Genomic DNA, 144,179 nt, shown 5'->3' on the forward strand with positions numbered 1-144,179 from the left:
TGAAAATCTTTAAAAAAATGTTTTAGAGTGAAAGAATAAGCTTTATCGTTTGAAATTCCACAACTCTTTCTATCCTATCCTTGAATATGAATTACAAATTAGTTAGTTTTCTTAGTTTAAGTTTAGTTATTATCAAAATCCGAGATTGAGTCAACTTAAGTCAACAATCTTCATTCTGAGCTTTTCAAGTGAAAGGGAAAACTCATCCCCACAAAATGGGTAGGGTCAAGGTCATGTAACTTACCTAATAATTGTTGTCCATATCCCTAATTCTTGACACAGATACATTCTAAGTCGCATAAGACCAACAAAAATGCTTATTAAGAGTTAATTATTAAACTCATAAAAGTATGTTATCAAATTAATATATTTATAAAATCATTTATATAAATTAAAATAATATATTAGATAAAATATAAAATATATTTGTCACATATAAAATATGATATAATATAACATATAAAAGCAATAAACTAATTTATACTATAAAATGGTAGAGTATAATTTTTATAATATATAAAATGTTATCATTATAATTTTTTTAATATATAAAATGTTATCATTATAATTTTTTTAATATATAAAATTTTCATTATATTTATTGCAATTACATTCAAAATTATGAAGTTATTATAAAATAATAAAATTATCATTATATTTATAGCAATTAAATAAAAATTATGAAATTATTATCAAATAATATAATTTTATAATGTAATATAATTTATAATATTATAATTTTTAAATTGTTTATAGATAAATAAATATTATTAAAAAACACCATGATGGTGGGTCTTCGTACTATTCGAGTAAGCATAGCAAAGGGGGTTGAGTAGAAAAAGGGAGAGGAGGGTGCCGATGCTCCTACGAAATAAAGGGGGAATAGATAGGAATATCGACACCTCTCTTCTTCCCTGTTTTTCTACTTAACCAGTGAAGAGAATCCATTGATGAGACCGCTTGCCAACCAAAGTACTTGCCATGCTGGTTAGGAGAGGGAGGCAGTGGGTGGTGGGAGATAACTCTATCAATGATTTTAACTGAATGCGATCTGAACGAATATTATAGGTTTCCACTTTCAATAATTTTTTGTTACTAAAAAAAATCTTATTGCACTTAGTAGCATTGAACTGGTATCTCTATTCACATGGAGTGGGTGAACCGCACCATCCAGCCTGGGGATTACTGGCCATTGCTAGAAGCTTAAATCACCTACCTGCAGATTTTTTATTTTATCTTTATTTTTAAATAAAAAATTGGATACAGTAGTCACTTCTAGATTCGTTGGAGATTCCACCTCTCCCCTGACACCATGTCGTTCTGCTCTGTTAAGAGTGCCACTCTCCAAAAATTTTAGAGGAGAGTGTTTTGACACTAGAAAAATGCCCATATCGCTGTTTCCCGCCCCTTCATGCTCTCACCGCGAATTGAGCTCTTTCCTGTCATATTCATTTCCTTTCCAACTCTCCCTGAATTTCGTTTCCAAACACTCACCGTTACATCTCTCTGTCAAGCGGTCATATTGTCATTGCCCTTCGAAAATCTTCAGAAGAACCATGGCTTGCTGCTCCTCCGCAAAGCCGGTTGAAGCGGAAGGTTCATCTAACACTCAAAATTCACTGACTCAGGTTGGTCTTTCCCTCTGTGTAGGACACGTATTTTAGCACTTGCTATTTATTCCTACAGATGCAAAGAAATCAGTGAATTTCATAAACAGTTTTGCGATAATTTCCGGTTTTCAAGTTGCTAATTAACAAGCTATGCATTGTGATTACGGGAGTTATACGGGTTTATGATACATCCAGGTATTAAGCGGGAAATTTGCATGGAGGCTGGTGTAGATCGTTTCCTTACACTTCAATAAGACGAACCTTTAGTAAACTAGAAAACCAGATCATGATAATATCCACCTCAGACTTGCAATCCCTGCCTCAAGCAGGGATAAGTCTTAGTTACGATTCGCTCATAAAGTGCATAATGCTTCACTAGCCAGTTGTGAAAGAAAGTCTCAGACGGCCAAACTGTAGACAAATATGTTTCACGTTTTTTTGTCTTAAAAAAAGCCAAGACACTTGTATTCTGATATGAAATTATCTTGTCAACTCCTTTTAGCACATATGAGGAACCAACTTGTCTCATGGATCGGAAAGGGTAACTTATAATGGCTTGATAGATAGTTTATGGGAAAGAAAAGTCATTCTCAAGGCTGAAAAAAGTCCTAGATGGTTATGTATGGACCCAAAATTTCAGAGAAGTATAAAGTCATAAACTGTTAACTTAACCGGCATTCACTTTAAAAGTGAGAGGCTTTTAAAGAGAGAATGAAGGAGATAGGTTTCAAGCAGAAAATGACTCTCTGCTTGTAAAGAACTTGAGCAAGGGGAATGTACTGCTATTTTATTCGTGTAACTTAAACCTGCAATTTGGAAGAAGAAGGAAAAAGAAGAAAGAAGAAGACTACACTAACCATCTCTGGCATATGATATCAAATGAGACAAGCTGCCCTCTTTTCCAGTTTGACTCTCATTTAAACTACCTACAAGAGAAAACCTATGGCTGCCATCAGTTGATGGTCCCTTTAGTTGATATGGCAGTTCCAAGTACTTGCTTTCTTCTCCATAGGAAGGTTGACTGAAATTAAAAATTGTGAAGGAATTTCTAGGTTAATCTAGTTTTTGTGGGAGGATGGGCTGTTTTTAATGACCACTCTGGTGTCATTATTTTTATGTACATGCCCCATTGGGCGCTTGTGGTTCTACGAAGACCAGCTTTACGCTCTTCTTCATGGATTATGCTTATATTGCCAGTCTCTATTGTTGTCTCTCATCATGGAGGGGGACTAAGAGGTTGAGATCACTGGTTCGCTTCATTGAGAAGATCACCATGGCTTTTACTTCATTTTTATTTTTTTATTCTTATGATGGGCTTTATAATTTGTGTGTGGGTATTGCTGCTGTCTGGAAGCATGTAATTAGAAGTGTAAACAATATAACCAATTCTTTAGCTAGAAGTGGAGTTTCACTGCAGCATGTTATTCTGATGGTTCTTTTCCCTTAGGTACGAGTTGGTTTTCATATCTTGCTTTTTTATGACTCTATTTGATGCTGCCATCTTTTGTACTTATGTATATTGTTCTCCTTACAAGTTCTCATCCTTTAAAATCACAAAGAATCCAGTTGTTATGACTAATAAACCTCTGAATGAGCCCTTTGTTTTGCATGCAGGATAGCCTATTGTATGCAAAGGCATACTGGGTGACTAGATCTATCATTGCTTGGAAAATGCAACCAAGTGACAAGTTGTGCTATCTATATGCAAGTAAAAGTGGGAACCTACATATCTCTGATGATGGAATTGAAGGTTAGAAACTTGTCAATACTTTCAGATCATGGCTATAGCCTCAAATTTTGTAAATTGCAATTTGAGGCTGTTATTAGAGCTTTGATCAACTTCTATGGTTATTACCATTGCATGTAAAAACCATGTGGATTGGGCCTTTGACAGTGGCTACATGGGCACTTAATGATATGGTTGTAGACAAAAGTATTTACTTCTAATTTCAGGATGGATCTTTGCTGTGTGAAAGTAATTTTACCTAGAGTCTAAAGCAGCTTGTTCCCCATGCTCTCAGGGTATGATGTGAAAATTCAGCTTCACATGTGCAACAATGGCCTCCCTACGAATGTGAGCTTCTGATATGAGCTGTACATGCTAATTTTCAATATTTTCTTTAGCAACAGTTGGTTTTGTTTGAGATTATCAGGAATCACCCTATATATGAAAATTTATTTCAGATAACTCAGAAATTTCCTCATATTCTTGGTTATAAAGCATTCAAAATCCAGTCTCTGACAGATGTTAGAGATCTTCTCAAATGTCAATTAGCCATTGCTGCTTTTAATGGTGAGGAACAGTTTTAAGCCTTCTGGTTCTCCTTTTATTTGTTTAAATGATGTGAATTTTTTTAAACTAACTTGCGTTGACTGGATTTATTTTCTACAGTGGATGGGAAATGTAGCACTGCAACAAGCCTGCAGCTCCCTGGTGTCCTAGATGATTTATTCTCGTATACAGGTCCTCTTGGTGCTGTGTTCTCCAAAAGATCTATATCACTTCATCTGTGGGCTCCTACAGCTCAAGTATGACATCTTAAATCAATTCCATCTAGTTTCTAACGCTCTCTATCAGTTTTTTTTAATTTACTGTTTTTTTTTTTGTGTATCTTGCATGCGAAGCCAGGTTGTAAATGTCTTTATCTATCCAGACCCATCAAGTGATGAACTTTTGGAAAGTGTCCAACTTGAGGAGATAAATGGTGTTTGGAGTATTGAGGGACCTAGGGGTTGGGAGGGCTGTTATTATGTATATGAGGTTTTTGTTTATCATCACACCACTCTCAAAATTGAACGATGCTTGGTGAATGATCCTTATGCTAGAGGGTATACCAATTTGTTTCCTTGTGTAATAGACTAAAGTTAATACATATCCAAAAAGAGCATGGTTGCCAGCCTTAGTACCTTCACATTTATCAATGTAGGCTGTCTGCAGATGGCAAGCGAACTTTGTTAGTTGATCTTGATTCTGATGCTTTAAAGCCAGAGGGATGGGATAAGTTGGCTGATGAGAAGCCAGACCTTTCTTCTGTTACTGACATTAGCATCTATGAATTGCATGTAAGAGATTTCAGGTTAGTAACTTCTGCATTGACCAATATTCAACAATATTTTTAGCAAAAGCCTCATTTCATGTGATCTTGGTCTTATGATTCGTTAAAATTTGTTTTATGCATGTTTTTTTTGGATAATATTTAAATAAACTGTAGAAGTTGATTCATGGGCGGAAACAGTCTCCTATGACTTGATTTGATCAAAAGCTCTCTGGTAGATCCTTCTTTTTCTTTTAAGAAGACAAAAAATACAAAAGAAGACAAATGATGACTGGTCTTTATGGAAGTTTATGAGAATGTAAAAACATATACGCATAAGAGAAAGACAGGGGAAAGAGAGAAGAAAGCGAGAGAAAGGAATGGAAATTATCTGATTTGTTTTTAGATGACCAGCAGACCTCCTTAAACTGACTATTTATCATTAGAACTTTTAGGTCAATGAGGAGTGCTGATATTCTCAGGAATAGAAAATTAGGAGTTTTAGTACAACAAGGATCTCCAATATACTCAGAAGTAGAAAATAAATAGGACTATAAAAGCTGATCTACATTGACTTTCTAAACAAACATAACTTAAAAACTGAGACAAAATAAGCATATTGACATTCTGGGTGAAGATGATCCTGTTAGGATAATATGTCAATCCATTATTTATGTTTTGGGTGGAATGGAAAAGGCTTGTTAGAATATTTTATTTTGAAGAATAAGTGTGCTTATTCTCAACAAAAAAAAAAAAAAAAAAAACTTGTGCAAGAGTTATAATAGGTTGGTGATTTCCTAGGGAGTCCTTGTGTTGCACCCCTACAAATTCAATATAAAAATGATTTGTACTGTTGACATCAGGTTTAACATGTTTAAGTTACTTGTAGCATATAAAAGTTGTCCATGTCTATTAATATTCTGCTTGCAATGAATGTTTAAACTACTGATTTTGGTTATTCCTTGGTTTTCTATCAGTGCCCGGGACCACACCGTGGATCCTGATATCCGTGGTGGCTATCTTGCTTTTACCTGCCAGGTAGTCCTTGTTGTGGATGAATTGTTTGTCTGCAGATTCTGCTGAATGACTGTGCATCTTGTTTTTTAGTTTCTCTTGCACTTCAGATTATTTATGCATTTATATGAGGTAAACAGATGTGGGAAAGTGGAAGAACCAGTCTTACTATTGCAAAGTCTACTTTGTGCTGGTAAAAAATCTGAAGCTCTTGTTGACTTGCTTGCTAAGCAGGGAGCCTCCCTCCAATCTTTTGTTGTTAAGGCAGTGCTCCCTTGATTGTTTGTTTGACTTTTTCGTTGGAATAAAATCTCAACCTTTTCAAAAAAATAAAAAGACCTGAACCTCTTGATAATTTCTTGTTGGTTTGTGTCCTCTAGAAAATCCTCTCATGAAACTGCTTGTAACTATAAAAATGTGCATTAGAGTTAAAGATTTAGAAGAAATTGAGAAAAGTGAGAAAGTGCACATTAGGAGTTGGCGTTAAATAAAAAAAAGAGGATTAAGCACTAACAATCAACCCTTCTTCCTCTTCTCCTTCCTTAACTGATTGCTTATTACTAACTCTAAATCATTAGTTATCTGACTGACATCCTTTGTTAGATCCTGCGAAAAGAAGTTTCGAAGATGAAGAGAAGGAATGAGAAAAGAAAGAGAGAGACATGTGTCATTAGTTTTCTGGGATATTCTCGTTGAAAAAGGGTACAAATGTTACGATCCTATTCGACGGAAGATATGTGATAACCGATGTGACCTTAGTTGAACATACTCCATAGTTTTCATCATCTATTGTGTTTCCTGTATAACCTGAATCTCCTTCAGATAGCCCTGTTCTTGTTGTAGTTTTGGATGTACCAGCTTCATCGAGTTCTTCATTGCCTCTTCACGTTTACAGCCGTCCCTCTCGTGCTCCTGCAATACCTCCAACAATTACCTCTACTGATCTCTCTTCTCATGATCTCCTAGCTTCCTCATTGCCCGTAGATCTTGTTGTCTCTAATTTGGACCTGCCTATTAGTCTACGAAAAGGTAAACATTCTTGTACTTCTCTTCCGATATCCAAATATGTGTCTCTTGATTTTTTGTCCCCATCCTTGAAGTCCTTTGCTATGTCATTGTCTACTTCCCATATACCTCTTTCAGTGCAAGAAGCCTTGTGTTCTCCAGAATGGAAATAAGGTATCGATGATGAAATGAGTGTGTTGGTGTCTCAGAGAACTTGGCATCTATGTGATCCACCTGCAGGAGCAACTATTGTGGGGTGTCGTTGGGTTTATACTATCAAATATAATGCTAATGGCTCTATTGAACGATACAAAGCTTGACTGGTAGCGAAGGGGTGTACGCATACTTTTGGAGTTTATGTCTTTGAGACATTCTCTCCTGTGGCCCGATTTACTTTGGTACATATCTTAATATTTGTGGCTGTTAATAAGGGTTGGCCTCTCTTTTAGCTCGGTGTGAAAAATGCATTTCTATATGGTGATCTATATGAAAAAGTGTATATGGATTAACCTTCTAGGTATGTTGCTCAGGGGGAGACATGAAAGGTATGTAACCTGCAAAAGGTTATTTATGGACTTAAACAGAGTCTACGGGCCTGGTTTGATAAATTTAGTGATGTGGTACTATAGTTTGGGTTCTATAGGAGCCACTGTAATCATTCTATGTTCCTACTTAAAAGGAAGACTGGTATGATGGTTTTGGTTATCTATGTAGTTGACATTGTTTTATCTGGTGATGATCTTGATAGTATTACAAAAGTTAAACAATAATTGGCCACACATTTTCAGACAAAGGATTTGGGCTCTCTCAAATATTGGGCATTGATCATTTAAAAAAAAAAAAGTACTGGGCATTGAAGTCGTTCATAGCAAGTGAGGTATTGTTCTTTTTTAGAGAAAATATATATTGGATATATTATAGGAGTATGGTTTATTAAGTGCTAAACCCATAGACATCCCCATGGAGGTTAATCATAATCTACATGTCACCTAAGGTCCTACACTCAAGGATAAAAATTAATACTGACGGTTAGTAGGTAAATTGATCTATGCTACAATTACCAGGCCGGATATCTCATTTGCTGTGGGAGTTGTAAGCCAGTTTATGGAAAATCCTTAGAAAGTCCATTTTGAAGCTGCTCAAAGGATTTTGAAGTACTTGAAGGGTGCACTTGGAAAAAGTTTTCTTTATACTCAGAATGGGAAAGTTGATTACTTGGGTATTCTGATGCCAATTATGCTAGGTGTAGATGGATAGACGTTCTACGTCAAGGTACTGTTGTTTTTTTGGAGGCAACCTGGTAAGCTGGAAAAGTAAGAAACAAATAGTTGTAGTTGTGGATAGGTCCAGTGCACAGGCCGAGTATCGAGCAATGGCTCTTGAGTTTGGTTTTACGTTACCTGACCCTATGGTTATGAATTGTGATAACCAGGCAGCCATTTTTCTTGCTTGCAACCCTGTATTCGATGTGAGAATGAAACATATGGAGGTTGATTGCCACTTCATTAGAGATGTAGTTATGCAAGGGTAGGTGGTAGCTCTTTATGTAAAGTCTTCAGATCAGTCATTTCCCATTTTTTCCACATTACATTTTTCTCTGTATGGCTATTAGATAGAGAATGTCTTATTTTATCTCTACTTAAAATTTCATTCAATTTAGACATGTATTTTAGGAGATATGTAATTTTGAGTATTGATGGAAGTTTTTGTCCTTTTATAAATTTTCACTTAAACCCTGATTATAACGAAGCTGGCCTGGCCTTTCTGGCTGGGATTTCAAGGCAGCAAAGCTGCTCCTCTTCCAAAAATTCTTTTTCCTCTTCTATTTTCTCCCCAAATCACATATTTTTTCAGTCCTAAGTCCTTTGTCTGAAATTGCTTTGCTAGATACTCTGTGGACCTGCTAATTGCTTTTGAATTATTTCCTGTCAACACATTATCACTCACATATACAACAAGAACCATGATTCTTGACTGTCTTTTTAGTACGAACATGGAATGGTCACAATGACTCCATACAAACCCAAAATTCAAAACAGTTGCACTAAACTTGTCAAACCAAACCCTAGGGCTCTACTTCAGAGCATAAATTGCCTTTTGCAACTTGAATACCTTTCCGGTCTCCCCTTGAGCAACATACCCATGAGGTTACTCTATATACACTTCTTCTTGTAAATCAATATAGACAAAGGCATTCTTAATAACTAATTGATGTAAGGTCCATCCTTTATTCATTGCCACAAACACAAGAATGTGGACACAGGTAAGACGAGCAATAGGAAAAAATGTGTTGAATATATCAACGCCTTAGGTTTGGATGTATTCCTTTGCCATTGACTGAGCTTTATACCCCTTAACACTTCCATTAGCTCGTTACTTGATAATATATACTCATCGACTTCCTACAATGGCTGCACCTTTAGGTGGTTGACAAAGTGTCAATGTACCCCTAGAAATTAAGGTCTCCATTTTTGTATCCATTGCTTGTTTCCACTTAGACAACATTAAGGCCTCTTGCATTGTATGAGGAATAGAAGAAGCGGACAAGGACAAGGCAAATATTTTATAGGAAGGGGACAATAAATTAAGAGACACATAACTAGAGACTGGGTGATAAGTACATCACCATTTTATTTTCAGGAGTGCAATGGGTAGAGCCGAATCAAAAGGTCCAGTACCTGTGGATGAAGAATTCGATTGTTGAACTTGAGAAAGAGACTCTTGTTGCTGTACGTGGTGGTGTTGATACATTCATATGAAATGACATAGTATGTGTGGCCTTGTGTAGGTACTTATTTTTGAGTTCAACCACCCTATTTTGTTGAGGAGTGTAGGCACATGAAATTTGAAGTATAATATTGTGCTAGTCACAAACGATTTGAATTTTTGATAAGAAATTTTCAAACCATTATCGATATGAAAGATGCAAATAGATGTCCAATAATGAGTTTTTATTTCATTGAAAAACTTGGTAAATACATTAAAAACTTTGGATTTTTCTTGAAGGAGATACACCCAAGGCACTCTACTAAATTCATCTATAAATGACACAATATTTAATTCCAAAGTTACTGGAGACTCTACATGGGCCCATACATTTGAATCAACCAAAGCAAAAGGACTAGTACTTTGAGTCAAAGTAATTGGAAAATGTGACATTAATGCTTTCAAAACTAACATGATTCGTATTCGAAAGACAGATCAAACAACATAGAAGGAAGGGAGTGATGAAGCTTAGCTGTAGAAGGATTACCCAAATGCAAGTATCCTGAATACAATGAAGTATGTGTTGATAAAGTTAGAGCTTTCAGAACTTTCGCATCATCCAACAAATAGAGCCCACCCTTCTCATACTTGGAACCAATTGTTTTCTTCATCTACAAATCCTGAAAAACAGTTAACCGAAAATTTAGGAACAAATAAGACATTTGACAGGGATATATGTAGAGTAGTTTAGACACACCCTTACCATGGACCTGTGAAGAGGACCCATCCACCAGGGTCATAATGCAGTAAGTTTGTGAAGGAAGAATTGATGAGAACAAAGTAGGCATACCTGACATATGTGTGGGTGCTCTAGAATCAATGATCCGGGATGGACTAGTGGATGCATGTAATGCAGTCATACTTGAACTTGTCATTGTGGCATTTGCTATAGACGAAGATCCGGTGTCCTGATTCTTGGATGATGATGATGTGTATGTCAATTGACATAAACGTTGAAGTAACTGGTGAGTTTCGCCTTGAGGTTTGTTGCTTGAAACTTTTTCATTTGTAGCTGAACTAGAGTTTGCCCATGCTAGTTTTCCAAAGTTATCCTAGTATTTGTCTAAAAAATGATTACTTCTCCTAGTGGATACACCTTCTATCACCCTACCACCACGATCTGAACTATTCCGACCATGATCCCATCCACCCCTCCATGACCTCAGGGGGTGTCAGATCTGATAGGAGTAGAATGAAGATTAAGTACTGATGCTTCAGTTGGTGCTATTTCTTTTTCACTTTTATTTACCACTATACTTTCTACTGGAATCACACGATTAAAGGCTTTCTCAAGGGTAGTTACTTCATCATCAACTAACATCTGTACTCAGATTTCATTGTACTGTGATCGAGTCCTTCTAAGAAGTGTGCAGTTTGAATTTGATTCTTTTCTTTCCTAAGCTGCTTTGTATTTGTGGTACATGGATGAAAAACACTATTTTTTGTAGAATACCCCACTGACAGTTTGGGTACCCCCATCGCATGCTAAAGTATTTGGCATATAAATCATATAACTTAGAAAGATTATTCTCCTGAGACAAGATAGATTCTAAGGTATCCTAGTCATAACTTGGTTGTCTTTTGCTTCCTAGTTTTCTGTCATAGGGCTATACTTCTCTTTCCTTTTTGCTTTCAAGAAAATAAGAACTGACCATGATAAATTCAGATAATTTTTCTGTTCAATTTGACCGAAGTAATCTGAATTGAACGAGAATCCTTGCTTCCAAAACATCTAGAGGAATTAATTGGAGTAATAACCTCTCCAGAATCAGTTATCTTAATGCAGCCAACCAATAATGCTATCCAATAACAATCACCACAAACTACGACCCACAAAACACACGAAGAGCAGCACAAATGTATCTTAAGCAATTGAGATAGATGCAAGTGGCCCCCCGCACACAAAATTGAATTAAGGGGAGGTCTCCCTCAATTTAATTTCTGTTTACCTTTTGTTTGCAATAAAATCATCACCTTTTTCCCACACACAAAATTGAATTAGGGCAAACTCTAGTATATCAATTCAACACTTCCAACTTCGTTTAACATCAATTAGGCATCAACTATAAGCAAAATCTTCACTTTATGCAGCTGCACATACTGAGCACGGACTGGGCAAGCCTGTGCAGTGTAGGCCTGACCTATATTGAGATCAAGGCAGAGATAAACCCTCTCGGGGTACAAACAAGCGTAGGAACTGCTTAAAAGGCAGCACAAGCCATCAAGTGGTTATGGCACAAAAGAAGAGGAAGATTAGAACTTTACTCAATCAGATATGTAAAATTGGTGAAATCTTCTATTAAGGAATAGTCCCACATAGATTAGTGAGTACAAAAATCTTGAGTTTATTAGTTGGGAAAGAGGCTTCTTAAGTTGGCTAGTCATTTTGGGATGGGCCTTGGACCCAACTTCACATGGTATTAGAGCATATACTCATATGTGGGCATCCACCCAAATTATCCACATGTAGAGCCAAAAAAAACAAGAGGGCTACACGTGAGGGGGAGTGTTAAGGAATAGTCCCACATGGATTAGTAAGTACAAAAATCTTGAGTTTATTAGTTGGGAAAATAACTTCCTAAGTTGGCTTGTCATTTTCAAAGTAGGGGTCATAGGTTTGTAGTGAGGAAAAATAAGGTTGAATAGGGCTGCCAAAGCTCGCTTTCACTGCTCTAATACCATGTTGAGTTGAGTCTGGTTTTATCCCAAAATGACTAGCGACTTAGGAGGCCTATTGCTTAACCAGTCCATTAACTTTCCTTCTAATTTCTCTATGTGGGACTTTTTCCCATTTAACACTCTCCCCTCGTTTAGGTTTATACATAATGGGCATGCGACATGTCCACATCATACAAACAATCTGGTTCTCAGTTCAAGGAGCTCAAGCAATGCAAATAACATAAGGAGTTCCCACTGGGCCTCGGCTCATGCACACAACCTGCTTTACCATGAGAAATAGCAAAGAAGAAGAGAGAGAGGAGGAAGGAGGAAGGAGGAAGGAGGAAGGAGGAAGAGGAAGAGGAAAGAGAGAGATGGAAAGAGTGCCTGGAATAAGCACTCGTTAGGGCTGAAACTTGAGCCCTCTCAATTTAATAACTCACTTAAGTGAAAGTCAGCCAAATTACAATAATGCCCCTCATTACATAAAATTCAACAACTCCCCAAATATTTGTTAGAATAACTTGAAACTTGTAACATAGACACCTACTGTGTTGACTGACTTACTGCAACACTTAGAGGGCACACACAAAAACAGGAAAGAACCAAAATGCCTTTATATATGTATTTCAACAATTTCAACAAGGATGATTTGAATTAACTTGTTCTATTTTAAATCCTGGTAGACTGTTAAAGTCTATAACTTGTCTAATCTTAATAATATTCACATATTGTAGGAGTCAGCAGGTATCCGACACTTGAAGGAGTTATCTGATGCGGGTCTTACTCATGTGCATCTCCTGCCTAGCTTTCAGTTTGCAGGTGTCGATGATCGCAAGGAAAACTGGAAGTATGTAGGTAATGATTGTCACGAGTACATGAGTCTGTTATTTTTTGCCATTTTGGTTGATTTCTTAATATTTGTGATGTTATTGTCATCTTATCAAGTTTTCCTTGTCTTAGATGAGTCTTTTATTAGATATTAGACAACTAGTGGATCGATTGTTGCTTTAGTAGTGATGTCTGTTGTTTGTGGTCCTAGCTCTGCCCTGATGGGTGTGACCATCTACTATTTGAACCAATCTCAAGAAAGGCAAAAAAAAAGAAAAGAAATTGGAAAACATTTGCGTGATACAAGTTGGGAAACTATCTTTTGAAACGATGAGAATTTGATTAGGAGAAAAGGGGAATTACCAAAATACAAAAGGGTGCTTAAAGTAACCTGCCCAAAACAAAATATCCAAATAGAAACCAAAAAATGCTAACTACATCACGAGTTATCATCTGATGGAGGTAATTGTAGGGGTTTATCCTCAATTTGGAGATTGATATATTCTCTTATCCCTGCTTTCGCCTCTGCTAGTAAATTTTATGTTGGAAATGGCTGATCTTTGAATTTCTGGGAGGATGGGTGGATAGGACAGGAACCCCTTCAGTCTTCGTCCTGGAATTTTTTTCTCCTATCTTCTCAAAGGGAGATATCAATTGCTGAAGCTTTTGAGGGGGATGGTTTGAACCTGCACCCCAGGCGTGGTCTTTCGGATACCGAGGCATTGGAGGCTAGCACTTTAATGGAATCTCTCAAGTCTTTAAGACTGAGGCCTTCAAAAATAGACAAGCTGATTTGGAGGCTAGACAAAAGTGGTTTTTTCTCAGTATCCTCCACTTACAAATTTGTCAATGGTTAGCATCTAAACCAAAGTGTTCATGAGATCTTCTTTGCATGGCGTCTTTGTGTTCCACCGAAGATAAATTTTTTCATATGGAGTGCTTTGCAAGGGAAAATACACACAGTTGATGTACTCAAAAGACGAGGCCACCCTGCTATTGATCCTCTCTGCCCCTTCTGCAACTCAAAGAATGAGACAACCAATCACACCCTGCTTCAATGCTCCTACTCATTTAAAGTGTGGACCTCAATCCTAAGTAAGACGGGGCTTCAATTTTGTATGCCGGCTGATATGCTATCTTTTAGTAAGTCGCTCGTTGGTACCTCCTTCCCTGGGCTTGGAAAACTTATGGTCTCTCCCTGCATTGGCTTCATCCCCTGAGGTATTTGGAATGAGCGCAACCACATGCGATTTGTGGCTAAATGTGATTCCGCGGAGAGAGTACCTGAACGTGTCTTGGGTCAAATCTCAGTATGGCTTCTTACCAAGAGGCCTTTCTCCTCTTATGTGGGCACCTCTATCCCCGTCAACTGGAGCACAATGGCAAGAATGAGGTTTGCTTCCAAGGCCCCAGTCATGTAAGAATGGATCCCCCCAAAGCATGGTTTCCTAAAGTTGAACTTTGACGGTTCTTCGCTGGGCAATCCTGGGATTGCATTTTTTGGGGGAGTTATCTCAGACCCCTCTGGCAACTAGATTTTCTCGTATTCTGGTCTGTTAGGCATTGTTGATTCCACGTCGGCTGAGCTTCAAGGTCTTCTTGATGGGCTTTGCGTTTGCAAAGACAATTGCAGTGGCCCTCTGCATATTGAAGGAGACTCAAAGGTGGTAATTGGTTGGTGCGAGTATGCTTCCTCTCCCCTGTGGCGCCATTGGGACTCTTTTAGGGAGTTTCTCGAAATTGCTTCTCAATTTTCTTGTATTTGGTCTCACATTCCGAGATCTGCCAATTCGGCAGTAGATGTGCTTGCTAGGACTGGAGCAAATCTACAATCTCTTGTTGTTAGGGATTTGCTCCTATAGCTTATGTATTTTTCTCTGTTACTATATATATATATACACACATCTTTTTTAAAAAAAAAGAGTTATCATCTAATGGAAAACTATTTCCTATGAATGTGTGCAGAAAAGAAACCCCATGATGAGCTAATTGATCAGCCAATAAATTAGCAGTCTAAGGGGTGTGCCTTCAAGAGATATGCATCAATGTGGAAATGCAAAAAATCTTATCATAAATGTGAAGCAGCCTTCAAGGAGGAGGTTTCTCTTTAAGAATCTAACTAATGACCATTGCTGAATGGCCTTCCACCTTAAGAGGACCTGCATGAAACTCCATAAAGATTCTCAATTGGCATAGAAGAGCATCGAGCTCTTCTTCAGTGGAATCACATTGACGAAACAGAGCAGTATATACTTGTGTGACTGAAATTGAATGGTCTTAGAAAGCTCTTCTCTTCCCCTTGTGGGCCCAGATTTTCCTCTTGAGCTACCTTCAAAATTCAGTTTGAACCACCCATCCATAGGACACAACTAGGAATCAAGAAAACATACCTGACAGAGGAAGAAGCAGCCATGTATCCCTGATGTCCTCTCATTACCCAGCTCTCAATATGATTGAAAAAGGAGAGCTTGCTAACCAACTGCATGTAATGAACAGCATGCTCAAGGACCCTAACAAGACATTGCTATTGTGAATATTTATTTATTTATTTCTTTCCACCAGACCGGAATGATTGCAGCACCATCAGTTCCTCTCAAGTTTTTCATTAGATGTGGCATAGACCTCCTAAAAAAGTGCACTATAAAATCTGAGAAGGATGTAGGGAGAGAGATGATATTCTGACTTATCTAAGATACTATACACCTTAAATTGGATTCTATCCACATTTGCTCTCTATCAATAAGCTGGTTAGTGGTTAGTATTTTCCTTTAGATGCATAGAAAATGCTGAACTTCGGGGGGGGGGGGGGGGGGGGGGGGGGGGGGGGGTAGGAATTTACTAAACTGAGGATTGTGCAAGATGATTATTTTTTTTTTTTTTGAAATGGTGATGATTTTATTACGAAGAAAAGCAAAAGAATACATCAAGGGAGGCCTCTCTTAACAACAAGAGATTGCAAGGAGGGACCCAATTTAGCACACGAATAAATAGCCGAATTGGCTGATTTAAGGACATGGGACCTAGTACAAGAGGTAGTGGAAACAATGTCCATAATATCAAGAAAAAACTACCAGTAATGCCACCGGGGGGGAAGAGGCAATGGAGCACCAGCCAATTACAACTTTGGAGTCACCCTCCATGATAAGCGGACCTCTGAAGCGGTCTTGGAAGATGCTAAGCCCGTGGAGGAGGTCAGAGAGCTCAGTAGTGGTCAAGTCCGCAACGCCGAGAGGACTAGAGTATGACATAATAGATGTGCCTCCAAGATAAAAAATCACCCCCCTCAAAGCAAACCAACCCCGGATTCCCAAAAGCATTGCCATCAAAGTTGAACTTATAATAACCGGTGGGGAGAGGCTCCCAAATATTGACCCGGCGGGGCACAGAGGGAGTGGACATCTAAGCAATAATCTTTCAGTTGGTGCTGGAAGGGGTACAAGAGAGGCAACCAAATTCTTTCTGAGTGCGAATCCAGGTAGAGATAAGGCCCATAACAGTGCAAATCATCTCAACGGCATAGTGTGAGGCTCGATTAAACTGTTTGGAATTCCTCTTCGTCCAAAGGCACCAAGGGATGTAAGCGACGCAAGCCGCTAACGGGAGCTTATAGAGGCTGGGGAGACGAGTGCCAGATTAGAAAAGACACATGGTGCTCAGGTCAGGGGGGGTGCAGAAACTGAGGCCCATGCTGTCAATCATAGAAGTCCAGACCCTGCCAGGCGAAAGCACAGTGGAGGAGAAGGTGGCTGATGGTCTCGGTTTCCACCCCGCATAGTGGGCATAGAGGGTCAGGAGCAGTGTTTCCACGCCTAATAAGATTGTCAGCTTGACAATCCTATTGCGGCAGTAATTCCAGAGGAAAAATTTCACCTTTGGAGGAGCCAAGAGCCGCCAAGCAAAGGCAGCCTGGTGAGGGGTGGGAGGCTGAGTCCAATCCATAAGATGATGATAGGCTGAGGAGGCCGAAAAGCGCCCGCTGTCATTAGGAAGCCAGATCAGCCGGTTTGTCACCAGAGGACGAACCTTAACACTGCCAAGACCATCAATCATGTCACACACAGATATGGCCTCCACGTCAGTAAGGCCACGTCTCAGACGGAGATCCCATGAGCCATTCCCTCACGCATCAGAGACTGAGAGGTCATGACAAGAGGTGATATGAAAAAGAGCCGGAGGGGAAGAGGCAAGAGGACCATCATCCGACCACCAATCCGACCAAAAGCGAAGGTTGGAGCCATCACCAAACAAATGAAAATGGCCTTCCAGATAGGTGAGAGGTGACGTTTGTTGTTGTCAGTGATCCATCTACCAAAAAAAGGCCTAAGCTTGGAGGCCACTATAGGCTTCCAGGAGGCTCCCGAGGGTGAGTTGAGTTTCCAGAACCATTTGAGGGGCAAGGTCTGACCCATTTTTTGGGTGCGTTTGATCCCAAGACCGCCCAAGTACTTCAACATACCAATATCATCCCAACTGACAAGATGGTAACAGAACTCAGTTCCAGTGCCACGCCACAGGAAGCGTCTCTTGATCATGTCAATGCGCTGGCTGATAGAGGCTGGGCAAGGTAGGAATGAGAGAAAATAGTTTGGAATATGCAAGGCACGAATTGAGGAGAGTCGGTTTGCCCACCGTAGAGAGCATCCTATCCTTCCAAGTGGAGAGTCGCCACTCAAGCCGCTCAATGACTGGGGCCCATAATCCCATCCTGAGCCGACAATTAGTAAGAGGAAGGCCCAGGTAATGAAAGGGGGTAATTGCAACTGAGCATCCCAAAGTGTCTGCCATGTGTTGAAGCAGGGAAGGTTCAATATGGTATCCCGTGATGGTCGTCTTCCCCAGTTAACCTTCTAACCAGAAGTGATCTCAAATAGGCCAAGAACGGCCTTAATTTTGTGGATCTAATCAAGTGTGCCCGCATCGAAGCAGATAGTGTTGTCCACAAATTGGAGCAAGGGAATATCAAAGCAACTCTGGTCAGAAACGGCCTCGAGCCAACCGATACTGCGAGCAGAGTAGAACATTGTTGATTTTCAGGACTCCATGATTTAGGTCATGGAGAAAAATGAGAGAGGCACCATTGGGAGAAAACTTGAGGTAATGGACTTAATCCAAACCCTCCCCCATAAGGTATATTTATAGATATCAAAACTACCAATATTACAAGTATACCCTTCACCCTAATAAGAGTGAAGAAGAGAGAAAACGTAAACTAATTACATCAGCGCCACCCCAATTACATCATATATTCCAACACCCCCCCTCAAGCTTGGAGGTAATGGCAGTGATCCCAACTTGAACCAAATAACATAAATATAATAATAATCTCCTCTATCACGGTGTTCCAAGGATAAGTACGAAACTGGACACAAACTCTCAAAAGGTAAAAATGGGTGATAAAACATAAGTCGAAACCAAACTCGAAGGATTTCGAACGAATATAGTGACAATAATCACTAAAGTGGGTAATGCCTGTCATTCACAAGACGACGATAAAAGACCCACGGGTACTAATAAAAAGTCTCAATGAACTTAAAACACCAAAAGGGACAACCAAAACAATGCTTTAAAAAGGGTTGGCCAATAAGGATAAGTGAGAGTCAAATAAAGGATGGTAAGAGAAAGACTGCCAAAAGGTAACGGGTAATGGGTAAAGAGAAAATATGAAGCTAAGGCCACCATGTGATTTATTTTTCTAAGAAATTCAAATTTTGCATCAAAAGAACCAATGCCAACAACAGTCACAAATAATGAACCCAAGGCAAGCAACCGAGGAGTTCTTCTTCAGAAATAATGTCTCAATCAAAGAGGCACAATAGCAACAGCGGAAATGGGCCAATGCCCAGATAACATGCACTATATGTGCAATTTTTAGAGTAGCGGATTACCGGTAAATAATAGAGGTCCTTAAAAATAATAAGGACACATGAAATAGTCCGCAGCGAGTCCATCAGTGAATAAGGAAGTTGCACCAAATCCGAGTAAAAATCCAAGATAATAATCCAGCCAGAGAAAAAGACCCGAGTCGCGCCGAGTCAAATAGTAGACTTATATAGCCGAGTGATCGAAAATATGTATGAACTTGGGACTTGGACTATACCGAGGAAGGAAATGACCCGGACCGAGTTGACTCGATCACTCGGTCTGGCTGGTGCAGAAACAGTACCCCTCAGGTCAGCAGGTTGGCTAGTTTGCTGGCTCGACTCGGGCGAGTCTGGGTCTCGGCAAAATAGAGTGGCCCGGCTGATTATTTCATGTTTCCTAAGTTAGGAAACATGAAATATATGAATAGTGTCTTCATCTTCCTCTTCTCGGCGCCGAAAAACCAGAGATCACGACGAACAAAGAATATCCAGGCAGCTAATCAAGCTCCAACCGAATTTACAGAGCAAATCAATACGGCTTCCAGAATAAACTCCTCTGAATAAACATCAATAAAATCAATCCAGCAAGGAAGATAAAAAATTTCGGAAGCTCACGGATATGTATCTCGGTATGGAAATCCAGCGGCAACTGAAAAGAGTTTCCGAAATATTCTGTTAACCAGCTTAACATTCCGAAATCTTCTGTTAACCAGCCTAACAACAGAGATGACCAGTGAAGAGATTAATAGGCATATATCCGATGAACAAAGGATCACGGACCAGAATTTTTCTGGATGCCGGCTTTTGAATCAGAACATGACAACGTCTTCATCCAGAAACAGCAACCAAGCTAGCAGTATCAATCAGCCAGCGTCTTGGTACCGTCGTCTTCGGCCTTCAAAAAGGGAAACAAAGCCGGATCAATTTTCTGGATTGACGGTAGATTGAATACACCTTACTGGCTCCTTCAGTAAATAAGCCATGGAAGATAGAGGCCACAATTCTGTTGTTAACGTCTGAAGACTCGGGATGCAGTAGTAGTATACCAGAGAACCGAAGATAATAGAGTTTCTGTAGACGATGTTAACAGAGAACCAATAATCATATTGCAGAGGAAGATGAGCCAGAAGGTAGCATAACAACAGATTAACAAGAAGGTCATACCACGGAGTAAGGCAATATGATTAAACGACGACCAGAGGTAGCATGACAGCAGATTAAAATGAGAAAAAATAACAGTTGTAGATTAATGGAGTAAGGTAAGGCATTCCATGACAAAACAATATGAAGCATTTATCTGAGTAATAGATTGTGGAAGCAAAGAAACAAGCAGCAATGACAACAAAGAGACTATGATAATCAAGATACCAAAGTAGAAGAAAAATGAGTTAGAGTAGGAAAACAAATAAATAGAATCCTAAAAACTCATAGTACGAGTCCTGAAAATCAATGCTCTAATACCATGTTGATTTTCAGGACTCTATGATTTAGGTCATGGAGAAAAATGAGAGAGACACCATTGGGAGAAAACTGGAGGTAATGGACTTAATCCAAACCCTCCCCCCATAAGGTATATTTATAGATATCAAAACTACCAATATTACAAGTATACCCTTCACCCTAATAAGAGTGAAGAAGAGACAGAAAACGTAAACTAATTACATCAGTGCCACCCTAATTACATCATATATTCCAACAAACATTAATGACATGTACTCAATAATAATGTTGAAGAGGAGCGGGGAGAGGGGGTCTCCTTGACAAATGCCATGAGAACCCTGGAAGAAACCACAGACCGTGCCATCCAGTAGCAGAGAGTATGATGCCGAGGAGATGCAACTGCATATCCAAAATCTCCATCTCTCTCCGAAGCCCATGCGCTGCATAATGTCTTCCAGAAGGGACCAGCTCACCTGGTCAAAGGCCTTTTTGAGATTGAGCTTGAGGACAAACCTCAGTAGACCCAGTTTGATAAAATGGTCAATAATCTCGTGAGCGGCCATAGCTGAATCGAGGATATCCCGACCTCTAATGAAAGCACTTTGACCCCTGTGGATGATGGTGGGAAGAATAACCTTGAGCCGATGAGCCAGGATATGAGCAATGATTTTGTACGGGCTTGAGATAAGGCTGATGGGTCTGAAGTCATGAGGATGTTCAACACTAGCTTTCTTAGGCACCAAGGTAATAAGAGAGGCACTGACACTCTTGAAGGTGATCCCTTAGTTGTAAAAACTGCGAACCATGGAAATGACATCCGATCTCAAGGTAGGCCAGCAGATTCTATAAAATTCCCTGTTGTACCCGTCAGGCCCCGGGGCCTTATCTCAACGAAGACCTAAGACCGCATCCTCGATCTCCAAGTCCGAGAAGGGAAGCACAATGAAAGCCACCAAGGTGGGAGAAATCGAAGACAAATGGAACCTAGTTAGGCGGGGGCGATGGTAGCACTCCTCTCTATAAAGATCTACAAAAAAACTGAGAAGAGCATCAGTAATAGAGGCCCTATCCAAAGTAACTTCATTGTCGATAGACAAGAAAGTAACCCGGTTAGTCCTTTGGCGGGCCGAGGCGATTGCATGAAAGAACTTTGTGTTGGCGTCACCCTCAACCAACCACTTGAAGCATCCTTTGGCTTCCACTGAACCCGTTTAGTGTAAAGAAGACTTTGGAAATTGCATTGTAGGGAGATGTGGCTGGAAAATTCCGAATAAGTAAGGCCCCTTTGTTCCTCAATCACATCAAGGGCAGCAATTTGAGACTGGAGAGAGGACTTGTGAGAGGTGGCATTGAGGCGACGCTTTGAGGACCAAGACTTGAGTTTTTCTTTGAGGTGCTTCAGCTTGCATGGGAGGGACCAGCTGTCATAGTTGGGGTCTCCAAAGGCTCCCCACCAAGAGGTGACGCTATCAGCAAAGTGCTTGTCTTCCAGCCAAGAGTTGTCAAACCTGAACGGGGCAGGGCCCCATTTGTCAAGTTTGGTGTCAATTTGAATGGGCCAATGGTCGGAGCCAGCACGACCTAAGATCGAGCCACAAGTGTTCCCGTAGAGCTGAAGCCAATCACCTGTGGCAAGGAAGCGATCTTGGACAGGATGGGAGGCTTTTGTCCATTTGACCACGTGAATGTCTTGCCAGAGAGGTTAATCTCTTCTAACTCAAAGCTGCCAATAAAATCTACTAACTGCCTCATGGTGGTGGAAATTCTGAAAGCAAGGGGGACTTCTCATTGCAGAAACGAATGGTGTTAAAGTCCCCGGTAAGGAGCCATAGAATGGGGTAGTGGGTCAGAAGATGGTGAACTCTTCCCAGAAAAAGCGATGCTCCCGGTAACAGGTGGGACCATAAACTCCAACCAGCTCCCAAGTGGATCCAATGCATTTGTCACGGAGCTTGATTCCTATAGAGTAGGAACCAATCCAATGATCTTAAATCTCAACCACAGATGAGTTCCAAAGCAAAAGAAGGCCTTCGGAGGAGCCATTTGCATTAATAGCAAGCCATTCCCAGTTATTACAGCCCCAAAGATCATGAACAAAAGTGTCAGAAGGATTCTGACATTTGGATTCTTGGAGGATTCCAATAGAAGGGCAACTCCTCAATAGGAGGCTTCGAATAGTGGCTCTCATTTGGGAGGAACCAGTTCCTCTTACATTCCAAGAGATTACAATCATTTATTTCCTTTTTTGCTTACTCCTAAGGCAGTCTTGCCTCCCGAGGAGTTATCAATGTATATCATGCCCATTCATCTAGCCAGTTCGGAAATACGATTCCAAGTTTCTTCTTCAAACTAGTCTCATTCAGACTGCAAAGCCAAGTAAAATTGCGGTTTCTATCTGTCAGCGGAGGGAAGCAAACTCTCCGAGGACCATATCCCCCTGTTTGTGGGGAGGGCAGGCATGGGCAGCAGAGCGGCTTCGACGTTGATAGGTGGCCACTGGAGGTGGTGAGCCAGTAGGGGGGGGGGGGGGGGGGGGTGTAGTGTAGGGTGGGAGAAAAGGGGGCCAAGTGGCAAAGTTGGAGGGGGGTGTCTCCCACAAGACCTCCAATGTGATACCAAGCCAGAGTGGAGATTGGCCGGCATCGAGTCAGATAAAAGTTGTCCCGGAGTGGACGCAACTTGGACAGATGAAGAGCGGGGCTCGGTCGAATCGCTGGCATTCAGCGGTGCTTCTGTCAAGCTTGATTAGAGTACCAAAGTGGCTGGCAATGAGGCCGAAGATGCTTTCTTCCCAAAACTCAGGTGGGAGGCCTATAATCTGGACCCATTGACCGAGGCCCCGTTGCTGCAGGGAGGGAGTCCAATCCCGGACAGAAGTGATAGTGGCGGAGGCAAGGATCCGGGATGCCATCCAGCGATCACCAATTGAGCGGAACGAAACAATCCACTCGCCTGGGCATAGATAAGATGCCAACAGGGAGTAGTCCAGGTGCAAGTGACAAGTGAACCAATCCGAGATGCATTGGCTCTCTGTCGGAGGAGTGCCGGAGGTGACCAAGGCTGCACAAAGGAGACGATTGATGCCGGGGCGGATCAGGTTCAGTGGGATTGAAATGGTTTGGTGATTTGGTCCCCAAGGTGGGGGTGGGTGGTTTGGATTTTGCGAGGCTAGGGGTGGAGGGACAAAGTCTGAAGTCGGGGCTGATTTCTAGGTTGAGGGATTTGCTAGGGTGTGGGTTGGGCAGAGGGTGGCGAAGGCTTTTTTTGGGTTGTTGAGATCGGGAGTAGAGGAGGGTAATCAGGTGGATGGGGAGGTCTGATACAGGGGTATGGGTGTTAAGCACCTAGCCAATACATCCCCAAAGACCGGCCTGTTAGGAGCGGAAGGCATAGGTACTTAACCTCAGGACCACAACAGTACACCCCACCTTCGCGAGCCGACGTCCACGGCGGCTTAACACTTAGCGATGGGGTCAGGGTTAGGAGCCCATACTCCATTACAAAGCCCGCGTATGGGATTTGCGATCGCCCACACAGGGACTCCCCTCGGGAATTCGAACTCGCGATGTGGGAGCCCACTCTGATACCAAATGTTAAACACCTAGCCAATACATCCCAAAAGACCGGCCTGTTAGGAGTGGAAGGCATAGGTACTTAACCCTAGGATCATAACAATGGGGCGGGGGGAGGAAATGTCGGATGGTGCAGGCGAGTTGCGTCTAACCGAAGCCGGAGTTGGTGGCCTCGTGGATGGTTATGTGGGCCATCATCATGAGCTCTCTGTGCTGTGAAATGCGGCACTTTGTGTGCCCACCTTGTCGAACAATGCGGAAACATAATCTCCAGGGGCTTGACCCTGATCCGAGGTGAGGTGTTGGAGTCCTCAACAGTTGCTGCAGAGAACACTGTGAGGAAGGAAGAGCCGGCTGAGACGGGAACAGTGACAAAAGCACTACGCACGCCAGTCTTCACGGTGATGCGCACGCAGGAGGTGTCACGAAATGTCACCCGAGCAATTGATGCCGAGGTGAGACCATAGGAAAAGAGGAGAGGTCTCGCAGCTCCCCCAAGAGGCATCGGCGTCGTACAGTGGTTCAGGAGGGACCATCATCCTCTTCGCCAGATCTCAGGTTGCCGTGTTGCCTATTAGACTTGCAGGTCTTTCCTGCGCCGTCGGAATTAGTGTGTCATGCTTTAGGAGATCTCGAACCAGCATCCTCTGCTGTCGCACGGTACTATCGCCTACAGGAGGGGAAAAAAATCGCCTGACTCCGTCCACGGGAACGGCGTCGAGGCTGGTAGTCCCGACCGGAAGGAGTTTCCGATCGGGAATGGTGATTCCTTCCCCCACTCTGGCGTCACTGGGGTCTCTTTCCTCGGCCTGGCCTTTCTCGGCGCTGGTCTCGCTCACTGCTCGACGAACCTTCCTCTCGAGTCAAAGCTCTCTCTCGATCTTCTCTCTCCCGATCTTCTCTCTCTCGCATTGATCCTTCATCTCTCGCTCGATCAGATTTTCCTCTCTTTTCGCTCGTCGCATCTCTCACACCTCTTTCCCGAGTTTCGCAGCCCTCGTATTCGTCGTAATCTATACTCTTGAATCGAGCCCTTTGTTTTCATCTAATCCTCTTGATTGTGTAGGATGATAAGTGTTAAATTATATGTACAAGTGTATTTTGGTCATTTCTAGAGTTAGAAAGTGTTCTCCGTCATTCATTAGTTATTTGATTCAATTTACAGTTTTTTATATCATGTTATTATCATTATAAAGAGTTTATTTGTAGAGGGGTAAATTTGTCATTATGCTTTATATTTCACTTAAGTGCTATCTAATAGTGTTTTTTTCGAAAAGGATGTGATTTTTTTTCAGAAAAAAAGAAAAAAAAGGAACAATGAAAGGAGCACCTCCTTTACAACAAACGATTGGAGGGAGGCTCCTTGCTTTGCAAGAGAGTCGGCAAAGGAGTTAGCCGATCTAGGGACATGAGACCTGCAACACAAAAACAAAGATACAATATCAATAGTTTCATGAAAGATACTGATGCCATGGGAGATCGGAAGAGGAGCGCCAACCAATGACCACTCTAGAGTCGCCTTCAATTAGGAGGAGACTACAGAGATGGTCGCGAAAGATAATTAGACCCTAAAGAAGAGCATAAAGCTCAGCTGAAGTGGAGTAAAAATTCCCCACTGGGCTGGAGTAGGTTATGAAGACAATTCTGAAATTTTATTCATATTGAATACAAGGACTTTATACAGGAAGGTATTGCTATTCTAGAAAATCAAGATATCAGGAATACAAATCTAATTTACAGCTAATACAAATCTGATTCTAATCTCTAGAAATCAGGAAACTATTATCTACTAATTTACAACTAATCTCCTATAATTAGAAATACAAATCTGTCCCTACAATTACTGCTATTTACAAAAATCTTGGGATTTCAATCAATTCCGAATTTCCAGCGCTCCCTCAAGCTGGGGAGTAGATATTTTCCATCCCTAGTTTGCTCACAATCCTCTAAAATGATGAAATCATTAATCCTTTAGTTAAGATGTCTGCTAACTGGTGAAATAATAAACTAATGTCATATTATTAGTTTTTTTAGAGAATCCTTCTTATAGTCATTTTTTCATAAAATGTTTCTGTCGGGTATGTTATTTGAATAGAAAAATATAACTGAAAAAGAGAATGATTAGCATAATCAAGTTATAGACGAAAAAATTAAAGGGACCAAATTCTTTTATTGCTATATTTCTTATTTTGGTTTACAAACATCTGCAGATTATGAGAGGCTTGTACAGTTACCTCCAGATTCTGATGAGCAACAAGCACAAGTCGTGGCTATTCAAGATGAGGATAGCTATAATTGGGGGTAATGTATATTAGCATGTATTGCAAGTCTTAAATTTATTGGAAGTATTATGCCTTTTAGTTACATGCTTATGGTCAGAAGTAAACTTCTGTGGCAAAGGTACAATCCAGTTCTTTGGGGTGTTCCCAAAGGAAGCTATGCAAGCAACCCAGAGGGACCAGATCGCATCTTGGAATTTCGAAAAATGGTTCAGGTGCTGATTGTTTCACTTCACATCTGTAGAAAGAAATACTAGATTTCTTTTGAACCTCAAGTGAATTTCATTATTGCCTATTTTTTCTCATTTCTCAAATAATCATAATTTCAGGCACTTAATCGCATTGGACTTCGTGTTATATTGGATGTTGTCTACAATCATCTTCATGGAAGTGGACCACTTGATGAGAACTCTGTGCTCGACAAGGTTTTAATTTGGTTGTCTATTTCTCAATATCTATTATATTGTGTTACAATGATCTAAGCCAAAAACTGTATGTTGTGTTTGTAAAGAGGGAAAAGATCAAACTTGAAGGGAGACAAGAGAGAAAGAAGAGAAGGAAAGACTTGTGTTAACTCCCAATTGCATAAAAATCTAGATTAGGGCAAACCACAACTCTTCTTCTCTAAATCCAATCTTTTGGGCTAAAGGACAGGATTGCCCCTTAAATAATTGAAGCGACTAACACCATCTTAAGTGGTCTGACTAGTCTACCCTTCATGAAACCATATAAACAAACAACACAAAGTCAGCCATCATTACAAGAAAGCCCTTTAAAACTCACTCCACCCAACACTCCCCTTCAAGCTAGAAGCAAGGTAGCCGACAGCTAGAAGCTTGCACTTTAGACAAGTGGAGATGAAATAAGACAAGTTTGATGCCCAATGATTGCCTGGTTGATCAAGTGATCATTGCTAGAGGCAAGCTGACATCTTCAACAATTTGAAGTTGGGTTGGGGCCAGTATTATCTGGAAGTGACCATGTGAGGAATTGAGAGAAATAGGGTTGAGAGTGAGAGGAGAAGAAGAGAAAAGGAGGAGGCCACTTTTGGGGAAGTCGTGAGTTCTGGATTAAGGGAAAACGCATGAGCCCCTAGTCCTTATATTCATTTAATTGAGTTGTAGAGGAAAAGACTCCTCTACCCCTCTATCATGTACCACCCCTATATCTTCATATATACAAGTCCTAACATTATGAAAATTGGACCATAGACTCTTCTACACCTTTTTTTTTTTTTTTTTTTTTTTGATAAAGGATGATTTTATTAACAAAACAAAACTACAAAAGCTCAAGGGAGCAAACCCTTAACAACAAGGGATTGGAGGGAAGCTCCTTGCTTGGCAAGAACATCAGCAACAAAATTTGTAGATCTCGGAATTTGAGACCAAGTACAATCAAAATGAGAAACAATATTTATAATCTCATAGAACACATCCAAATGATGCCAAAGAGGGGCAGAAGCATGAGCACACCAGCCAATTACCACCTTATAGTCCCCCTTCAATATGGAGAGGACCGCTGCAGTGATAACAAAAAATATGGAGCCCATTAAGGAGGCCTAGGAACTCAGGTGTTCCCAAAGGGCTAGCAAATGATATTATCTGGTTGCCTGAAGAATCATAGATGACGCCACCAAAACTGGCCTTTCCAGGGTTACCAAGGGAGGAACCATCAAAATTGAGCTTGAGAAGAACGGGTTGGGAGGCAACCACTCCTGGACGACGGGGGGTCTTGAGTGAGCATGCAAACAAGCCAAGCCAAGCTAGCTGTCCCGAATAGAAAAACCCAAGAAAGAGGAAAAAACTTTCTTGGTGAGTAGCCAAGAGGAAATGTACCCAGAAATAATGTTAGAGACTCTCTCCTTAGACTCGAACTTGCTCTTGAAGTAGCAGGCTGAGGAGACCGAGAAAGAACCACTTTAGTCTGGCCAGGATGTGCCAATTGTTGCAAAGGAAGGTACCCATGAAGCAAACGAATTCTTTCTTGGTGTGGAGCTAGGTGGAGATCTGCTCAACGAGGATGCAGCAGAGCTCATCAGCATTCCTGGATTTGTCGGTGAAATGCCTCTGGTTATGCTCCTTCGAAAGGGCCCAAGGAGTATGGGCAAGGCAGGATGAGAGAAGTGACTTTCCACGTTTGGGAAGCCGCACACCAAGGATGGAGTGACCGGCCACAACAAGGCTATTTGGGACGCAGAGCTGGAGGTTGACATTGTTCAGGACGGTGCACCAAACAGCCCAGTCATAGTGACAATGAAGGAGAAGGTGCATGATTGTTTCATCTTCAGAGCTACAAAACGGGCACTGCTGGGTGGCGTTATTGTTTCCTCTACGCTTCAGAACATCGGCCGTTAGGATGTTTTTACGGATGGTGGACCAGAAAAAGAATCTGATTTTCGGGGGAGCCGAAAGGGACCTGGCTATAGCAGACTCATGGGGAGCAGGTTTTCAGATTAGCCACCTATCATATGATAAGTCGAGGAAACAGAGAAATTGCCACTGCTCTCAAAGCACCATAAAATTCTAGTGGGAGGGTGATCTCTAATTCTGACCTGCTGAAAGAGCTGAAAGAGGCTGGCCATGAGGATGGATTCATCATCGGAAAGGCCCCTGCGGAAATACATATTCCAGCTCCCTGAGGTACTCCACATGTTTGCAATGGATGCGGCCTTGTGCTGATTTGAAGAAAGGGAGCAAAGGAGTTGCAGAGTGGACCTACCCCAATCGACCAGGCTACTATCTCCAGCCCCCTTGAAGAAAATTTCTTCTCCATGAAAAAAACCAGAGGGGAATTCTTTCCTCTTTAGAAGGTGAGCGCTTTGAAAATGGAAATGTAACCAATCACATTTTGATTGCAGGAGCTCTTTGATTAATTATTTTGTTTTCAACTCCTAGTAGAGTTATAATTTTTTCTTTCTTTCTTTTTTCTTTTTGAAAAAAGACGCTTTATATTCCAAAGCCTGAAGGAAGAAAAAAAGAATACAGTCAAGAAGGGGGGTTCCTTACCACAAGGGATTGAAGGAACACCCCCTCTTTATCTAAATTATTGGCCAAGCCATTAGCTGATTTCCCAACATGAGTCCAAGTATAGACATGATTAAGGCTGAGATCTTGAATTTGTAAGGAATGCCAAAAGCACCATAGATGCTTCCTCCTTCTTGAACATCAGTTGATATCAATCCTAGAATCTCCCTCAGCATGCAGCTGACCCTAAGAGGAACTGTTAAAAATGCGAAGGCCAAGCAACTCAGTAGTGGTTGAATTAGTATGGTTGACAGGACCGCAAAGGAGGAACACACATACACACTTTTCTCTATGAAAGATGGGAAAAGAAGTGTTATAATCGTGCTATATAACTATTCTTATTACATGAGAACTTGCCTTCTAACTTTGGTTAGTCATTGTGTTGTAAACTTGGTATCAAAGGAGAATACCTGTTCGTGGGCTCCACCTAAAATTGTCTGTGTAGGAGCCATATAGAAAGCCTAAACGTGAGGGGGTGTGTTACAATAGTCCTACATAGATCTTGGAGACGGCATCGACAGGAGAGGGTTAACCTTCACGATGAAGCCAGTCTGGCTAGGACTCAGCCTCCTCCTCCCCCCTTCCAGGTCACAGAACCTCCTCCACCCCTTTCATGTGATCGGTCATCCCGGCTCGTGGATGAACTCCAAGTTGAACGTCATAAATATGACGACGATACATGGCAACAAATGATGATTCTGGCGCGTTTGATGGGAGTGGTTTATAAGGGTCAGCTTCCTGGGGACAATTCAGAATCGGGAGTTCAAAAAAGAGGTAACAAATGATTTGAAGTTTCTTCTCCCAGTATAAACCCTCAATTGTGATTCTCCAAGAGACGAAATGCCAGGACATGTTAGACTCCATTGCTAGGGAGTTGTGGACTTGTCCTTTAGTTAAGTGGGTGGCTGTCAATTCCATCAGTCTCTCTGGTGGCATTCTAATAGCTTGGGATTCTACCATTTTGGATGCTATCAATATTTCTAAGGGCGTTTTTTCTATTGGAATCCAGTTCCGAGTTAACTCCTCCGGCAGTATATGGTGCTTAGGTGGAGTCTATGGTCCGACTAGATATTGGGAGAGAAGATCTTTCTGGGAGGAGCTTGTGGATCTCAATCGGCTATGGAACCTCCCCTGGATTTTTGCGGGAGATTTTAACGCCATCCAGTTTTGCAATTAAAAGAAACCCCAGTCAAATCATATTTCTGCTTCAATGCGGGGTTTTTCAGACTTCATTGGTGGGTGTAATCTTGACAAGATTCCTGATGAGATTTCTCTCTCTAGGAAAAACTATACTTGGTCCAACTGCCAGAGACTATCCTCTCAAAATTGGATCGTTTTTTGGCTTGCCCGGATTGGCTTTAACTTTTTGGTAACGTCTCTGGAAGGGTGCTTAATAAGATGGGCTCAGATCATTGGCCAATCATGCTATCTACCTCTTTCGAGAAATGGGGGCCTTCTCCATTCCGTTTTGAAAATTCATGGTTCTCTGTGCAAAACTTTGAATCCCTTATTGCTGGTTGGTGGGGGTGAAGGTCCAAGTTTTGGCAGAAGAGAGTGGGCATTTCCTTTAAAACTGCGTTGCCTAAAAAGGAACTTGAAGGAATGGGCCGCAAGTCGTTGTTCCTCTTTGGCTTCCACGAAGGCTACTCTCCTCTCTCAGATTGCAGATCTGGACCAGGTGGAGGAACAAAGGTACCTGTCCCCTTCTGAGTTCTCTTCCTGAATTTCCCTAAACTCTGATTTAAATAATATTCTGTATCAAGAGAGAATTAGATGGAAGCAAAGAGCCATATTAAGGTGGCCGAAAGAAGGCGATGCGAATACAAAATTCTTCCATGCTGTCGCATCGGCAAGAATGAGGTCCAACCGAATTACCTCTTTATGTATTAATAATGAGGTAACTTCATGTCGGACCTCAATAACTAATGTGTTGATTCAGTTTTTCACAGATCTATATTCGGAGGAATGTTCAGACAGGCCAAAAGTTCAACACATTAGATTCTCTCGTTTTTCTCCCACAGCCGTTTCCCTATTGGAGTGCCCCTTCTCTGCTGCTGAAATTGAGCGTGCTGTAATGGGAGTGAAAAGTGATCAGGCTCTTGGCCCAAACGGTTTCAATGGAGACTTTCTAAAAAATTTTTGGCCACTGCTCAAAGAAAATATTTCTGCTATGCTGCTTGGTTTCTATATAAATGGTATCACCTTTCACAACATTGGGGCTACATTCATCACTCTGGTGCCGAAGAAGATCAATGTTGAAAAACTAGAAGACTTCCGACCTATTAGCCTGGTCATTAGTGCATATAAAATTATTGCAAAAATTCTGGCACATCAGCTTAGAGCCCTTCTCCCTATCGTCATCCACCGTGGACAAGGCGCTTTTCTCAAGGGGAGAGAAATTCTTGACTCTACAATGGCTGCGCATGAGCTTATTGACCATTTCAGCCGTAGGAAAGAGCCAAGAATCGCCCTGAAGCTTGATTTGGAAAAGGCTTTTGATTGGGTTAATTGGATTCTTCTAGATGAGCTTATGGAAAAAATGGGATTCGACCCAAAATGGAGATTTTGGAGTCGGAGTTGTGTGAGTTCGGCTTCCTACTCTCTCATTCTTAATGGCTCCGTATGCGGTTATTTCAAAGGGACTAGAGGGATCAGACAAGGAGACCCGCTCTCTCCGCTTCTTTTCAACATTATTGGGGAATTTCTTTCTTCTAAGTTTTATTCGGCGGTGAATCTTGGGTGGCTCCCCCCAACCAGCTCTCAATAGGTTTTCAACATCCCCATTCTTCAATTTGCAGATGATACTCTCATTTTTGGGAGTGGAAATATAGATGGTGCTAGAAGGATCACAGTTGTTTTGAGCCTATTTGAGCTTGCCTCGGGGCAAAAAGTTAATTGGGGGGTAAACTTCCGTTATGGGTTTCAATATCTGCCCTACGTTATTAGAGGAGTTGGCAAATATATTTGGTTGTAAAACCTTCACTATCCCATCAACCTACCTTGGTCTTCCTCTCTTCAATGGCCACATTAACCAAAGTTTATGGAATCCAGTAGTGGAAAAATTGGAGACCCGTCTAGCAACTAGGAAGGGCAAATTTCTTAGCAAATCAGGCAGACTCATTCCCTTGAAGTCTTGTATCGCAGGTATTCCAAATTATGCTTTATCCTTTATGCCCTGTCCTATTTCGATTTGCAATGCCATGGATAGATTTAAAAGAAGATTTCTATGGAGAGGATCGAGTGATACTTTTAAGTACCATCTGGTCAAATGGGATGAAGTCTGTATGGCAAAAAATATGGGAGGCCTAGGGATTCGGAAATCGAAGGATATGAACCAAGCCATGCTCTTAAAATGGTTGTTGAAGTACAATAATGTTTCTTCTAATCTTTGGAAGAAAATGGTATCTGCGAAACTTGGCTGTCCTTCTCCTTGGTGGATCTTAGGTAACAATCTGAGAAGTCTTTCTCCAATTTGGAGATCATTATATCTACTTATCCACAAGTTCTCTTCAGCTGTCAGATTCTATGTTGGTAATGGAAGATCTTTAACGTTTTGGGAGGACTGGTGGACGGATCAAGAGCCTTTACAAACCTTCTCCTCCTATCTCTGCAAAAGGATATATCGGTTGCTGATGCTTTTGAAGATAATGGATTGAACTTACACCCTAGAAGGAGTCTCTCTGATACTGAGGCTCTGGAGGCAAGTAGGTTGATGGAATCTCTACAAATCTGCAGACTGAGGCCTTTAATTGCGGACAAGATGATATGGTGGCTTGATAAAAGTGGTCTTTTCACAGTGTCCTTTGCTTACAACTTCATCAACAATTGGCATACAAACCAAAGGGATCATGACCTTCTTTTTTCATAGTGTCTCCATGCCCCACCAAAGATAAAAAATTTCGTTTGGAGTGCCTACCATGGAAAGATACTCATGACAGATGTGCTCAGAAGAAGAGGTCATCCAACAATTGACCCTCTCTGCCCCCTATGCAACTCTGAGGTCAAATCAGTCAATCACATTTTGCTTCATTGCTCATTTTCGTGGAGGGTATGGTCTTCCATCCTCAGTAAGACGGGATAACAATTCTGTATGTCAGTGGATCTGATTTCTTTCAGTAAGATGCTCATTGGTACTCCCCTCCCTGGTCTTGGTAAGCTTCTGATTTCCGCATGCACTGGTTTTATTCCGTGGGGGCTTTGCAATGAATGTAATCAGAGGCGTTTTGATACTAGAAGTAACTCTATGACTAGAGTGGCAGATTGTGTGATTGGCCAGATCTCTACTTGGCTCCTTACAAAGAAGCTTTTTTCCTCTTTTGCTAGTTCATCCATCTGTGATAATTGGAACATTATTGCAAATATGTGGTGCGGGACCAAGACCGCAGTCATGCAAGAATGGACCCCCCCAGAGCTTGGTTTCCTTAAGTTAAATTTTTATGGTTCCTCTCAGGGTAATCCCTGAAAGGCGGGTTTTGAGGGTGTTATTTCAGATTCCTCAGGCAATCAATGTTTATCATATGCTGGTCCGCTTGGAATTGTTGACTCAACGATGACAGAGATTCAAGGTCTTTCAATGGGCTTCGCGTTTACTGTGACCATTATAGTGGTCCTATTCACATTGAGGGGGGTTCGAAGGTGGTAAATGGTTGGTGTGAAAAGGCATCCTCCCCCCCATGGCGCCATTGGGATTCCTTGCGGGAAATCGTTGAAATTTTTTCTCAACTTTCTTGTATTTGGTCTCACATTCCGAGATCTGCTAACTCGGTGGCAGATGTGCTTGCAAAGTCAGGAGCTTCCTTACAATCTCTTGTTGTTAGAGAATTGCTTCCCGTCCCTCTGTAATTCTTTGTTTTTTTTGTTTAATATATACATCCTTTAAAAAAAAAAATAGATTTTGGATTAGAAAGATTCTATGCTTATTATATTGAAAGATGTCTCTTCACTTTGACTCGTCATTTTAGATGAATCTGGGTCCATCTTTAACAATGGAACTTGTAATAAAATTATTCTGAATTTTTAGCTCGGTGCACATCTATTTCACTTATAGAACAAATGATGCAACTTAAAATTTCTTACTGCTTAAGTTGTGGAGCCTAATCAACGCCCTACACTGAGTTGGTATGCGGATCGCCGTGGGGGTTGGAAGGGGGGTGGAGCCCCCGCCCGGTCCACGATATATTAACTGTTTTTTCATTAAGGGCAGTTTGGGAATTTTACTCTTGTATTGCAGTTGCCCTAATTTTTCCTTTATAATTGAGGGGTGCCGTTATTAGGGTTTTATCAATCATCCGAGGAGCATCAGGTACGACCGAGAGAGGTTAGAGAAAAAAAACATCTGTAAGTGTGTGCGATCCCTCTTGGATTACTACAACGACAGAAGACAGGACGTAGTCTCACCTTGAGGCGAATCTATATAAATCTTGTTTGTTCTTGTGCTTGCTTTTTCTTTGTTCAGCGTTTATAATTATTGTGCTTGTTAGTTTGGAATTAGGGCATTTAATTCCTAATAAGTGGTATTAGAGCTTTGGTTCGTGATTAATAGCAATGGCTGGCGGAGAAGGATCGACACTTGGAATCAACAAGTTCGATGGTATGGATTTTGCGTTATGGAGGATGCAGATAGAAGATTATCTGTATAGTAAAAAGTTGCACACACCACTCCTCAATAGATAGGTGTTGGGAGTAGTACGGTTAACATTGTCGAAGAACGTTGCTCACTGTCAATATAGGTTTCCGACGATGAGCTAAGACTGACAATGCTCTGGTCTTCATGGAGACAAAATGCGTTGGGCAGAGGTTGATGGCACAGTCTAACAGAGAGCTCACAACTCTTATAGTGGTGGACGGAACCACCACCACCTCGCGGGACTGACGGAATAGTCCAGGCGAGAGCGTTGAACTCTCTGGTTTCTCGGCGAAGACAAGGAAGATGAGAAGGCGAAAAGAATTCCTCCCGTTACCATTTTCCCCCTTTCATTATGTATTTATGCTTAGGTTTTACTATTACAAAACGGCCTATGGGTCCAATACAATGCCACCCATCCCATTAAGCCTAATCTAATTACCCTATGTACATAACCAAAATTATACAACAATTATAAATATAAATTCTATCTAATATACATTTTAAGATATCGTAACATCCCCCCTCAAATTGATGTTGGTGAGTCAATCAACAACAATTTGCCAACTAGAAAATTATGTCGGGGTTGAGAAAATGCTTTGGTGAAGACATCAACCACTTGAAGAGTCAAAGAAATGTACAGAAGAGATATTACCCGACGCTCCAAAGTGTCGCGGATAGAGTGACAGTCAACCTCAATGTGCTTGGTGCGCTCATGGAAAACGGGATTGACTGCAATTTGGATAGCACTTGTATTATCTGTATGAAGCGGTGTAGATGAGGTCTGAGGAAACTGGAGCTCAGCAAGAAGACCGCGGAGCCAAATAAGTTCAAAACACACAGTAGACATAGCGCGATACTCGGCCTCGGTAGATGACTTGGATACCCAGTCCTGCTTCTTACATTTCCATGAAATCAGTGCATCCCCTAAAAACATACACTAGCCTGTAGTAGAGCGATGGGTATTGGGGGCACCTTGCCCAATCAGCATCACTGTAGGCAACCAGATGTAGCACGGAGCCGGTAGGAAAGAATAATCCACGAGCAGGGGAGCCGCGTAGATAGCGGATGATGCACCGAATTGCCGCAAGATGATGGTGCCGAGGAGATGACATAAACTGAGTGACCTGATGAACAACATAGGAGATGTCCGGGCGAGTAGTAGTCAAGTATATGAGACTCCCGACCAGTCGTCGATAGATAGTCGGATCATCAAGGAGAGTCCCTTCATCTTTCCTATATTTGACATTGACCTCCTTAGGGGTAGCCACCGAAGATGTGTCCTCCAACCCAACGAGAGTAATAAGATCTTGAATATACTTATGCTGGTTTAAGAAAATACCGTTGGGTTTGTGATGTACCTCCAGCCCTAAGAAGTACGTGAGTTGTCCAAGATCCTTCATATGAAAAGTGGCATGCAACACTTTCTAAAGCTTGGTAATCAGTCCAGATTTAGTGCCAGTAATGATGATGTCATCCACATAAACCAAGAGAATGACCATGCTCGCGGCAGACTTATAATAGAAGAGAGATAAATCATATTGACTCTGTGTAAACTTGTAGAGAATAAGTGTGCCGCGAAACTTCTCAAACCAAGCCCGGGGGGCTTGCTTAAGCCCATACAAAGGACGAGGTAGCTTGCAGACATGATCAGGAGAGGAGGTAGTCATACCCGAGGGAAGCTTCATGTAGATATCTTCCTGTAGGTCACCGTGGGGAAAGTCATTCTTCACATCCATTTGATGCAGTGGCCAGGATTGATATGCTGCAATGGCTAAGATAGTACGGACTGTGGTCATCTTGGCAACTGACGCAAATGTTTCCTCATAATCATAATCAATCCCATATTCCTACCTGTTCCCCAGGGCCACAAGGCGGGCTTTGTAGGGATCCAACGATCCATCTGAACGCAGCTTGACAGAGAATTACCACTTACTCCCAAGAGGCTGAATAGTAGGAGGGCAAGCCACAATGTCCCAAGTGTGATTCTCCTCTAGCGCTTGTAGTTTTGTTTGCATTGCCTTTTGCCACTACTCATGTGCCATAGCCTATTTATAGCCAGAAGGGATGGAAATAGAAGACAAAGTAGCTACCAGAGATACAGGGGAGGGAAAACCATACCTGGCAGGAGGGTAAGGACGACGCGTGGATCTGCGAAGAGTGATGGGAGCAGGAGCAGAGGGAGGATCAGGAACAAGCGCCAGGTCAGGATGGGGAGGGGGCAGCGATGCAGTGTGGTGTGGCTCATCAAAGCTCGACAGACTAGACAGAGAGGCAGACGACAGAGTAACTTGAGAGGGAAAGAAATATTGATTTTCAAAGAAGACCACATTCCGAGAAACACGGACTCGACGCGCTTGAGGATCATAACAAACATAGCCCTTTTGAGAAACGGCATACCCAAGAAATGCACACATAACTGATTGGGTTGTAAGTTTATGTCGTTCATGATCAGGTAGATGCACAAAACAAACACAACCGAACGCCCAAAGATCTGTGTAGGACGGAGAATAACCAAATAATTTAACAAATGGAGAGACATGATGCAAGATAGGCAAGGGCAAACGGTTGATTAAATGAACGGAGGTAGAGAGAGTTTCACACCAAAACCGAGGAGGAACAGATGATTCAATGAGAAGGGTGCGGACCATATCAAGAAGGTGACGATTTTTCCGCTCAGCAACGCCATTTTGTTGTGGTGTCGAGGGACAAGAACGCTCAGAGATAATGCATTTGCTTTGAAGAAACTCCTGAAATTTAGCCAACATGTACTCGCCTCCAGAGTCAGAGCGTAATACTTTAATGTGAGCAGAGAACTATGTTTCAATGAGTGCAAGAAACCTTTTAAAAATGACAAAAATTTCAGACTTAGCCCGTTAGAAGTAGACCCAGGTAAATCGACTAAAATCATCAATAAAGGTGACAAAGTACTTATTTTTTGCATGCGAGACAACAGGAGCAATTCCCCAGACATCACTATGAATAATGTCAAAGCAGTGAGAGGCATGCAAGGCATGATGCGAAAATGCTAGAACTTTACTTTTGCCAAGTTTGCATGATGAACATCCAAAATAAGTATCAAGAGAAGTGTAGTCTTGATTGCCTTATAAGCCCGATTTAAACAATGTACGAAGGACAACCGATTTTGGGTGGCCTAGACGTCTATGCTACATCTTAGTGCCAGACCCAACAACATTACATGCAAAAGAAAGTTCAGGTAAACGTGGAATAACAGTGGATAAAAAGACTTTAAGTGGAAAAAGCCTGCCCACTTTAGGCCCCTTCGCGATCACCTTCCCCGACAATTGATCCTGTACAACACAGCTAGAGCGAGAAAACTGAATATTACAATTTTTATCAACCAATTGACCAACAGACAGAAGGTTTGTCGATAGGTCAGGAGACACAATGACATCACCTAAGGAAGGAGAGAGATCACCAACTACACTGATAGGCAGAGTGCTGCCATCAGTGTTGATGTGCATGTTGCCATCATACTTTCTGACATTCGAAAGAGATACAACATTGTTGCTCATGTGGTTAGAGGCACCAGAATCAAAATACCATGGCTGAGTAGAGATTTTCTGCTTACCTGAGATACCAAAAGTAGAAAAAACAAATATAATCATCTGTTGTACCATTTCAGGAGTGAGAGTGGTTGAACTTGCAGGTGCTGGTGGTTCCGGAATGGTAGTGACTGGGACGGCAGTCGGCAATGCTGCAGAACTAGAAGTACCAATGGAGGGATGATAAGCTGTATTCTTCCTCCTTTCAGGGCGTGTAGGGGACTCTGCGATGAGATGACCCGACTTCTTATAGTAGTACCAGGACCTCTTGGGGCATTCCCGAGCAAAGTCACCATATGCCTTGCAATAGAAGCACTGAACAAAACTTGTGTCCTGACCCTTGTCTTTTCCTTGTGCTACATAAGCCATAGGAGCCGAGATATCAGCTGTTCTCGATGTTCCATGCAAGCCTCAGTAGCAATGCGCTGCTCCTCCCTAAGAAGTTCACTCAACAGGCATCCAGTGACTGCACTGGATGATGATTCATCAGATGTGATCGAGCAATCTCAAATTCTGGACGGAGCTTCATCAAGAATTGATCCCTTTTACTGGTTTCATGTACGGTTTGCACGACAGAGAGAGCAGCAACCGGGACATTCTCATAAACAATATTAGTGTAGTCAGCCCACAAAGTTTGGAAGCCCGAGAAATATTCTTCAATGGAACAACTGCCTTGCGTGAAATTTGCCATTTCATATTTGACTTGAAACCGACGGGCCGTGCTGTTTTGACGATAAACCTTGTGGAGGTAATTCCACATTTCCGCTGCAGTTTTGTAGGGCCTCAGATTAAGGACTAGATGAGGCTCAATGGATCCAAGTATCCAGGTCATAACTCGAGCATCCATGGTGGTCCATTTTGACAATGCTTCAGCATCACAAGGTGTCGGATCACTCCATCAATATGACCCATAAACCTTTGCCCAGAACAAATAACCGGAACTGAAATTCCCAAACACTGTAGTTCTTACCCGTGAATCGAATAGGAGAAAAATCTAACTTGTCTGTTGACATGATAAGATCGAAATTTTGCTGAGATTGTCAAAAATACCACCCCACTGAAAGTTCCAGATTTACCCCTACAGTTGTCAACAAAATTCCCGATCTACCCCCGCAATTTCAAAATTCCACATCTGCCCCCACGTTTTCAAATTTTCCAGATCGGCCCCCACGCTTTCAGAAATGCCAGATTTGCCCCCACGATATCAGAAATTCCAAATCTACCCCCAAAGTTTCTGAAAATTATAGAAACTACCTTATGCAAATAATGTCCTTCGTAAGCTTATGTGAATAGTATCAAGGTCGGAAAAAAAAAATGAACCTTCCCGACGAGAACCTCCCCTTGGCAACAGAACCACCCCTCGGAGCTCGGACAGCTATTTTCGACGACTCCTCTGAGCCAAACGGAGTTTTCCGACCACGGCCGAGAGCGCTGCCGAAATCAGAGTCGTCGGACAGCAGCTCGTCGAGGTCGGAAAAAAAAAAAAACGAACCTTCCCAACGAGAACCACCCCTTGGAGCTCGGACAGCTATTTCCGACGACTGCTCTGAGCTCAGATGGAGTTTTCCAACCACCCCGAGAGCGCTGCCGAAATCAGAGTCGTCAGACAGCAGCTCGTTGGACAGAGATTCTTCGGGTGGAAAATCTTCGGACGGAGATGGCTTGGTCACTCTTCGGACGGATCTACCTCTGATACCATGTCAAACGCCTAGCCAATACAAACCAAAAGATCGGTCTGTTAAGTGCGGAAAGCCAAGTACCTAAACCTATCAGTGGTGGATGGAACCACACAGCTCTAACAGCCATCGTTCCTGTTCCCTACCGCTTCTGTCGGGATTCAAATGCGGAACGTGGTGCCTAGCTCTGATACCATGCCAATATAGGTTTCCGACGATGAGCTAAGACTGACAGAGCTCTGGTCTTCACGGAGACGAAATGCGTCGGACAAAGTCTGACAGCACAGCCTAACAGGAGCTCATAGCTTCTGTAGCGGTGGACGAAACCACCACCACCTCGCAGGACTGACGGAACAGTCCAGTCGAGAGTGTTGAGCTCTTTGGTTTCTCAGCGAAGACAAGGAAGATGAGAAGGCGAAAAGAATTCCTCTCGTTACCATTTTTCCCCTTTCATTATGTATTTAAGCTTAGGTTTTACTATTACAAAACAGCCCTTGGGCCCAATACAATGCCACCCATCCCTTTAAACCTAATCTAATTACCCTATGTACATAACCAAAATTATACAACAATTGTGAACATAAATTCTATCTAATATACATTTTAAGATATTGTAACAAACGTGGCGTCGGAGAAAATCACAACTGGGATGATGAAAATTCTGTTCGACATGTATGAGAAGCCTTCCGCAAAATATAAGGTGCATCTCATGAAAAAACTCTTCAATTTAAAGATGACAGAAAATACATTAGTTGCATCGCATTTGAATTACTTTAGCACGATTGTCAATCAATTGACCTCCGTTCAAATTAAATTTGATGATGAGGTTCATGCTTTAATTCTTTTGGCGTCTCTCCTAAATTGTTGGGAGCCTATGAGGGCTGTAGTCAGCAACTCTGTAGGCAACAGGAAGTTGATCTTTAATGATGTTCGGGATACCATTCTAGCGGAGGAAGTTTGTAGAAAGTACTCCGAAGAATTGTCGACATCTAATTCTACCCTAAATGTCGATACTAGGGGCAGGAACTTTGAGAGAAATTCCAACAAGGGCAATGGTAGAGGGAAGTCAAGGAATGGTAGAAGTAAGTCCAAATTCGGAAGGAATGTGGAAAGCTAGGAATGTGGAAAGCTAGAATTGTGGCAAGTCTGGTTACATAAAGAAGAACTGCATAGCACCGAAGAAGGATGAAAAGAAAGTGATGCTGCAAATGCGGTGACTGAAGAGGTATAAGATGCTTTACTCTTGTCGGTTGATAGCCCTATTGATTCTTGGGTGTTAGATTTAGGAGCTTCTTTTCACACCACCGCACATTGAGAGATCATGGAGAATTATGTTGCTGGAGATCACGGGAAGGTGTTTCTTGTTGATGGAGAACCTTTGGATATTGTCGGTATTGGTTATGTCAGTTTGAGGATGTCAAACTGGTCAGTGTGGAAAATTCACAAAGTGAGACATGTACCAAAACTGATGCGTAATCTGATCTCAGTAGGGCAACTTGATGATAAAGGTCATAATGTGACTTTTAATGGTGCTGCCGGGAAAGTCACAAAGGGAGCCATGGTTGTTGCAGGAGGAGTTAAAACTGGAACTCTTCACATCACTTTCAATTGTAGAGACACGGTTGCTGTTGCTGATGCTGTTACTGATTCTGGCTTGTGGTTATAGGCTCGGTCACATGAGTGAGAAGGGAATGAATGTGCTTCAGTCCAAAGGGAAGCTACCTGGGTTGAAAACTGTAATCAACAGTTTGTGTGAAGGCTGTATTTTTGGCAAACAGAAAAGGGTTAGCTTTTCTAAGGCTGAAAATGAACCAAAGACAGCAAAATTGGAGTTGGTTCACACGAATGTGTGGGGTCTTCAACTGTTACTACCCTTGGTGGTTCTAACTACAATTTGACATTTATTGATGATGCAAGCAGAAAGGTATGAATTTATTTCCTGAAAAAGAAATTTGATGTCTTCAATACCTTCAAGAGATGGAGAGCAATGGTCGAGAATGAGACAAATTTGAAGGAGAAGTGCCTGCAGTCAAATAATGGGGGAGAATACATAGATGATGATTTCAAGCGGTACTGCCTCGAGAATGAGACAAATTTGAAGGAAAAGTGCTTGCAATCAGGTAATGGGGGAGAATACATAGATGATGATTTCAAGAGGTACTGTGTTGATAATGGAATCAAGATGAAGAAGACCATTCCTGGAAAACCTTAACAGAATGGTGTGGCTGAGAGGATGAACAAAACCTTGAATGAGCGTGCTAGGAGTATGAGATTACATGCGGGATTGCCAAAGATATCCTGGTCCGAGGTTATTAGCACCGCTGTCTATCTGATCAACAGAGGTCCCTCAACACCATTGGATTGCAAAAGAGGTTTGGAGCGGCAAAGCGGTAAATCATTTTTTCTTGAAAGTTTTTGGTTGTGTTTAATATATTCACATTGATTCTGCTCTTAGAAGTAAACTTGATGCTAAATCAAAAATATGTTTCTTTATTGGCTATGGTGGTACCGACTTTGGTTATCGCTTTTGGGATGACCAAAGTCGTTAGGTTATCAGGAGCAAGGACGTGATCTTCAATGAAGGTGCCTTGTATAAAGATAGGTTGAGAACAGAGTTTGATAGCACAAGTGATAAAGCCAAGAAGTCTGATGTGATTTAGTTGAGTGATCTTCCAGTTATTAAGATGGAGAATATTGCTCAGGAAGACTCGAAAAATGTACCGCCAAAAGTAAATCAAAACATTCCTGTGATTGAACTCAGGAGATCTGCCATAACTAGCAGACCATCATGGAGGTATTCCCCTTCACTGAATTATATTTTGTTGACTAATATAGGTGGGCATTACCGATTCTAATACTGCTGAAGTTAGTGCTCTGCTGTTCGGCCTCCAAATCTTCAGGGATCGTTTCCATGGCAAGTTAATCATTGAAGGCGACTCGAAGACGGTTATTAGTTGGTGTTCCAAAGACAGCTTCCCCCCTTGGCGCCACTTGCCCATCACTGATAGTATTGCTGACATTGTATCTTCTACTCATTGTAATTAGAATCTCATTCCTAGATCAACCAACTCTTTGGCTGATAAATTGGCAAAATTTGGAACTTCCTAGCAATCTCTCATTGTTTGGGAAGGCTTCCTTCCTTTGTAAATTGTTCTTTTGAGCTTTTGTCTTAATAAAAATCAGCATCATTTAAAAAAAAAAAAAGGTGAACCAGAGAGTTATGAGGAAGCCGTGCAAGTTGATGAATCAACCAAGTGGTAGTTGGGCATGAAGGATGAAATTAATTCATTGTTATCCAATCAGACATGGCAGTTGACCGAGCTACCAAAAGGGAAGAAGGCCTTGCAGAACAAATGGGTGTATTGAATAAAAGACGAACATGATGGCAGTAAGTGGTACAAGGCAAGACTGGTGGTAAAGGGCTTTCAACAAAAAGAAGGCATTGACTACACTGAAATTTTCTCTCTAGTAGTGAAATTGACTACTATTAAAACAGTGCTTGGACTAGTGGCAAATGAAGACTTGCACTTAGAGCAGTTGGATGTAAAGACAACATTTCTTCATGGTGATTTGGAGGAAGAAATTTACGTGATGCATCCAAAGGGTTTCAAAACACATGGAAAGGAGAAAAATGGTGTGCAAACTTCAAAAGAGTTTGTATGGTCTTAAACGGGCTCCAAGACAGGTAAAAAAGTTTGACACCTTTATGAGTAGTAATGGTTTCTTAAGGTGCCAGGTGGATCATTCCTGTTATGTCAAGAAGTTTGATGACTTCTACATCATACTACTGCTATATGTTGATGACATGTTGATAGTAGGTGTTTGCAAACAAGAAATAGATAAGTTGAAAAGGGAGTTGTCCAAGAAGTTTGCAATGAACGATTTGGGTGCTGCAAAACAAATCTTTGGGATGAGGATTACTAGGGATATCAATGTCTTGAAACTGTCACAAGAAGAATATATGAAGAAGGTGTTGAGCAGGTTCAACATGAATGATGCAAAACCAGTGACTACTCCTTTAGCTACTCACTTTAGGCTATCTCAGGAGTAGTCACCTTCTATAGAGCAGGAGCGAGCCCACATGGCCAATGTGCTATATGCTTCTGCTATTAGCTGTCTCATGTATGCTATGGTGTGCACTAGGCCAGACAAAGCTCATGCAGTGGGAGTTGTGAGCTCATATATAAGTAATCCGGATAAATAACATTGGGAAGCAGTGAAGTGGATTCTCAGGTATTTGAGAGGCACTGTAGACTCAGTCTTATGTTTCAGAAAGTCAGATTTGGGATTACAGGGTTATGTAGATGCTGACATTGTTGGAGACATTGATGGTAGGAAGAGTACCACTGGATATGTGTACACTTTGGGTGGTACAACAGTTAGTTGGGTCTCTAAGTTGCAGAAGACAGTTCCTCTTTCCACTACTAAGGCAGAATATGTCGCCGTGACCAAATCCAGCAAAAAGATGGTATGGTTGCAGTCTTTCTGGGAAGAATTAGGTCTCAAGCATGGGAAGAATATGTTGTATTGTAACAATTAGTGCTATTCATTAAGCAAAGAATCCTATTTATCATGCCAAAACAAAGTACATACAGGTGTGTTATCACTTCATCAGATTGGCTCCGGAGGACGGAGTCTTAGCACTTAAGAAGATTCAAAGAAGTCAGAATCCGGTTGATATGTTGACAAAGATTGTTATGATTGAGAAACCAAAGTTGTGTGCAATTTCAGTTGGACTTCTCTTTGAGGATTGAGAAGTTGTTGTCGTTGCAGGGGAAATATTGATGATGGATTAGTCTCCAAGTGAGAGATTGTTAAGTGGTGGAGCCTAATCAACTCCCTACGCTGACTCGGTGCGTGGATTCCTGCCCCCTCTTGGGGGTGTGGGAGCAGAGTCCCGCCCGGTCCACGATATATTAAGTTTTTTTTCATTAAGGGTAGTTTGAGAATTTTACTCTTGTTTGCCCTTATTTTACCTTTATAATTGAGGGGCGCCGCTATTAGGGTTTTATCAATCATCCGAGGAGCATCGGTTGCGGTCGAGAGAGGTTAGAGAAAAACAATACCTATAAGTATGTGCGATCTCTCTTGTAAACTATTTCATCTTCATAGTGGATTACCGCAGTGGTGGAAGACAGGACATAGTCTCACCTTGAAGCAAACTTGTATAAATCTTGTTTGTTCTCATGCTTGTTTTTTCTTTCTTCTGCGTTCATTTATTGCTCTCGTTATTTTGGAATTAGGGCGTTTAATTCCTAACATGTGATGACTGGTTACTCTTTGTAGGTTGTTCCTGGATATTATCTAAGGAGGAGTACTGATGGATGCATTGAGAATAGCACTTGTGTGAACAATACTGCTAGTGAACATTTTATGGTAGAACGGTTGATTCTTGATGATCTCCGATGTTGGGCTGTTGATTATAAGGTGAAATGTTGCAATACAATGTGCTTGTAATTTTTTTATGTGATCAAAGTGCCAAACAAAGTGCCTTGGATCTTTTTTCCCCCCTTTGAGCATGAAGGGCTTCTGTTATGTAGATTTATTTTTTTTAATTTGCTGCTCTTGGATTCATTAAGTATTTCTTGTTATGCCTAAGAGTCTTTCTCTGAGAACCTTGATCTTGAAGTTTAGACAAAAGGAATTGAAATTACAGAGCTCTAAGTTGTTGTACCCAAGAATTTTATGAAACAAAGTAATCAGCATGTCCGTGCTCTTGTTCTATTTTATTATAAGAATAGGTTTTATTTTTACAGCAAAAGGACAACTTTGTCCTTAACTAATAAAACAATAGCCTTTCAGAACAGCTTATAGGTATTTAAATAAAATCCTTGACATTTACAAAAAATAAAAAGTAAAATAACATCCTTATCATTTACCACAAAGTCTCTAACATTTGGAGATTAATGTAAAGTTAACTTTAGAGACTCTCCTTAAGTTAGAGAGCTGATATCCTGATTGTTGGAGAGACTCCCATGAAGTTGGTGTTTAGAGGCTTTGATGAGTACATCAGCCAATTGATGTCTTGAAGAATTATAGGCTCTTCCAATTTAAGATTGAACGTTACACATAGAGTATTCTGTTATTTGTTTTGTTTGTAATCATATGTATTGGTAGTATGATATTACTGGTAATATGATTGTTGAATTGCATGTAAAGTGTATTATGATCATTTTACCTCCCTCAAATTTTCCTTCTAGAGTAGGAAAGCGTTTTGCTTCATATGGTTGTTATGTGGTTCAATTTTCAGTCTTTTATGACATTTAATCAGGGACTTAAGAGAGAGTCCAGAGGGGTATTTCTGTCTTTTTACTTTGATTTCACTTAAGTGACTATTTAATTGCATTGGGGGTCGATTGCGGACCTCCAATGAGTGCTGCAAATGAGCACAGCTTTATCTGTGTCTCCGGTGCCTTCTCTTCATCTCTCTTCTCTCCCTCTCTCTCTCTCTCTCCCTCTCTCTCTCTCTTCTTCTCTTCTACATGGTGTTAGAGCAATAAGATCTAGTTGCAGAGGAGTTCTAGTCACCTGTACTCCTAAGTTTGTGAGTTCTCTAGGAAGGTTTTTGTTTGAGTTTCTCTAATGATTGGAGTCAAAGGTTAAATCTTTCCTCTTTCTTTAGTGTTATAACCCTAGGGTTGATAGCTCGAGATGTTGATTAAACAATTTTATGTGTTTTATGTGCCCCTAGAGGGTTCTTTAGACCTTTTCCCCAAATTTATGCCTATGCAAGTCTTCCACACTAGCTTTTGTACCTGCATCATAATCTGGTTGCTGATGTCAGCAACTTTGCTCCTTGTTTTGAATGACCTTAGTTAAATTCTTGCTTAAGGTGGTTTGATTGCATATAAGTGTCTTCCGATTGAGGTTCTTGTACTCTAATTCCAAACTATGTGGGCTCCATCTCATCTCTTTAGGCAAATTTATTGTGGTTTTTTGGTGTCGGCTGTTGTGTGGACTTGTTCCATGATTGAGTGGTCCCTCATCTCCTACCTTTTTTTTTTTTTTTTTTTTTTTTTGTGAAATGATGATAATTTTATTTCAAAGAAAGGGAAGATATATCAAGGGAGACCTCCCCTAACAACAAGAGATTGAGGGGAAGGGTGGGGGGGGGGGGGGGAGTGAGGGAAATTTAGCATACAAATCAGCAACCGAATTTGCTGATCTAAGTACATGGGACCAAGTACAAGAAATGGTGGATACAATGTCCAAAATATCAAGAAACATCTGCCAATGATGCCCTGAGGGAAAGGATGAGGAGGAACACCATCCGATGACGACCTTGGAGTCTCCCTCCATGATAAGGGGACCATTGAAGCGGCCTTGAAAAATACGCAAGCCATGAAGGAGACCAGAGAGCTCAGTAGTGGTCAAGTCAGCAATTCCGAGAGGGCCAGAGTAAGTGAGTATGACAGTGTCGCCTGGATAAAAAACCACCCCGCCAAAGCCAGCCAAACCCGGGTTCCTAAAGGCGCTACTGTCAAAATTCAGCTTATAATGTCCGGTGGGAGGAGTCTCCCAAATAGCAACTCAGCGGGGGGCAGAGGGGATAGACATCTGAGCAATAATCTTCTAGTTGGTGCTAACTAAGGAACAAGAGAGGTAGGCGAATTCTTTTTGGGTGCGGATCCATGTAGAGATGAGCCCTATGGCGGTGTAGGAGACCTCAACAGCAGAGCGGAAAGTACAATCAAACCGTTTGGAGTTCCTCTCCTTCCAAAGGCACCAAGGGAAGAGAGCAATGTAGCCAGCTAGCAGAAGCTTGCCCGGGCTGGGAAGGCGGGTCCTAGAAGAGAAACGACACATGGTGTGCTCAGGTCAAGTGGGATGTAGAAGCTGAGACCCATACTGTCAATCATGTAACTCCAGACCTTCCAGGCGAAGCCATAGTGGAGTAGAAGGTGACTCACAGTTTCAGCCTCGTCCCACAGAAGGGGTAGAGAGGATTGGGAGTGGTGTTACCGCGCCTAATAAGGTTGTCTATAGTGAGGATCTTGTTGCGGCAGGCACTCTAGAGAAAAAAACTTCACCTTGTGCGAGGCTGAGAGGCGTCAAACAAAAGCTACCGGATGGGGGGCGGGTGGCCGAGTCCATCCCATAAGATGGCGGTAAGCCGAGGAGACCGAGAATCGCCCGTTGTCGTCAGGGAGCTAAATCATTCGGTCAGCCATCTAAGGATGGACCATAACACTACCAGGACTATCAATCAAGCTACAAACAGAAATGGCTTCCTCATCAGTAAGGTCGCGTCTAAGGCAAAGATTCCATGAGCCATTACCCCAAGTGTCAGAGATAGATAAGTCACGATTGGTGGTGAGCTGAAGTAGAGGTGGATAAGACGAGGCAAGAGAGCCATCGCCGGACCACCAATCTGTCCAGAAACACAGACTGGAGCCATCCCCAACAAAGAACCGAATGACAGTACGGAAAGTGGAGAACAAATGAAACATGGCCTTCCAGATGGGGGAGAGATGACGACAGTTGCCGTCAGTGATCCATCTATCTTCAAGATGCCGAAGCTTGAAGGCAACCATTGGCTTCCACGAAGCCCTTGAGGAAGAGTTGAGCTTCCATAACCACTTGAGCAATAGAGCATACCCCATTTCCTTGGCCATCAACAAGTATACTTAACTGTATAAACCCATCTATAACCTACCACAGCTGCCCTAGGGGGTGGATCAACCAAGATCCACGTTTTCCTAGCAACAAAGTCACCCATTTCCTCATCCATTACCTTTTTCCACTCCAAAGAAGTTAAAACATCCTACACTTTAATAAGAATCAAAATACTCAACGAAGAGAAGGCAAATGATCTACCTCTAGAGGAAAAAAGAATCAATGACACATAACAAGAAATATGATGTTGGGTACAAAATTATTTACCTTCCTAGATGTAAATAGGAAGATCGAGGTCATTAACAATTAGAGTTGTAGGTGGGAGGTTGATGGTGGGGGGACTGAAGAGGTGGGACCTGTTGATACCTGTCCTTGGTCTTCCACTAGTGATGTCTGCATACGCACATGCCTATGTTGATACACTTGTAATGGCTTCGTTTGTTGTGGTGTGGAGCTGTTTGTTGGGACATCTATGATAGGAATAGGCAAAGAAGACTCAAGAGATCGATCCCTTTCAGAAGGAGAGACATGAAAAGACGAAAAATAAGGTGTATTGTCACATCTGCAAAGACACTTTTCTAGATTGAGTATCAGAACACCAATAACCTTTCTAGTTTTTATAATACCCTATGAAAACATAATGAACAACCTAAGGAGACAATTTATAAATATGAGGACCAACACAATGAACAAAACTGATGAATCCAAAAACTCGAGGACGTAAATCAAATAGCTTACAACCAGGTTTTAAGACATGCATAGGGATACAACCACTTAGCACAAAGGATGGCATTCTGTTAATCAAATAGCAAGATGTGAGCATAACATCTCCCCATAACGACTTTGAAACATGCATTTGGAACAATATAGTATGAGCAACTTCAAGCAAATACTGATTCTTTTGTTTGACAAACCCACTCAAATGAAGTATCTAGAGGTAAGGTAGGGATAAATTGGTGTAGCTTTACTATTACGGATGTCCCAGGTGTAGAAGCCACAAGTAAGGAGAGGACACAAATTTTCCATGCAACAAACTTTTGCTCAGGACTGACGTCAAGGTAGTACATCCAATTGCTCTCCCAAACTAATCTTCCTCCTTGTCTGCAAGTTTTGAAACATATAATGAAAATGAGAGAATGTGGTTGAGCAATCGAGTTACTTAATAAGTTTACTGATAGACACAAGTTGACAAGAAATTTTGGTATGTACAATAATGAAGTAACAAAAGGCTAGAAAGGCATACATTTGCCTCATCATGAATAAAAGTAGTAAAGCTATCAACTAAGGTAACCAATTTACCTAACATATGGTTGGAGGTGCCAGAGTCGACCCCCAAGAAGAGGGGGAGGATACGTAAAGTGCACACACACTTGAACTTGTCATTGTGGTATTAGATATAGGAGTAGGAGGTGCTTGAGATGCTGAAGTAGTGGATTGCTAGCTGACCCAACTACTGAAGAATCTTTTGAAATGTTTTGGGTGCTTCTCACCACTAACCCTCTTTCCATCTTTTATGATACACCAGATTAGCCCAAGCAGACTTCCCAAATTTATCCCAACATTTATCTGAGATGTGATTCGACCTGCCACAGTGGACACATTTTCTATCACCACATCCTTTACCTCTGCCACCAATAGCTGCTACCCCCTACTTCCATTGCCTTCTCTTCGTCCTCTAGAAAATTCAGATTGAGGAGTAGGAAAGAAGATGTTAAGGACAACATCAGAACCTTTAGGAGCTTTACCATTTCTCGCTACTTTTTTTTTGTAAGAAATGATTAATTCTTTTTATTTTTTTTTATTTTTATGAAATGTGAATTTATTAAGAGAACAAAAAGGAGCAAACTCCTGACAACAAGAGAATGCAAGGGAAATGATTAATTCATTAATCAAGAAACAAAATACAAACTGAAGGAAGACTCTCCTAACAACAAGAGATTGTAGGATGATTCCTTGTTCAGCCAAAGGATCAACAACATCATTTGCTGATTGGTACATGAGACCAAGTACAGGCACTGGGCCTTATCTCGAGCTCGCTACATTCTAGGAAGGAGTTTGTTTCTCTATCAGGCGTCTCCCTTCGAGAAAATTGGGGCTTGATCGCGCACATGGTGGGCCCATGTAGGACTCTGGTTATAGCCACCTGGGATCCTCCCCCTTATGACTGCATCAAACTCAATTTTGATGGCAGTGCTTTAGGTTGTCCTAGGCCGGCTAGAGCTGGTGGTGTTTTCAGAGATAGCAGTGGAGACCCTATTCTATCCTATGCAAGGCCGATGGGTATTGCTGATTCTAATACTACTGAAGTGAGTGCTCTTCTATTCGGCCTCTAAATATTTAAAGAGCAGCTCCATTGCAAGCTGATTATTGAAGGCGACTCAGAGACTGTCATCAGCTGGTGTTCAAAAGAAAGCTGCCCTCCTTGGTGCCATTGGCCAATCACTGATTGTATTGCTGATATTGTGTCATCCGTTTATTGTAATTGGCACCTCGTTCCTAGATCAACCAATTCTTTGGCTGATAAATTGGAAAAATTTGGAACCTCCCAATAATCTCTCATTGTTTGGGAAGGCTTCCCCTCGTGTAATCTGCTCGTTTGAGCTCTCATAATAAAATTCAGCATCATTTAAAAAAAATAAAAAAAAAAAACATGAGACCAAGTACTATTAAAATAAGATACAATTTTAATTATCTGAGGAAAAATTGTCCAATGATGCCAAGGGGGATCAACAACTTTTTAGCACAAGAGGGACATTATAATGATCACAAAAAACAAAAAGCCCTTAAAAAGGGCAAATAATTCAGCTGTAGTAGAGTCTGAAATTTCCAAATGACCCTGAATAATTTCTAAGTTGTGCTCTAGAAGAATCACGGATAACTCAAATTCTAGCTTGACCAAGATTTCCAATGACACTACCATCAAAATTAAGCTTTGAATGTCCAGGTGGTGGTAGAGTCCAAATAATCATGATAGGAGGACGAGAAGGAACCGTCATATGGGCGAGAATATTCCAATTGTGAGGAAGAGAAAAATCCCTCATATTACCAAACTCAGGCTGAGTATGAAAATCCATGAAGAGATATGTCATATGATCATTGAAGCAATCTCATTTATAGATTTAAACTTACAGTTAAATCTTCTATTATTCCTTTCCTTCCAAATACCCCATGGTATATGGGCTAAACAAGCTGAAGGAATAATCTTCCCAAGCTTTTGTATTCTAATATTAAGAATCATTTTGCACATACCAAGAAGATTCATTGGAATGCAGAAGTGAAACCCAACCTTATTTAGATTATGAATTCATATTCTCCAAACAAAAGGACAATGTAATAGAAGATGACTTACTGTTCTTCCTCCCTATTACAAAACGGACAAAGAGAACAATGCATCTGATTTCCCCTTCTTCTCAAATTGTCCATAGTAAGAATTTTATTTAGAAGAACACACCACAAAAAGGAACAGACTTTTAATTGCCCTGAAACACGCCAAGATGCCAACATCATGGACAGCAACAGTATTTACCCATCCATTAAGGAATGTATAAGTTGATGTAACCGAAAAATAGCCACTTTCATCATGCATCCAAATCATTTTGTCTTGGCTTTCTCTATAAATCTGGATCAAATGAAGTTCATCAATAAGATTAGAAAGTAAAGTAGTTTCTAAGTCATTCAATTCCCTTCTAAAGTGAAAATTCCACTAGCCAATATCTTTCTAAGAATTGTTCAACAGTAGCATTACAGCTAGTACTCAAGCCTTCTTAGTACGTTGTATCTTTCACATAATGGACCCTTATCAATCCACCAATCAGTCCAAAAACGAATTTTATCTCCACAACCTACATTGAATCTTATGCCATTTTCAAAAAGTGGAAGAAGACGATAAAAAGTTCTCTAAAGGGGAGAAATCTTATGTCTCCTACCTCCCATAATTCACCAATAGTCTGTGCGATCTTTGCAGCTATCATGGGCCTCCAAATTAATTGAGGGGAGTTGTTAAACTTCCATAACCATTTAAGAAGGAATGCCTTATGCATACTTTGAGTCTGTCAAATTCCCAATCCTAATCCTCCATGACATTTCGGTTTACAAATATCATTCCAGGCCACAAGATGATATTTATAATCTCCATTCGGGCCTCTCCATAAAAACCTACTTTTTAATACTTCAATTTTTTGACATACAACCACTGGACAGGTATAAGAAATAATTTGGAATACCAACAATGCATGGATTAAGTCAGATAAGTTTTATAGCTTTAGATAAAAGTCGACCCTTCCATGTAGATAATCTCCTTTCGATTTTTTCAATAACTAGGCTCCATAAATGATGTCCTGGTCTAGAATCATACAAAGGAAAGCCAAGATATGATGAATGAAGAGTAGCCATAGAACACCCAAATTGAGTCGCCATGAAGCAAAGCTTATCATTTTTTTTGAAGTGATGCGGGAATTTATAAAGAGTAGCAAAAGTGAAACAAGGATTTAGGGGTTCTCCTCCCCTAACAATGAGAGATTGGAGGGAGGCCCCACTTTTAGATGGCTTGTTAGCAACAGAGTTTGCAAATCTTGGCATATGAGCTCAAGTACAAGGGATTACAGAGGTAATGTTAAATACAGAATACAGGTTAGCCCAATGCCTCCAAGGAGGCGACACCGAGTTGGAACACCAACCAATGACTATTTTAGAGTCGTCTTCAATGAGAAAAGGGCCGGAGAGTTGGTCTCTAAAAATGATAAGCCCCTGGAGGAGAGCAAAACCTCGGCCGACGTAGAGTCCGCTATTCCCAAAGGGCCCAAGTAGGTGATGAGAATCAACCTAGTTGAATCCCTGAAAACACCACCGTACCCAACAATGCCGGGGGGAGGAGACCACTCAACCATGGTCAGGGGTCTAAGAGGAGCTAACATTTGAGTGAGCACAAACCAATTGATTTGGAGGGGGACGGCTGCAAGGGTAGTGAACTCCTTCCTGGTTTGAAGTCAAGAGGAGACAAGACCGATGACGTTGTTGATGGTGTCGTCCACACTATTAGACTTGCAATTGAATTGGCAATTATTTCTTTCACGCCAGGGGCACCAAGGGACATGAGCAAGGTAGGTGGAGATGAGGAGCTTTCCAATTTTGGGGAAGGAGGCCCCCAGAGCAAGTCAGAAGGTGCCAATAAGGTCACAATGGAGACCAATCTGTGTGCCAATGCATTGGAAGATAGCCATCCAACTCGCCAGGTGTAAGCATAGTGAAGGTGGAGGTGATCAACAGATTTAAGTTAACATCTTCGGCAGGTGTAAGCATAGATTATCATTATCAATATGGTATCCCATAAGAGTTGTTTTCTGCCAATTATTTTTTTGGCCAAAAGTTAACTCAAATAAACCAAGAAGTGCTTCAATTCTCTGAACCTCCTCCATAGTACCAAACCCAAAAGTGAGGGTATCATAAAAAAACTTATAGGAATATCTTATTCCTGATGTGCTGAAACTGGTCTTAACCACCGAGTTTGTCTTGCTGCATAAATCATTGAGGATAAATATTCAACAACAATATTGAATAAAAATGGGGATAAAAGATCACCTTGTCTTAGTCCTCTTGTGCTCTCAAAATATCTTCCATTGACAAGAAGAGAATATGGTGCTGAAGAAATACAACTCATCTAAAATCTCCATTTATGACCAAATCCCATCTTATTCAATAAGTTGTCAAGAAGATTCTAGTTAACCCTATCAAACGCCTTTTCAAGATCCAATTTGAGGATAAAACTTGGATTTCTTAATTTCTTGAAGTGATCCATTAATTCATGAGATGCCATTGCTGAATCAAGAATATTCCTTCCTTTGATAAAGACTGATTGACCCTGATGAATCACCATTGGTAAGGTAACTTTAAGTCTGCTTGCGAGGAGGTGGGCAATAGCCTTATAAGGACTAGAAATTAAATTGATAGGGTGAAAGTCCCTTGGGTGTTCAGCAACTTCTTTATTGGCATTGACAGAAATAAATGAAGCTCCAATGCTCCTATATGTGACTGCCTTGTGATAAAACGAATAAAACATTGAGTGAATGCCATCCTTGATGATTGGCCAGCTTCTTTTGTAAACTTCCGCATTGAAACCATCAGGTCCTGGAGTTCTATCATTGGAAATTCCTAGAACAGCAAACTCAATCTCCCTGGAAAAAAAAGGGAGCTCAATAAGTTTAGCAACTATAGGAGTAATCTTTTTAAAATGTAGATATTGGATCATAGGCCAATTGTTACATTCCTCAATGTATAGTCCTGCAATTAGAAATCATAGCTGCGTCTGAAGTTACTTCATCATTTTTACATAATGAAGTAATCCGATTTGCTTTCCTTTTGCTTGATTCAATTGCATGAAAAAAAATCGTATTTCCATTTCCTTTCTTCAACCACTTAAATTTGGCTCGTTGCTTCCAATGGACTCTTTCATTGTGAGAGATGTCTTAAAATTTACTTTGAAGCATAATTCTATCATTGAATTCCAAGGGAGAGAGACCCAACTGCTCTTCTTAATCATCCAAGATACCAATTTGAGCCAAAATAGAATTTTTCTCAACAACATTTGCAACCCTTTTTGTTGAGGACCAGGTTCTAAGCTTAGACTTTAATAATTTAAGCTTTAGAGGAAAATGCCATCCTCTCGGTCCTTGAACTTGTAAATTGTCCCACCATTCTTCCATGAGGATATCAAAGTCTTTGTGCTTTATCCATGAATTATCAAAAAGAAATGGTTTTGGGCCCCATTGACCAATTCTAGTATCAAGAAGGATTGGTCAATGGTCAAATCCTACCCTGTTCTGAACTTTTCCAGATGCTTGTTGATATAGCTGTAACCATTCTCCATTAGCTATAAACCTATACATTATAGACATGATTGGATTTTGTTGTCCATTTGATCATGTATATTGCTTTCTAGAAAGATTAATTTCCTCTAACTCATTGTTTCCAATGAAATCAGCAAAAGCTCTCTTGGTGGAAGTCATGCTGTTATATGGAGGATTTTTATCATCGCAAAAACGGACTTCATTTTTTTTCTTTTTTTGGAAAACCAGGTGAGACTATAATGGTAGAACTTAATAAACTTAATCAATTATGACTTTTTTTGGGGTGATCATAATTTTTCGGAGTTAACTATGCGGAAGATATACAACCAAGTAACAAAAACACAACTTGAAAACAACTTTGATGCAAGATATTGCATATCTTGAATGAGCACATCATGGAGTGATTAAGTTGGACCAAAACTCTTTGATTAGAAGACAAATTTGGCTAAAAAACTCGGATTTTTGGAGAAAAGGAAACTCAAATTACATCAATGCTCGGAGAGATAATAGGAGAGAAAATAGGGATAAGGAGAGATTTTTGGCAGAACTGATCTTTGATACTTTTGATATCAATATCTCCAAACATATATGCCAGAATCACAAATTGTTTATTGATCAAGAAACTAGACTCAAATATATTTAATTTGACATCAAAATATTCATCTTTGAATATTTTATGACCTCTTGATTTTCTTCGTTCTGTATCTTGACCTTTGCCGACTGCAATGCTAATATCTCCTTAAATATAGATCAAATTGACATGAAATTTTCTCTTTTTGAAACTAGTTTTCAATAACTTTCATCCTGGCTATTTCTTCGGCCGCAGCTAGTCTCATCGAGCTCCCTTTCTCCAGTAAGGAAATTGAAAAACAACATTGGGTCTTCCTTTGGATCGTGCTTCGAGCCCGGATGGTTTCAATGGGAAATTCTATCGCCAATGCTGGCCCTTCATCATAGACGATATTGCCTGCATGGTCCACTCGTTCTATCAACATGGCATCAGATATAGGAGCATCGGAGCTTCATTTATTGCCCTCATCCCTAAAAAAGAAGGGGCAGAAATTCCTTCAGACTTTCGACCGATCAGCCTCACCACCAGTGCTTACAAGGTGCTTGCACACCTCCTTGCCAATCACCTCAGAGCGGTTCTTCCTATTGCCATCCATCATGACCAGAGTGCTTCTATCAAGGGAAGAAATATATTAGACTCGGCCATGGCATGTCACGAGCTCACCCACCATTTTAAGGCTTTAAAGCTTCCCAGATTCATCCTAAAGCTTGATTTTGAGAAAGCCTTTGACAGAGTTAATCGGAAGCTTTTGGACACTCTCCTAGGGAAGATGGGATTTGGGGAGAAATGGCGCTTCTGGATTCAAAGTTGCATCTCCTTTGCAAGCTACTCCGTTCTTCTCAACGAAACGGCTTGCGGTTATTTTAAGGGATCCAGGGGAATCAGGCAGGGAGATCCCCTTTCCCCTTTGCTCTTCAATGTGGCAGCGGAATACCTATCATCTTTGATCTATTCGGCCAAAAACCTGGGTTGTCTCCTCCCCACAACGGAATGTGCAACCTTTGATGTGCCGATCCTTCAGTTTGCAGACGATACAATTTGCTTTGGGGTTGGTACTATGGATTAGATCCGAAAAATGCGTGTTGCATTGGGACTATTTGAACTAGCTTCTGGTTAGAACATTAATTGGAAGAAAACCACCCTCCTAGGCTATCATATTGACCAACCTGTGCTTCAGGGTATGGCTGATTATTTGGGATGCTTAGTGGGAAATTTGCTAGCTACATATCTTGGACTACCACTCTTTGACTCTCGGCCTTCGGCGACACTTTGGTCCCCCCTCATTGAGAAATTTGAGAAGAGACTAGCTACTTGGAGGGGCAAGCTTTTATCTACTGCTGGGCGGCTAACTCTCCTCAAGTCTTGTTTGGCAGGACTGCCAAACTATTTATTATCATTCATGCACTGTCCGGCCTCCGTTTGCAACAGGATTGACTCCATCTGTCAATGTTTTCTCTGGAGGGGATCAGAGGACACCTTCAGATATCATTTGGTGAGTTGGAATGCCAAACTATTTATTATCATTCATGCACTGTCCGGCCTCCGTTTGCAACAGGATTGACTCCATCTGTCAATGTTTTCTCTAGAGGGGATCAGAGGACACCTTCAGATATCATTTGGTGAGTTGGAAGGATATTTGCATGCTCCAAAATCGGGGTGGTTTAGGCATTCAGCCTACGAAGGAGATGAACAATGCCCTTTTGCTCAAATGGATCTGGAACTTCAACATCAAGCATAACAGCCTATGGGGTGATATGGTCAGGTTCTATCTTCAACCTTTGGATGCCTAGTGGAGGGAGGATGGTGCTACTCGGCTCCTATCCCCGATATGGAAATCAATTCAAAGCTCCTCCCAATGTTCAGAGATGCAACTTCCTTTCACACTGGCAATGGAAAGACCCTCCTCTTTTGGTTGGACGAATGGTGCAGCCCCTGCCCCCTCTCTGAGAATTTCTCGAGGCTCTCTAGGGTGGCGAGGGACTTCTCTTGCTCAGTGGCTGATTCTTGGAGAGATCGCTCATGGAGTCTTACGTTTCGTCGGGGATTAAATGATGAGGAAACTACGGTCTTTTGCTTTCTCATCTCTAAACTCAGCAGCACTACTATTCGTGAGAGCATGCAGTTGATAAACTAACTTGGAAGCCCAGTATTAATGGCCGATTCACAGTTGCATCCGCCTACTCTCACATTAGAAAACAAGATTAAAACATGCATGAGCACAAGGCAAACCTGGCATGGAAGCTCTCAACGCCTAATAAAATCAAATTCTTCGTGTGGACGGCCATCAGGGAATAGATTCTCACCTCTGACAACCTCCATAAAAGAGGTCACACCGCCCCCGATGGCACTTGTCCCCTTTGTGGTGTGTGCGACGAGACAGTCCAACATGTTCTCTTACATTGCAACTTTTCATGGCAAGTCTGGATGAAGATATTTCAGAAGATTGGTCTCCAAATGGGGCTACATCACGAGCTTTTTGGCACCTTTGAGATGGTTATGGGGATACGCCTTCCTAAGCTGGGCAAGATAATTCTCTTGGCATGCCTTGCGCATGTCCCATGGTGTATATGGCTAGAGCGAAACAACCGGAGATTCAACTCCAAGGCTTGCAACCCAGATAATATAGCTTCTCAGGCAGTGGGCCTTATCTAGAGTTGGCTACATTCTAGGAAGGAGTTTGCTTCTCTATCGGGCGTCTCTCTTCAAGAAAATTGGGGTTTGATAGCGTACATGGCGGACCGCTATAGAAATCCGGTTATGGCCACCTGGGATCCTCCCCCTTACGATTGCATCAAACTCAATTTTGATGGCAGTGCTTTAGGTTGTCCTGGGCCGGCTGGAGTAGGTGGTGTTTTCAGAGACAGTAGTGGAGACCCTATTCTATCCTATGCAGGGCCAGTGGATATTGCTGATTCAAATATTGCTGACGTGAGTGCTCTTCTATTCGGCCTCCAAATATTTAAAGAGCGGCTCCATGGCAAGCTGATTATCGAAGGTGACTCAAAGACTGTCATCAGCTGGTGTTCAAAAGAAAGCTCCCCTCCTTGACGCCACTGGCCAATCACTGATTGTATTGCTGACATTGTGTCATCCATTCATTGTAATTAGAACCTTGTTCCTAGATCAACCAATTCTTTGGCTGATAAATTGGCAAAATTCGGAACCTCCCAGCAATCTCTCATTGTTTGGGAAGGCTTCTCCTCGTGTAATCTGCTCGTTTGAGCTCTCATAATAAAATTCAGCATCATTTCAAAAAAAAAAAAATTACATAACTTTCATCCAAGTATAACTTATCTTCATAAAATATACTTCTTTTGAGAGAAAGAAGTTGTTATATTTCGGGAATTTGTAATCTGACCGAATTGAGTACTCTTTTTTCTTTGGCCAGCATGACCATTGACTTTTCCATGATCGGCATCTCCCTCTGAAAAACTCAGATTGAATATTGGTTGAATAGGTAAGAAAATAGACTTACAGATATTTCTTAGGATATATAATTCTCACTGTAAAGTTTCGTTCTTGATAGCATAAGACGGTTCAAAAGTTGAAGCTTTTTGTTGCTGCTTGAACCTCTCTTGCAGTCTGACCTTTGCTGCTTCAAATATCGATTTCTCTTTGTAGAAAACTCTGATTGAAAAAATTCGTTTTGCCTTGGAAAGTAGACTCTAATATCATTCGTCAATATATAATTTTCAATATAAATAGCTCAGTATGGAGGTGCAAACGCCAAAAAACTACAGGTATTGGAACTAAAAAGAAAAAAAAAGATAAATACGAACCTAAACTACTAGAGATGATAGATTAGAAGAAAAAGATCACATTATCTTTGTGGGTTGACCAAGTCAATTCACAAAACCTGCTCTGATACCATGTGGAATTTTTGGAAAAGAGAAAAACTTCATTAACTTGTTATAATCTGAGTACATGAGCCCCTATTTATAATAGAGGAAAGTTGAATCCAATTATAATTAAAGTATCCTTATCCCAATTAGTCCCAAAGTCTAACACTTAAAGACAAGTCCTAGCATAATTAAACAACTCAACATAAATAAAAGACTAACATAACTAAAACACCTTTAAACTGAGACTTTTTTTTTGTGAGACCTCTTGTAAGACTCCACATATTAATTCTGGCTCTGTGAGACTTCTTACTGTGAGAGTCATGTAATAGTCTTCCATATCTTCTCTTCAACATCCTTCCTAGGGTAACATCCTCTTCTCATACTAGGGCAAATGAGAATTTTTTACTCCACGGCTGCAAAGCTCCGGGCCTTATATCATGGTTTAGCCACTTTCAGAGACCATCTCCATGGCCCCCTCATTGTTGAAGGAAACTCCCCACCACCCCATGGAGACACTAGCCTTTTTATCATCGTGTTCTGGACATTGTGGCCAACCTTTCTTGTACGTGGTCTCATATTCTCTATGCCGCCAATTCCTTGGCAGACATGCTTGCTAAACATGGGACCTCCCTTCCCACAATGGTTGTAACGGGAGGCCCCCTTAGTTTGTAATTTTTCTCTCTTTAATACATTACCACTTTTATAAAAAAAAATCTTCTCTTCAACAGAAGTCACCAGAAAATAACCAAGGAACAATGCATAATTGAAAAAAAAAAACCTTTTATTGATCCCAAAAGGCATTGCGTTGAATGGTGGGGGAGTCCTTAGAATCTGATTGCTTGATCCCTTTGGAAGATGTATCAATTTCACCAGCGTCACCCATTAATAACCCTGTAAGAATCACAATCCAGCACAATGAATAGTCACATACTTCACCAATTCCAGCAAATCTAACCCCACTATCACTCCAAGCACGAAAATTGCACAGCCACTTGTGGGTCCTATACCTGCACATACCTAGGGTTCAATTACCTCAACACATGCACGAGAAGACCAATCTTCACTAATCAATGCAGCCAAGATGACTTTCAACTCATAAACATGCTGATGCAAGTACAATATTGGTGACCCAAGCAAAAAAAAAAATTCTTGGATAGATGCGAATGTACTAGTCTAAGAGAAGACCTTAAAACAACCCTCTCAGGCGCAAAAAATGCATAAAGCTGCCTAATTTGTACCACGTGCCATCACCTTGAAGGTTCTGTCACACAAAGAGAGGAAAAGATCCTATATTTAGGCCAATCAGTAGAAAAAGGTTGAAGCTTTCTGTTGAAGAGTAGGTGTGGAAGAGGTTTACATGACTTTCACAACAAGTTTGTAAATTATTTCTCTTTTCCAGAAATTCAACATGGTATTTTTTCTTGTCTTCATTTCCTAACTCGATATCTGTTATTTCCATGATGTTCACACCTTTATATTAGCGTTTTCGTATTGCAAATTATATATTGGTAGAAAGATATGCGAGTCAACTTTCCAACTCAAAAATAATTTTGGTAATCAGAGTTTTCTATGAAGAGAAATCTATATTTGAAGTAGTAGAGGTCTGATTACATGAGAGGTTCGAGCAGTAGTAGAAAACTTCAATTTTTTAGCCGTTTTATGCCATCAAGAACGAGAATTTATGTGGACATTTATATATCAAAAGAAATATCTGTAAGTCTATTTTCTAACCTATTAAACCAATTCTCAGTCTGAGTTTTCTAGAGGGAAAGATTAATTTCGGAAGAGTCAATGGTCATGTTGGCCAAAGAAGAAAGAGTACTCAGTTCGGCTAGATTATAGAGTTTGAAATCTATTAGATTCTTTCTCTCAAAAGAAGTATATTTTATGAAGAAACATTATCCCGGAATGAAAGATGTCAAAGACTAGTTTCAAAAGGAACAAATTTCATGTCAATGTGACCTATATGTATGGAGATATTCACTTAGGAGTTGGGCTAGGGTCAAACTACGAAGCAAATCAAAAGGTCATAAAAGATTCAAGAACGAAGCTTTCTATGTCAAATTAGGTATCAAATTAAAGCTCTTTGAGTCTAGTTTCATTAGCAACAAACGTTTTGTGATTCTGAACTATATTCGATATTAGAAGTACTAAAAGTCAGTTCTGCCAAGAATCTCTCTTTTTTCTTTTTCTCTCCTATTATCTCTCAATGCATTGATGTGAATTGAGTTTTTTTTTTCTCCTAGAATCATAGTTTTTTGGCCAAATTTCTCTTCTAATTAGAGAGTTTTGGTTAGACTTAATCACTCCATGATGTACTAGTAGTTCAAGGTCTGCCATATCCAGCTTTGATGTTGTTTTCAAGTTTTGGTTTTTTGTTTCTTCGTTGTGTATCTTCCGCATTGTCAACTCCGGAAATTGTGGTCACTCAAAAATGTTATACTTGGTCAAATTTATTAAGATAGGCTCCCCTAGTTTTTTTTTAAAAGGTCACATTCTAGATTCGTTCAGAAGTATAAGTGTTGTATAGTCGCCTCCTTCTGGTTAAAGTTGTTTTCTTCTAGTATTTCTTCGTTTATCATCTTGTGTTTTCATCACTTTAGAGCAATGCCTAGATCCATTGCCTAAAAAGTATAGGAGTGTGTCCAACTTCTAGTTCAAATTAAGTTTTTTGTTCTTACCCAAGAGGTGATTTGTGTTTGAGCTACCCTTAAGAAGTGAGTAGTCTTTTTGTTATGCCCTAAAGTTGGGCCATTTTTTAGCTTTTAAAATTGAGCGGAGTGTGTTTTAGACTATGACTGTTTTGACTAGTGTATGGAGCTTTGTCATATAGTTAGGAGTGATTTTCTTCCCCCATATTATGTTTTGTCCATGCTGGGTCGCTATGTCTTTTTTATCCCCACTTTGAGGGGGAGAAGTAGAAGAAGTACAATTATGAGTTATTGTGTTTCACATGTTGTGGTAATTTTATGGGACCAAAATATTAAAGACCAAGAATCTACTTCAGCTTGAGGGGGGTGTTGTAGAGCAAGTATGGAAGAGACTTACATGACTTTCACAACAAGTTAGTAAAGTATTTCTCTTTTCCAGAAATTCATATATTTTCCTAAGAGAATTCGTAGACTTGAGAAGGAAGGATGAAGCTCTAATAAGACTTGGTCTCAAGCTGATTCACTGCTTTGATACCATTTAAACTTAGCGGAGAAGAAAGATTAAAAGATGGGAGAAAGAGACTGCATCAAAATTTCAATATCGTTAGGGTGTCTAGTAAACAGCTTACATGAATTACAACAAAAAGGACCATATTACCCTTATGACACTCACACCACTTAAAACCATAAAACAGTAATAAAAAATGATAAAAATTACATCACTGGACTTCCCAACTTAACATCTTGCTAACAATATAGGTATAATTACATAATAATATCTTAGTACATCAAGACATAATAATATCTTAGTATAATTACAGAAATAGCCTTGAACTCAAGACAACAATATAGGCACACATTGTCATTGTGAAAAGAGAGATGGTGCAGATGCAAATCTCCAGGTGGTATAGCCTGATGAATGGAAAAATTCCTCTCTCAATACGTCCGTTAATGCTCAACCAGCTACAATACTGCCCAAGATTGATGCTATGATTGTGGCTGTCAACCTGGCTCCCCACTTGATCCCCTGTTGGGAGAATGGAATGCAGAGCAACTGCTTGCTGGACTGCCCTCTCTCTCTCTCTCTCTCTTTCTCATTTCTATTAGATCAGGAATCTGCTTTTCTTCACCCCAATTTTGTTTTATGTTTTTGTTATTGATATGCTGTTTCTATATTTTTGAGGTATTGTTTATATTAATTTAATTTCTTTCCATATGTCACTTTCTTGTTTTTCTAGGTTGATGGATTTCGATTTGATCTCATGGGGCATATCATGAGAAGTACCATGGTATGTTTTTCTGAAGTTTTGAAGCGTCACCTTTTCATTTCTCCTTTAGATGTTGACTACATACTTGTACATCACACCTCTGACCTCTGTGAGACTTGAACCCCAGGTGTAGAACCCTATCCTCCATGCAGCCTTGTCAAAGGCCCAATCCTCTGAAAGTGCTCATTCTAAAAAACATGTTGCATACGTTTCCTTTCCTTTTGATCGGCAACAAGCTTTGCAGAAATTGGAATATCATGAACCAAGTGCTCTATTTTCCTTGCCTTCTGAAAGAACGAGAACAATGCCCAAGGGGAAATTACATTGGCTCATTTATACATGAACCAAGATTTAGCTTAACTTGAATTCTTTCTGTGTGCCATGATATTACATAAAAAAGACTGCAGAGGCTTCAAAGTGACCTTCTATTCACAGGACTTCCAAGAAGCCTGGTTGGTTTCAAATTACAAGTGTACTCCAATTCATGCTACTAAACAGGGGTGATAAAATGAACAGAAAATAAAGTAAACGGCTTACTAAAAGAAGCACCTTCCTGTTGTATGCTTTTTTAAAAAAAGACTTCTGTAACTATCTTTAATCTTGAGCACTTTCTTCAGCTCAGTTTTTTCTCTTTGTTCCCCAACACTGTGTTGACCATATCTATCCTGTTTCTTTATTCCAAATCTTATATCCCTCTGCAAGATGTTAAAGGCTTAATTATTGAGCTTACAGGGGGTGGCATGAAGTTTTTATCTAAGGATGTTTATTTTAACGAATCATTTTGTTAAAATTGGGTCTAGATCCCTCCCAAAATAAGTAGCCAAAGTTACGTCGTCTTTTTGTATGGCTAAATAACCAAAGGGATTTTCCAAACTTTTAACCTATCTAGGATTATTCTAGTGAAACTTCCCCTCACGTCCAGGTGCGAACAAACAGACTATGGGCCTGTGATGTGGACAACATAGATGGGATATAAACTTAAATGAGACACAAACTGGGTTCATGAAAACAAACACACCGCTCTGACACCATGTTCTAGTCGAGTTCAAATTCCTTTTTTTCACACTTGTGTACGTGAGATTCTTCCTGCTAACAACCTCCCACAAGGACTAAGTTAGGAAACGTTTTTTCCAACTAATAACTGCATGATATCTCCCAATTTTATCCTATGTGGCTAATAACAGTTATATCAATATTATTAGTTGGAATAATACCCTTTTGGTTTTTGCCCAGAGAACCTTGGATATACAAATTTCAGTCTTTCTTTTTTTTAATGTTGTACTACTGAAAAAGATGTTTTTGGTTCATTTTTCTTCCCTTCTTGTAATTCTTCCAATTCTTGCTTTTAATGAAATTCTCACTATTCTAAAAATAGAAAGAAAAGATATATGTTTGAAGAAAGACCATGTCTTTCTTTTGGGGTTTGGAGGTTTTCCTGTCCCCTCTTTTTTGTACTCCTTTTTTCCTTTTAATGAATGTAATGCCCTTTTTTAAAAGGAACAAACAAAAAAAAACCTAGTCGCCTTAACCACTTGAAAAATAGCCTAGTCATTTTTTAATTCTTTGGGCTTCTTTTATGTGGGCAATCATGAAGCTGTCTAGGCTAATCATTATCACAGATGGTATCACTGAAATATTTGTATGGTGATGCTTTGAAACTCATGACTGTTAATTTGTAGTCATGCAGTAAGACACATTTGGTAATGGATAGGGAGACTTATGGACTTAAATGCTTGCAGTTGTAATATTTATGCATTAAAATTGGTTGCAATATTCATATAGTTTTTCCGTACCCTCCGCCATCTGTGACTGCCTCATTGTAGACCTGGATCTGAACCTCGCTGGCTGGTTGAATGGACTTGAGATCTGGCCAAATCTTTGAAGCCTAGAACAGCCACCTAGCAGGTTTATTGGTTCAAGCAGTAATAGGATTAGTTGGGTCGTCAAGTCTTTATTGCCAAAATTATAAAATGGTATATTATAAATTTTAATTTTAATAATTGCTATCTGTTAACCCATTCAGTCTGATTTCCATGACCATGCTATTTCTCTGTGTCAGTTGTGAGGATGCACTTTACGACATTCTTGGATAGCTTCTTCTTTATTTATTTATTTATTTATTTAATTTTTTGACTAATTGTATAATAGCTTCTAATATTTGAATTTCTTCTTAATTTAGGTGAAGGCCAAAAATACTCTGCATAGCCTGAAAAGTGATACTGATAAGGTTGATGGTTCCAAGATTTACATGTAAGGGAACCATGTTGTTCTTTATTTTTCCAATTCAATTAAATGTATTAATTACAAAGAAACCTATAGATTATCGCATACTTACATGCATCCCTGGAATACTATGGGAATTTCACACATGGCGCTGCCATCATTGTCGTACTCTTCTATCCAGTAATTTATCTATAATTTGAAGGAATTCAGAAATGCCCCTGGATGAGAGCTATCACTCATATTATAAAATGTTGTGACGCTGCACTAAGTAACATGTTCACTAGGACTTGGGCCTTTAGCTCAATGGTCACATAGGGGGTTTCTAGTGTAGGTCTTGCGGTTAAGTCTAGCTAGGGTATGGGGGTTGTCTGTTTGTAATTGTTAAAATACAAGTCCAGGGGTATTTTGGTCATTTCCCATATTTTTCACATTACATTTTTCTCTTATAGTATGGCTATTAGATAGAAAATGCCTTATTTTATCTCTAGTTAATTTTTTATTCAATTTAGACATGTATTTTAGAAGATATGTAATTTTGAGTATTGTTGGGCATTTTTTGGCCTTTTGTAAAATTTCACTTAAACCCTGATTATAAAGAAGCTGGACGGGCCTTTCTGGCTCGGATTCCAAGGCAGCAAAGTTGCTCCTCTTCCAGACTCTTTTTCCTCTTGTATTTTCTCCCCAAATCACATATTTTTCATGGTATCAGAGCAGTAATGCAAGTCTTAGGCAGGTTTCTTTCGATTTTGTGGATCCACTCTCCATTTTGAGCAATCTCCTTGAAGACTTTTTGCTAGGTTTCTAGACTGGTAGGGTAAAAATTCTAATTTTTCCTTTTTTGCCTATCTTAGCCTATTGTCTAATAATTACTGCTTCTATTTGATTCTTTGTTGGGATTTAGAAGTGTTTGATGATCTCAATTTGAGGAAATTCTCAAAACTGCATGCATTATCAACCCAATACTTGCAATTGGGTCATTCTTACATCAATTTATGGTCTCAATTGCTGAAATTGATCACTATTGGTTCAAAATTGAGTGAATTGAATGCTGAATTGCCCTAATTGAATTTTGTGTGGGGCGCACTTGACTGTGCAAACATAGAAATTTGAGGAAAGTGTTTCCCTTTGGTAAATTGACGCTTTAGTGTACTGAATTGTGGTGTTTGGTGATATTAAATGGTTGATTCCAGCACATAGGATGCTGTCCAGAGGACCGCTGAGAGCTCAGATGTGAAATTCTCTTAGTCTATTCAGATAACAACGATCCGGTTGAATGGATCAAATTATGTAAACTAGTCCAAATCAGTTTTGATGTATTTGAAGGCTAGAAAAATGGCAAAATATATAACCGATGATCCCTCGATACCTGTTGCTAAAGATTAGGTGGTAGAAGATATTTCAGTAATGACTTCGTTGGTCAATAGTATGGAATCCAAATTTAGTGACCAAATTTTGAGTTGTTGTACTGCTAAAGCAATTTGGACTACCTTGGTTTCCATTTTGTCTCAAGAAAAGTAATTTGTCAAGGATCTATGTGTTCTATGTGAAGTTCTTTAATATGAAGCTTGGAGGTAGATCAGTGACAGATTATTTCACTGAGATAAGGGGAGTACTATAGGAGATTAGTACATTCCATCATTTTACTTCGAATGTTGAAGACACTTGTAAGACATAAAATCAAATTCAAGTAGCCGGATTTTTGGTTTGTTTGGGGCCTAGATATGATGCTATTAGAGCCTAGCTGTTGGTCAATGAGGATGTGACCACCCTTGAGCAAGCCTTTAACAGAGTTCTTCGAGCTGAAGGTGCAGTTGTAAATAAAAATGAGTCAGGTGGAGCACTCTTAGAAGCAGTTGCTCTTAACCTTCAATCTTCTCCTGGTAAGCCTGATGGACAGTTTCATGGTGGTAATAATAGAGGTAAAGGTCACTCTTACTCTACCTATGGTTGTGGCCAAATTGATCGGGGGGATTGGAAATGTGTTCATTGAGGTAGGACTAAACATATTTCTGAGAAATACTAGGAAAAATTTGGTAATCCTACCTGGGCCAACTCTATAGTCATAGATAAGGACGCCTCCTCACACACTTGATCCTATGAGGAAATTCAGCAGTTATTCTAATGCTTCTCAAACTACCGAGATTCCTCCTCTTTCCTCAGCGAGTGCCACAATGGCTAGTATAGGTATACACTGAATGTGTCTCATTCCCCCTCTTGGACCATTGGTTCAGGAGCCTCTACACACATGTCAACTATGCCCTCCCTATTTCTGTCCATTAGTCCATCTCATTCATATCGTTGAATTACTTTAGCTGATGGATTCACCTCTCCCATTCTAGGGGAGGGTATAGTTTACACTACTCCACTAATATCCTCAGAATTTCTTTTTGTTTGTACCAAAGTTTCCAGTTAATCTTTTGTCTAAGAGTCATATAACTAAATCCTTAAGTTGTTCAGTAACCTTTTATCCTTCTTATGTTCTCCAGGACTTGCAGATGAAGAGCACGATTGGTTTAGGACATGAGAAGGGAGAGCTTTACATGCTGGATGATGTATCCGTTTCTCGAGTTGTAGTTCTCTCTATTGCAGATTACTTGTGGCATCTTTGCTTGGGACATCCTTCTTTGCCAGCCAATATTTTATTTGATTGCGAATCCTATCAGCTGGGAAAGTATTGTCGCTCCAGTTTCCCAATTAATTCTAGTCAAAGCACCAAGTTGTTTGAATTAGTCCACTCTGATGTATGGGGCCCATGTCGGGTTCCTAGCCCATTTGGTTTTTAAGTATTTGGTGTCGTTCATTGATGATTTCAATAGAGTCACTTGGGTATCTCCTATGGGAGAATTCTGAAGTATTTGATGTATTCTTCAAAATTTTCAATGAAATAAAAATCAAATTGGTGTATGTGTTCATGTGCTTCGTACTGACAATGGTTTGGAATATTTTAATCATAAATTTTTAGTATTTTGTGCTTCTCATGGTATTACCCATCAAACATGCTGCCCTTATACACCACAACAAAATGGGGTGGCTGAACATAAAAATAGACATCTCCTTGAAGTTACAAGGACACTATTACTGCATATGAATGTTCCTAAATCTTTTTGGGGAGATGTAGTTTTAGCTTTGTGCTACTTGGTTAATCATATACTCTCATCTGTTTTGAGTGATCAAGTTCCTCTTCAGGTTTTGAAGCCCAATTGTAAATTGTTTGATGTGGCTCCTCGTATTTTTGGATGTACTTGTTTTGTTCATATGTTTGGAACTTCGGTTGATAAGTTGTCACCTCGGTCCGTCAAATATAATTTTTTGGAATATTCTCGTCGACAAATAGGGTACAAATGTTATGATCCTATTTGAAGGAAAACATATGTGTCAGCCGATGTGACCTTCTTTGAACATACTCCATATTTTTCATAAACTACTAAGCTTCATATATCACCTGAATCTCCTTCAGACAGTCATGTTCTAGTTGCAGTTTTGGATGTATCAACTTCTTCGAGTTCTTCATTGCCTCTTCGCGTTTACAGCCGTCGCTCTCGTGATCCTGCAGTGCCTTCAACAGTTACCTCTACAAAACTCTCTTCTCGTAATCCACTAGCTTCTTCATTGCTTGCAGATCTTGTTGTCTCTGATTTGGACCTGCCTATTAGTCTACGAAAAGGTAAACAACCTTGTGCTTCTCATCCAATATCCAAATATGTGTCTCTTGATTTTTTGTCCCCATTCTTCAAGTCCTTTGCTATGTCATTGTCTACTTCCCATATACCTCGTTCAGTGTAGGAAGCCTTCTGCTCTCCAGAATGGAAACAAGTTATGGATGATGAGATGAGTGTTTTGGTGTCTCGGAGAATATGGCGTCTATGTGATCCACCTGCAGGAGCAACTATTGTGGGAAGTCGTTGGGTTTATACTATCAAAAATAATGTTGATGGTTCTATTGAATGATACAAAACTCGGTTGGTAACGAAGGGGTATACGTAGACTTTTGGAGTTGATGTTTTTGACACATACTCTCCTATGGCCCGACTTACTTTAGTACATATCTTAATATCTGTGGTGTTAATAAGGGTTGGCCTTTCTTTCAACTCAATGTGAAGAATGTCTTTCTATATAGTGATCTACATGAGGAAGTATATATGGAGCAACCTCCTAAGTATGTTGCTCAAGGAGGGAGACAGGAAAGGTGTGTAAGCTGCAAAAGGTTATTTATGGACTTAAACAGAGTTCATGGGCCTGGTTTGAAAAGTTCAGTGATATGATACTACACTTTGGGGTTCTATAGGAGGTATTGTGATCATTCTATGTTCCTACTTAAATGGAAGATTGGTATGGTGGTTTTGGTTGTCTATGTAGATGACATTGTATTATTTGGTGATCTCTTGATGGTATTACAGAAGTTAAACATTATTTGGCCACACATTTTCATACAAAGGATTTGGGCTCTCTCAAGTACTTCCTTGGCATTGAAGTAGCTCGAAGTAAGCGAGGTATTGTTCTCTCTTAGATATTGGATATGTTACAGGAGTATAGTTTATTAGGTTTTAAACCCATAGACACCCCATGGAAGTTAATCATAATCTACATGACACCCAGGGTCCTACACTCAAGGATAAAACTCAATACCGACGGTTAGTAGGTAAACTAATCTATGCTACAGTTACTAGGCTGGATATCTCATTTGTTGTGGGAGTTGTAAGCCATTTCATGGAAAATTCTCAGAAAGTCCATTTAGAAGCTGCTCTGAGGATTTTGAAGTACTTGAAGGGTGCACTTGGAAAACGTCTTCTGTATACTCAGAACGGGAAAGATGATGTACTTGGGTATTTTGATACTGATTATGCTAGGTGTAAGATGGATATATGTTCCACTTTAGGCTATTGTTGTTTTGTTGGAGGCAACCTGGTAAGCAAGAAAAGTAAGAAGCAGACAGTTGTGGCTAGGTCCAGTGTAGAGGCTGAGTATCAAGCAATGGCTTATACAGTTAGTAAGCTTATGTGGATTAAGTTTGTGCTTCTTGAGTTTGGTTTTACATGATCTGACCCTATGGTTATGAATTTTGATAACCAGGCAACAATTTTTATTACCAGCAACCTTGTATTCTATGAGAGAATAAAACATATTGAGGTTGATTGCCGATTCATTAGAGGTGCAGTTATGTAAGAGAAGGTGGTAACTCCTTAAGTAAAGTCTTCAGACCATTTGGGAGATAAATTTACCAAGCCTTTGGGAAGACATGAACATGTATCCATTAGTGACAAGCTAGGATTGTTTGATATCTACTCTCCAGCTTGAGGGAGAGTGTTAAAATACAAGTCCAGGGGTATTTTGGTTATTTTCCATATTTTCCACAAGATATTTTTCTCTTATAGTATGGCTATTAGATAGAGAATGTCTTATTTTATGTCTAGCTAAATTATCATTCAATTTAGACAAGTATTTTAGGAGATATGTAATTTTGAGTATTGAGGGGCATTTTTGTTATTTTGTAATTGTTTACTTAAACCCCGATTATAAAGAAGCTGAACGGACTTTTTTGGCTCAAATTCCAAGGCATAAAAGCTGCTCCTCTTCCAGAACTCTTTTTCCTCTTCTATTTTCTCCCCAAATCGCATATTTTTAAATTATCAACACTCAAAAAAAGTAACATCCTACTTTAAAGGGGGGCCACCTTTTAATGGGGCCTGTTAGGTGGCTCTACATAGTTTGTGAATAGTTTGTGATTGAAACTAGTGAGATTTATTGGAATTTCCCTGCCATCAAAAAACAAAAAGTCAACAGTGGTGTTGTTATAATATTCCATGGTTGAATCACTGATAAGTGGATCGCTAGGATTGTCCAATTGATGTTTTTCTGCACTGTGGTTCTTCAAAGGTTAAAACCCTCAATTTGCTTTTCTGGCTGTGAATTAACGTACATTTAGCCAAGCCTTCGATTTTGTTTTTGAGGTTTAATTTATCTCCACATTTTTTATGGTATATGACATCTGACTTCATTTTCTAATTAACATGGTTATTGTCTTGTCAGATATGGTGAAGGATGGGATTTTGGTGAAGTTGCTAAAAGTGGGCGTGGTGTAAATGCATCACAGTTCAATATTTGTGGAACTGGCATCGGAAGGTGCATCTGTTTAAACCATTGGTTATTAGCAATCAGTTATTTTCTTAGGACGTGTTGCAGTTGGTTAGTAGAAAATTAGTTGATTTATTAGGATTTTTTCTTAAGAATAACGCTCAAGAATGTTCTAATTAAAATTATGTTGTCTTGTTCAAGAACTCATATTACTTTCAATGAATCCTTTCATTTTGCTATATTTTATTTGCATAATTACTTGTTATCTTGCATATGTAACTTAATGGATTACAATTTCTGAGGATGGATTCCATAGACAGGGCTTGCATCTGGTTTTGGTTCTTTATGGAGGGGGTCAAATTCGGAGAGAGTTTCGTTTAGTTTATGTGTGTGAATGTATGCGTCCCTCTTTGTCTATATCATCAGCATAATCATCATCTATGCCTTATCTATTGGTGTGTTAAAGGTAGCTTCCGTGGAGGCCCCCTGTTAGAGAACTCCAGTTTACCTAGAAAGATTTATTCTTGATTCATAAGAGAGGAGAGAATTAGAGGAATTATATTCGAGGGTAAGAGAAGCTGCTGCTGCACAGGCGTGCGGGGGCATGCGGCAAGACACGCGCGTGCGCAGGCAGCCAGCACAGTGCATGCGCATTTGCGCAAGAGTGAGAGGTTCTAACTTTCCTCTTCCTTTCACTTTACCCTTTAAGATTTTTCTGCTCTATATCATTCCGTGTCAGTATCTCAAAGGAAAAGTTTGATCTTTGTGGTCTAAGACGACTTTAAAGCCTTTGTTTCTTCCTTTCTGTAGCATGACTTGAGGGTTGATGGTGTAAAACGGATTTCTGAGTCCATGTATCTTACTGCTCTATCCCTATTTGGGTTAAATTGGCATGAGACTCATGCCTACCTTCTGAATTAGTCCCAGTGGACTTGAATGTCTCTCTGATAGTGTAATGTGGATTTTAATGTAAGATACTGCTCTTGTCCCTTGTTGGGTAAATTTATGTGGTACTCATTCCTACCTGCTGAATTAGTTTATGCAGACTTATATGTCTCTCTGTTGAAGACCCTTTCGGTGCATTTTGACTATTTTTGTGGAATAACTGGTTGGTTTGATAATGTCCATATGCTGTTGTTGGCTGGTTTCTTTGTTTAGTGCTGTTCCTATTGCTGAAGTGTTGATTTGTGAAAGTGTGGAGATGTGCATATTTATGCTGATTATGAAATTGGCATGTTTGTTGTTTCTGTTGAATTAACCTTTGCTTTAGTGATAGCACATTGGTCCGGTGGTGATTTCAGGGAGGAACCAAGTTTTGCTGAGCATCCCATAGACTATCGGCCGATCACTTTGGTCTCTAGCGCCTATAAAATTATTGTACGCATCCTCTCTCACCGTCTCAAAGCCGTTCTTCCAATGGTGTTCAACCCTCGCCACTGTGCATTCATCAAAGGACGATTTATTTTTATTTTTTTTAAAATGATGTTGAATTTTATTAAGAGAGCTCAAACGATCAGATTACAAGAGGGGAAACCTTCCCAAACAATGAGAATTTGTTGGGAGGTTCCGAATTTTGCCAATTTATCAGTCAAAGAATTGGCTGATCTAGGAACGAGGCTCCAATCACAATGAATGGATGACACAATATCAACCATATAATCAGTGATTGGCCAATGGCGCCAAGGGGGGGTGCTATCTTTTAAACACCTGTTGATGACAATCTTTGAGTCTCCTTCGATAAGAAGCTTGCCATGAAGCCGCTCTTTAAAGATTTGGAGGCCGAATAGAAGAGCACTCACTTCAGTAGTATTTGAATCAGCAATACCCACCGGCCCAGCATAGGATAGAATAGGGTCTCCACTGCTGTCTCTGAAAACACCACCAACTCCAGCCGGCCCAGGACAGCCTGAAGCACTGGCATCAAAATTGAGTTTGATGCAGTAATAAGGGAGAGGATCCCAGGTGACCATAACTGGATTCCTAAAGCGGCCCGCCATATGCGCGATCAAACCCCAATTTTCCCGAAGGGAAACACCCAATAGAGAGGCAAACTCCTTCCTAGTATGTAACCAACTCGAGATAAGGCCCACTGCCTGAGAAGTTGTATTATCCGGGGTGCTAGACTTGGAGTTGATCTCCGATTATTTTGTTCGAGCCATAGGCACCATGGGACATATGCAAGGCATGCCAAGAGAATTATCTTGCCCAACCTAGGAAGGCGGATCCCCATAACCATCTCATAGGTGCCGAAAAGGTCCTAATGTAGCCCCATTTGGAGTCCAATCTTCTGAAGTATCTTCATCCAGACTTGCCAAGAAAAATCACAATGTAAGAGAACATGTTGAACTGTCTCGTCGCATACACCACAAAGGGGACAAGTACGATCGGGGATTGTATAACCTCTTTTATGGAGGTTGTCAGGGGTGATGATCTGTTCCCTGATGGCCGTCCACACGAAGAATTTTATTTTACTAGGCGCTGAGAGCTTCCATGCCAGGTTTACCTTGTGCTCATGCATGATGTAATTTTTCTTTCTAATGTGAGAGTAGGTGGATGCAACTATGAATCAGCCATTAATGTTGGGCTTCCATGTCAGTTTATCAACTGAGTGCTCACAAATAGTAATGCTACTGAGTCTAGAGTGGAGAGAGCAAAAAGCCGAAATTTCCTCATCATTTAATCCCCGGTGAAACGTGAGACTCCATGAGCGATCTCTCCAAGAATCAACCACTGAGCAAGAGAGGTCCCTCGCCACCCTAGAGAGCCCCGGAAGTCCTCGGGGAAGGGGCGGGGGCCGCACCATTCATCTGACCAAAAGAGGGGGGTCCTTCCATTGCCTGTGTGAAAGGAAGTTGCATCTCTGAATATTGGGAGGAGCTTTTGAATTGATTTCCATATCGGAGATAGGAGGCGAGTAGCGCCATCATCTTTCCTCCACCAGGCACTCGAAGGTTGAAGATAGAACCTGACCATATCTTCCCATAGGCTGTTATGCTTAATGTTGAAGTTCCAGATCCATTTGAGCATAAGGGCATTGTTCATCTCCTTTGTAGGCCGGATGCCTAAACCACCCCGATTGTGGCGCATTCATATATCCTTCCAACTCACCAAATGATATCTGAAGTATCCTCTAATCCTCTCCAGAGAAAATGCCGATGGTAGGCGTCAATCCTGTTACAAACTGAGGCCGGATAGTACATGAAGGATAATAAATAGTTTGGCAGCCCTGCCAAACAAGATTTGAGGAGAGTGAGTCGCCTTGCAGTAGATAAAAGCTTGCCCCTCCAAGTAGCTAGTCTCTTCTTAAATTTCTCGATAAGGGGGGACTAAAGCGAGTGGGAGTCCAAGATATGTAACTGGCAAATTTCCCACTGAGCACACCAAATAGTCAACCATACCTTGAAGCATAGGTGAGTCGATATGATAGCCTAGGAGGGTGGTTTTCTTCCAGTTAATGTTCTGACCAGAAGCCAATTCACATAGTCCCAATACAGCCCACAGTTTTCGGATCTGGTCCATAGTACCAATCCCAAAGCAAATGGTATTGTCTGCAAACTGAAGGATCGACACATCAAAGATTGCACAGTTCGTCGTGGGGAGGAGCCAACCCAAGTTCTTGGCCGAATAAATCAAAGAGGATAGATATTCCGCTACCACATTGAAGAGCAAAGGGGAAAGGGGGGTCTCCCTGCCTGATTCCCCTGGATCCCATAAAATACCCGCAGGCTGTTCCGTTGAGAAGAACGGAGTAGCTTGCAGAGGAGATGCAACTTTGAATCCAGAAGCACCATTTTTCCCCGAATCCCATCTTCCCCAAGAGAGTGTCCAGAAGTTTCCAATTAACTTTGTCAAAAGCATTCTCAAAATTAAGCTTTAGGATGAATCTGGGAAGCTTTAAATCCTTAAAGAAGTGAATGAGCTCGAGGCATGCCATGGCTGAATCTAATATATTTCTTCCCTTAATAAAAACACTCTAGCCATGATGAATGGCAATAGGGAGAACCGCCCTAAGGCGATTGGCAAGGAGGAGAGCAAGCACCTTGTAGGCATTTGTGGTGAGACTGATTAGCCGGAAGTCAAATGGAAGTTCTGCCCCTTCTTTTTTAGGGATGAGAGCAATAAACGAAGCTCCGATGCTCCTATATCTGATGCCATGCTGATAGAACGAGTGGACCCTGCAGGCAATATCGTCTCTGATGAAGGGCCAACATCGGCAATAGAATTCCCCGTTGAAACCATCCGGGCCCCGAGCACGATCCAAAGGAAGACTTAGTGCTGCTTTTTCAATTTCCTTACTAGAGGAAAGGAGCTCGATGAGACTTGTTGTGGCCAAAGGAATAGCCTAGAAATGAACCCTTTTGAAGAAAGGGTGAACTGGCTGGCAATCAGAGTATTATTCTGCAAAAAAGTTCACCAGTGAGTCTGAAATAAGGGATCGATCTGAGGTAATCTCACCATTGACGCTGAGCGTGGTTATGCGGTTGACTCTTCTCCGTGCAGAGGCGACTGCATGGAAGAATTTAGTATTGGCATCCCCGTCAACGAGCCACTTAAATCTTGCACGCTGCTTCCAGTGCACGAGCTCATTATGAGCGAAGGATTGCATTTGCCCTTGGAGGGCATATATCTGGGTTACTTCCGAGGAAGAGAGATTTCTAGATTCCTCCTCAGAGTCAAGAGTAGAAATCTGAGAAAGGACGGAGGCTCTCTCGGCTGAGGAAGAGGCCTTTCTTGTAGAGGCCCAGGATCACCGCAACGGCTTCAGCATCTTGAGCGTAGCTGGGAAAGTCCACCCGTTCGGGCCAGCCACAACCATCCTCTGCTAGAAGGACTAGATAGAGGGGTCTGCCATCCAAGCATTGTTGAATCTGAAAAGGGGAGGGGGGGACGTGGGGGGAGGTGGGCAGCTATCGAAGTGGGTACCTAGCATAATCGGCCAATGGTCGGAAACAACCCTATTGAGAACTTTGCCTATGGCATTGCTGTATAACTGGAGCCAGTCGTTGTTGGCTAAGAAGCGGTCAAGCTTGGAGAGGACGGGGGGCTATCTACCATTTAACCAAGTGAAGGTTTTCCCAGATAGGGTAACCTCATCAAGATCCCCGCTGCCAATAAAGACTGCAAATAACCTCATGGAGGTAGTGATTCTCTGGGAGGGTGGGGATTTCTCATGGCAGAAGTGGGTAACATTGAAATCCCCCTCAAGCATCAGAGGAATGGGCCACCTCTGACAAGTTCTCAAAAGGTCATCCCAGAAGAGATGTCTCTCATGGTGTCTAGTAGGGGCGTACACACCCACAAGGCACCAAATGGTCCCCAATCCTTTGTCTCTCAGGTTGATTCCAAGGGAGTAAGTGCCACAACAACGATCGAACACCTCAATGGTAGTGTCCTACACCATCAGAATGCCGCCAGCCGATCCAATCGCATTACAAAAATCCATCCAGGCTCCTTAAGAGGCTACAACTCGCGGATATATCCAAGGGCAGAGAAGCCACCTTGGTTTCTTGAAAAATAGCAACATTTGCCTTGGTAGAAGCAAGGAGGTCCCGAATTGAGGCACGGCGACGCACGGATCCAATTCCACGAACATTCCAAGAGAGAATGATCATTGATCACTAGTCTTCTTCTTGGACTTCTCAGACAGATGGTTATCTCCCCGGAGGGGCTTCGTGTAGACGTTGCCCATCACCTTGGCAAGTTCCACTATCTGGCCCAGGTTTCTGGGTCGAATTTTTGTTGTTCTATCTAAAGAGCAGCCACATAATTTTGAGCTCTTTCACCCTGCTCAGGAAAGATGAAGTCCCCTATCTCTGGATTGCAGGGGTATCTAGTAGCAACACTGGGACCACCTAGAGAAGCAGTCTCGGTTGACCTCTATTCTGGCCCTAGTAGGTGGCAAGGGGAGGAGGAGAAGGAATTTTGGAGTGGGAATCTCTCGGAGGTGGTGGAGGGGGAGAGTTCATTATCTGAGTGGTGGTTTGTGGGGTGTGTGGACATTGTGATAGATTTATAGGAAGGCCTACGGGGCTTCTAACGGGGGGGGTAAAGTGGGAGGGTGAATGGCAATTGTAGGTATCTGGGGGTTGGGATAAATTCTATCAGGGATAAAATCTGTGGTGGATTGAGATGGGTAGGTGGGTGGGTGGTATGGCAGGCTAGAGGGAGGGACTATCAAGGAGGCAGTTGGAATAGCATCAGCGCCAGCTGTAAGACTGGCTGGTTTAGGACGCATCTTTTGGGGAGAAGAGACCGGGGTTGCTGCTCTCAATGTGCGGACAGGCTGTGGAGAATCTCTGGATTTAGCTGCAGGACTTAAAGTCACATTTTTTAAGTCTTCCATATCTGCTAACTCAATGTGGATCCAGAATCGGGCATTCTCCACCATAATGCATCGGAAGTAGTGTCCTACAAATAGGATTGATGAGGATCTGGGCCTCATCAAGGTGATGCCAATGTTCAGTAAGAGGATCCAGAGCAATTATGGCACCAAACTCCGAGATGATGCTCGTGAAAACCTCATTGTGCCATAGTTCCGCAAGGAGGCCGGTGACTGTAGCCCATTGCCCAAATTGACTAGAAGGAGTCGAGAGGGGCCATTTTGATATCCCAATGATGCCCAATGGGGTGTGGGGTGTGAGAGTAAGGACCGTAGAAGACTCTTGCTGGGTTTCAAAATGAACAAGCCAGGATTGGGGGTTGAGGTAGGAAATTTTGGGTGTGTAGGGGAGGTGAAGCTCATCAATCAACCAATGAAGGATGCTGGATTTAACGATACTGGGGGAGGTGTGGACTAGGATAGAGCATGCCAGAGAGTGTCGCCCTTTATGGAGCAAGTTGGAAGGGATTTGGATGGTTTTCAATTTTTTCTGAGGGAAGAAGGTGTGTTGGGACATGGTGGTCTGAAAAGAGGTTCTGAATGGCTGGGTAAGGGGGTTTCGCTCGGGTATTGCCGCTGGAGTTGGGGGCTCCCCTGTCGGAGTTGGTGCCGGAAAGGCTCCGGATGGCTTCTGCGAACTCCTTCTAGCCAAATCCCAAGTTGGTGGCCTCGGGAATATAGATCTTGGCAAGCACTGTTGAGCCACGCCGATGGACGACACGACACTCTCTTCGTCCCCGAAAGGAGCTCACCGAAAGGAAGAAAATTGAATCTCGTGTCCAAAGTTCACGGGTTCGATTGGCTTCGTTCGTGACTCGTTGGAACTGAAGGACGAAGCTTGAAATGGCTTCCATCGGAACACAGATGAAGGACATCTTCGATCCGACCATAGGAGATGTGAATCACATGTCCGGAGCTCTGGGTGACTATCTCCACTGTAACTCTGTTCTTTCCGTAACTGAAACGGAAAGGATGGTTCCTCTTCTTTCACCGAGAGATCGTCTTCCAGCTGGCGTCGAAACCTTCCGTAGGAGGTTCCAGTGGCTCGTCGGAGGAGAGCTCTGAGGTTTCCGAGCGTGTGGAATGAAATTTTTCTAGGTCGGATCTTTTGTGTCTTCTCGGTCAGACGACGTCTTTCCGTCGATCGGCGTCGAAGAAGGTGGTTGTGTCCTTGTCGAAATTATGTCGTCGTGGGTTCTGGTCATTGGCCATGGGGATGGTGATCAGGCACACGCTAGCGCACTTGAAGCTAACAACGCATGTTACGTGTTTCTCCAGCACACGATACGCATCAATCTGGCGCACGTTACGCGTAACGTTTCTCTCCTCTCGATTTTCACGCAAATCGCCTCCGAAATCGCCTCTCATGTCGCTCTCGCTCTCCCCAATACATAAGCCCTAAAGGACAATCTATTCTTGACACTACCATGGCCACACATGAGATCCTCAACCATTTTAGGAAGGCTGGTGGACCCCGTTTCTCTCTCAAAATTGACTTGGAAAAAGCCTTTGACCGTATGAATTGGAGCCTACTAGATGACCTTCTTAACAAAATGGGCTTTGGAGATAAATGGCGATTTTGGATAAGGAGTTGTGTTACTTCACCTTCCTTACTTTTATTAAATGGTATAGTTTGTAGTTATTTCAAGAGTTTTAGAAGAATCCGGCGAGGGGATTCACTGTCGCCCCTCCTCTTCAACATTATGGCTGAATATCTTTCAGCGCTGGTCTACACTGCTTGGCAACTTGCTTGGTTAATGCCCATCCCCTCCCAGCTGTCTTTCAATATCCCACTCCTTCAATTTGCCGACAATACCATCATTTTTTGTGTTGGCACAATGGAACAAATCAAGCGTCTTAAAGCTCTCCTCAGGTTCTTTGAATTAACTTCTGGTCAGAAAGTTAACTGGCGGAAAAGCACCCTTATTGGCTACGACATTGAGCCTACTTTGCTTCAATCCATGGCAGCATACCTAGAATGCGAGATCTGCACTCTGCCCGCCTCCTACTTGGGCCAACCTCTCTTTGACGGCCGTCCTCATAATCATCTTTGGGACCCAGTAATGGAAAGACTTGAACGGTGACTAGCAACTTGGAGAGGAAGACTTCTATCCAAAGTGGGACGTCTAATCCTTTTCAACTCTTGCCTTATCAGGATTCCAAATTATTTTCTTTCATTACTTCACTGTCTGGCTGCCGTCTTCCGGAAAATTGATGCCCTCAAGAGAAGATTCCTTTGGCATGGTGCTTGTGATGGCTTCAAGTATCACTTAGTTAATTGACCTCCCTCCAATCTCTCACTGTTTGGGACAGTCCCTCCCCTGATGTAATTCTATCTTCATAATATAATTCTAAGCACCATTTCAAAAAAAAAAAAAAAAAAAAAAAAAGTATCACTTATGTAATTGGAGTGAAGTTTGTAAGCCCAAAGACATGGGGTCTTGGTATTCGTCTCACTCGGGACATGAACAAAACTTTCATTCTAAAGTCATTCTGGAAGTTTAATGCCATACCCAATGCAATCTGGAGACCGATGATTGCCACCAATCTCAACTGGGGCACCACCTGGTGGACTTTTCGAGGAAGACGTTAGAACCTCTGCCCCCTATGGCGGGCTTTATTCTCCCTTCTTAGCCTCTTTGAGAAAGGGATTAGCTTCTTTGCCGGAAACGGTGGCACGTTGAAATTCTGGACTGTTTGGTGGTGTGTCCAGGGACCTCTATGCTCTACCTACTCGCTCCTCCTCCCGATCAGCACTCAGCCTCATGCCAAAGTTGCTGTCTCGTGGTCCCCTCTGGCCTGGAACCTCAATTTCCGTCGGGACCTAAGTGACAGTGAGGCTAATCTTGCCTCTTCCCTGACCATGGCGACCCCCTCTTCACCTCATGAGGTGACCTTTAGTGTGTTGTGTGAAACAAAATCCTTACTGCTGTCAATCTTCACATGAGAAGCAACACCACATCTTCCACCTTGTGCCCCTTCTGCAGTAGTGCTGAGGAAATGACATCCCATCTTCTCCTCCACTGTCGCTTTGCATGGTCAGTCTGGACCAGCATCTTCAATGGAATTGAGCTCCAGCTTTGCCAGCCCAGCAATCTCCTCGACACCTACCGAATTCTCAACAGCACCTCCTTACCCACTCTGTGTAAGTTCATCTTCTCTGCTTACATTGACCATATTTCATGGGCCCTTGGGAAGGAGAGAAATAGGAGGCATTTCAACATCAAGGCCTGATGCGCTGAGAGCGTGGCTAGCAACATTGTTGGACATGTCTCAGCCTAGTTACATACCAGAAAGGAATTCAGCATGGTTGGTTCTTCCCTGCACTTCAATTGGACAGGCCTTGCTAGCAATTCCTATCGGACCCGAGTAAGTGATGAGGTATTGACCCTCAGCATCACGAATGGCTCCACAATATACTGGAATGCCCAGACTACCATGGGTGCTGCCGTCAAAGTTCAGCTTCAGAATTCCCTGAGGACGAGCGTGGAGACACTGGACCGTTCTTCGTCAATTTTTTTACATTGTTTCCCTTTTCAATGTTTTTGGACTCGGATCAAATAACGCTCTAGTTAACTCTCTGACTAAGGGTGGAGCCTCCCTCCAATCCCTTGGTTTGTATGCTTTCCCCCTTTTTAATAAGATTATCATTTCACTCAAAAAAAAAAAAAAAACACATTTCCTTTGGTGACAATTTGAGTTGTTGTTGTTGTTGTTTTGTGTGTGTATTTTAATTTGGGTGTAGAAATTTTGGCTTCCTCTAGTTCCGGTGAGGTTATTTCTTCTCCACTACTTTTGGGAAGGAAGAGAAAGATGGGGTAAATGGAAAGTAATACCTACTTTTGGCAAGACCAAATACAAATCTTTTTTTTTTTTTTTTTTTTTCGAGAAAAGGTGTGTTTTCATTAAGGTCAAAGGAAAACAGCTACCAACAAACAAAATCTAAGGAGGGGGACCCCTTACAATGAGATATTGGAGGGTAACCCCTCTCTAGCTAGAGAATCAACAATAGAATTTGCCAATCTAGGGATAAGAGACCAATTACAAACAACCTTTTTGACAAATCTTGAATTTCAGCAAAACATGATTGATTGCAGGGAGGTTCCGAGCTTAGCACAAGAATCATCAACAGAATTTGTTGATCTGGGTACTTGAGACCAGGTACAAGAAATAAAAGATAAAATTTCTGAAATGTTCAAAACAATATCCCAATGCTGCCACAGGGGGTCCGAAGGGGTAAAGCACCAGCCAATCACAACTTTTGAGTCTCCTTCAATGATGAGGGGCCCATGGAAACAGTCTCAGAAGAGAATAAGACCATGGAGGAATCTGAAGAGTTCAGCAGTTGTGGAATCCGTCACACCAAGAGGCCCATAGTAGGATAAAACAGTCATCTCATCCGCAATACGAAACACACCACCGTAACCCACAATCCTAGGACAACCAAGGTTGCTCCCATCAAAATTGAGCTTAATGAACCAAGTAGAAATCAGACCAGTGGGAGTGCAGAAGATCTCTTCAACAGTGCTGGATTTGTAATTGAAGCGACGCTTATTCCTTTCTCTCCAGAGGCACCAGGGAATACGAGTGCAAGCCGATAGTAGGAGTCTACCAAGCAAGGGGATGCGGCATCCAAAAGAGAAGCGACCCATTCCTGGCTGGTCATGAGTGAGACAAATATGGAGACCCAATCTACCAAGGAGTGATGTCCAAACATGCCAAGCAAAGGGGCAATGGAGGAGCAGATGGCTAACTGTCTCCTCCTGAAGATTGCAGAAAAGGCATAAATTGCATGAGATTACATTCCCATGTCTTCAAAGATTGTCAAGAGTGAGAATTTTATTGAGACAGGCAATACATAAGAAGAACTTGACTTTATGGGATGCTATAAGGTGCCAAACAAAGGCAACATCGTGCTCACTATGGGGACCCGTCCATCCCATAATGTGCATATAAGCTGAATACACCAAAAAACTTCCACTTGCTTCAGGCAGCCAAATCATTTTGTCTTGAGCATGAGGTCTGATTTTTACATTGCTGAGATTTTCAATCAGGTTTCCTTGTCATAAAGACACCTGTGGAGATATAGATTCCAAGAACCAAGCCCCCAAGCATCCGCCACAGTCAAATTATGACGAGTAGTGACTGCTGCAGTGATTGAAAAGAGGTGATAATAGGACAATTCCTGCACCACCAGAAATCCAAGGTTTTGATCCAATTTATTTTTTGCCCCAAGGTGAGCTCAATGAGGCCAAGAAGAGCCTTGAGTCTCAAGACTTGCTCGAGGGTGCCCACACCAAAACATATGGTATCATCAGCAAATTCTCTCCTTCTTAATGAAATTCTCACTATTCTCAAAAAAAAAAAAAAAAAAAGTTGCTGATTGTATCACTTAGTAACAGTTTTATTTTTTAAAGTAGAAACTGTGAAGACTCTTCTGTATTTTTTTCAAATGGAATAATTGGCAAACTTTACAAGAAACCGATAAATAAGAGAATTGGACTAACACTCTGACACTAGTAAGAGTGGATTACCAGTATCTTTCAAGGAAATCCTTGATTCATGTGTTTTGCCAGATTTCTTAGCTACTCATCATGTGCTACCACTCGTTGTGTTGCAGCTTTAATGATCGAATACGAGATGCAGTATTAGGTGGATCCCCATTTGGTCATCCTCTTCAACAAGGTTTTGCAACCGGTTTAGCATTGCAGGTATTGAGTTTTGCATTTGGGCTGTTTCTTGCTCTTCTTTTATACTATTATTGCCTCTCTCTTTAGTGGAATTCTCACTTTATTATAAAAAGTTTTGCTGCCTTAACCACTGGTTATGTGCAAACATAAAGCATGATTTTCCTGGAGTGGGGTAGGGCTACAAGCTCAATAAATTGAGCTCTGGTGCTTCTCTTGCTGTGTTTTTGTTCTTAGTGGCTGGCCTTCATGTAAGTTGTTCGTGTGCTTCTTCTTTCCTTAATGAAGTTCTCGTTATACTCTAAAAAAGGATGCCATCCTTCCTATCTAACTGGATTGCATGCGTTCTTTGCTTAGGAAGTAAGGGATGAAGTTCTTTCAGATAAACTTTTGTTAAAAAAAATTCTTTCAAATAAATTTAACAGAGGAGCATAGAAATTACAGTAGAGGAATAGTCAGTGAGTTTCTTACTGTTGTGAGGTTATTATCATAGTTGGGGCCAAATATGAAAAACTAAAGTGTATCTGATTGCTTCTGATTTTTTTTCCTTGAAACGACTCCCATTTGTATGTTCTGGTATTCTCTTATATTTTTGAATCCTTAAATATTGTATTATTGCATTTCTAAATCAAGTTCATGGTTCTCACTTGTTTCTGCAGCCTAATGCTCATGATCACGGTTCTAAGGATGTTGTTGATGATATGCTGTCAAGTTTGAAGGATCACATTCAGGTCGAGCGTCTTAACAATCCTCTTTTGAACACCATCACAATGCACGTAATGTTTGTGCTCGGTTTTAGATAGGAGAAATTTGCTGTCTTTTTTATGTGAAATAGGTAACTTGGAGCCACAATGGCTGCATCTACAGGAGCCAAGTCTTCCTAGCCATTAAAGCACCCTAGTAAGTTGGGTCCAAGACCCATCCCAAAATGACTACCCAACTTAGGAAACTTTTTTACCAACTAATAAACTCAAGATCTTTGTACTCAGTAATCTATGTGGGACTATTCCTTAACACTCCCCCTCTCGTGTAGACCCTCTTTTTTGGCTCTACAAGTGGATAATTTAGGAGTAGGCAGTTTAGGTGTAGGCCCTCTTTTGTGGCTCTACAAGTGGATAGTTTAGGTGTAGGCCCTCTTTTGTGGCTCTACAAGTAGATAGTTTAGGTGTAGGCCCACATTTGAGTACCCGCTCTGATACCATGTTAAGTTGTGTCCAAGGCCCATCCCAAAATGACTAGCCAACTTAGGAAACCTCTTTACCAACTAATCTATGTGGGACTATTCCTTAATACACCCATTTCTTCATCCATACTTCTTCCATTCAGGAAAATACAAGGCATCATAATAGAAATACTAGACAAGGACATCACAAAGGATTGGGAAAGTGTGTAAATTGAATAAATCAATTTACCAAATACACTAAGAATCCTACATGGACCTCATATATCTGGATGAACTAGTTCAAAAGGACTTTGACTTTGACTTCTATTCAAAAGAAATAAACTTTTGTGGTGATTCCCAAGTTGACATTAACAACATTCAAGTGATAAATTTGATGGTAGAGAAGAAAGAAACTGACGAAACTTCAAAAGGGATGGATGCCCAATCGCAAATGCCATAGGAGAGGCATCATTTCTGCTTTCATAGATTGATGTTGAGGAACAACATCTAGGGAGTACTGCCCCTCGGTTTCATGTCTAGAACCAATCACCCTCCGAGTTTGCAAATCCTGAAATACACAACAAAAAGAAAAGAATGTGATGGAGCGGTTTAAAGATTTGGTAAGGTGACTCACTAATAATTAATTGATAGGAAACTTTTGGGACAAGGGAAGCTAGGGAGAGAGATGTACCACACCTTCACCCTTAACTAATGAAGAGGATTCATCGGCAAACTTAATAGACTTACAAGGTGAACATGAGGATAAATAAGAAAAATACAAATGACATACCTGAACATGAGGATAAATAGAAAAATACAAATGACATACTTATTTTTTTAATAAGATGCTTCATTAAAATAGGGCAGAGAGATACAAACTAAAAGAAAGCTCCCCTAACAGCAAGAGATTGTAGGGAAACTCCTTGTTTAGCTAAAGAATCAGCAATGCCATAAAATGTTGGCATACTTTTTTTTTTTGAAATAATGCAGATTTTTATTAAGGCAAAAGCTCAAGAGAGCATATTACAAAGGAGGGAATCCTTCCCAAACAATGAGAGATTTTTGGGAAGTTTCGAATTTTGCCAATTTATCAGCCAAAGAGTTGGCTGATCTAGGAATGAGATTCTAATTACAATGTGTAGAAGATGCAATGTCAACAATACTATCAATGATGGGCCAGTGGCGCCAAGGGGGGAGGTTGTCCTTGGAATACCAACTAATAACCGTCTTCGAGTCGCCTTCAATGATTAACTTGCCATGGAGACGATCCCTAAAGATTTGCAAGCAGAACAGCAGAGCACTAATTTCAGCATATTAGAATCAGCAATACCCACCGGTCCAGCATAAGAAAGAATAGAGTCTCCATTGTGACCTCTGAACACACCACCTACTCCTGCAAGTCCAAGACATCCAATAGCACTTCCATCAAAAATCAGTTTAAATATAGACATACTTGATGTAGCCAAAGTGGCACTGGCTGTAAATAAGATGATGGTCACAGGGAACAAATGTAGAAGTTGTGGTAAGCTGTCTTAAATGCTGAAGCAATTTCTTAATTTCATCCTGTTGGGTGTTATTTGACCCCAACTTACTTCTAGACACATCAGCACCTATAGATACATTAGTTTGCCCAAACGGGTTTCTTCAACCCATCCTAACACTTATCTGAACTATGATTAGACCTACCACAATGTACACATTTCCTTTATTCACGACTACCAATATCTTGTACATGTCCTTGATCTCCCCCTCATCCTTGACTCATCCTCATCCTCTAGATGACTCAGCCTCAGTGGGATGGAGGACAAGTTAAGGGCAACAGCTTGAATTAATTTCTTGACTCGCTTTGGATGGCACTTTTTGTTCTAATAACCCTATTAAAAACCATGTCGAGGATAGGAACATTATCATCAGCCAACATCTAAGCATAGAAAGCATCATAATCTGGCCCAAGCCCATCCAGAAACCATGCAACCTAAATCTGACCCTCCTTCCTAATCTCAGTAGGATCAATGGTAAAAGGATGAAAAACAACATTCTCTTGTAAGACTCCTCTCATGTCTATGAAATACTCCGTAACAGTTTTATCAACCTTACTCGTGTTACAAAACTTTACATACAACTCATATATAACCCATGAGAGATTACTTTCTTGGGTAAAACATAGATTCAAGTGTCTTCTACATTGCCTTGGCAGTGTCACAACTCATTACCTGATCACTTACATGTGACAATATACTATTCAGCAGCCAAGTCTGAACTTAATTATCTTCAGCCTCCCAATCTTCAGTCATAGGTGGGGGAGGATTATACAGATATATTTTGCCTTCTTTTTGGAAGTCAAATACTTCCAGACATATCTGGAGCAATTCAAATAATTAGATTCATTCAATTTAACAGTTGTATTTTGAATATTGTTATAATCCTCGGACCCTATAGAATCTTACCCCTCAACAACCTGTCCTGAATCAGCCATAATCCCATCCAATAATCAGAATTCGAGCAGCAGAAATACTATCAAAAAAAGCCTCCACAAACACAAGTTAAACACCTGCTCCCTGAGGGAAAATTTGATCCACTCAGACACTTGTGGGTTCCACACACATGCATACACTTAGGGTTTTAGTAAATTCTGAATTCCAACAACCCAATAGGGCTTAAAGACATTCAATTACTTCCAATAACATCTGCACTAGCCAACATCTAAGCCCCAAAATATTTGTTCCTAAACCATGAGAAATTAGCCACAATCACCTTTTTTTTTCCTCAACCTCTTCTCATCTGTAGTTAAATGGTAATATATTACCAATCTTTTATAGGATCCCACTCATCTCACTAAAATATTCAATGAAGCTCTTATCATTTCTCTATAGGCAAAACAGTTTTGCTTGCAACTTGTAGACCCTAGAGAGATTAGTTTCATCGAAGAACATTGTCTTCACAGCCTTCCACATGTCCCTAGCTGTGCCACTAAACATAACTGGCTACTTATATGGAACTCCATACTGTTGATGGGCCAGTTCTCCACTATAGTGTTTTCTTTTCTCTAACACTTCGGTAGAACTTGTGGGGGATCATCAAGTATGAGATGATCCTTCTCCCTAACCTCAAGATACATCTTTACTGCTCTAGACTAAACTAGATAATTCTTACCATTCAGATAATTCTTACCATCTAGTGATGTGAACATGACTTTTATCCCTATTCTCACTGAGAGGCTTATCAGTAACAAAGTTCACTCCACTATAACCAGAGGATGGCATATTTCAAAACCCAATCCGACCAGCCTACAGTTTAGTATCAAATCAATGCAAAATCATTTCAACTCACCTAAGAACTGGAACCAGAACACCGCCCTAACTTGCACGGATATGTTGGGAAGAAATGTTTCACTAATCACACAAAATGATCCATCACAGTACTAAACTAGCACCAATTAACACTTCTACTGTTACTCAGGCATGAAAAATTTTCACAACAGCAACAAAAGCTAGCTTCCAGACAATAGGCAGCATCACACTGGACTCAAATCCGAGTCAGTTACTCAGGCACAGGCACAGGGTTGTCCAAACAGTCAGATCTCAACCTATTATAGGACATAGCACATATGAGGTCTAAAATCCACCCTAAACTATCAACCTTCTGGTTGTGGTACACACAGAAGCAAAATGAGAGATTTCCACCTCGGATAAAAAAAAATGGATATCCCTTAGATGGGCCAACACAGAAAGAAAGAGGGGGAAATTGGAAAGGTCTTACAGGAAGTTGTAGACTGCTCTGATACCATGAAAAACAGTAGCTTCAAGTTGATTAGGGAGATTGAATCAAAGAAGAGAGAGCAGAAAGAGGAAGAAGAAGAGAGAGCCAAGGTAATGTCACAATTGAGTCAGAACTGGCCCCCTCTCTTCATCACCGTTTCCAAAAAAACTGGATCCCTCTGTTTTATTAGGTTTCTTAAGTGAATAAATTGTACAATGGCAGAAATAACCTTTTCTCATAACACACATATATCTGCTCATATTCAAGTGTAAAAACAATAAACAAAAACCTGTAGGTGAGAGGACAAATTGCAACCATACCCATGGGGTAAGATGACTTTACTTCCCCTAGATGGTCTTTTAAAGTTCAGGATCTGCTTGAAAGGATGAACACTTGTCAACAGAACGAGTAGTTTTTTTTTTTATGTTAAAAGTATGACAGAAGTTTAGCTATGTGTTCCAATGTCAAGGAGATGCATAAGTAGAGGAATGACTTGAAGGTAGCCTGAACAAATATTGCTCCTATTGATCTTGACTGAAGTAATGGATTGCAGGTCATTTGATTTCTTCAGCAGTGAGCAGGTAATTCAACTAAAAGGACTGGACATCAAAGGCACAAAATCAGCAACTATTATTTTTTTCTATCTCACTTATACTTGTTAAATGAGAAACTTGCTTTAATCTAGACTAATGGAAACTTATATATAAAGCTGTGGGCTTGAGGCGATACTTGTGTTGTCACACTTCTCTTCTTGTTTCTTACTCCTCTTTTCTTCTTCTTGTGTGTATCTTAAAATTTTTGAATTCTAACACACCGAAGCTATGTGAAATAAGTCCTGATATTGTTCTTGTTCTTGTTCTCAATTACATCCTTATTTGAAATCAACTGATACTATGACTGATTTGGGTAATTAAGGTTGGAATGGCTGCCAACTTGAAGGACTTCATCTTCACTAGCCAGAAAGGGGAAGCAGTAAGATGAACTTTAATATTTGACTTCAACTGATTTTTTTCTCCATTTCTTTTTATATTCTCCTATATCTCTGTCTAGTATTTTTCAATTTTGGGCTTTTACAGTTTCTTTACCGCGATGCAATTTCCAGAATTCAGTGAAAGAGAAGTGTGTTACATTTGTTCACTTATATATATTCACCCTTCTGTAAACATAAGTGTTCCCTCATAACAAAATTCACTGCAAATAATTTTACTTTTAGTTGACTCCAGATTCAATTTGGCATGTTGTGAGCTACCCTTCGGTGATGCATGAGACTAATCTAATTATTATTCCAATCAATTCAAATACAGGAAGGATGTTTTATGTGTGAACAAATGACTCAAATTACACCAAATTGATCATTCCAAAAGTAATACATTTTCCAACTTGATTTAGGCCATTTAATTTCATCTCCACTTTTGGTGAACAATTCAGATCATTTGAATTTAATGTGAGCTGCAAAAATCCATTACATGGAGAAAAATATCCATTAGTACTAAAAAATATGCTTATTTATCTCAAGAAATATATGGTTTTTCTTTTTGATTAAATTATTACAGTATGACATATTTGGCTCTAAATAGGTATTTGATGGAGGTTCTGTTTTTGTTGGAAGTTGAATATGTATATATCCTAATTCATTTATGAATTTTTTTTTGTGTCCTCAGGTCAAAGGATGTCAAGTTGTAACTCATGATGGCTTACCAGTTGCATATGCAGTGAGCCCTGAAGAAACAGTGAGGCTATGAAAAAAAAAATTATCTTTTCTTTCTATAAAATAAAGAAACCTATCCAATCTTTTTGTGCAATCTACTTCCTAAAACACAGTGACCTTTATTATTTGACTCCAGCTCTTCCTTTGGTACAATCCATTAACATTTACCACTGTTTTTATTTTAAATATGTGTAAAAACTTCTGCCAATTTTTCAATGATGAGCTAATATTATTAATTACTTTCAGATTAATTATGTCTCTGCTCATGACAATGAAACTTTATTTGACATTGTGAGTCTGAAGGTAAGCTTGCTCTAACTTTGAGATTTCTATACATTTTAACTTCAGTTTGGCAATGGAACCTTAAGAAATTCATTTTAAGCATACATGACCAGGACATATTTTCTCTCTTTGGTAGTCCTAATTGGGCAATGTTTGTGTGACAGACTCCTTTTGAGCTTTCTGTTCATGAGAGATGCAGAATTAACCATCTGGTGACAAGCATAGTAGCACTTTCGCAGGTTCAGTATATTTCCAAGCATTACAGAGTTTCTTCTCTAGTCAATTTGCATGAATTTATTCTATTTTGTTTTTTATCTGTAACTTTTAAGAGAGATTACTTTTTTTTCTTGATCTTTTTGTAGTCAAGTAATGTATTCATCTACAAGTAATGTGCCATTTTCACGATTGAATATTCCATAGTGCTTTAAATAAATTTTTGAAAAACATGTTTCTTGTTATTATGTGTGAAGGATTCGCATTTAGGGGTTGTCGAGAGTAGGGGGCAAACTTTAATTACTGGTTAGTTTCTATAGTATTGTTGGAAATCCCCTCCCTTGTTTTCTCTTGTATTTTTCCTCTTTACTTTTCACACACTTGTTTTTTTCTCAAAGAAAAAAAAAAGTGAGGGTAGATTAGTCTCTTTAATTAAACTACATTTGTTCTGGTTGTAAGCGAAAGGGCATTTGGGTCTTTTGATGTAAGATGTATTATTAAGGGAGAAGGGATTATTTTCACCCTAATCTCAGGATTAAGGAATTGCAACAGCCCGTTTGGCTCTCTGGTTTTGCATGACTTTGCTCTCTTCTGGATCTGCAGTTCTACATGGTATCAGATCTCCAAGAGACTGAAATAGGTGCTGTCTGACCTTGATCAGGATACAGTAATCTCTTATCCTGTGGTTAGCTATGGAGTTGGGTGCGTTTAGAGGTTTTGGTGTGAGAATTACTGTTGTGAATTTGAGTAATGACTGACCAACGTGATGTTGAACAAGCTAAGGATCATGGAAAATGTGAATAATAGCATCCAGATTACATCCTTAAAACTGCATGGATGTAATTATGTCGTATGTCCAGGTTTTCTTGGGATCAAAAGGGAAACTCAAGTATAACTGGTAATCCACCTACTACCAAGACAGAAGAGTGTGAGGCTAAGAACTTCATGGTTATGCCTTGGCTGTTCAATGTTATGAGTCTCAGATTCTGAGTCAAATGGTGTTTAATGAGGCAGCTTGGGGATATGGATGTCATTGCAGAAACTTTTCTAGAGAAGGCAATGTGTCAAAAGTTTATGTTTTGTATATGGAGCTAAGTCCTTAACTGAGTTTATTGTTGGATAGCATATGACAGGAGTTGTTACTGTACCATCCCTTGGTTCTAGATGAGAAAACAATGGAAACGCAAATGGAAGAATTGTTAGGGGTAGGCTTATTTCGAAACCTTAGACCAAAGTTCGATTCAATCTGAGCACAATTATTGGCCAGCACCACCTCTCAGTCTGGTGAAATATTTTTCTAGAATTTTGAGAGCTGAATTTATTATGTTTTCTTCTATTGATTCCTCTACCAAGGAATGGTAGTTCAGCTGCATTAAATGCAAATAACAACCAAATGGGCAAAGGATGTGGAGGAGCTCAAAGAAGACGAGGCTGGAATAAGGGGTAGGCAGTAGTAGATATCATATTGGAGGTCGGCCATGTATCCATTGTGGTAGAACGAAGCATGTGTCTGAGAAGTATTGGGACAAATTTGGTAAGCCAGAAAGGTCTGAATAGAAGATGGAAAAAGATCAGACACCACCTATTTCAATCCCGAAAAGTTGCAAGAATAGAAGAGATAGAAGAGGGATGAAGGAGAAGAGAAGAAGAAACAAGAGGAGATAAAAGTACACATTGAATAGGCACACGTTAGGGCTGAAAAGTCGAGCCCTCTCCTTTAAATAGATCACTTAAGTGAAAAATGAGGTAGATTACAAAGATTCCCTTCATTACATAAAACCCAATAACTTCCTAAAATAATTATCAGGATGAATTGAAATTTGAAACATAAACTGCTACTCTGATGACTAACTTACTGCAACTCCTAGAAGGACATGTACATTAAATAGGAAATGAGCAAAATGCCCTTATATATGTATATTAACATGTCTTTGGATGCAAGATGTATTATTAAGAGAGAAGGGATCAATTTTTTCACCCTAATGTTGTGATTAAGGAATTGCACCAGCCTATTTAGCTCTATGCTTATGTGTGACTTTGCTCTCCACAGGGCTTTAGGATCATGAAGGAAGAAAATCTTTATTGTGCAGTTATTTCTATTATATGGCATGTAATCTTGGATTTCTCTTGGCTTGTGATGCATAGTGAAGCTTGTGGCAAAAGGAGGAAGATAATTTCCGAACGCAAGTCTTTTTCAAGAGAGAATTCTTCCATGCATGCTAGCATGCAAGATAAATTGCTTTTGATGGGGTTAAACATGGAGCATGGAGGAAGTTCCCTGGAGCAAAACCAATTACATTGCCTTATTTTTTAGATCAGCTAGGAGCATCACTACGCTTGTGTAGCCTTGAAGTATAGTCTGCCGGTGGCTGTGTTCGGAAGGGCCCCGTGTTCCTATAACATCTATTCAAAATGGAATTTTTCATTGAACCCTGCTCTTTTTCTTATGCGCATACCTTTTCAATAGCTTCCAGGATCAGCGAGTCACCACCCTTGCTTCAAGCAGTTATTTTTATGATGGGGCAACCTGTTGGCTCCCTAAACTCCTTCAAAGTGCAGTGTTTAGGGATTCTGCTGCCAACTTTGTGTAGGAACCACTGTGTTTCTCATCTTCCTTTCTCTTAAGTTTGCTGGTCATAAATACAATTTAATTGTCCGATACAAAAAAAAAAAAAAAACGAGTCACTTGTGCAATCAGTTCCCTTACCTGGTCCAATAGCACTCATGTGCCCTAACGCATTGCTACGTTCCTAGATGCATGAATGAGGAGAGAAAAAAGCAAGCCAGAGAGAAAGGAGAGGAGTGCTTTATCATTCAATTTACCTTCTCTCAGTTAATCATGGAACAATCTTTCCCGCACTAGTGTGGCATGTGCCAGAAAATAACAACCCACTTCCTGTAGAATCTTTAAGGCCGCAAGCAACTTTTAGTGGTTGGAAGGATTCAGCTGAACCATCAGTGCACCCCAGCTAGTTTTCTCTAGTCCCATTGGTTGGGCGGATTCTGTTGAAGCAGGAATAAGAGCTCCTAGTCAAGGCTGCAAATTTTTGAAAAATTAAGGTGACTGTTATAAGTGTTATGAAGTGACTCTAAAGCCTCTATAGCGCTTTAGATACATTCATGAAGAAGTATAGGACATTTGTAGGCCTCATGTGGTTGCCTGTGGCAGCATGCTTCGAGGACTGCAAACTCCGTAGTAGATGTTCTAGCCAAAGACGAAGTATCCAGACCCTCTTGTTATTGGGAACTCCTTCCCTAAAGCATTTTACCATTTCAATAAATAAATAAATAAATGATAAAATATAATGTGCCTTTGGTGCCAAACTTGGAGTATGGGTTAGGATGGGCTATTCTAGTATGAGATAAGTTTGCATGCTTAGTTTTCTGCATTCCATCAACCTAGAACTCGATGGTATTAACTAGGTACCTAACATATGGTATCAATGCAGGCATTATGTTTTTTGTTTCAATTTTGGAAGTGCTGACATAGTGGAAAGTCTACTTGATCCAAATTAAACAATCATATAGTGGAAGACATTGTGTATTATTGAGATGATTTATGGAAAGGATTACTTAGTGCTACAATGTCAACTGTCATAAAAAAATACAATGGGCTGATTGATCCAGAGTGAAAGCTATCATAGAATGTGTTGATAGGGATACATCATACATCTGGGGTATTTAGTCATCATAGTCTTTGAAGGTATAATTGGGATTGTATTAGTAACTATTTGGAATATTGTCGAACATACAATTTACTTCTAATAGTGGTGTGTTTTTGTAAGTGTTGTAAGTGATAAAGGGCATTTTGCTCATGTAACAAATTTTAAATGAATAAGAAATAAGGGGAAACGAGTCTCAACTGACGCTATTTTTTTCCTCTCTCATCAGAGCAGGTGGCAATCCCTTTTCTCAGTGGAGGCTGCAGCAGCATGTGCTAGCCTCCACCGGGATGGGTGATCTTGGGAGGGAGAGAAAGAAAGAAGACAATAGAGACAGATCATGAGGACAGCCCAATAAAAATTTCTCCCTCTTTATTTTCCTTTCTATTCTCTCCAAAGTACTTGTTTTTTGGAGAAAATTCACGACTAAGAAAGAAATTAGCTTTCTCTCTTTTTGTTTTTTTTTTTTTTTCTCTAGGATTCTCTCCTTCCAAACAAGGGAACATGATTTTTCTTCTTTTCTGTTTCCGTGCTGCCAAACACTGCTAAAGAATGAAGAGAGAAGAAATGGAAGTTGGCATCTTTCCCTATTCCAAAAAAGGTGTCAGGAAAAATTTGGGGTTGGTTGACCACTCTGTATTGTTATGACTTGAAACCATGAGTACATCAAATTACAACAATATCCTCAACGCTAAAACATAAAAATAACTTGTGCAACTTAAATACCCCAGCTTCTTATTATAAAATATACTTCTAGAAGCAAATATATACTGGTGGTTGGTCATCAATCAATAGTGGATACAAGGCGCTATGTTAGTGGGTAAGATAAGATCTTTTTTGAAAATATGCTATCAAAAGTGCAGAGATTTTTTATTATAAATTTCTTATCATAAGCCTTTGAGTTTGAGTAAATTGTTTAGCCACTGTTCCTTTGAAGATCGAACTTTGCAGTTGCTTGTAAGGATGCTTGAAGGAATCTATAGTTCCTTTTCTTTCGTATAACAGTTCAACTTGTTTATTTTTTTCCAGGGCATCCCATTTTTCCATTCAGGTGACGAGATGTTGCGTTCAAAATCACTTGATCGTGACTCTTACAACTCTGGGGATTGGTTCAACAGGTTTTCTACTGATTCTCATCTAACTGAGCCCAATTGGCCCTTTGATGTTCTCTTTAGATCAATTGGTTTTTCACTTTTGGTGGTTACAGATTCCTCCTCTAAACAATATTAATAAACTCTGATTTTCTGTGAAATTCTGTGTTTGTTTTTTCTTCTTTCCTTTTCTTAAGGCTGGATTTCAGCTACGAGTCAAATAACTGGGGTGTCGGTCTTCCTCCTAGGGAAAAAAATGAATTGAACTGGTCACTGTAAGTTGTTGTACTTTTTATCAGCATCATGAGCACTACAACCATCATCATCATCATCATTTGCTGCTGTTCCTATCTGTCAGTGCCATATTTTATGAAACATGTTTTCTTCAATTCTAAATGTTCAGAATTAAACCTCGATTGGCCAACTCATCTTTCAAGCCTCAGAAAAGCCACATCCTTGCTGCATTTCAAAATTTTAAGGACTTGCTGAGGATTAGATATTCTTCACCACTCTTCCGTTTGAAGACCGCAAATACCATCCAGGTGATCTATGCTGCTACCTGCAATTAAAAGTTAGAAGTGCTCAAAATGAAATCAACCCTAAGCCACTAGATGTTAGTGCAGGATATGAGATCCATTTTTTTTTTTATTATTTATCACTGATAGCCTGGTTCCCTCTTCCAAACAATTTAGACTTAATATTTTGAAATCAAAAGTATGCAATTTATTTGGTGGCACTTCTTCCATGGAAGAGGCTTGTAAAACATGAAGATTTGGGTGGAGGATAAAATCGAGGGAAAAAAAAAAAGAGAAAGAAGAAGAGAGAATTTTCAGAAGAGCCAGAGGAGGCTCTTAAGTAACTTTTTGGGGTGATAATTACAGAAATGCCCCTATACACTTAAATAACCTTATTCTCCTTATCTCCCTAACTATATATCCCAAGTACATGAAAATTTAACCACTGGCATAACTTAATATGCAGAATAAGATTACATAAAAAAATTTAACTACAGAGGTGGTAAAATAACCAAAATACCCCTGGAGGGTAAAATGACCAAAGTAACCCTAGATGTATTTTCTAACTCCTCCTCAAGCTAGAGCACATATATCCAGTAGTTCCAACTTGTTGAAGAACAACAAAAACTCTTGCTTATCAAGAGCATTGGTGAAGACATCTCCCAACTGATCGCCAGACTAAACAAACAGAGTTACCACCTGATTCATCATTGCATCTCGAATGAAGTGGCAATCCACATCTATGTGTTTAGTCCTCTCATGGAAAATCGGATGACTTGCAATAAAGATTCCAGCTTGATTATCACAAAACATATTCATCGGCTCATCCTGGTTGAAACCCAATTCTTGTAAGACTGATCTGACCCACATCAACTCGCTCACTATGTGAGTCATTGCCCTGTATTCAGCTTCTTCACTAGATCGGACTACAACATTTTGCTTTTTACTTCTCCAACAAACCAAATTTTCTCCTAAGAAGACATAATATCCAGAGGTTGACTTCCTATCCAGTTTGAACCCAACATAATTTACATCAAAGAAAGCCTCTATCTTTTATATGATTATTAAGCCTAAAGAAAAGTCCCTTTCTTGGTGTACATTTCAAATACCTCAAAATTCTTTGTGTAGCTTCTAAATGTATTTTGCGAGGATGTTCCATAAACTGACTCACTACACTTACTACAAAAGAAATATCAAGCCTAGTAACTTTTGCATAAATTAACTTGCCCATAAATCGCCTTCTTGAGTTTGCATACTCTATGTGTCTCCCCCAGAGCAATATATCCCAGAGGTTACTCTGTATACACCTCTTCATCACAAACAAGGAGTAATCACAATGACTCCTCAAGAATCCCATAGATATAACAACCTAGCTGAATATTTCTAACCAAACACGCTGACTCTGCTTTAGGTACAATTGTCTTCCCAGCCTTTATAATACAATTAAAAGTGGTAGAGAATAGGAATTTCATCTTACGCTAAAACCTGGGCTTTAATAGCATTAAATTCAGCATCTAAACCATCCAGAAACTTTGAAACCAGCAGCTGATTTTGTTGCTTTCTCAACTCATTCTCATCCGTAGTAAACAGATAATATATATTAATCTCTTGCCATATGCCAAGAAATGCACTGTAGTACTCTGTAATAGTTCTGTTTTCCCTTTTTAGTCCAAAAAAGTCTGTATACGGCTCATAAACTCAAGAGAGATTACTTTCCTATGCATATAAAGACCCCAGGGACATCCACGTAGCCTTAGTTGTCTCATAGTTCATCACCTGATTTCTCAACATTGAGCCAATACTGTTGACAATCCAGGTCATGACCTGGCTGTCCTCTACCTCCCAATCGTCATCTGGAGGCACCAGAGGGTCATCTCTAATAAATTTCAACTTCTTTCTACTATTCAGACACATCCTAACAGACTTAACCCAACTAAGATAGGCACTGTCAATTTCTCAAAGGTAATCATGATGTTACCTTTTCCGTCAAATCCAAAATTTTCTTTTTTTGGGAAATAGACAGAATTTTCTCTAGACGGAATGTAAACTTCTCCTGTCTCAGCCATAATAATTATATATAGTCACAAAATAACCAATCAAAAGCTTCAAGACAATTTCCAAATTTGTTACCAAAGTGGGCCCCACTCACAAAACTAGGGTTAGGGCACAGAATTAGGATATGTGGACCTCAACAAGTCAGTAGCCAGAAAATTGAATTAATCTCAACCAAACACGTGCTGAATGTTTGACATCAAGGGCTGACATCAGCAATTGGATGATGACATAGGCACCAGTAATGGGTTGGGTGATGCAGATCCTAAGAAACCCAATTAGGGCTGTTAAAGCATAGAGAATCCTTCAATGATTCATAGAAACCAGTAACCCTAAGGTTAAGCAAAGAAAAAAGAGAAATCAATTAGTTTTGATGGACCAGTATAAAAAATAAAACTGTAGAACTCCTAGGAAGTCACCCTCTTCAAAATTGATGAAAAACTGTAGTAGAATACTCCCAGCAATGATCAAATGTTCTAATAACATGTAAAATATGAAGATTTGGGTGGAGGAGAAAATTGAGAGGAAAAGAGAAAGAAGAAGAGGAATTTTCAGTAGAGCCAGAGGAAGCTCGTTGAGGATTGTGCATGAGCCCCAGATCTCTTAGCTAACTGTTTTGGGGTGATAATTACAGAAATGCCCCTATACACTTAATAAACCTTATTCTCCTTATATCTCCCTAACTATATATCCCATGTACATAAAAATTTAACCACTGGCGTAACATAACATGCAAAATAAGTTTACATAAATAAATTTAACCACAGAGGTGGTAAAATAACCAAAATACCCTTGGAGTGTAAAATGTCCAAAGTACCCATGAATGTATTTTCTAACAGGGCATAACAACAATAATGATGTATTCTTCAAAGGGAACTGAAAGTGAAAGCTGGTCCATTGGAGTTAATGACCAGAGTTCATACGCTGCATGGAGTCTTGGTCATACAAAGACAAAATGGACAATAACTTTGTTATTATTATTTTTTTTTAATTTTCAAGTTAATGTTGTTATCTGTTACAAAGACTTGAACGGATGAGCTCAACACCCATTTTCAAGTTACAGTAACTTAATGACCGCTATTGATGTCAGGAAAGAGTGCGTTTCCATAATACTGGACCATCATCTGTACCTGGGGTCATTGTTATGAGCATTGAGGATGGTCATGAAGGCGTTCCTGGCTTGGCTCAATTAGATTCACTGTGAGTGACATATTTGTTATTTTTCTTATTGGTGTAGGATATACGTGGTTATGTACACATCTTAGCTTTGACATTCAAAAGATTTATTATTGGCATAATGTTGTTAAATTGTTTTCTGCAGCTTCTATTATGTTGTTGTCATTGTCAATGCACGCCCAAAGGAAGTCTCATTTACAATCCCTACATTTCGAATAATAAATTTTATGTTGCACCCTGTACAGGTATCTATCTGTTCTTCTTTTTGAACATTTATCCTTCTCTTATATGTTCTTCGGAGAATTTAATAGAAGTCTTTGGCATTAAAAAGAAATATAGGGCGAATAAGCTGGCTGTCGTAAATCTCTTGAGTCACGCAATTGTCCTACTGTGGGCATGCCCTTAAGTCTTGTTGGTGGACTGTTTTGCATCAAATTTTATTAAAATGAACTTAAGTGAGAGTGGTTCATACATATATGAGTTTTGGTGGATGAAATTTGATTGTGTGTCATAATCTGCAACTCAAACTTCATCAGTGCCGAGTTCAAATTACCTCTGAAAGTAGTAAATAAGCTGGTGATTCCCCAGATTACTGAAAGGGCAGCATCAGCTCTTGGTTCCACAAACACAATTAGATGGAGAAAATTTGTTAAAATTTTAATGCTTCTTGTACCATTTGGTTCTGTACAGTTGATGTCATCTGATGGGATCATGAAGAGTTCATCATTTGAAGCCTCCTCTGGGAGTTTCGCTGTGCCTCCAAGGACAACTTCTGTGTTTGTAGCAAGGCGCGAGACATGATCATTACAGGCTCAGATCAACATCATACAGAATAAATTGCAAAACCAAAAAAAATTGGATGCAGATGTTGTTCTCTTGATGCCGCTAGATGGGTGATTTTTGTTATGGTAGGCAATTTTTAGGTGAGTTGACGATTCTCTAAAACGAATTGGTCGTTGCCATCAGAGTATCAGAAATCTCATCCCGTTGGGATTAGACTTCTTATTTCTACTAGAAATAAAGAAATAAGGCTTTTACCCCCTAAGTGGTTGACCCTGACAGTGAAAAAGTAGATTTGGGTGGATCTAAGAAGAAAAAAGGAGACCAGGCAGTGTCTCTCCATGATTGACCCTTTAAATAGGCCATATACATGTGGGGTTGAATGAGTCTGAATCATTAGAGGGACCTGTCACGGCTTCTTATTTCAAAGATACTAGCTTTTTTGGCTTAAATGAATCCCAAACTCTAGTGATGCTTTGACATCTGCTTTGTCGCGTTCACCAGAACTATCTTCAAAAAGAATTTTTTTAAAAAAAAAAGAGCTGTCCCAATTATTTACATCATCTCTTAGAGCAACAACAGCAGCATAGAAGAGAGATCATCCTCAATAATCAGAAATCGGTTACTTATTCCATCCAATTCGCTTATAAAAACTTGAATATTGCTCTCTATTTTAGGTGATTGGGTCTTGTTCTGCAATCGTCACCCTTCCTGCAAGAAAAATGAAGGCGGAGACGGGTGTGGTTCCCGCGTGGTGGATGAAGACATTAACGAATATTTTGTTCGTGGAGATGGAGACATGAGATGAGCAGTATGTCTACTCGTGTCCTCCACGGTCGCCCATTGCCGATCCATACGTCCTCTGTGTTGTACACGCGCAATTTAATTCCCAAGGAAGAAGCTTTTGTTTAAGCCCCCATAAACCCATAAAAGGATTTAACAGGATTTCCTTGCCGAATGGAAGCTTTGCGAGTGCATAGATCCCATGAAAACTTCTCTTGTTACCTAACCAAGGCATGCAATTGGCAACTCGCCCTCGCCATTTGTCCTTCTTTGTTATCTTCTGCATGCTTGAAACCGTCTGATCAGAACATATAAGTGAACAAGTAAAGAAAGCTCTTCTCTAGTTAGGAAAACTAAAAAATACAGACTCGAAACCATGGCATCTCATAAATGGGGATCCATTCCTTCCTGGTGAATATGACTTCTTCATAGAACGGTCATGGGTTTCTGCACTTGATATGATAACCAATCACCTAGCTCGAGGTGAATGGAATCAGGCTCCACTGTATATGGAGACCATTCAGTTCACCTCTAAGATAGGTGATTGGTTTGGTCCAGCAAATTTCTGGACCAACTGACACAGGAGATAAAAGCTTCCTGGATATTAATTTTAGAATGGGCAAGCATTAAGAATTTCTTTTCCGCAGAGAGCAAAGTCAATGTATACTAAATTTTCTCAGGAAATACAATGAACCTGTGGTTTCACTGGTTATGATATAATTAGGAAAAGGAATCCAACTGCGTTCATTTCATATGCACTGGATTCTCTCTTCTGGTGGCTAATCTTTACAATTAATTATATGAGAAGATCTCTTCTCAAGATCTTGCCAGTAAATGTCTCCGCCATTAATTGTACACTACTGTTAGAAAATTATTTTCCAATTTATTTGATTCTCAAGGTAAATATTCCCTCTTACTCTTTGCTATTTAACTAAATCAAATGGTCTTACTCGTTATTTATTTTGTGTTTTCGCTTCCAAGCTGACTAGTGAATGAGCTTGTTCCTTTAGAAAACTGATCTGCATCATCAGGTCAATTGTTGTAAAATTCTTTTCAAAGTTTCAACATTAAATGCCAAGTTTCTCCCTTTCATCGACGACTTTAAGACTCTTTAAACAGAATTTGATGATCGTAGATGGACCTGAATTTACTTTGAACTCCCATAACCTTGAAAGACGGAAGGAAGAAGAAAGCAGTGAACGTTCTCGCAACATCTGTTAGCTCTCTGCTCTTCTTAAATCTCAATAAGGACAGAGAACCCTTTTTTTTTTTTAATCAAAATTGGGAAATAAGAGGAACCACCTGAAGAACTCAGCAAAGGTGATTGCATGTGGACAAAATACCATTCTTCCCCGGGCCGACTTCTGGTCTTTTTCTTCTGAGCAGTTTGTTCTTTTCTCTTCATTCCCAATTCGATCAGGTCGGACCCCGACCTTAGATAAGTTGGTTTTGGTCGTGATAGACTTGTATTGAGATTGCGGCTCGCTACATTACTTCTCAGTGACCTGAAACTATTATGTTATAAAATAGTGGTAACAGAGAATCAGCTAATAGATTATCCACTTCCATTTCTGGTTTGTTCAGACCTGTCTTTTTTAATATTACCTGAGCCAACGTCAGGATCCAACCATTTGATTCCGTTCACACCTGCGACACTAACCCTGTCTAGGCTTCTTAATGGTGTCTTGACTTCTCATCTTGAGTGCCTGAGCAAGTGAAGAAACATTGTTCAATTCCCGGAGAAGAAGGAAAAGTGCAGAAACATGGAGAACCATGCGATTCTGAGCAACTTTCCCGACTTCAGTAGCGGTTACAACGAGGAGCAAGTTATAGAATACTTAAAGGGAGAGAGTATAATTGAGGGAGTACCCTTCGGTTATGATCAAAGATACGATGAGTTCAAGTTCGGTGGAGGATTTGCAGAGAGCAGCCAGATGGATCCGATACCAGAAAACATGTTCGGGTTCACACCCACAGAGACTCTGGTTCCCAATGTGCTTCTTGAAGTTTCGCCAACAATCAGTGGCAATGCGGATGACAGAGACGAAGAGAATGAAGATGAGGACTCGAGTGGCCCAACGACGCCGATGGGAAAATCCACTCACGCAGATAGGGCGAGGACGTTGGTAGCTGAGAGGCGACGGAGAGGTCGAATGAAGGAGAAGCTGTATGCTCTACGCTCCTTGGTCCCTAACATTACTAAGGTCGCTGCATTTTATTGTCTCCTTTTTCTGTTGCGTTCTCATTTTTTAGCGTTTCTGAAATCTTGGACCGATAATCCTTTTGAGATTTAGTTTAGTTTCTCAAACTTGTGGGTTTTGTTTTCGATTGTCATGCAGATGGACAAAGCCTCCATCGTAGGGGATGCGGTGGAGTACATGAAGGATCTGCAGAAGCAGGCTAAAAAGCTAAGAGCGGAGATTGAAGGTCTGGAGGTATACTCAAGAGAAGGCCATCCAGGGTCTGAGGGTTTCTTGAGGAAATCAGGAAAAACTAAAACAACAAAAGCTCATAACTTAAGTTGCTGCAAGATAATGCAGGTAAATTATTATTAAGCTAAATCCATCTCTTCCGCCTTGCAGTACTCATCTTAATTTAACTGCTGTATCATGTAAGATCGTAGGAAAGTGTCGTTTTTTCTTTGGAGAGGATTGAACCTGGTTGTCTTTTTCAGATGGACGCGTTCCAAGTAGAAGAGAGCGGATTTTACGTGAGGCTAGTATCCAGCAAAGGAGAGGGAGCAGTGGTGGCTCTATACAGAGCCATCGAAGCTCTGACGTATTTTGGCGTGCAAAGCTCCAACTTCGCCACCCTTCCAGACCGTTTCGTCTTGACCTTTACTCTCAACGTAAGGCCACTAAGTGCATTTGTCTTCTTCGACTTCGTCTTCAAAATTCTCATTCTATCTTGATCTGATCTTGGTCTTCTGAACAGGCTAACGACTGCGGGCAAGAGATGAACGTCTCCACTCTGAAGTTCTGGTTGATGAGTGCTCTTTTAAACCAGGGATTCGGATTCCAAATTCAGAATGCATAATCTGCTAGCCGAGTACTCGTCTGACTGTTTCATAATTAATCTTCGTATTGCTCCTGGCAAAAGAAAAGAGAAGTTAAGCACGTAAATTTTTATAGCGTTGCCCATGCGTTCTCATCAAGGCCGCGCATCAAATTTAACTGGACTGTTGGTATCTGCTGTCCTTCTGTTTCCAATCAGACAAGGCTTGAAGTTTTGATCCGCGAAGCCCTTATTTTAATCTCCTTCGTGATCATGCTGATGTCAGTTGCTGTAACCGATATACTCTACTGGGTTTATATGAACATATCACTTCCTTTAAACTGCTTTCTCTTCTGGATATATATAACAAGGGAAAACAGATCGCCAACACATCGATATCAATGTAATTAAACTCGACCTACTCATTGACCAGGCCACATGATCAGTTTAGGTTGAATCGATCATCGTGATGTCCTCCAATCTTATAAATTGAGGTCAAAAATAAAAACTAATACGAGGGGAATGCATCCACTTCTCCGTGTTTCTCATTCGTGAGCGACAATCTCCCTTAGTGATCATAACTTCTCTTTTTTTAATAGTTCTTTGTTTCGAGAAAGTTGCAAAGCTTTTGAGAAAAAGCTTGCTCGCGCATCTTCAGATTTCTTTTGTCTGGTTAGAACCCTTCTACTTGATGAAGATACGCAAGATAGAGTATTCAAGTTCTCCCATAAGTAATTAATGTGATCTCTGTCATTGGAATGCCACAATACAGGAAGTTTTGTTTTTCTCGATCAAATGACTCATACCACATTTGACAAAAATGAGGAAACTTCTTTGCCACCTTGATTATTGGATGAAATTTGAATAATGGCTATTCTATAAGAGTTCATGGCATGTCATTAGAGAAGCCATTTATTGAATTTATAAAAAAGAGAAATCTTTCACTGACTTGTTATTTTAATTTGAATACATGAACCCCTATTTATAATAGAGAAAAATAATAGTCCAATTAAAATTAAACTACTCTTGTCCCAATTACACCCAAACTATAAAAAATAAGTCCTAGCATAATTAAATAACTCAACATAAATAGAAAACTAATATAACTAAAACACTTTTAAACTGAGATTCATGTAAACCTCACTTCCTCCTCTAGAAGATATATCACGCCAATAGTTCCCCTCAAGTTGGTGCATATAGATCTCTGATACCTAACTTGTCAAGTGAGTTGTAGAAGTTTCTGCCGCATACTGCTCATGGTCTGAGATAAAATATGTTATATATATGCTATTCTTGAACGCTCCATCAGGTGTAGTCAGCCAAAATCTATTTCATGCCAAAGGCCCTCAAGATTATATGGAATATTTCAAAATAATCACCAGTGTCACACGTCACCGGAGATCCTACACCTAGGAGGTGTCAATGCCATCAACATACGTAGTAGTAACGTCGGTGGTCTGGGTCGCGACTGAAGCTTTGTGCAAAGCTTCAGTCATTCTTGTGGTCACCTCGACCACGAGCAAGAAGATCGAAGGAAATCGCCTTCCAAATACCCCAGCTTGTCTTTGCCTGAGATATACATCTTGACAACATGAGATAGGTCCGAGTCTGGTCTGACTCGAATCAGGTCATGGCTGAAGCAAAGCTTCAGTTTTTCTCGTGGTCATCTCAACCATGAGAAAGGAGATTGAAGGAGATCACCTTTCAAATACCCCAACTTGCCTTTGCCTGAGATATACATCTCGACAACCTGGGATAGGTCAAAGTCTGGTCTGACTCGAGTTCGGTCAGAATCTGGTCTGGGTCGAGTCTTGGTCTGAGTATGGTTTGAGTCAAGTTCTGGTCGAGTCTGGTCCGCATTTGGTCCAGGTTGAGTCAAGTCTGGCCTAGTCCGAGTCGAGTCCGGTCCAAATCTAGTCTAGGTCTAGCAGAATGTAGTCTAGTCTGAGTTGAATCTAGTCCAGGTCAAGTCTTGGTCTGAGTCGCTGGTCTTCGAAATTAAATCCCTCTCCCTAAGTTTGAGCGGGTTTAATTTTGAACTCTCATCATCTTCAATTTAGTGAGATCACTACTCACCTTTCTTGCAATTTGCAATGCTTTCTGGTGTGCACATTCCTTCCTTTCTTTCATTTGCACTTCCAATTCCCTAATTTGATGCATCAAATTCAAAATCATCTCATTCTTCTTATCCGAGGCCCCATAAGATTTGTCATCCATGCTTAAATTACTCAAACTGTATCCAACTTCTGATTATCCTTTGAGTCCTCAATATCTGAGGTCTCTGACTCCAATGCAGTCCCATTGACGGCTTCTCCATGATAGAAAAAGTGAAGAATGATAAAGATGACAAAATCAATCTGTGATATTTTCTCCTCACTTTTGAATATGTTTACAAGAAGGGGTATTTATACAATACAGAGGACAGAATATAGTATTCTAGACTCTTCTGGAATATATGATATAGAATACAGTATTCTAGCCTCTTCTGGTATACATGACCTGTTGACACCTTCTGGACTCTTCTGGAGGAGTTGCCTTGTCTTGAGCTGCTAAGGTGGAAGGTTGAGTGTTGCTGAGTTGGCCTGGAGATGATGACTTACTCTGTGTTGCTGAGGTGGAAGACTTCTTATTGTTGATACAACCTGGCGAGCCCAGCAGTCCTGGCAGGACTGTGAGGCTCTATCTAAGTGTGCAAAATCTGGTAATGGACAGGGGCTTGGTAAAGACATCTACAATCTGAACTTTACTGGAAAGGAAGGAAACTTGAAGAGTCTTGTTATGGACACGATCACGAACAAAATGATAATCAATGTCAACATGCTTGGTTCGAGAATGCATCACAGGATTCACAGATAAGTAAGTGACCCCCAAATTATCACAATAGAGAATGGGTGGCTGAGATAAGTAGATTCCCAATTCAGACAATAAGGATTGGACCCAAACTAGTTCACACGTAGTATGAGCCAAGGCCTTGTATTCAGCCTCCGTGCTAGACCGAGCGATAGTTGTTTGTTTTTTTGAACTCCAGCATATGAGAATTGTGTCATAGAATAAACAGTAGCCACTGGTAGATTTTCGGTCGTCGGGGCAGCCCGCCCAGTCGGAATCAGAGAAGGCAGCCAGAACAGGGGACGAAGAAGGAGTGAGAGTCAGACCATAATCCAGAGTCTGTTTTAAATACCGTAAGATCCGTTTCACGGATTGCCAATGAGAAAGACAAGGAGCATGCATAAATTGACAGACCTGATTGACTGAGAAGGCTAAATCAGGCCGAGTGAAGAGAAGATATTGGAGGCTTCCCACCACACTCCTGTACAGAGGATCTTCCATAGATGTAGAATCAAAAGCAGAGAGTTTAGTGGAGGGAGACATAGGAGTGCCAACAGGATTACAAATAGCCATATTGGTTTTGTGTAGTAAATCAAGATATATTTTCGTTGGGACAGGAAAATTCCATTCGAAGTTCTGTGACACTCAATACCCAGGAAGTAATGAAGATCACCAAGATCTTTGACGGGAAAATCGACACTGAGCAATTTAACAAGTTGAGCAATGGCAGAGCTATCGGAGCCAGTAAGGAGAATGTCATCAACATAAACTAAAAGATACAAGACAATAGATTGATGGCGGTAGATGAATAAAGAAGTATCATATTTGGAAATGACAAAGCCAAATTCAAGGAGTTTGCTGCTCATATGAGCATACCACGCATGGGGGGTCTGTTTAAGGTCGTAGAGAGCACGATTGAGCTTGCAGACATAAGTGGGAAATTGAGGATGAACAAAGCCACTTGGCTGAGACATAAATACCGTTTCATCCAACATGCCATGAAGAAAAGCATTTTGAATATCTAATTGATGAACCGACAAATTTTTAGAGAGGGCAATAAAAAGAACTAACCTGATGGTTGTTGGTTTGACAACTGGATTGAAAGTCTCGGAATAGTCCAAGCCCTTGGCAACAAGGCGCGCTTTTCTCCTCTCGATCGAGCCATTTGAGAGGTATTTTGTTTTGAAGATCCAACAGCAGCCCACAACATGCTGAGAGGAGGAAGGAGGGACTAGGGTCCAGGTATTGTTGGAGAGAAGGACTTCAAATTCGAGTTGCATCGCACAACGCCATTCCTGGTATTTTGAAGCTTCAGTGACAGAGGAGGGTTCATCGGGAGTGGCACGGGATGTGAGGAGGGCTTGAGGGGGTGGCCAGGCAACGATACCGTCGGTCCAGAATTTGGGAAAATGGAGGTTGGATTTGGATCGTGTTTGCGTAGGATGAGGATGGGAAATGGGGGAAGGGGAGATGATGGAAGACTCGGGAGGTACAGGCTCATGAGGGGGAGATGAGGGCAGTGGTAAGAGTGGGGAAGTAGGTCTAGCGGGTGGGGTCAGAGAAAGAAGGGAAGGGGCAATGGATGGAAGGATAGAACCAAAGGAGGAAGGAGAAGAGGAGATGGATGGAGATGATTGAAAGGGAAAAATAGTTTCATCAAACAGAATATCACGGGAGACATACATACGAGAGGTAGAGAGGTGATAACATAAGTAGCCATGATGATTAGGGTTGTAACCAACAAAGACATAAGGAAGAGACAGATAATCCATTTTGTGCCGATTATAAGGGCGAAGATTGGGCCAACAGAGACAACCAAAAGTTTTCAAGAAATTGTAATTAGGCTAGCAGTTCCACAATTTTTCAAAGGGAAATTTGTGGTTTAAAACCAAAGTGGGTAAGCGGTTAATTAAGTAGGCAGCAGTAATGAAGGCATCAGACCAATACTTTTGAGGGGTGAAGGAATGGGCAAGAAGAGCAAGACCGGTTTCGATAATGTGTCTATGTTTCCTCTCAACGGAACCATTTTGAGAGTGGGCATAAGGACAAGCCAAGCGATGAGAAATTCCAAAAGACTGGAGGACAGTATGAAGGGAACGAAATTCGCCACCCCAATCAGATTGTAGGGCACGTATTTTGGTATGAAGTAAATTTTTGACTTGAGACTTGAAGGACAAAAATATAGTAATGACATCGGATTTACACTTTAATGGAAAAATCCACATAAACCGACTGTAGTCATAAAAAAAAAGGTAATATCGAAAGCCACCCCTAGACACAGTGGGGGCAACACCCCATACATCAACAAACAAAAGTTGGAGAGGAGCAGTGGTCCAAGATGGAGAGGATGAATACGGTAGTTGATGGAGTTTGGCCTGACAGCAGGAAGAGCATAACCCAGGTTGTGGAGAGCGCTTGACGGGGAGAGATAGCTTGGAGATGATGTTGTGGACTAATTACATGGAGGGATGACCCCAAACGAGTGTGCCATTGGAATGGAGAGACTCTTGACCCAGTATGAGCTTGATAGGAAGAGGCAGCGGGAGGGAAGACATACATGCCTTGACTAGTAGGACCGCGCAGAAGTGTTCTCTTGGTATGACAATCCTTCACAAAGAAACAAGATGAATGAAATTCAAAAAATACAGAATTATCTTCACAAAATTTTCTAACATAAGTTAAATTCTTGGAAATAGACGGAACATGATAAAGTTGAGGGAGGAGAAGATTGTCAAAATTGGATAGAAGAATAGAGCTACCAACGTGGTGAATAGGGACAGAGTTACCGTCACCAACGCGAACTTGATCATCGCCTTTACACTCAGTAGGATTGATGGATAAGTTGGAAAAACTATGAGTGAAGTGATGAGTCGCGGCTGAGTCAGGATACCAGTTATGGTCAACAGTAGGAGCAGGAGTGTGAGAAAAAGGAGCAGAAGTAAGATGGGCGGCTAAGGAGGTGGGGCCGTCTGATAGGAATGATCAAACCTGTGATAGCATTGTAGGGTTGTATGGCCAGGACGGTGACAAATCTGACATGGAGGGTGATTTGGGGAAAAGGGGGAAGAAGGGGCTCGACCAACGAAGCGACCACGCCCACAGCTTCGAGAGCCCCCTCTACTGCGAAACCCTTGCCGGTCAAAACCCTGCCTCTGGTGCTGGGAGTCGATGGAAGGGAGGCGGTGGTGTTCGCCGAAAATTCGGGGGAGGCTGGGAGGAGGGTTTGGTGATGGAGGAGTCAGGATTCGTGGCTAAGGAGGTGGTTGTAGACTTGGGAGGGAGAAAGAGGGTCTAGACAGATTGTGAGGGAGGTCACGATCGAATCGAAGTCAGTTCCTAGACCAGCCAGTAGGTAGGCGAAGAAATCCGAGGAAGAGAGGACTTTGCCTACCGTCGCGAGGGTATCGCGAAAGATTTTTGCCCATTGATAGTATTTGGTGACAGAATCCGACCCTTTTTATAGGGTCGTGAGTTGGTATAGCAGCTACATCACGCGAGCTTGGGATTTGGAAGCGAAGAGGTTTTCGAGAATGAGCCAGATTTCTCTGGAGGTCGAGGCTTCGACGACATGGACGACGAGGGGCTCGGTGAGGGAAGAAATGAGGACGGACATGAGGGCTTGATCGTGTTGTTTCCAAATGGAATAGGGTGAAGGGAGGTCTGTGAGAGTGTTTTCAAGAGGTTTGGGGGCAGCGATGAAACCGTCAATGTAGCCGAAAGCATTCTGACTGTGGAGGTAAGGCATGAGTTGAGCCTTCCACAGTAGATAGTTTTCGTGATTTAGTTTGACAATGAGGAAATGAGAGGGAGAGGGAAGGGAGAATAAGGGGAGGTTTGGGGATTCAGCCATGGGTGAAGACGGATGTGAGTCCTTACACGGCTTTGGATACCATGATAGAAAAAATGAAGAATGATAAAGATGACAAAATCAATCTGTGATATTTTCTCCTCACTTTTGAATTTGTTTACAAGAAGGGGTATTTATATAATACAAAAGACAGAATACAGTATTCTAGACTCTTCTGGAATATATGACATAGAATGCAGTATTCTAGACTCTTCTGGAATACATGACCAGTGGACACCTTCTGGACTCTTCTGCTACCTTGTCTTGAGCAGCTGAGGTGGAAGTCTGAGTGTTGCTGAGTTGGCCTGGAGATGATGATTTACTCTGTGTTGCTGAGGTGGAAGACTTCTTATTGCTGATACTCCACTAGAGCATGAAGAGCTTCATGCTCGGCCAAGTGTGGGATTGCACCTGGGATTGTGCAATTGCTTTAGAATTTGCCCTGAAACCTGAAGTATCAAAAACTCATCATCGTAGCATCAAATGCTGATCCATTGGCAGCCAAATCGGTACTCCCGCCAACACCCCATCTCCCTTGAAACATACAAACCCCAAAAGCTCTACCATGATCTTCACGTACCCAGCGTCTCCATTCTTCAGGATCTTGGGCTCTTTCTCCAGCTCCTTACCTGAACCTGTTGATCTTGTTGAATGTACATTAGACTTGGTTTCCCAGTACAATTGACCACATCAACGTGAGATGTGAGGCAGTCCGGGACGGGAGCATATCCGTTACCGATCTGGCCCGGGTGGTTCATGATGATGACTTGGGATGTGAAGTTAGCAGCCTCCTTAGCGGGGTCATCCTCGGAGTTGGAGGCAACGAACCCACGCTTGAGATCCTTGACATCAACGTTCCTCACGTTAAAGCCAACATTGTCTCCGGGGAAAGCCTCCTAGACATACCTCTCAGCCTCTCCATTACTATCTTCTTTACATCGTTCATCGAAATTTTGAAAACCGCATCCTCCTCCGGCCTCGAAGCCGGTATCTGAGGAGCCAGCCCTTCCAACCGGAGGCGCTCGCCATTGATCACCCGCCAACTCTGCCGCCACTTCTCCCACCCCTCTCATAGCTGCAAGGTCCATCACCATATCCACCGTTCTGAGGAAGAATCGGAGGAGCGGGGAGTCACGTGGCGTGAGTAGAGGAACCTGCTGCCAGCGAGGCTAGCCTCGGTTGACGAGTAACTCTTGTGGGTGACACGATGGCCGAGCTAGGCAGCGATATGGGCGAACTAAACGAGGATGCTGCTCCTCTTCTCCGCCCTCTTCTTCTTGCCGCTCCGTTTCCCTCTCCTTCGTCCTGCACTTGAGAGCCTCAAACATGATCTCCGGCTCGTGCTGCATCGCCCACAGGACGTCCGCGCACGAGAGACCCGACACAGCGCGCGTCACAGAGAAACTGTGGGGCCCCTCTTCTGCGAAATCCACACAACTCTCGGTTCTCCGAACAGGTTTTGTAGTCCCCCAAGCGCCTCCTGATACACCCAGTCGAGATGGAGAAAGGCGTTGCGTCGGTCAGTAATGTAATTGATGCATTCGATGTTGACTAGAGCTTCCAAAATCGGGTCATGATAGGAAGCACGAGGCAGGGACAAGTTTTTCTGCAGAAGTCGTAGCCGAGCGGGATATTCTTAGGGACCGAAAAGATTGAAAAAAAACTGATAGACATAAAATATCACAAAAAAATCACATTAATGTAGTTGACCGAGTCAATTCACATAACCTACTCTGATATCATTCACATAACCTAAAAGATAAATTTTTCACTGACTTATTATTTTAATCGCAGTACTTGAACCCCTAGAGAAATGTAGTAAAGTACAATTAAAATTAAATTACACTTATCCCAATTACACACAAACTTTAATATTTAAAAGATAAATTCTAACATAATTAAATAACTCAACATAAATAAAAAAAACTAATATAAAAATCTTTAAACTGAGACTCATGTAAACCTCACTTCCTCTTCTGGAAGACATCTCACGCCAACACCTTTACCCTCCGGTTAAGAAATGAAATGTCATGGAACCAACTCTCTTTCAGTTATGATTTTGTAATGTAGTATAGGGATCGAGAAATCAATTCACTTTTTCTATATTGGAATCATCCTTGTATTTTCATTTGATACAAAGATATCAAAGAGAAGAATCTTAGTGGGCAATGATTACTTGTGAACAAGTCAGACTTAGAGTAAATACTTGCATGTTTCAGCTTTAGCTTTTGTTTGAGAAAGATGGTGCATTAGCCATGATGGATGCACCCTATCCCTGTAAAGTTTAAAATTTACATTGAATACCATTATAAAAAAAAAAAGATTATTTTTAGAATTCTTTGAGAAATTAATTTCAATAATAAAAATCTTATTTCTTAGAAAAAAAATCAACTTTGCCAACAAAAACTACGCATTTTTCTCTGTAAAATTAATTCCTGAGAAAAAATATATTTCTTGGAGAAATTTGAGTTTTGACCAGAAAGGATTCTTTCTAAATCACAATGAAATGTTACTATTCTTGGAAAAAAAATGTTCACTAAGAAAAGGTAGGAAAATCGTCGGTAAAAATACCGGTAATTATTGACTTATTCTTGAAAAGGGTAAAAATGATATATACTTTGTTTAAATTTAATTACTTATTTTGTTTCTTTATGTCATTAAGAAATTATTATCATTTTAATTGTTTTTAATATTAAACTAATATTTTTTTTTCTTCTAATAATATTAATTTATTTGTATTTAGCATATGTTTACATTTTATGATTATGTTTATTTGTATGCAAGTTTATTTTGGAAATTCATGTTGTCTACTCTTAATAATTAAAGTTTAATTTATATTCATTTATGATTACAAACCTTAAAAAGTACTTAGCGATTTTTTTAAAATACATTATATATTACGATCATGTAAATATATGGCATTAATCAATTTAGTTAACTAAAATAAGTAGTAACAATTAGAATTATTATATTTTTAATATTTTCCCAAATAGTATTAAATAATAATCTCTCTCTTTATTTACTTCTTGTTTTTCCTTCTCCTCTTTTTCCTCCTATTCCACTTTTTTTTTTCCTTTTTACCATCTAAGGGGATTTTTTCCCTCTCAACTTTTTCCTTTTCCCACCTTGTTGAAGAGGAACCGGGCATTCGACCTAAGGCAGATTTTTTTTCTTTTCTTTGTTTTCTTTGTTTCCTTTCCTTCTTCCTTCCTCTTCTCTTCCTCTTGCTCTGTGCTACCGCAGACTTCGCCACCACTTAGTACCGTCAAGTAAGCCCTTGCGATCAGTCATTACTTTCAAGAGACAATAGTGATATTCAAGCCCTAAAACTTAAAGAAACTTTTGACATTTTTTTTCTAATGTATATTAGGTGCATTCTTATCCAAAATTGCAACATCTTCTATTTGAATCATCAACCACTACACAACTAATATTGACACCATAGCTTTTGGACTTTCTGTTAACATCTAAAAGGAGTCAAATAAGTAAGGTTGCCCAAAGAACAAACAAATACATCCTTGCCAATGAGTATGATAAAAGTTATGAATTAGACGACTAGGTAGGAAAACAAGTAATAACAAAAAATTGAAAGAATAGTTGCTCTTTTTCCTCTCTAAACTTGCTCACACTAGAGGAGGTAGTCTCTAGACTCTCCACCATTTATCGTTCCTTTTCAATCATATACTGTGTTTTTTAAAATTCACTCCATGATACAAGGGAATTAACTTTCACTTGTCGTTTCACTCAAACTCGATGATTCATTCCACTCAACACTTGACGGTTTCCCTCTTCTTCTAGCTCTCGCACTTCGTTCTTCGACCATCACTCGACGGTTACCTGCACTCGCATCCATCAATCCGCTTGAAGTCCATAACCCCATTGTCAGTTGCCTCTCATCTTCCCACTAACCCTCTCTCCGATTCTCTTCTTCGTCTTCGTCCCTTCTCAGCTTCTCTTCCTCTCTATAATGGTATCTCTTCCTTTTTTATTCAATTGGCTTCTTTTCTCACCGTCTCTCTTTCTCTGTTTTCCCCAGCTATCGTCCCTCTAGGTTTCTCTCCCTATTTCTTTCTCTCGTCACCCCTCTCTCAGAACCTAACCCTAAATTTCTATTATCTCAACTTCGATGCCCCTCTCTCTAACCCTAATTTCTCTCATCTCATCCTAGTTGCCCCCTATTTTGAACCCTCAACCCTCAATTTCTCTAACATAAACCCTAAATTTATCATTCCCACCAAAAATTTCTCTCAATGTCCATAACCCAAAATTGAAAAAACCTCACACACCTCACCAAAGGTATTGTACTCTAGACTAATCTTTGAATTTTTTTAATTTTTGTGATTTGTTTTCAATTTTTGTAAATTTAGTGTTTCCTTGTTAATTATATGATATTATATTTTTTGTAATTCATGTGTTTAGGGTTGATACTGAATGTTTAGAATAATAAATTCAGTAAATAATGAATTAATAAATTTATTGAAATTAATTTATAATTAATTAATTTCTTTTAATAAATTTTATGTTATTTCATTGAGTTGATGATATAGAATCAATTTTTTTAAATTGAAATTCATATTGAATAACTGTCTTTTTTTACATTTTATATTTCTTTAACTGCTTTTATGGTTTAATTTCTGTATTTAATTGTTTTATTTCATTTTATTTCATGTTATGATTTAATTTAATTCATGTTAATTTCTGCATTTATTTGTTGATTTTTTATTTAATTTCAGCTAATTTGAATTATTTTCATTACATTGTAATTGTACAGTTAATTTAGTTAATTAATGACTTGAATGATGGATTACTCCCTAAGCCCTAACACAATTACCCTAAACCCTAAATCCTAAACCCCTAAACCTTAACCCCAACATGATAACCCTAAACCCTAAACCCTAAAGTTGAACCCGATAAACCCTAATCCCTAAAACCTAAACCATAAACCCTAAACCCTAAACTCATAAACCATATACCCTAATCCCAAAAATATAAACAATAAACTATAGACCGATAAACCCTTATCCCTGACACCTTAACAATAAACTTTAAACTGATAAACCCTAATCCGTAACACCAATACAATAAACTTTAAACCGATAAACCCTAATCCCTAAAACCTAAACAATAAAATTTAAACCCATAAACGTTAATCTCTGAACCTTAAACCCTAACACGATTACCCTAAATCCTAAGCTCAAACCCAAACCCTAAATCCTAACCTTAACAAAATTACCTTAAAATCTAAACCCTAACACGGTTATCCTAAACCCCTAATTCCTAAACCTTAAACCCTAACATGAGTACCCTAAATTCTAAGCCCAAATCCAAACCCTAAATCCTAAATCCTGAACCCCTAAACCGCTAAACCCTAAACTCTAAATCCTAAATCCCTAAACCCAAACCCTAACCAATTATTTTGTTGACTTCATACTTTTCTTTCCATTTTCTCCACTCATAGATCATTTCATAGCCAAAGATTATTTTTTTTGTCCAAACCAAGATGTTTTGAGTTAGGATTTTAAGCCTCTTGGGTTCTAAAAATTTCATGCCCTATTCGTTTTATGAATGATTTAGGGTTTTTGGTTTCTGAAATGAATTATTTGATTTGGATTAGGATGGTTAGGTTTTGGAAATTTTACGTTTAGCTCTATCCACTCATGATTTACTATGTATCAAGCTCAAATTTTGAGAATCGGGGTTTTTGATGTAGATTAGGGTTGTTTAAGTTTCTAAAATTTTACACTATTCAATTTATGTCCGAGTGGTTGAGTGTGGAGTATGAATTATTTGGAATTGAAGATTTGGGTCAGATGGGAGTTGTATGAATTGCTGAAATTTCTTGTTTGTGTTCAATTTTATGCATAACTAGTTGTATATGGTGTAAGGAGCTTAAAATTGAAGATTTGGTTTGATAGGAGTTATATTGAATGCTAAAGTTTCTTGTGCATGTACTCGACTCCGTATGTCAATGTGCTCAACTCATTTTCTTTCCAATTGTTGTTTGTAACAAATTTTCCAAATATTTTACTTTCCTTTGTGCTCCACTCCAATGGTGTGTGGTCGCTCCTTAAGTGTGTGATCGATTCCTTTTGCTTCTTGAAGTGATATTGAATTTTTTTAATTTAGTAGGCTTCTCCTTGCATATTTACTCAACTCCTATGATATGGAGTCGACTCATTTTTACATTTGTTAGCTTAGACCTAATATATTCACGCTCGACAGAAAAGAAATGAAACTTCTATGTCTATTATCATCAAAATCTGGGTATATAGAGGAATCTTTGAGCTTATTCTTTCTCAAAGTGGAAGATGCGCCAATCGCTTATGCCAAGTAGTAGAGGTAGTGGTTGGAAACTTCTTGAGTAGGAAAAGCATAAAGACCATTATGCATTTTTCCCTGTGCGGGGACCTTCCCAATCTGTAAAGACTTACCATCAAAGTAAATTGGAAAAAATTCAAGAGAGCAATTATTTTAGAAATAAACTTGTGAGCTGAATAAGATTTTTTGTGATAAAAGGAACAAAAAAAATTATCACAAAGAGTGAATGAGTGATTGGAGATAGAAGAACTACTTGTCTACAATAATAAATAGGAATAGAGGATCCATTTCTAACCATCACTCAGTTTAAGCCATTGAAAAGAGTTAAGGAAGAGAACGCACCTAAGTAGTGAGTTAACATGGGAATTAGCCCCTAAATTAGTGTACCATTGTTCGTCCTTGCTTCCCAAAGACAATGTGACTAGAGCAGTAGGTACATGGTTAGCTTGATAGTTATGATTAAATCTATGTCAACAGACCAGGGTGGCATGATTTAGTTTGGGCCATATGTAACATCATGCAGTGTCTTTGTTGTCCTATAAACTAGTTTGATGTTGGATTAGAAGAGAAAGAACTACCAATGGTTTTGCTTTTAAAATTTTTGACTAAAGCATAAAGGCTTGTTGCCTGAATGGTGTTGTCCTTTGGAAGGTTTTTTCATATACTTCAAAGAAGTTACAACGAACACACTTACCAAAGAGATAGAAGAGGCCTTGACTTAAAAGTTCTTGGTCGATTGGTATAGGAAAAAGCACTTCAAAAGTAAGAACCAATGGTTGTGCAAGGATTGCATTAATGAAGGACTTGTAAGCATAACCAAGACATATCTAGAAGATCATGTTATCATCAGAGACTAGTACTTGAATAGCAGCAAGTGAATCACAAATTCATTTAAACTTGGTAAGATACTTGGACATGGACATATCTTCTACTTTCTTTATTGCTTCAAACTATTGATAGAGATGTAGTTCTCAAATCTTAGATTGACTTGCAAAGATTGTCCCACAATTGTCCTACACTACTTTGACAGTTTGGAGACCAATAACAAGTCCTAGACCTTCTTCGAATAGGGTGGGGTTGAACACAACTAAGGAGAAGATGATCTTAACACTTCCACTGAAGAAAGTCTGGTTTGGAGTGATGTTGTCAGACAAAAGAAAACATAGTGGAGGGAAAGACTTTGGATCAACTTGACTATCGAACCTTTTAGCACAAAGAACAAAGTCTCGTTGATCTTAGCAAAGAACTAAATTGTTGTGATTGAGTTTGACAACCATACAAGCAGTAATGGAAGTAACTAAGATGGAGGTTCATGAAGAAAAGTTTGGTAGGGAAAGCATCGTCAAAGAGCAAAAAAAGTGAGGTTGTTTGAGGGCAGGTGTATCAGGAGAAACCAAAAAAGGTGGAAGGGAACAAGAAAACATAGAAAAGGAGACTGATCAAAGAGAAGATGTATGAGAGATAATTTTATCCTAAAATGTAGGACCATTAGATCTATATACCATGTTGAGAATTGGAATTGACGTTTGAATTTGAAAAAATTCTAATCTTAATTGATTTAAGTATAGAGTACAACATTTATACAACTAAGTCCAACATCTCTTTACAAAAGAGAAATGTTGTAGAGTGTTGGCTTTACCAAGAGAGGTCGATAAAGATATGGAATTTATCCTAAAATATGGAACCAAATCTTAGTTTTTGAAATCCACAGGTTGGCATAGAGTGGTTAACTTCTTCATTTTATTTTGATGGAGAGATGATGTGATCGGAGAAATTGTGAATCGCCTTGAATCATGGTTATCGTAACAGTTTGAACATTTTTGTCTTGATCAATCAAAGTATTTAGACTGCATTTCCGAGGGGGTTTCTTCAAATAATGATTGTTTGTAGATGTTGTTATCATTAAAATCATACAAACAAAAATTTTGAAACCAACACGTGGATACATTACAAATAAACCCCAATTGATTTGATCCATTGATTCAAATGGATCACATTGGATCTAAAAAAATTATATTGCACCCAATCGTAGATGCCCGACCATATATGAAACAATTTATTTTGTTATAATTTATATAATATAACGATGATTAGTATTATATATCTAGGTATAAAAAATTTCAACTTACGAATTTTGTTCTTTTGATCTAAACCATCAAATCATTCTTTGTAACTAATTTGATTATTCTCACTACAATTTGAGTCAACCTCAAGTTAAAATGTGACACAAAGTTCACAACCTAACTCATTGAATACACAATATGGACGACCTCAAGTTACAAAACTGCTAGTAGAAAATATTAAGTTTGGGAAGTTTTATTATAAAGGAAGAAAAGGTTTTGCGGTGTTTGCAAGTATTGCAATAGCATTTACTCTTATGACCCAGAAATAACACAAGTCATTAGAGTAATCATATTAAAATGAGTAAAAAGAGAAGATGAAATGAGAGTGGCTAGTCCATCATTAAGTATTCATTGACCAAAACTAAGTACGTAAATCAAGGATTAGTTATTGTCTGTTAAATGCAAGCTAGAAAATAAAAATAAAAAATCATTCTAATCCTAGCACAATTTGTACCAGATCCAATCTGCATGGAAACAGATAGGGATTGCAAGTGAACTTTGAAGTCACCCAATCCAATTTGCAAGATTTTTAGATGAACAAAAAATTAATTAATCTGACCTAATCTCATATGCAAGAGTGTGTTGCTAACAAATTTTAAACTTGGTCCATAATGGGTCTCATGTGGATCGTGTGGTTTCCTAAACCACCTAACCCATTTGTAACCCTACTCCAAAGTGTGGAGACTACTAACCTGAGTTTGGGTTATAAACCGCTATAAAAAAAAGTTCCAAGTGTGTATTTTGTGGTTTCCCTACTACTCTCTCTCTCTCTCTCAAACATTATACAATGAAAGAAAAAAATAAAACTTATTACCTCTAATTTTTTGAAGGAATGTTGGAACTACATTGTTGGGATGTCATATGGCACTTGGAAGGCATTTTTGGAGTAGGGTTGAGGCACATCAAAGACTTTCACCGATAGGGTTCTTCATCTATTGTAGTGATGAGGGAGGAAGGGAAAGTTGGCCTTATTTATAAGCCTCAACATTTAATGATAGATTTAATTTTCATGGGAAAAAGTTAATACAAAAAATAATTCTCAATCAGGCATATTTTCATTGAAAAATGAAAAATCAATTAAAAGTTTTATCAACAAAAAAATAAATTTATCAAAAAATTCAAAACCCCATTTTCTAACAAAGTTCAAAACTCATCAAGAAAAACAATATAAAATAAAGTTTCCAAAAATAAATCTCATATTTCACCTAAAAACCGAAAACAATTTTTTTTCAAGGAAAAGGAAACACTTTTTTTCTTGTTTAAACAATTATTTCATCGGTAGATATCTTTTCTTCTACAAAAATTGATTTGTCGAAAGAAATGTCCTTTACCTATTAGTGCTGGAAAGCATACTTATTATTGACAATGTTGATATTTTTAAATAAAACACATAATTTCATGAATTAGATATTTTCTTAGGGCGGGAAATCTTCCTAGGTTGTACCCTTCCAACAAAATATCTAGTTAGCCAGTAGGGACTTTTTCTACCGGTAAAACTTAAATATGTTTGTAAACGTAATTTTTATGTCACCTAGGCCAATGTTTTTATTTTTGATTGGGAGAGATGGCTTTTCAGAACAAAATTATTCAGTCGTAAGAAAAAGAAAAAGAAAAAAAAGGTCATTAATAGTGTTTTTATTGTTGTGTAAAAGGTTGGTACCTTGAACAGAACTTGGATCACTCACTTTTAGCAACTAGGAAACATAAGTTTCATAAATTTTTTTGCCTATTGAACATGTGAGAAAAAAACTTTGTAAAGGAGCTTGTAGATTATTTTTAACATTTTGGACACACTAAAGAAAATCGATCAAAACTCACCTAATTTAGGTGCTTTGAACAACTCTTATGCCATGTTGGTGCCTTTTATAAGAAACGTTGGAAAGGCATTTCTAGTAGAAACACATTTTCATGGACCATTAGTCCCTCATGTTTCCAGAAAATAATTTTCTAATTGGAATTTTGTATCAGGAAAATCATATAATTTTCCAGGTAAGTTTTTATAGCTATGATGGCCGAAAAACCATATGAAAAACTTTCGAATAGGTATTTTATAATTAATGTTGTAATACTTTCAACACAAATCAGTTTTTCATCGCAATTTTGTATTTGATATTTTATTTTACTAAAAATTTATCGGATGAGTTAAAATATGAGATTCATTATTAATTTTCATTTATTTTTCCTAAAAACAGGCACTAACATGTCCATTTAGTTTTCCTTAGAAATTTTTAAAATTTTCTATGTAATTTCCTAATAAGACATTAATAGGATTTTATCTGAAGGTTTCTTAAAAATGTATATCCTTGGAAAAACTTTTATGGCTTGTCTTCAAACATAAATTTTCAACCAAGAGTACTAAGAGGACCTTAGTGGTAGAATGCAAATTGAATTTCTCACATGATAAAAGAGAAGTATGCATCCATTGCCACCCATATCACCGATATATAATACATATAGGGCAATGTCTCTTTTATTTCAAGAAGACATAACACTAATCCTTGGGAAAATTACGAAAACCAACACTATCTCAAACCCACCTTCCTGTTTTTTTAAGCTAAGCAAGTATGCATGTCCTACCCCTAGTATTGAAATTTTATCTTTTTATATGTTTTTAACTGAGTGTAACGTTCTAGCACTCTAGGAACAGTACATTAAGGGCCACCTCGAATGTTATATAACGTATATGAAGCATATCAACCGGTTTTGGGCAATTTCAGATACACTTAAAACCGAAATGGCCACCCATGTGTCCATCTTCTCAAGACACTCTCACTGGTACCCATGCCCCAGCCATCTCATCCCCACCTACTTCTGTGGCGAATATAAAATGATGACAGTTTGGTCGGAAAGACGACATAAATTTGTTTTCAAGGCCCCCCAGACGAGTACATCGATATCTCTCTTCCCTCCCGGGACCTAACTCATTTAGCCTCTTCTGGTTTAAGAGCAGATCCCTGCTGAACGGGGATCGCTAACCTAAACCACCTTCAATACCGGGAGAGAGGCTGCTTTCACTGTGAATCTGTGATAGATTTTCAGATTATCCAACCTAGATTCGACCCGCTCCCACTCCTACTGCCTATATGGAATCACGCTGTCACTATAACTGGGTCTGCAAATGGCCTTTATGACACATGGAGGGCCCTGCATTTGGCAAACTTTTTTAAAGCAACAGATGTGACCTTGTCTTTCTCCACTCTTCAATTGGCAAGACATCCGCGTCTTATTATTATTCCTTCCTTCATTAGCATATTCTGGAATGCTCCGATCAGATGATCACAGTAGGAACCAGTCGTATATTATAATCTTTAAAATTGAACTAAGCCCGTAGCCCATTTCATTAGATTTGTGTTTGATGGATGGATATTGTCCTTCTACGTAAACCTAGAAGGTTGATCGGAAGTAATGAAACGAGAAGTTGAAAAAGATATCTGAAAATAATTCACACCAACAAAGCGAGGTAACAGCGATGAACATATGAACACAATAACCTTCCCCTGGAAATGTTAAAAGCAGCAGAAAGGAAAGATGGAATTCAAAACAGGATCAACTGGAAATACATGGATTAAACCGAAGAAAGATGAGCCAAAGGGGACTTAGTAGTCGGCGGTGGGCAATTGCTCATGGGAGTGGCTGATGAAGAAGAACTCGTAGACAAGGCCAGCGAGGCCGCCGCCGATGAGTGGACCAGCCCAGTATACCCAGTGGTGAGTCCAGCTCCAGCTCACAAGGGCAGGTCCGAAGGAGACGGCAGGGTTCATTGAAGCACCATCGAAGGCGCCGCCGGCCAAGATGTTGGCACCCACAATGAAACCGATAGCGATGGGTGCAATCGTGCCGAGGCTACCCCTCTTAGGGTCGACGGCGGTGGCGTAGACGGTGTAGACGAGGCCGAACGTCATGACGATCTCGAACACGAAGGCGTTCCATACGTTAACGCCGGAAGAGAGGGAGAAGGCGGTGGTGGTCATACCGCCAGTGGTGAATTTGAGGAGGAGACATGCGATGGTGGAGCCAAGGAGCTGGGCGATCCAGTAGAGGATCCCACGGAGGAGAGTGATATTTCCTCCAACGAAGGCACCAAACGTCACGGCTGGGTTGACATGGCCACCGGAGATGTTGGCCCCCACAGAGACGGCGACGAAAAGACCAAATGCATGGGCCAGTGATGCAAGTACGAGACCCGCGGGTGTGTTAGCACCTCCGGCTGTCAATTTTGCTGCACAAAACAGAAGAGATCATAATTAATTATTTACTAGAAAAGAAAATTCATTAATTAGGTTTTAAAGGGAAAGAAAAAAAGAAAAAGGTAAGGTGGTCTCACTAAAGGCCATGCCGGAGCCCTGGCCGGCAAAGACAAAGATGAGAGTAGAAATGAACTCAGCAAGGGCGGCCTTGAGCGCATCTGGGTGAGCAGCCTCCGCGGGCCTCCCGACGGCAATTCTGGAGATGGGCATTTTCCTAACGCAGTGGGGACAAACTGATCTCGGCGAGGACACCACCCGCTCAGCTCTTAGTTTCTTAAACTAAGAGGCTTCTCGCGGCAGTGATGGCCACTTATACAAGGAGCAAGAAGAAAATTGACCGGGAGCAGCCCGTTTCCGGTTCTGGAAACGGACCATTATTGAATTGATTTGAGTCGATGAGTTTAATTGATGCCAAACCGGACCAATCAATGGACTCATCGATTTTAAGGGAATTCCTGAGATGGGAAAGGGGCCGTATGGGCACTGGTCGCTGTCGATCCAACTCAGCTCATGCCTCCAAAGCAGAGCCCCATGGACACGTGTCTGTCTTTTTCTTCTTACACGTTTAAAAATGTAGACCGGGTAATCGTGGCGAAGATGCTGATGTGACATGCCAGAGGCTGCTTGTCCATTCTCGAAAGCCTCTGGAAAGCTCTAATACCTGATAAAGAGACTCTAAGCGTGAAAATTGCAGCGTTTATACAAAAGATTAGATAAGAGAGGAGAGAGAGGGAGCAAATGAATCGATAGTGTGAAATCACATATCTTCAATCAAAAAAACACGATGCGCCAAAAAGGTATGGGGAGTAATTCCATCTCGATCGATGATTGATGACCCTTTAACCGATTGGTGCCAGAGTGTTTGTAAAAGAGAGGAAATAAAAAATAAAAATAAAAATAAAAAAAAAGACTGACACGTGATCCCAGCACAGCTCAGCAAAATCCCAGGCTGGCTCTGACGTCTGGCCTACCATGTGACGCCAGGTCTGCCGTGGGCTCACAGATAGGTGTCAGTTTCGTGTCGTCGAAATTTGAAAAGGAAAAGGGGGCGTAGAGCTGACGTGGAGGCCGGAGGCGCTTCTCGTCTTTTAGTCGTTCGATTCACGTGCATTCCGCGCCTGACGAATACCCTGTCTACACATGGGATGTGACTATCGGTTGAGTCGCGGCTAGCAAACAAAGGCCGAATCCATTCGAGTATTTTTGCAGGGGTTTGGTCTCGCATCATTTAAAGTTTTAGGTTTTATTCACTTCATTCATAAATGAGGGACGGAATCGCTCGTTCGAATGTTTCAAAGAATGATTTTAGTTGTCACGCCTTTACCCAACCCAGCAATGGGGTGAACCTTGGAATTCATCGCCAGAGTTGGTGTTTAGGACTATGGGTTAGCTTTCTCCCTTAGACTACATAGAGTGTCCATTTACAACCGTGGTCAAGACTATCGAGAGTGTTTATAGAGCTAAGGGTGGACATTACATTATTCTTGATGTTCGAGAGGTACATAAGCATCATTTACGAGGAAGCCTCCGAGTCAAAGTGTAGTTTGATCGATCTTGATTCGTTTGACTTGGAGACTGATAAAGATAGAAATAAACATAGTGATAGATATAAAGATAATGATAGAGATAAAGATAATGATAGAGATAATGATAACTAGTGTTTGAATTAGAGATAGACTCAGATTGTAGAGTCCTAATCACCTACAATCTCTCTGTGTAATTCTATAAATAGTTTACACCTGATCAATAATAATCACGGCAATATTATTCTTCATTCATATATTCTATAGAGACAATGTTGTATTTAATTATTTTAAAATGACAATTTTGTATTTTACTCTTTTGACCTGTGCAAAATATTTTCTAGTCATTAATTTTGTATGAATTCATATATTATAGCATGCATTATTGTTTGGTAAATTTATCCCTAAAAAAAATAAGAAAAGAAGAAAAAAAAAAACCACAAAATAGAAAGTGCCACCTCCAAGAAACTAGGTGTGTGGGGGCCAAAGGGAAAAAAGGAAAAATGGCCAAGGGAGGCGTGAGAGCAAAAAGGAAAAAAGCCTCCTCTTCTTGATAATATTAGATTCTACTAGATTAAATTTATCTTTAATGAATGTAATAGTTCAATTCCTAGAATCATTCCTAGATTAATATAATCCTATTGATTTCCTAGAAACATTCCTAGATTAATATAATCCTTTTGATTTCCTAGAATCTCTCCTTCAGTTATGTAATCCTAGTTGATTAAGGAATTTCCCAATTAATATAATCCAATTGATTTCCTAGAAACATTCCTAGATTAATATAATCCTTTTGATTTCCTAGAATCTCTCCTTCAGTTATGTAATCCTAGCTGATTAAGGAATTTCCCAATTAATATAATCCTATTGATTTCCTAGAAACATTCCTAGATTAATATAATCCTTTTGATTTCCTAGAATCTCTCCTTCAGTTATGTAATTCTAGTTGATTAATGAATTTCCCAAATAATGCTATAAGTATGGGAGTTGGCTGAAGGAAGAAACCAGTCAACCATTTTCCAATACTTTCTTGCTCTCCTCTCCCTCTCAAATTCATGCCCTAGCACCCCTCCCTTTTTCTTCCCTTCTTCTCTTTTTTACTTCTAGTTCTCTCTCTATCTCCCTCTCTTCCTCTACTTTCACAAATAGCTTCTTATCAATTTGTATCAAAGCATTTTTTTTCTTTGGGACCTTCTCTGCTTTAATTGTCAATAGAATAGAATATTAGTTTATCTACACTATAGATTCAATGATTTATCATATTATACCCTACGAAATAAACATATTTTTTCTGCAATGTTATACTTGAATGAAAACTATTAAGTCTAATTTTGGAAGTGACAAGGTATATGGGTGTTTTAAGTCCATTAATATATATAGATACCCATGGGTCTTTTATTGTTGACTTGTGAATGATAGGCATTACCCACTTATCACGTTCTTTATTATCATCTTGTGAATGATAGGCATTTATCACGTATCACGTCTTTTATCGCCATCTTGTGAATGTCATACATTTATCACCCATTTCTACCGGTGAGAGTCGGTGCCCGGGTTGGGACACCGTGAACGAGGAGCTTACCCCCCCGCCCCCCCCTTTAATTAGCTATTATTACTCTTACCACTTGAGAGTCGTTATCTTGTGGAGGGACACAGTGATGGAGGAGTTTTTACTATACTTCCGAGCATTATGGATAGACCCACTACCTGCGAAAGATAGGAGTGTCACTACCTGAGAATGATAGGAGTGTGCCCTACATCCAGCATGGGTTATGGTTTGAGTATGGAGCGATGTCATATGGCTTGGAGTAATTTTACTCACACTTATCTTATGCCAGTTGGGCCTCATGCAAAAGAGCAGTGTGAGGGGGAGTGTTGGAAGATATGGAAGACTGCCATTTTATACGAGAATATCATATACATCATTACAGCAAGTTGGGAGTTCATGATGTTATCTCACCCCCAGCTTGATGGGAAGTGTTGGGAGATAAGCCCAAACCCACATATCCAAATGTGTTGGAAGATAGGCCCAAGCCCATAAGATATGGACCCACCATGATTACAGAGTTGTTGGGAGCCACCATGATCACTTGAGGTGGCATTATGAGTCTTACACATTAACGAGTCTTACACAAGAAGAAATCTTACAAAGCCACAATTATTTTGGAAGGAGGTTTCACATAAGAGTTTCAATTTCAAGGTGTTTTAGTCATGTTAGTCTTCTATTTATATTGGGTTATTTAATTGTGCTAGGACTTATCTTTAAGTATCAGAGTTTGGGTGTAATTGAGACAGAGGTAGTTTAATTGTAGTTGGACTCTACTACTTTCCTCTATTATAAATAGAAGTTCATGTACTCTGATTATAATAAGTCAATGAAGTATTTATCTTTTTCATAAATTCAACAACCTTTAAATTGAAATTATTTTGTGAGACCTCACCCAACTCCCTTATATTCTCAATCCATCACAGACGCTCCCTCTCCTACCCAAGAAATCCTCTCCACCAAACTATTCATCAAGTTACCCTCCCATATGACTATCCCCACATTGTTCCTTCCATAAACCACACCACATATAACATTTATATTTTTCCTATTCAACCCCAACTCAAATTACTTTCAAGAAACAAACCCTAATCCGCCCCAACAAGAACATCCTCACTTCGATCAACAACCAAACCCTCACCCCTATGCACCACATATGTATCACCTACTCACCAATTCAACACAAAAAAACATCATTGACCATGACCAAAATGTTGCCACTCTACTTGAAGCTTGGTTGCACTAAGATCTGGCTCCCAAGCTCAACAAGCACAAGCTCAGTATACACAAACACATATGCCAAATGGGCTTAAATAAATACACAAGTTGGGAGATTGAACACAAGTTCCTATAATGTTTTCTTTTACTTCAACCTTGAGGGAAAGGTTGATCTTCTGGGAGCAGTGGAATAATAAAACACAATTTTTTTTAAGAACACACATGTACCAAACTAGGGGAGGGAACAAATTTTAATTTAGGGGCATTTATTTTTAAAAATATTAGAAGATGGGTCCAATCTCACACGACCAAGGAAGACCCACACATCCAAGAGAGGTGGAAGATGAGCTCAAACACACAAACCGAGGAGAAGGCCCACACATGGTGGCATGATGGTAAACAAAGTCAAACCTTTTCCAAAATCTCTTTTTTTCTCCCCTCCCTCTCAAATTCATGCCCAAGCACCACTCCTCTTCTCTCTTTTCCTTCTCTTTTCCCTCTCTCTCTCTCTCTCTCTCTCTCTCTCTCTCTCTCTCTCTTTCTCTATCTATCTATCTATCTATCTATCTCTATCTCTATCTCCCTCTCTTCTTCCTTTCACTCTTATTCTAACCCTTTGAACCACTTTCCATAAATATTCCTTGCACAATTTTATGAAAAGATAAAGACCTCTCACAAGTGAGTTCTTATGATAGGGGATAAGAAACTAATGACAAATAGGGGATAAATTTAACACCACTAGATTTTACCTCTAGTGGAAAATTTCCCTTCTAGACTTAATGATCGTAGAAGACCCCTTTTGTATAACGAAAAAATACAAAAGAGAAATATAAATCTTATAGCTTCAATGGTGAGCTAGTACCTATCAAAGTGTCTCCAAGCTTCTAGCATGGAAGGCACAAGTGAGAAATGATTTTTTAACGGTTGAAAGAACTATTGATGCCAATAGAACGCAAGACATTTGAAGGAATTTAACTAAAATATGAAATTCCTCTTGGAAATGAGTAAAGTTAGAAGATTGCACTTGGAAATGCTCTTTTAAGTAGGTTTGTTGATCAATGTTTATTAACTGTTAAGTGACGAAATGGGTCCTTACTTATAAGCTTGTTGACAAAACTATTCATTTTGGACAGCTATCAAAAAAGATGCATAGGAGGTTGATCGATAAATCAACCTCCAACAACAAGATTTTTTGCCTAATGATTGATCATGCTAAGTGGGTTGATCAATCAAGATTTAGAGCTTCTGCATGTGGCATTTTGGTTGATCAATCAAGGGTTATAACTCGGCATATCCGCATTCTGTTTGATGGATCAATCCTATAAAGGTTGATTGTGCTAGGAATTATAAGCCCTAATTTAAAACTAATGAGAGCAATAATAATTGCATAAGAAGAAAAAACAAGCACACAAGATTGTTGATTTTCAGGACTCGTGGATTTAGCTCACGGAGAAAAAGGGAAAGAAACTCATTGGGAGAAAATAGGAGGAAGAAGGGTTATCGAATTGATTCTTCCTAACCCTCTCCCTGAAGCTCTATTTATAGATTAATTAAACTAAAATATTACAATAATACCCCTGAACTTAGGGTTTAGGGTTTTAACCCTAGAACTTTCACTTAATATCAATGTCATATCTATTAGATGACCCTTTATTTACCATCCTACCATAAATGTATGTGGGCATATGGGCATTTTCCTTGATCTATGGGCCTTGAGCCCATCTTCTATATTTCTTGGTTGCATTGGTCTTCCTTGGTCTTATGGGTTTGGGCCAATCTTCTAGTATACTTGGATATGTGGGCCTTCCTTGGTCGTGTGGGCTTGGGCCCTGTCTTCCAACACTCCCTCTGAAGTTAGAGGTGAGAGAACAGTATGAACTTCCAGCTTGCTGCAAATGATGTGTAAAATCTTTCTTGCATAATATGTTTTCATCTTCCAACACTCCCCTTCACGCTGGTGCTCTCGTTCATGAGGCCCAACTAGTATAATATCAGTGAAAGTAAATCACTCCTAGCCGCTAAGACATTGCTCTGAAGGGTCCACCTCCACTACCGTGTCCCTTCACAGGACAACGACTCTCAAGTGATAGAGTAATATATGATATTAATGGGGGTAGTAACAAAAATATAACATTGAGTTCCTCTACCATGGACTTCCAACCATAAAAATTTTGATAATTTTTACAGAAATGAAGTTCCTCCGTCATGGACTCCCAACCACAAATAAATTTGATTCTTTTTTTACGGGGATGAAGTTCCTCCGTCATGGACTCCCAACCACAAATAAATTTGATTATTTTTTTACGGGGATAAAGTTCCTCCGTCATGGACTCCCAACCAAAAAAAAATTGATTCTTTTTTGGATGGGGATGAAGTTTCTCCTTCAAGGACTCCCAACCAAAAATAAATTTGATTTTTTTTTACAGGGATGAAGTTCCTCCGTCATGGACTCCCAACCAAAAAAATTTGATTCTTTTTTTTTACGGGGAAGAAATTCCTTCGTCATGGACTCCCAACCAAAAAAATGTGATTCTTTTTTTTACCAGGATGACAATAAATAATGGTATGAGCCACCTCTTCTTCAATAATATTGTCTCATCAAAAAGACATAATAGCAACAACTTATATGGGTTTGACTTGGGCCCACTTAACATCACCCAAAATTATCCTTGTAATATCACCCATGAAATAATCCAATGCACATATGTAGACCAAATAATATGTTGACCAAGGAATAATTTATCAATTTTTCAAAAAAATAATCCAGCCTGAAAAAAATATTTTACCGAGTCGCGTTGACTGAAGCAGAAAATAAGTGGCCCGAGTTAGGTTGACCCGGACCGATTTGACTCGGTCTGGCTCAGAAGAGTGGATGGCTGGGTTAACTCGGTGCTGGATTGACTCGGGCGCGCTGAGTTGACTCGGGCGAGTCAGGATTGCGTTTGCGCTGAACCTGGCTTTACTACGTTTCCTAAGTTACGAAACTTTTAATTTTTAAATAGTAACTTCGTCTTCTTCCTCACTTCGGCGCCGAACAAAGCGGAAAAACCAGGGAAACTTTCCGGCCCGATGATAACTCCCGCCAGCTAAAAAGGAAACTTTCCGTCAGCAAAGCAAGCTTCCGAATCAGAGCAGTGCAGTGGCGAGAGATCTTGGACGGCAATCACGGCAATTCGTCTTACTTATGGCCGAACAGTGCGGAAACAAAATTTTCTTCGTCCAGAAACGGCAACCATGTGCTGGCACTCGGGAAGCTCGACAGTGATAAGGAAACTTTCTGAGAGTAGCGGGGCGGCTCGGCTGATTTAATTCAAGTTCCCTAAGTTAGGAAACTTGAATAAAGCAACAATGCTCTTCTTCCCTGCGCTGAGGAGATCGGAAAAACCAGAGACGACAGATATGTTTCATCGCCGCAGTCAGAAAGTTTCCGGAAATAACCAGCGAAGGACTTTCCGAATAAAAATCAATCTAGCAGGGGAGATATTTTCCAGAAATAATTTCCAGCTACTGTATCTTGCTGTCCAAACGGTAATCACGTAGAATCAACTGCGGGAATCAGTTCAGCAACTCCAATTTTTTTCTATTCTCAACATCTCGAATAATCAACCTGCATAATCACTTGGCAAGACCAGGCCTAGAAGAAATTGGAGTGAGAGCCTCAGTTGGGGAATTAAATCTAGAAACAGCGTCGTCATCCCCGCTTCCGAACAAAGCGGAAAACCTAAAACGGCAACTAAGCTGGAGATGAACCAGGAAGATCACGGAGAAGCTGCTCTGGTAATAACGCCACCTCCCAGCGAGCAATGACAAAAACTGGAAACGGAACTCCCCAGAGTTTTTGTATCGTCGTTTCTCCGGCAACAACAACGTGATTCAGAATGGACCTCGTCATCCAGCGAGCCCTTCAAAATAAAATAAACCGGCAGAAGATGGTTTACGAAAACTAATATCACGAGCAACTATGGGAAAAAATGAATAACAAGATGACGAAAAAAAAATCTAATCCTAAAATGAGGAGAATAAAACCTGAAAAATCATAGTCGGAATCCTGAAAATCAAAGCTTTGATACCATGTTGATTTTCATGCAGAAAAAGGGAAAGAAACCCTCTCCCTGAAGTTCTATTTATAGATTTTTATGAAACTAAAATATTATAATAATACCCCTGAACTTAGGGTTTAGAGTTTAGGGTTTTAATCCTGTAACTTTCACTTAATTATATCAATGTCATCTCTATGAGATGACCCTTTATTTACCATCATGCCATCAATGTATATGGGCATATGGGCCTTCTCCTTGATCTATGGGCCTTAAGCCCATCTTTTATATTTCTTGGTTGCATGGGTCTTCCTTGATCTTATGAGATTGGACTAATCTTTTAATATACTTGGATATGTGGGTCTTCCTTGGTCGTGTGGGCTTGGGCCCTGTCTTCCAACGAATATTTATACAGGTTCGCCTCAAGGTAAGACTACATCCTGTCTTCCTCTGTTGCAGTTATTCACTATGAAGATTACACAAAAATCGCACATACTCAAGTGTTTTTCTTTAACCTCTCTCAACTACAACTGATAATCCTTCTCAATGATGATAACCCTAACAACGGTGCCCCCAAATATAAAGAGAAAACTAGGGGAACTGTAATACAAGTATGAAATCCCCAAACTACCCTTAATGAAACATCAGTCAATATATCATGAACCTGGTAGGGGCTCCGCCCCCTTTCCAGCCCCCACAACAATCATACCGCAAAGATCGATCCCCGTACTGATTTAGTGTAAGGTGTTAATTAGGTTCCACAACTTAATAGATTGATCAAGTTTGTATCTTGAAGGTTTGCTACCAATGAATGATAGACCAAGCCTTGTATAGGTTGATCGATCATGTTGTTTTGTAATGTGTAAAATTGAATACAAAACATGATTAAGCCAAAAAAAATTGATGAAGAGCTACAACATTTGTATGACCTAAAGAAACATGATTTTGGAAATCATGTCCTAAGATGTCCTAAGATCAAAAAATAAATTCAAGCCTAAGGTTTGGAAACTAGATGGTTAACCTCTTTATAATGCTATAGTTATAGAGATTTATATAATTTAAATGAACTCTAGGTCTTCAAATCTTTGTTTTTCTCTAAGGTACTTCTTCAATGTGACCGACTCTTCACTTTAGCTCGAGGTCTTGTGTCAGATTTGTTGAAACCAATGCGCTAAAAGGTTCGAACCTGTTAGGAAAGCACAATAGGTAAATCTACAAGGACTGGCCCGGTCAATATAAATATCTCAACACACAATAGGTAAATCTACAAGGACTGGCCCGGTCGATATAAATATCTCAACAAGATTTGCTAGTTCTTCCTCATAGAACTTGTAATTGAGTTCTTATGAATTTCAATTTTTAGCTTAATTAGCTCAAACTTTGTTACTATTAGAATCTCATAATGATTCAACCCAAGTCAACACAAAATACTTGTTTCGGTTGTTGGATGAATTTGTTGATGAAATGGTGAAGATAATATTGTGCATATTGTCAAACAATGCATCAAATTATAGAGTAGCTGACAAACTGTGTCAAGAAAAACAATTTACCATGTATTGTACATTGAATTGATTTAGTAATCAAAGATATTTTCAAATTGAAAAATCCTCAAGAAACAATTGCAAAGTGTAGAAAATTAACGGCTTTTATTTGTAATCATGAATGGCGGCCAGATATGTTGTAGAAATACACGAGATGGCAAGAAATAATTCATCCTGGTATTACTAGGTTTGCCATTCATTTCACCACATTTTCTCTATGTTATTGGTTTCGACTGGTTTAAAAACACGGTTTTCCTCCATTTGTAATTAATTTGGAAACAATGTCATAAAGAAGAAAGACCAAGAAATTGAGCATATAGTATTTGATGATGAGTTTTTGAAAAAGGTTGAGAAAGTAATTCTGATATTGTTACCATTAAAGAAAATATTTAAGTTTTTCTATAGTGAGAAATAGAATTTATGCGTGATGCTATTCACCATCCCAAATTATCCCTTCAATCAAACTTCCTAAAAAGTACAAGAAATTTTGGGAGAAAACAGATAAAAGTTGAAGAAAAAAAAACAGATTTTTCATAATTTGCATAAAGTATGTTGGTTTTTAAACCCTAAAATCTTGTTCAAAAATCGACAATTAGATGTGGTTGTTAAGTATAGAGCTGCAATACGAGATGTTGTGATGCAAATGTTAAGGGATATAATAACACAAATTCATACTATCACTAAGCTTAAGCCTTATGAACAACTAGAGCAACAATGCAACGTTGGGTCATTACTATTGAAAAGTGCATTACTTTATTATTACTTTATTAATCTATATTTTTAATAGCTAACTGGAAGATGTATTTTGGGATCGACACCCTAAATCTATAATTGATAATGAGATGAATTCTTGGTTAAACTTGTGCATCATCTTAATATGAATGAAAATGAAGTGTATTTGTTGCCATTGATATGAAATCAAGAAACCAATTAAAGATGGATTACGCAAATGATCTTGTCTATCTTTATTACAACATGGAGCTCCGGACTTGAAATGTAAAAGTATCAAGATATGGTAGGATTAATAATAATGACAGATGAGATCATATTAACTTGGATTATATTTTTAAAAACGATTACCCATTAGCTCTTGGAACTGTTGAAGTTAAAAACAAATTTTGGAAGAGGATGATATATTTTGTTGATGGCTTCACTTAAATTTTGGAAGATGAAGATAGATTTTGTCGATGGCTTCACTTAAAGTTTAACAAAGATGATGAAAATAATGTAGAAGATAATATAGGCTTTGGATCCAATAACACCGGTTCATGTATGCCAAGAGCAAACCCCAATGGAAGTTATGGAAATGATGGAGATAACGAAATAATGCAATGGATGTTGAGTATGTATCTAGAGAAGGTGGTCATGTTTATTATTTACCACGGGGGAAAAGTAATTCCACTGATGCATATACTATCGAGCCATCAACTCAAGAGGCATCACATGCAATATCTCTAGGAGGACAACATATGTACCTAGTTCCAATATATTACAGTCAATACGGTGCACCTTATCAATGAATGGTTATCGTTCAACGAATAACATATTATTTGAAAATGATTGGACCTCATCATCATCACAATCTTTTTGTTAGCACCAAAAATCACAATAGGAGGGTGGGTTATACAGCTTCATATACTAGGGTCATAGGAATTGCACATCTAGATATCCAACAAATTTTGTCCCTCCTTGGAATTCATCGTTTTCTTATATTATTAGGGTGAATTTTTAGCCCATTTGGTTTTATTTAGCTTATATTCATCACAATTTGACATTCCAATATATAATTAAGTTTAAATATTATCTAACGAATCACTTTATATTTGTAATTCTTACATATGACAACTCATATTTGTGTTTCTTCTTCTTCCACCATTGACCAAACAGATACTTAGACACCCCACAACATAGTGAACATTGTGTTCACTCCATATAAATTTATAGAGAATAAGCCTTAATTCTCTGTTAGACTGCGGCCCCCAGTCACACTCATATGGGCAATATCTCCAAGGGAATATTGCAACTCTATACCATGCTATAATACCCTCGATATCATTAAATAAATGCACCAACCTCATATTCAGTGTAGTTGAGCACCTGCTTCATAGAGATTGGATGTAAATTGAATTCATTTTAATTTGGTGCTCCTATCAATCACTCATTGAACCTTTATCTTGGGATTTCCAATCAGATAGATTGGGTTTCCACTTACGGTGACTCAAGTAATAGACTTTAATCCCATCCCCCTCAAAGCGTATTGTACTTATCTCCTCGACAAACCCTTGGTCAGATGATCTGCCAAGTTTTCCAATGATTTAATATAACTTAAGGTTATTACTTCAATGGATGTAAGCTTCCTCAAAATTTTATATCGAAGCTCAATATGTCGAGATGACTTTGAATTATGATTTTTACTTTTAATTTTCATTATAAGTGCCTGATTTTCATAATCAATTAAGATATATGGATTTGGCCTATACATCATGGGAATGTCTGATAATAGACCCCTAAGCCATTCAGCTTTTCCACCAGCCAACTCTAAAGCTACCATTTCAATTTCCATAGTAGATCTAGTAATCAAGGTTGTTGGAAGATAAGCTCGAAGAATAGTGGCATAATATAAATTATCTTAATTTTTTGTCCCTTTTCTTCCCTTATAGGGTAAAGGATAATTGATGTAATTATTATTCCTCTCATTATTATAAATACACCACGAGGGGAAGGATTAGGCACATCACTTAACCTTAATCCTCCTTCCCTCTCTCTCTTTCTCAAACTCTCTCAAAACTCACCCCTCTCTCCTTCTTCTCCTTCTCAGCTTTCCCTCTCTTTCTTCTTCTCTCTTTCTTCTTATGTCTTTCTCTTTCTCTTCTCTTTCCACTTCTCCTGTGTTGCTCGTTTACTTTATTATCATGGGATACTAAATCCAACATGGTATCAGACCAATGGGTTTAGGATCCCGAAGTTAAGATCGTATTAAGTTGAAGTTTTCATCAAGCCCCACTTGATACTCTAGTTGGTGAAGCAATGATTCGATTTTGCTCAAAGATAAGTGTTCATCTCTCCTCTTGTTGATGAGATGTTTAATGCTATTTAGTCATGAAAATGTGATTGGTATATGAGTTTTCTCATCCAATTGGAATAGGAAGTTTAGTAATTTTATGTCTTATGCTCCAGCATTAAATTTTAGTGCTCAGTTTGCCTTGCATCATGCAAGTTGATAAATAGTTTTAAGTGCTTGGTTAAGCATAGCAATTCAATTTTGGATAATAGATGTTGGATCAAGATTCACTAGTTTTCTATTTTATCTTTAGATTTTCATGATCAAAAACATGTTTGAGTTCATTGAAGGATGTTTCATATTGTGATCCGTGTGATTTGCTCTCTCTAGAGCTCGGTTAAGACTTTTTTTTTTATAACTGAGAGAAGGAAATTTTCTTAAAGATGTTGTTGGTCTTTGAAATGATATTTTCCTTCCAATAGTTGAATTATTCTCTTAATTGCCTTACCTTAAATATTAAAGGAGAAAAGGTAAGTCAAGTTGTAATTTGAGTACACAAGTTGGCATGTTGAATTTTTGGAAAAGAGAAAACTTCATTGACCTGTTATAGTTTGAGTACATGAGCCTCTATTTATAATAGAGGAAACAAGTAGAATCCAATTATAAACTTAAAAATACCCATATATATATATAAAAAAATGACCCACCAAAGCAACACACCAAAGGGTTGGACAAAAAAGGGGAAAACGAGAGTAAGAAGACAGGATGGTACAGAAAAGCTACCAAGTAAAGGTTAATGGGGGATTAAAGGAAGAGAAAATAACCACCACCTGAATAAAAAGGACATTATATCAGTAGTACTAAAATAACTGAACAAATTTGAGCAAGTATAATTTTTTTTGGGTAACCACAATTTTTCAGAGTTAACTACGCGGAAGATATACAACCAAGTAACAAAAATAATAAACTTGAAAATGAATGAGCATATCATGGAGTGACTAATAAGAAGACAAATTTGGCTAAAAAAACTTAGATTTTAGGAGAAAATGAAACTCAATTCACGTCCATGCCTAAAGAGATAAAAGGAGAGAAAATAGGGGAAAAAAGAGATTATTGCCAGAACTGACCTTTGGAACTTCTAATATAATTACCTAAATAATATAGTTCATAATCATAAAATATTTATTCTTCAAGAAAGTACACTCAAATAGCTTTAAATTGATATCTAATTTGACATAAAAATATTTGTTATTGAATCTTTTATGACCTCTTGATTCTCTACATTTTATACCTTAACCTTTACTAACTCCAATGTGAATATCTCCTTAAATATAGATCAGATTGACATAAAATTTTCTTCTTATGAAACTTAGACTTCTATAAATCTTATCTAAATATAAGTTTTTTTAGAAAAAAAAATACTTATTTTGAGAGAATGAATCTGATAGATTTCGGACTTTATAATCTGGTCAAACTAAGTATTCTTTCTTCTTTGGCCAACATGACCATTGACCCTTGCGAAATTGATATCTCCCTCTAAAAAACTTAGATTAAGAATTACTTTGATAAGGTAGAAAATATACTTACAGATATTTCTTTTGACATATAAAACTCCATATAAAGTCTCTTTCTTGATGGCATAAAATGGATCAAAATTTGAAGCTTTCTACTGTTTTTCAAACCTCTCTTACAGTCTGATCTTTGTTGCTTCAAATATCAATTTCTCTTTGTAAAAAACTCTAATTACCAAAACTAGTTTTTGTGTTGGAAATTAGACTCGAAGATATTTCCATAAATATATAATGTGTAATATTAAAAGCTATGTATGGATGTGCGAACGCCAAGAAAATGATGGGTACTGGGATAGGATAGAAAGAAAAAGTAGAATACGAACCTAAACTACTAGAGATGATAGTTTAGAAAAATGATCACATTATATTTGGGGGTTGACCGAGTCAACTCACAGAAATTGCTCTAATACCATGTTGAATTTATGGAAAAGAAAAAATTTCATTAACTTGTTGTAATTTAAGTACATGGGCCTCTATTTATAATAGTGAAAACAAATAGAATCTAATTATAATTAAACTACCCTTATCCCAATTACACCCAAAGATAAACAGTAAAAGATAAGTCCTAGCACAATTGAATAATTAAACACAAATAAAATATTAACATAACTAAAACACTTTTAAACTAAAACTCTTCTATGAGACTTCATTCCATAATAATTTTACATCTGTAAGACTTCTTGTTGTGAGAGTCATGTGAAACTCTTCTATACATGCTCTATAATACAATCTACCTAGAAGGAAAGTTTCCTTCTTTAGAGCTTTGCAAGATGGAATTTTTTGCTAGAAGGAAATTGCTATTGTTTATCCTTTGAAGGCTTCCTATATCAGTTTATTTTCTGAAATATCTTTCCTAATTTATTTGAGGAAAGAAGGAAATCAAATATTTGATTTATGATTGTAAATTGGCGCATTTTATTTAGAAGGAAAGTTTTCTTCTTTAAAGAGATTCTATTTTGATTTAAGATCTTTTAAGATTTGATGTGGTTTACAATTATTTCCTAATTGAGGAAGATTAAGAATCTTTGCTAAATGGTATTACCAAGACGTGTGATAATTACCTATTTGTTTAAGTGCATGATTATGGAAGGATATTTGTTGGATTCAGATTTCCTCGTCGTCTCTCTTTTTCCCTCAACTTAAGGTTCTATTTTAGGTTACCTTGATATTTGATTGGGCCTTTACGACTGTTTCATGTTTAAGAAAGGGAATCTTTATTTGATGCATGATTGATGATGAATGCTAGTTCAACTTAGGTTGGTTTTCTTCTCTCGAGTTGGTTCATCTATGCCTCGGGTTGGTTTGGCTTGGGTTGTTGAATCTTTATTTTTTTTTAAGATTCGATTGGTTTTCTCTCTCTCTCTCTCTCTCTCTCTCTCTCTCTCTCTTGTTGGGTTAATATTATTCGTATAAGGATTGGATATTCCTTAATTGATGGTTGAAGGATATATGAATATGGGTAGAAATTATAGAGGCAAATGAAGAGATGGTAGAGCTAGTTCTGGTCGTTCGAGGACTAATAACCGTGTGTGCACTCACTGTGGAGAATTGAATCATCTAGTGGATATTTGTTGGAAGCTTCACGACAAACTTGGCTGGGTTACTGACAATTAGGTTGTGCCCTATTTTTATTGGCCTCATGCGATTCTAATAACATGTTTACTTATTAATAGGCTATCATATTTAGTATTGGGTCATAAGTTCCCATATTCCTTGTTATTTTTAGATGAGGACCTTTTTCCCTTCATTTGAAGGGCTTTGGGGTAGATTGGGTAGAAAAGAATTTAGTTTTGAAGACTATGTTTGTAACAATATAATACACACTTGTTTGAATATCAATGTTTTTATTTTTTAAAGAAAATATGAATATTTGAATATTATGTATTGAATTTTATAGAACATTAATAGTTCCTGTTTCTTTAATTCTTCTATTTTATTAATTTTTAATATTTAAAAAATAGATTTTTTGAATTTTTATTGCTTTTTATTATTCATATCCATTTTTTTCCAAAATGAATCAAATTCCAAATCTGGATAGTTTCTGCATATCCTAATTTTGGATATCTGATTATCCGAAATTGGATCAGATCTAGAATTCTAGGAGCTAGACTGAATCCATTTTGTTTACACCTCTAGAGGAAGATGAAGTTTAAGAATAAGAGAACGAAGAAGAAAAACGCAAGGATGGACAAAAAGAGAGTAGGAAGGATGATGATCATTTCGGGGATGTCCCATGTAAGATTCAAACACAAGATGAGAATAATTATTATTAGTAATAAGAAATTTAGAACATTTATATTTTTTTTTATTTAATGTCCAATCTAATTATAGAATTCAACTTTGTAAATCACCAACATGACGCCTAGATGGCCACACTTTCGATATTAGCCACTAGAGCAATCTCCACAACAACCCCACCCACAACAACATGAGTCATAACTGTCAGTAGTGGTCACCTTTGTAACTTCTACTTCACTAATTAGTATAGATGTCTTCATGTTTTTATTTTATTTTTGTATTAGTTACTAATATTATTTATTTATTTTTTGTATTAGTTACAAATATTTTTTAATATTGAACTCCACATAGCATGGTATCCCTAGCTCAATCCAAACCCCATGTTGCATATGAACCAAATACACATAAAGGGTCCGGGCCTAGGGACGCCACGTCAGATCTGAAAGAAGACCTGAGGCTCATTTCCTGTCACTGAGAAATCACCACGTTTAAAAGATAAAGACGAGGATGCTAAGTCAGATGATCTGACAGTCTCATGCGTGAAGGCACTACTGGACAAAAAGAGAAAGTTCGGGCTGACTGGATGATCCAACATCCTCGTCAGCGTTCCTGTGAGTCTTATCCACTTTGGGGATCCAAATCCAAGTTGTCCAACCTCCCACGGTCCAACTGCCGCCACTTGTTTCGTCGACCTTTTCGGTAAGCCGCCGCAGTTTACTACTTCAGATTCTGCCCAAACTGCCCCTCCTACCGTTCGAGTGAGTTTGAACGTCGTGTCCTCGAAGTTTCTCCGGGCCGCATCGTGAACCAATAATAAGCCTTTTTCTTATCTAACTTATGCTCCAAATTGAACGGAGACCGGAGGGAATCTAGCCCTTGATGGCTTAACCGGTCCACTCAAGTAAAATTTAAATTTCAAAAAACCTGCTGACCCAAGTGTAACCGAACCGGAGCCAAGGATTGGGACAGTAGGGGCAAAGACGGGATTCGGTGAATTTTACAGCGTCGCCGTCGCCGGTCGGCTTGGACTGTCGCAACTACCGCGTCTCGAGAGTGGGGATACAGCCCAACGTTGACCCCGTCTATGGCACACCGAAATTCCTGCGCCACTGACTTTGATGGGCCCCAACGCTTCTGCATATAAACCCGAAAAAAAGGTCGGGGAATTCGTCAGACCTAATAACCGTTTCCCGGCTACTAATAAGCTGCTCCGTAAGCCCGACCAGCTTTCCCTGCCCGCTGAATTGTAAATACTCTCCCCTCTCATCTCCCTTCCCTCCGGCCTTTTCCTCTTATTCCCTCTTCTCTCGCCTATACAGGTTGATATTGGAGGGAGAAAGAGAATTGTTTTCTTCTGATTTGGTGGTTTGTTTCTTCGATTACCAGTTTATCAATCTTCGTTCCAGCTCTCGTACTGTGCTTTTTTTTTTTGTCCGCATGCTCCTCTTTCTGATATTTCCCGTTCGTGTGCAGATATTTAAAACTCGAAAAAGTGGAAATTTAAAAGGTGAATAAGAGATGGAGAGCGTTTTTGAGTTGCAGTCGTCTCAGACAACCGAAATTAATCATGTTGAGAAGCTGAGGGATGTGGGAGAAGGGAAATTTGGGTATTTACCTGCTTGCTTCAAGCTGCGTTTTTCTTCTTGCTTTTCCTTCCTAGTAGGAATTTATTAAATTTTATCCGGTTATTTTTGCTGTTTAGATGCTCACATTATAGAAGGAGATGCAAAATCAGGGCGCCTTGCTGCAACGAGATCTACGATTGCAGGCATTGCCATAATGATGCAAAGGTGTGGGTTTCTTTAAATTTGACGTTAATTTTGTTTAATTTACGATGAAAAGATATCTGATTTTACTGTTTGCAACAGAACTCTATGGAAGTCGACGTGCAAAGCAGGCACGATATTCCTAGGCACGAGATTAAGAGGGTGAGTGTCGACTCCCTTTTCTGTTTTCCTTCTTATCTTCTTCAAAACTGCTCTTAAGTAAAGCTTCCATCTTCGAATTAGGTTTAGTTTTTTTTGCTAATTGATTCGTCACGAGATGATATCTAATTTTTGGATGTTCCCTCTTTATTTCGATTTTCAGGTTATATGTTCCCTCTGTGATGCCGAACAAGATGTGAGTTTGCTGTTTTTAGTCTGTGATTTTGATGTACTTTGATCAACGTCTTACATTCACATTTTTAACGAAGATGAGTTTAACAGAGAGCTTTTATATATGTTCAGGTTCAACAATACTGCGTAAACTGTGGAGTTTGCATGGGAAAATACTTCTGCGCTGAATGTAAATTTTTCGATGATAATGTAAATCTTCTAAAATTCCTAATACTCGGTCTTCATCTTCTTAAACCAGTTTTTTTCTTTCACGCGAGTATGTAGTGTTGCTAATTTTCTTTGTTCTTGATTCAGGTCTCAAAGAATCAATACCATTGTGACGGATGTGGAATCTGCAGGTCTGAAACGCTCAAAACTATTTGTTTGTTTTATTTAGGAAAGCAAGAGTTGAAACGATTCTACGAGTAGCTGGAACTTTATGAATTTTCGTGTAACTTTCTCATCTCGTTCCTTCATCTTGCCATTTCAGAACTGGGGGTGAGGAGAACTTCTTCCACTGTTACAAATGTGGTAAGCTTATTTGGTCCTGCGTTCCTAGTTTTCTACCTGCATCAATGTTGTCCTCTTGAGACATCGATCTCTAAGGACCTGAAAAACTTCACCAAAATCATCATATGTTGATCGAGCTTGGAATTCTCTTGTCTTCCACCCAATAACTTGTCCGGTATTCTTCTTCAGGCTGTTGCTACTCGAAGGTGTTGCAGGGTTCTCACCGTTGTGTAGAAAAAGCAATGCACCATGACTGCCCTGTCTGCTTTGAGGTGAGAAGCTGATGAATTTTATGTTAGGTTTTCTGATGTAAATTTAGATGTAACCCAATCTCTTTATTAACCATGGCTGACCTTCGTGTTTATTCTGCCTTTATCACCCCCAGTACCTGTTTGATTCGACAAAAGACATTAGTGTTCTGCAATGTGGACATACACTACATCTTGACTGCTTAAAAGAGATGCAATCACATTTCCAGTGAGTTTTCCTAAAAAATGGAAATTTCATTACACACTTTCTTTGAACCCAGCATCCTAGATATGGGTAATCCACCTAGTATTATCTGCTTTCATAGACCTTTCTTCACTCTCTGACAATTTCTTCCAATTTGGCTTTGTAATTGCAGGTTCAACTGTCCTGTTTGCTCAAAGTCAGTCTGTGAAATGTCCAGAATGTGGGAGCAGCTGGATCAGGAGGTATGGATTGTTGTTTATCCAAACCCCCACTCATCTATTGTAAGGTGCTAGTAACCTCTTCAGAATTGCATGGTACTCAACGTTTTTCATTTCTGTGGCGAACTGTAGGTTGCTGCAACACTCATGCCTGAAGCTTACCAGAACAAAATGGTGTCAATCCTCTGCAATGACTGTGGCACCAACTCTGAGGTAATGTTCCACATCATAGCCCTCAAATGCCTGAGTTGCAACTCCTACAACACTAGGCAGACAAGAGGCCAGTCTTCTTCATGCTCTTCAAGGGGTTGAATGCTGCGAGTAAAAATGAAAAAATATGGTGATGATGTTTTTCAAAGATAAACTCTCTTGGAAATGGGTTTCTTTTTAAAATGACCCATAACCAAAGGCAAAAATGGAGGCGGAAGAATTGCTTTGGAGGAAACAAGAAATTGCTGTTTTCATTTGTTCAAACGAAATCCTGTCTTCATGAAAGGGGCTGAAATGGTCTCTTTGTTGGGATGGTGAAGAATTCAAGACATGCTGGGGCACAAATTGTTGTTTGGTTTGAGCTTG

The 144,179-nt window shown here is 39.7% G+C and overlaps 4 protein-coding genes across 10 annotated transcripts in view; 3 read left to right on the plus strand and 1 right to left on the minus strand.

The window, feature by feature from the left end:
- The first annotated feature begins 1,333 nt into the window (after window positions 1–1,333).
- LOC137940385 (pullulanase 1, chloroplastic) lies at window positions 1,334–101,491 on the plus strand. 4 transcript variants are annotated; one of them, XR_011110317.1, is made up of 29 exons: window positions 1,334–1,628; window positions 3,225–3,360; window positions 3,632–3,684; window positions 3,795–3,903; window positions 4,003–4,139; window positions 4,240–4,439; window positions 4,538–4,687; window positions 5,623–5,683; window positions 12,826–12,946; window positions 26,003–26,093; window positions 26,193–26,286; window positions 26,401–26,496; window positions 45,246–45,386; window positions 63,720–63,770; window positions 65,929–65,999; window positions 72,000–72,092; window positions 84,044–84,134; window positions 84,770–84,841; window positions 89,947–90,003; window positions 90,693–90,761; window positions 90,986–91,042; window positions 91,186–91,260; window positions 95,926–96,014; window positions 96,185–96,262; window positions 96,391–96,529; window positions 99,645–99,754; window positions 99,876–99,975; window positions 100,421–100,653; window positions 101,188–101,230. XR_011110317.1 is itself a non-coding variant. In XM_068785417.1 (28 exons), exons 1-28 carry the CDS (start codon window positions 1,383–1,385, stop codon window positions 101,311–101,313), a joined length of 2,913 nt encoding a protein of 970 aa, XP_068641518.1. In that variant the 5' UTR covers window positions 1,334–1,382; the 3' UTR covers window positions 101,314–101,491. The 4 variants fall into 4 exon arrangements, 2 of the variants coding, with proteins under 2 accessions (XP_068641518.1, XP_068641519.1); XM_068785417.1 differs by lacking the exon at window positions 100,421–100,653 and having other exon boundaries at window positions 101,188–101,491; XM_068785418.1 differs by lacking the exon at window positions 101,188–101,230 and having other exon boundaries at window positions 100,421–100,775.
- Window positions 101,492–103,056: 1,565 nt separating this feature from the next.
- Window positions 103,057–104,329, plus strand: LOC137940601 (transcription factor FER-LIKE IRON DEFICIENCY-INDUCED TRANSCRIPTION FACTOR-like). The gene is made up of 4 exons (XM_068785754.1): window positions 103,057–103,497; window positions 103,633–103,833; window positions 103,968–104,141; window positions 104,228–104,329. The coding sequence occupies exons 1-4, from the start codon at window positions 103,057–103,059 to the stop codon at window positions 104,327–104,329; spliced, it is 918 nt and encodes a 305-aa protein (XP_068641855.1).
- An 18,493-nt stretch (window positions 104,330–122,822) lies between these two features.
- Window positions 122,823–123,937, minus strand: LOC137940433 (aquaporin TIP1-1). The gene is made up of 2 exons (XM_068785495.1): window positions 123,729–123,937; window positions 122,823–123,623 (listed from the first exon to the last, which is right to left on the minus strand). Exons 1-2 carry the CDS (start codon window positions 123,859–123,861, stop codon window positions 123,001–123,003), a joined length of 756 nt encoding a protein of 251 aa, XP_068641596.1. The 5' UTR covers window positions 123,862–123,937; the 3' UTR covers window positions 122,823–123,000.
- A 17,570-nt stretch (window positions 123,938–141,507) lies between these two features.
- LOC137941060 (E3 ubiquitin-protein ligase RZFP34-like) overlaps window positions 141,508–144,179 on the plus strand; it is a 2,803-nt gene continuing 131 nt past the window's right edge. The window contains exons 1-12 of one of the 4 annotated variants that reach the window (XM_068786300.1): window positions 141,508–141,572; window positions 141,800–141,933; window positions 142,029–142,116; window positions 142,195–142,254; window positions 142,415–142,447; window positions 142,555–142,632; window positions 142,738–142,781; window positions 142,913–142,953; window positions 143,122–143,204; window positions 143,318–143,409; window positions 143,558–143,627; window positions 143,736–144,179. The exon at window positions 143,736–144,179 is cut by the window's right edge and continues 131 nt beyond it. In XM_068786300.1, coding sequence (XP_068642401.1) covers window positions 141,845–141,933; window positions 142,029–142,116; window positions 142,195–142,254; window positions 142,415–142,447; window positions 142,555–142,632; window positions 142,738–142,781; window positions 142,913–142,953; window positions 143,122–143,204; window positions 143,318–143,409; window positions 143,558–143,627; window positions 143,736–143,915 — 858 coding nt within the window. In that variant the 5' untranslated portion in view covers window positions 141,508–141,572; window positions 141,800–141,844 and the 3' untranslated portion in view covers window positions 143,916–144,179. Of the gene's footprint in view, window positions 141,692–141,799; window positions 141,934–142,028; window positions 142,117–142,194; window positions 142,255–142,414; window positions 142,448–142,554; window positions 142,633–142,737; window positions 142,782–142,912; window positions 142,954–143,121; window positions 143,205–143,317; window positions 143,410–143,557; window positions 143,628–143,735 lie in introns of all 4 variants that reach the window. The other 3 variants (XM_068786301.1, XM_068786299.1, XM_068786302.1) reach the window with 3 other exon arrangements.

The sequence above is a fragment of the Aristolochia californica genome, unplaced genomic scaffold (genome assembly GCF_029961685.1).
Source record: "Aristolochia californica isolate CCGP_79_NKW_82.1479 unplaced genomic scaffold, dmAriCali1.0.hap1 SCAF_9, whole genome shotgun sequence".
In the NCBI taxonomy this organism is placed as follows: Eukaryota; Viridiplantae; Streptophyta; class Magnoliopsida; order Piperales; family Aristolochiaceae; genus Aristolochia; species Aristolochia californica.

Bases quoted from the DNA above. Each gene is read 5' to 3' on its own strand.
- LOC137940385 (XM_068785417.1), top strand. From the start codon at position 1,383: ATGCCCATATCGCTGTTTCCCGCCCCTTCATGCTCTCACCGCGAATTG. The intron at 4,140-4,239 runs GTATGACATCTT...ATGCGAAGCCAG, and splicing joins TGTGGGCTCCTACAGCTCAA to GTTGTAAATGTCTTTATCTA. The intron at 96,015-96,184 runs GTTTTCTACTGA...CCTTTTCTTAAG, and splicing joins TCTGGGGATTGGTTCAACAG to GCTGGATTTCAGCTACGAGT.
- LOC137940601 (XM_068785754.1), top strand. From the start codon at position 103,057: ATGGAGAACCATGCGATTCTGAGCAACTTTCCCGACTTCAGTAGCGGT. The intron at 103,498-103,632 runs GTCGCTGCATTT...ATTGTCATGCAG, and splicing joins TGGTCCCTAACATTACTAAG to ATGGACAAAGCCTCCATCGT. The intron at 104,142-104,227 runs GTAAGGCCACTA...TCTTCTGAACAG, and splicing joins TCTTGACCTTTACTCTCAAC to GCTAACGACTGCGGGCAAGA.
- LOC137940433 (XM_068785495.1), bottom strand. From the start codon at position 123,861: ATGCCCATCTCCAGAATTGCCGTCGGGAGGCCCGCGGAGGCTGCTCAC. The intron at 123,624-123,728 runs GTGAGACCACCT...TGTTTTGTGCAG, and splicing joins GGGCTCCGGCATGGCCTTTA to CAAAATTGACAGCCGGAGGT.